Consider the following 106,875-nt stretch of genomic DNA (forward strand, 5'->3'; position numbering starts at 1 on the left):
TGAACCTCTGTTTTCTCCTCTGTGAAATGGGAATCATAGTATCTACTTGTTGGGTTGCTGTTAGGTCAATGAAATCACCTTGGAAAGGCACCTGGGAGAAAGGTGGGAGAAAGGGGGAGCTCTCTTTTCAACAAGAGTGTGGGGGAGTAGATGCTATTGGTAAAATCTGTTTGTGATGCCCACGGGGAGTGTTTCTGGAAGACAGCAAGGGTTTCGAGGTGAATCCTCACCCAGACAGGGCTCTGCCAGCAATCAGAACCAGGGCCAGGGGATGGGTGACCGAGGCAGGCTGGGCAAGTTTCCACGGTGCTAGGTCAAGTAGACAGTTTTCAGGGGCAGTGACTGGCCTGTTGCCCTCTGGGGGCACTCTCTCTCCACTAGGCCTAACGTCTATCCCACAGACAGAGGAGTGGGTAGAAGAGTGCCTGAAAGGGAGAGGAGAGGGGGCATGGGGTGAAGAACCCAGCAAAGGAGAAAGGGCAAGAGAGGAGGCTGGAGGGGAAGTAAGGGCCCAGGCAGGCACAGGGTGGGGCTGGGAGAGGGGCCTAGGGCAGGAGGGCGGGAGGGAGCCCGGGAGGGAAAGCGCCGAGGAGGGAGGAGGGAGGGACAGGGAGGGAGACCAGCCGCGCTGACACAGCCTCGATGTGTGGAACGGGCTGGGGTTTGGCCCACAGGTCAGGCGTCTGGCAGTATTATGGGATGGAGAGGCCTTAGGAGACAGGGAGAGTATTATGGGCTGGAACAGCCTTAGGAGACTGGGGAATATTATGGGCTGGTGAGGCCCGGATCCAACTGGAGGCGGGAGGAAGGGGTGCGGGGCGGGAAGGGGGGGTGGTGGTGGAAGGGAATATTATGGGCTGGAGGCCTCCTGCGACCAGAGGCAAGAGTATTATGGGCTGGCAAGGCCTTCGGTGGCCAGAGGGGGGAGCAGCGGGGGATGGCACCGGCTGCATGTGACTGAGGGGGGGGCCAAGTTGGGGGGGTGGCGAGTGGGGGTGGGGGAGCATATTATGGGATAGCTCTTTGTACCTACTGCGGGGACTGCTTCTCCAGAAGATATTATGGGATGTCGTGTGTGGGAGGGGGAGTGGGGCTGGGGGGATTATTATGGGATGGTGGTGCAGAATGGGGAGGGACTGAGGAGCTCTTCTCCAACCCCCCCACCCCTTACTCTCTTGCCATCCTCTCTCTAAGGGTCTGCCTTCTCTTTCAAACGGCCCAAGGGGAACACCTGAAATCCATCCCCCCCCACCACGCACACACTTTGAGCACCTCAACCCATCCTAGGTATTTCCCTTAACTAGCAGACACCTCCAAGGTGCTCAGGGGGAAAGGCAGCCCCTGGGGAATGGGGAGAAAGCCCTAAAGCAGGGTTGTAGCGGCCAGCGGATCACACCTCCCACCTGCACGATGTCCTCTTGGCTCCCAATCCCCTTGGGCCACTCTCCTCCCCCTTCTCCCTCCACAAAGTGGGGGCCCTTGATCCTCTTCCCCTCCCCCCTCCCCTCCATTTCCTCTCCAGCTCCCTCCACAGCCGTAACCAGTAAAACAGGCGGCCAGCTATTATGGGATGGCTGCTCCCGGCAGCTCTGCAGGGAGGGGGCGGTCACCGCGGAATGTCTCTTGTGGGTGGCTATTATGGGATGGCCGCCTCTCTTTTTTGGGGGGGGGTGGGGGCTAGCAAGGAGAAGGATTATTATGGGATGTGCCCTGCACAACTGGGTGGGGCTGTCCTGGGTAGGTGAAGCTCTGGGGAGGTGGGGGGGTGGTTGGTGGTGAGGAAGGAAAGGAAGGAAGAGGGAGGGAAAGGAGCTGGGGAGGGTGGGGTGAGCCCTGGAGTCAGACCTGAGGCCTGGCAAGAGTAACTGGCTGGAGAGGTTCTTCTGTGACAGCTGTTTGAAGGGGCCCCTGGGGCAGGATAGAGCTGGTCAGATCTGAACCCTGGACACCTGGGTCTTTTTGCAGCTTGTGAGCTGCAGGGCTGCTGAGTCCAGGGCCTGCAGAGCTGGGCTGGCAGTGGGAATGTCTGGGTTCTGTCTGTGTGGCACACCAAAGGGAGTAGTGCTCCTGGATGACCACAGAACCCAAGTACTCTCCTCCCACTTTGCCTTATTGGATTTGAGCCTTGGGACCACAGCTCAGGTAGGTGGGTTGGGCCACGGGGGCTTTGCAGCCTTGCAGTCACACGCAGGGAACAGGGAACGGAGGCTCAGTTGGCTCCTGAAGGACAAATGCCTGGCCTGTCACCCACCCCCTCCCCAAAGCCCTGCAAGACCTGCATCCTGTCTAGCCATCTGAATGCACTGTCACTGTGGCTTTTCCTCCCTATGTTGTCTTTCCAAAGCCCTTTTTCTGACAAAGCAGGAGAACACTGGTCCCTTAGACCTCTTACTGGCAGTTTCTGGGGCTCACAGAAGATAGAGATGTAGAGAGAGCATGTGCTGAAAACTCCATGGACAACCCACTCTGAGTGTTATTCTAGGTTCTTCTGTACCATGGGATGGAAACAGAACTCTAAGGTAACCGGCTAGAGAGGTTGTCCCCCTGGGTGCATTAATCAGGAGATTATCCCACCCTTAGTCTCTGTGGGCCAATCATGCTAGTGGTTTATTTGTAATTTATCTGGAAGGGTAGCATGGGGCCAGGGAGTGGGGGAGCAAAGAAGCATAAAGACCACAAAAGCAATACATAAACACACTCATCCTAGCCCTCTCTGGAACTCAAGAAGAGAGAAAGGGATTCTAACATTCTCCTTGTGGTGGGAGCAGGGAGAGGTGGGCAGAGAGCTATGGGGGACAAATGCAATCCGTGTTTATAATCACGGGCACAAAGCTGTGACTACCCAGTTAAAAAACTCTCTTCCTGGTTTATATTACGAATCACTGTAGTAATGGGGTTTATATATATGAGAAGAAAAAGCTATGGGGGCAGATGGAGATATTACAGAAGGGAATTTGAGGCCCAGAGGCAGGCTGGATTCCCTGGAGAAAAGGGGAGAGAGGAGGGCATAATAGGTATCTAGCAGCTCTACCTGCCAGGGAGAATGTTGTTGAAAGAAGGTATACGCACATTATGATATCTTAACAGAGCTGCCTCCTCTCCCCTAAGTGAGGTTTACAAAGTCCATCCTAAGTACTCAAGCGGTCATGGGGGAGAGTTTGCACGAATGAATGCGGCCCAATTTTGATGTCATGAGAATTGAATGAGGAAGACCATAGCAACCTTGCAGAATGGGGGAAATGGCCTGCACACCTCAGGAGCACAAAAGGGTGCTCCAGGGAGTTAAGTCAGATAGGAGTTGGTGAAAAGATGTATTAACACCACAGGCGCTCTGCTGAGAAGCAAAGGAACGGTAACTTCTTGAAGCGAGCTCTCACCTCTCCTGAAATTATTTCTCCTTGCCACAACTCCAGCTCTGGGTTCCCAGGGGAGGGCAGAGTCCTCTGGTGAGGCCTTTTCTCTAGGAAAGCGAGGTTAGAAGAGCAATGCAGAGACGGTGTGAGGTTCATCCTAGAAGATGTTCCAGTTTCTCTCCAACATGTCCCACTGCCATAGTTCTTGGATTTGTATGAAAAAGGCACATGAGAGCAAAGAAAGACATTATCTCTGCCTTGGGGGTTGGGGGCAGCAAGGCAATGGTGCTATGACATTGGTTTTCACTTGGGTCCTGGTTCTCTAGGGACCAGGAAGAGGGAAAAGTGACAGGTTTATGGGATCAGGCTCTCTGAGGGCCAACAGTTCTTAAGACTGGGCTCTTGGACTTTCTAAGACTGGGTCCCCAAGGTAACTGCAAGATAGGCGCAGTCTGGAAAGGGGAGGGTATACGTTGGAAGGCTACCTCGTAGCATAACTGAATGAAAGAGTCATCCTGGAATGTTGACTTGTACATGGGAGGAGGAAAGATGGTGAATATTATACATCAAAGGGTTTTTTTTGGATGGAGAATGGGCCCCAGCAAGATGAGAATGGGGGCAGTTGGAAGTACGAGACTTCAGGATATAAACAAGAAAGTGGTTAAAAAACACAGGACATTGAAGGTAAGTGGAATTTGGTGTTCAAAAATGAGGATAACAACTCTGGTATGTTAAGAGTCTCTCAAAAAGGAGGCCCATAATGATATTACAGGATTTCAGTTTATGAACACTGGATAGATGGACATTGTTTTCCAATCAAAATCCCTTAGTGTGGCAGGGAACAGATAGGAGATATCTTGACCACCCATCTATACAGTAAATCCTTTTGGAATACCTTCTAGCTTCTAGAAGGACTATCAAGAACCTCTATTGGGATCTGATCTCTCCCAAGACCAGTTGGGATCTCTTTAAGTCTCTTTAACAGGAAATTGGGAAATAACACTCAGCAGTGTTCCCTTGGCACCAGACATTCTATCTTGTCCCATAGTTCGATGAGTTGTTTATGCTTCTTAAAGGGAGGCCCTGTAGTCCTTGCATTCCCTGTGGCGCCCAGCTTGCTGCCTTACTAGGTGCTCTGTCAACGTCTGTTCAATGAAGAGGAGTAGCAGTAAGAAGAGGGATCTTGGTTCTTGATATATATAGCAGAATTCTCACTTCATATCATGGTGGGATGTCCATCCATGGGACTGGCCCAGGCATGCTGGACCACCTGACCTAGAGAGGCAGGGTGACATGGGAGAAGGACTGCTGAAATGCTGAGAAATAAAGACTCCTTTGTAAAGATAGGAGTTTATAATTATTATGGGATGCTATGGCTGAATTAAACTTTATGTAAATGGCTCATCTGATCAGCATGGTATTTGGTTGGCTCTACCCAAAACTTAAGAGCTGAAGGTAAGCATCCGGAGAATAACTGAATTCGGTGGGATTGGGTGGGGCCCTAGGTTGATTCTCAGTTCCTGAGTGTCTGGAAATGATGGGATGAGGGAAGGTAGGGTTTGTTTTAGACATCAAGAGGCTTTATGCCAGGATACTGCTTTGGCCCAGAAAGGGATAAAGGTGTGTACAAGTTGGGGCGGGCACAGGGCAGTGTGGGTAGCCTGCTTCACCCTTGTGGCTCTGGGTGTTAGAATAGACTGACAGCCTGTGGAGGTGGGGGAGGTTTGAATATGAATATTATGGGATGCCTGGCTGGAAAGGCATAAGGGTGGTGGCTGGAGGTGAAGCATTATGGGATGTGACTCTGGGTTGTGCTAGGAGTATTATAGTACGTCTGGTGGACCACGGGCTGCTTGACATTATTATGGGATATCAGGGGGTGGGGTGGAGGAGTAGAACTATGGGATGTCTTTCCAGGGTTAGAAAAAAGGAGATTAGATGTCCATCAGTAGGGTGACAGTAGGACTGCCGATCACTATGGGATATCTCTCTGACAGGAGAAGGTTGTTATGGGCTGTGGAGTTGGAATGGATGTATGAAGGCTGAGGGTGGTGTTCTGAGGATCTAGACCCTAGCCTGCTGGGGCTGAGGGCAGCTCAGGCTAGGGGGTTGTTTATTATGGGATGTGAGTATAGAAAGTGGGAAACTGATTATTACGGGATGTGTGTGGGAGGAGGCCGAAGTGTCCGTTGTTGTAATGTGGGGGGGGGGAGGGGGGAGTTTCTGACTATTATGGGATATCTAACTGGGGGTGGATGAAGAGTGCTTATTATGGGATGTCTGTGGGGGATGGGGATGAGTATTATGGGCTGTGAGGCTGAAGTGCTGGGAGGGGTGCTTATTATGGGATGGCCATGGGGAAGGAGAGGTGACGAATTATTATGGGATGTTAGCATTAGGGCCAAGAGTGAAGAAGTTGGCAAAGGATGACTATTATGGGATGTCTGAGGTGGGGAAAGGGTTAGTTGCAAAAGGTCTGCAATATTATGAGATGTCAACAGCCTTGGCATATAGGTGTATGGAGTGTGTGTGTGGGGGGGTGGTGGTGGTAGGGTGTCCGTGTGTATTATGGGATGGCCAGGAGGTGGGTGGTTGCCCGGGTGACACGCGCGCGCGCGCTCGAAGGGGGCGTGGCCAATGGTTGCCTGAGCGACGAGGGGGCGGGGGTTGCCCGGGAGACCTAAGGAGGAGGGTGGCGGTAGTGGAGGGGGGGTTGGAGTTGGTTGAGGTTATTATGGGCTGTCCGTGGGGGGGCGGGGCCTGTGCGGTGGGATTTCCCGGCCGGTGTTTCGGGCCCTTTAAGAGGCGACGCCGGAGCCGGAGCCATTTTCCCCCCTTTGGCCGCGGCGAGGAGGAGCCGGAGCGGGAGTGACACCGGGCCGGACCCAGCGCGACCTGCGGCGGCTCCGGGGTGAGGAGAGCGCGGGGTTCCCAAAGAGACGCCCCTCTCAGCCCGACCAGCCCCCAAGCTCATCCCTCCACCCACCCCTTCCTCAGACGTCCCGGACTCGCGGACCGCCCCCTGCCCAGAGGAGCCGACCCTTCCCTTCCTTTGCCTGCAGGGCGCCCTGCCCCCCCACCCCCGCCCTAAGCCGGCCCGAGTCTTGCCCCCCGCGACTCCCACCTCGGGCTTGGTCTCCCACAATGCCCGGCGCCCGCCCCCTCGCCCTTTGCTCACTTGCCCCCCGGGACACGTGGCCCGGCCCCCTGCCCGGTGGGCGCTCCCTCGCCCCCCAGGTCCCAACCTCCAGCCCCCTGGAGCGCCCAAGCCTCCACGCCCCCTCGGCCCCGCAGCTCCTCCGGAGAACCTGAGTTGTCCCAGAGGACAGCCTTTGGAGAGCTGCCCTGTCTGGGGACTGGCCCCTCCCCAGGCGCAGGGAGGCGCCCCCCCACCCCCAAGTGACCTTGTGTCCCCGAGCGCCTCGCCGCCTGCCGCCTCCCCCGGCCCCCCCGCGCTGCGGCCACTCGGACCCCCTTCCCGCCCGCGTCACACCCTGCTCGGTCCAGACTGGTTTCTACCCCTCCCCACGCCTGCACCAGCCTGCTCTCGGGGGCGTCGCTCCCGCTCATCTGGGGGGCTCCGGTTGGGGAGCCGGCTTCCGGGCTGCCCTCGAGGAGTGTGGAACTAAGTTCAGCCTGAGTGGTTCGGGTGCCCTGCTAGGGTGGCTGGGGTGGGGGGGCCGCTGGTGGTGGTGGGCGGAAAGAGCGGGTGGGTGTGGGGGAGGGGGACAGTGCGCGTCACTGACTGTTCTCTCTTTCTTTCCCCCCTCCCCCGCACAGTGACTCGGGCCAGTGTAGAGGGCCCCAGGCCGCAGGCAGGAGCAGCTGGGCCGATTCCCTGGCCGGGAGCGGAAGGGGATGGCGTCGGGCCTGGGCTCCCCGTCCCCCTGCTCGGCGGGCAGCGAGGAGGAAGATATGGATGCACTTTTGAACAACAGCTTGCCCCCACCCCACCCAGGTAACATCTTCCCCAACGGCCCAGGGCAGGAAGGAGGCATTTGGGCCCTCCCTAGCGACTCTGGTGAGACAGGGTTGAGTTTCTCTCTGTGTGCAGAGTATGAGGTGGAGGGCATCCGAAGGGAGTGGTTCCCTTCTGCGGAGCTCTTGTGGGAGGGGGTGGAAGCCATGTGCCTCCTGGGCTCTGGGACCTAGATGCAAGCTTGCTGCACTGTCTTCAGGAATGCTATGCAGTTCCCGGTTGAGGGAGCTCTCTGGGTTGGCGGACCTTACCTTGTGCGGATCCATGGAGGAATGCAGGTGGCTGGGACCCCTGGAGGGGGGGTGGGAGGGGGTGTGTGTTGAGGATTGCATTTTGGAGACCAATCGGTCATCTGTGTTAGCAGGATCCTGTGGTTGCTGCTGTGGAAAGGAGAGAGGGAGTGCTGGTTACTCTCTATCTGATTATTTTTAGCTTCTGATCAGTTACCGGTTTTCTGTGCTGTCTCAACTGTGTGAAGTTTGAATTGCGCTCCTTAGCTGGGTTGTAAAGCACTTTTAGCCAGGCAGATTGCTGGAATGTTTGAAGTGGGGAAATGATGGGGGCTAGGGGTAGGATGTCATAGCCTGAAAGATATACTAGAAAGGGGCAAAAGAACAGAGGTGACACCTTGCGGACCCCCCTTCCCTTTCCTATAGCAAGTGGACATAATACAGGCTTTTTGGATATAATACAGGCTTTTTCTCTAGAGGCTTCTGCCTCCATGCAAGGAGTCTAGGGTTTGGGCTGGTGGCATGAAGTGTTTGTGTAGGTGTGTTGGGGGTTGTTCTGTCTATGTTTGGGGGTGGCTCCTTGGACTGGCCAAACCCGTATGGTTATTATAATCACCCTGCCTGATTGGAGTAGCCCTTGTCTCTTCTCAAATGGGGATTGATGTCATGCATCTAAGTGGCTGTCTTTCCTTTTAAAGAGCCCTTAGCTAAGTCACCTACTTGTTTCCTTGACCTTTTTTCGAGCTTTTTTTTAAATGTCATTTTTTTTATTCTCTGCTTATATTTATTTTTCTTTTAATTCCAGAGCTTGCTCCTGTTTTTGTTTCCCATCAAACATCTTTCACTTCTGCCTTCTCTCTCCTTAGCTCTAGCAGCAAGTTGAAGTGGTCTGGGAAAGATGTTTCTACATTTGGCGTCTTCTAAGTTGGAAGTCTTTGTTTGAAACTAAGGGCACTTAGGAGATGGGTCTTGTTACTGAATCTTCAGCTGTTGGGATAAGAAACTTAGACTTAGTCTCATCACCGTGTAGGCCAAGGTGGCAAATTTCGGTGCTGTTGCCCAAGGTGGGGGTGGAGTGGTGGTATAGGTAATATGATCTGATCCTTTCTGTGAGGGGCCAGAGAAGTAGTAGTGCTATCCAGCCAATGCTGGTTCCACATCTTGGCTTCCCATTGGCCTTTTGGTCTGGGGCTGCCCCCCCCCCCCCCCCCCAGTTGATTGGGAGCTGTGCAGGCTCCCAGGGTGAACTCTGCCCCAAGCTGTAGCATGACCCAGTTTTTCCACTTGCCACGCCCCATTCCTGCCCCTTTCCCAAATCTTCTTTTATGTCTCAGCCACTTTGCCGCATGTTGTCTCAGCACATTATCTGCCTGAGAAGTTTGGGGGTCTTATGAGGATGGGTGTCCCCTTCACCTGCATGAGTTTGTCCTTGTATCCAATTTTTATGGAGGTGAGGAACCGAGAGATGGAACTGATTAGTGAGGGGGGTGACATGGGGATTGCTGGGGAGAAGCCTTAAGAAAATGGTTATTTCTGGTGAAATCCAGGCTGGTGTTCCATTCCCAAGGGAATGGGAGGGGCTTTCGTATGCCTGGCCTGATCCTGGGCTGAGTGGGGGGAGGCTGATGGTGCTTTGTCAAGCTTAATATCTCATGTTCCCTAGTATCTGCTTTGCTCATGAAGGGCGGAGCCAGAAGCATTTTAGGGCTAGTTCTGGGGGTCAGGGCCAAAGAGCATGTGTAAGATTATAAGGAAGCATATTGTTGTCCACCACTGTCCAGGTGCTGCTCCTTTTTTCTTGGTGAAGACATCACTCCCATATATGTTGGATAGGTGGCTATTTGTAATCCATGAGAGGTGGTTTAGGATTTATGGCTTGGACTCTTGGGGAGATAGGTGATGAGGAGGAAACTGAGTTATAGAGACTTCCTATGGGCTCCCATTCCTCAAGGTAAATCTTTGGGATATCAAAAATTTGAGAAGGTTGTATGCTCTGACCATAGCTCCACTGAGCCTTTGTTAAATCTTAGCTCTGATGATTGGAAAAATAATTATGATTGAGGGGAGTAACCCAGTTGGCCCTCTTGTATTACCCTTCATGTTTGTCTTGGGTTTCCTTGCCTAGGACCTTAGAGTGGCCTCTCGAGAACTGTTATCCCAGAATAGGTGTTAGGAGAAGTGGCATCTGGACCTGGGGCCAGGTAATAATTTGGGAAGTCTTTGTGAGGGTAGTCTTTCCTCAGCTACCTCTCCCAACCCCACCCCCTCCCCTGCTACTTCCTGTCCTATGTTGGCAGCTGGGTGCCCTGGGCTGGCTTCTGCGGTCAGGAGCCATTTTCCCTCTCCTCAGTGGGTGAGGCACTCCCTCCTTCTCTCCACTCCCTTCTCCACTCCCCCCTCCCTGGGCGGGGGTGGCTTAGGAAGAAGGAGAGAGAGGAGGGAGGAGGGAGGTGGTGTGAATGTGTGTTAGTTACAAAGGAAGCTGCGTCCTGGTCTTCTCCTCCCCCTCTGTGCCCCTTCCCACCTATCCCTGCCCAGGAGCTCTCAGTATTACCCCAGGCTTTGTGTGTGCTCCCAGCCAGGGGAGGAGGTGGAGCCAGATGGGAGGAGGATTGAGGGGGGAGTGTGGAGGAGATGGTGACAGCTGGGCTGATTTGGGCCCCTGGGGAGAAGAGGCTACTGACCCAAGAGAAGCTGGAGAGGAACTGTGGAGCTGGAGATGGGGAAAGGGAATTATGTTTGGGAGTGGGTATGATACTGGGCTGACAACTGAACCTCTGGTTTGAGGATTCTGGTGGTTTTAAGCAGTGATGACCCAAAGTGGGTAGTGAAGGGTGTGGTTTCTGGGACCCCTGGACCGTTACCGTTCTGGGAATGTGGTTAAGATGTATTCTGTCATTTTTGCCTTATGGGGAAGACTTTTAATTTTCATCTCCTGGTTTGTAGGATATTTGGTGGACAGTTAGAGGAGGGCTAGACCTATTTCTCTTTTTTTTTTTTTTTTTAAAGATTCCATTCATTTATTTGACAGAGAGAGAGATCACAAGTAGGCAGAGAGGCAGGCAGAGAGAGAGGAGGAAGCAGGCTCCCTGTGGAGCAGAGAGCCCGAGGCGGGGCTCGATCCCAGGACCCTGAGATCATGACCCGAGCCGAAGGCAGCGGCTTAATCCACTGAGCCACCCAGGCGCCCCTAGACCTATTTCTCTTATTTGGTTCATCCTAAGCAGCTTGCTTCAGCTGCACTGGTGAACATATAGAGGACTCCAGTGAGGGATGAGGGGAAGGAGGCAGGGGTCTGGACAGCTGCCCGAGGTGGGCCTGGTTTGGCCTGACAGGCCTATTTCGGGTATATACAGCTCTCTCTTTGTCTGTTTTTGTCCTGAGTATCAGCTTCCTTCTGTGGTGAGTATAGCAGTTCTCTTCAGTGGAATCTGGGACAAGAGGTGGGGGAATAAAGTCTAAAGCCTTTGGATTAGGCTCTGACCTTTTGCTATTGATCTTTTCTCTACCTGCCTCTCTCTGTGAAATATATGTAGAAAATGAAGAGGACCCAGAAGAGGATTTGTCAGAAGCAGAGACTCCAAAGCTCAAGAAGAAGAAAAAGCCTAAGAAACCTCGGGACCCTAAAATCCCTAAGAGCAAGCGCCAAAAAAAGGAGGTGAGTGGGTGACTGGATGTTTGGGGAATAAGAAGAAGGGAGAAGCTCTGATGAGAACGGTTGAGGGGCGTGGGGGGATATTTGTTTCTTCTTCTCCAGTTGTGGGCCAGGTCCTGGGGATGAGCCTCAGGGCTGTTCTGAGGTCAGCATGTGTGTAGCATGTGTGTGTCTGTCTCCCTCTCCCTCTCCCCCTTCCCTGCTCCAGCGTCTGCTCTTATGCCGGCAGCTGGGGGACAGCTCTGGGGAGGGGCCGGAGTTTGTGGAGGAGGAGGAAGAGGTGGCTCTGCGCTCAGACAGTGAGGGCAGCGACTATACCCCTGGCAAGAAGAAAAAGAAGAAGCTTGGACCTAAGAAAGAAAAGAAGAGCAAATCCAAGCGGAAGGAAGAGGAGGAGGAGGATGACGATGATGATGATTCAAAGGTGCCTGGACCTCTGTCCTCTCCTGTGTGCTTGCAGTTGTCTTCCTGTCCTCTGTCTCCCAGATACTGCACTGCCCCTTAGAGTGTTCTGTCTCCCCGGTTGTAATGATTTTCTCTCCGCTCTCCTCCCCTGGTCTTGCAGGCCTTCATCTCAGCTCAGATTCCCTTTAGCAAGTATGGACACTAGGTGTCAGGTCTTTGACCTTGCTCTCTCTGCAGGAGCCTAAATCATCCGCTCAGCTCCTGGAAGACTGGGGCATGGAAGACATTGACCATGTGTTCTCAGAGGAGGATTATCGCACCCTCACCAACTACAAGGCCTTCAGCCAGTTTGTCCGGTAAACACTGGGGGTCTTGGGCACTGGGGAAGAGAGTGCCTGAATAATCTCTATTCGCTTCTCTCTCTGTCTCTTTTATTCTCAAAGATTGTCCTCTTTGTTCTTGTCCGTTTCTCCACCAGACCCCTCATTGCTGCCAAAAACCCCAAGATTGCTGTCTCCAAGATGATGATGGTTTTGGGTGCAAAGTGGCGTGAGTTCAGCACCAACAATCCCTTCAAAGGCAGTTCCGGGGCTTCTGTGGCAGCAGCAGCGGCGGCAGCGGTGGCTGTGGTGGAGAGCATGGTGACGGCCACTGAAGTTGCACCACCACCTCCGCCTGTGGAGGTGCCCATCCGCAAGGCCAAGACCAAGGAGGGCAAAGGTGAAATGAGACCCACCCACTGTGAGGTGGGATGATGTGGGCATGGGATACTAAAGACGGAGGAAGCATGAGGACGCTCTTCTGTCAGCCTAAAGATAGAGGAGTGTGAGGTAGAAATGAATCTTGGATTTAGGTGGGAAATTTTGGGAAGCTGGACATGGGGAAATGTGCTTAGGTAGAGAATATTTTATTAATCTTCTCCATCTGCTGTCTTGTGTGTTTGGATTACCTGATCTTAAGTGTGCTCTCTGACTTTAGGTCCCAATGCTCGGAGGAAGCCCAAGGGCAGCCCTCGTGTACCTGACGCCAAGAAGCCTAAACCCAAGAAAGTAGCTCCCCTGAAAATCAAGCTGGGAGGTTTTGGTTCTAAGCGTAAGAGATCCTCGGTGAGAGCCCAGCCCATCCTGTTTTGGTGAGGGTGCCCTATCTGGTGCAGTGTTACTCTATGTCTGGGTCTGGCCTTCACGGTAGGCAAGTAAGAGTGGGGACTCTTGGCCCCAGAACACAGTGACTAGGCTTCTTACTTGACTGCTTGCTGGGATTCTAGCACCCCTAGTAAGAGTGATCCCTTTTCTAATAAATTCTTCTTCCCCTTGACTTTAACCTCTAACCTACTTTTTTTCATTCTGCCAGAGTGAGGATGATGACTTAGATGTGGAGTCTGACTTCGATGATGCCAGCATCAATAGCTATTCCGTTTCTGATGGTTCTACTAGCCGTAGTAGCCGCAGCCGCAAGAAACTCCGAACCACTAAAAAGAAAAAGAAAGGTGTGTTTCTTTTTTGGGTCTGTGTCTGATGGGGTGGGGTGGGAGTGACTGGGGACGAATCTCCCTAAGGAGATCGGGGTTGGGTTTATTTTAGAGGGGGTGGGGGGAGGTAGTTTTTTTCTAATAACTGGGCTTTCCCTCTTCCTTGCCCAGGCGAGGAGGAGGTGACTGCTGTGGATGGTTATGAGACAGACCACCAGGACTATTGCGAGGTGTGCCAGCAAGGCGGTGAGATCATCCTGTGTGATACCTGTCCCCGAGCCTACCACATGGTCTGCCTGGATCCGGATATGGAGAAGGCTCCTGAGGGCAAGTGGAGCTGTCCACATTGCGTGAGTGCCTGGCCATTGTGGCCCTTTGGAACCCTCAAGAGGAAGGGTGGGGTGACAGAGATCCTTTGGGCCTGGGTGGTGGTACTGGTGTGGACTTTGAGAAGCATTCAAAGAAATGATGGGTGTGGTTCCGGCTTGGGTGGGTGGGGGGAGGTAATAATCTGACTCTGTGGTCCTTTACTGCAGGAGAAGGAAGGCATCCAGTGGGAGGCTAAAGAGGACAATTCAGAGGGTGAGGAGATCCTGGAAGAGGTTGGAGGAGACCCTGAAGAGGAGGATGACCACCATATGGAATTCTGTCGTGTCTGTAAAGATGGTGGGGAGCTGCTCTGCTGTGACACCTGTCCTTCATCCTATCACATCCACTGCCTGAACCCCCCACTTCCAGAGATTCCTAATGGTGAATGGCTCTGTCCCCGTTGTACGGTGAGTGACTGACCCTAGCCAAGGTGGGAGGTATGGGTAGTGTAGTCTAGCAGAAGGGTATACTTCTTTTATGTGTAGGCTGCGGGGGGCTGAGGTGTAGGAGAGGTCATTGGAGAACTCTATCTTTTGGCCCTGAGACAGATTGTTTTCCTTTCTCATGTAGTCTGGGGATAGCTTTATCTGGGAAAAAGTAGGATTAGCTTTGAACAGAGGAGTTGATGCTTTGCCCTTTCTCTCTCTCTTTTTTTTTTTTAAGATTTTATTTATTTATTTGAGAGAGAGAGCATGAGAGGAGAGAGGTCAGCGGGAGAAGCAGACTCCCTGCTTAGCAGAGAGTCTGATGTAGGACTCAATCCTGGGACTCCAGGATCATGACCTGAGCTGAAGGCAGTTGCTTAACCAACAGAGCCACCCAGGCGCCCTTTGCCAGCTCTTTTAAGGGGTGTTCTTTTTTTTTTTTTTTTAAGATTTTATTTATTTATTTGACAGAGAGAGATCACAAGTAGACAGAGAGGCAGGCAGAGAGAGAGAGAGGGAAGCAGGCTCCCTGCTGAGCAGAGAGCCCGATGTGGGACTCGATCCCAGGACCCTGAGATCATGACCTGAGCCGAAGGCAGCGGCTTAACCCACTGAGCCACCCAGGCGCCCCTTAAGGGGTGTTCTTAAAGCCATGTTTCTCCCGCCTAGACCACCCATTCTGTCTTGGCACCCAGCTTTGGGGTCTTGGTATTTTAGAGTGGTTAATAGGATTACTTAATTGCTTTTCAGTTGATTATAAGAGGAATTCTGCTGCCCTAGGTCTGGGGATTTTCTCTGCTTTCCTTGTTCTGGGTTATTGTTGAGGTCTTGCTATTGCCTCTGTTAAACACAGGAGTGATAGGGGTGCCTGTGTGGCTCAGTGGGTTAAAGCCTCTGCCTTCGGCTCAGGTCGTGATCCCGGGATCCTGGGATCAAGCCTCACATCGGGCTCTCTGCTCGGCGGGGAGTCTGCTTCCTCCTCTCTCTGTCTGCTTCTCTGCCTACTTGTGTTCTCTGTCTGTCAAATGAATAAATAAAATCTTTAAAAATAAACGAAACCAACCCCCCCCCCCCAAAAAAAAAGCCATAGAAGTGATGGTGTCACTTAAATTCTGGATGAAGTCCAGAAGTGGAGATGGAATTCTATTATTCTTTACATAGAATGGTTCTTCTTACAAAGAGAATTCAAGAATTATTTATTTATTTTAGAGAGAGGGAGAAGAAGAGAGCACAAGCAGGGTGGGTGGATGCGGAGAGGGAGAGTATCTCAAGCAGACTCCACACTGAGCCCCAGTGGGGGGACTTGATCCCATGACTCCAAGTTTTTGATCTGAGCTGCACCCAAGAGTTGGACTCCTAGCTAACAAGCTACCCAGGCACCTCTTGAAATAAGATTTTAATAATCCTTTGATAAGGCTGAGGCTATGGGCTGTTACCTTTCCTCTCCTTGGTAATGATTTGATAATGCATCCTCATTTTCTCTCAGTGTCCAGCGCTTAAGGGCAAAGTTCAGAAGATTCTAATCTGGAAATGGGGGCAGCCACCATCTCCCACACCAGTGCCTCGGCCTCCAGATGCTGATCCCAATACTCCGTCTCCCAAGCCCCTGGAGGGGAGGCCAGAGCGGCAGTTCTTTGTGAAATGGCAAGGCATGTCTTACTGGCACTGCTCCTGGGTGTCTGAACTGCAGGTAAACCTGGGATAGGCTAGAGATCTGGGGACTACAGTGAAGAGGGTCATGAGAAACAGCCTTGTGGCTGGAAGAGCGGATGCCACTCCATGGTGGCTGATGTGTCTTTCTGTTTGCAGTTGGAGCTGCACTGTCAAGTGATGTTCCGAAACTATCAGCGGAAGAATGATATGGACGAACCGCCTTCCGGGGACTTTGGTGGTGATGAAGAGAAGAGCCGGAAGCGTAAGAACAAAGACCCTAAATTTGCAGAGATGGAGGAACGCTTCTATCGCTATGGCATAAAACCTGAGTGGATGATGATCCACCGAATTCTCAACCACAGGTACCAGTGGAACAGGGTCAGACTGGTGGTGGTCTTGGGCGAACTGGAGGTAGGCAGCATAGCCATTGGGAGACTGCTACTGAAGGGAGTAAGCAAATGGATGTCACTGGTGATTTAAGCTTGGAAGAGACATGTCAATGTATTATTATTAACTGACTGAATCCTGGTATTTGAGCCACAGGAGAAGACATAGATGAGATGTAATTTTAGGTCCAAAGACTAGTGTGGTAGAGAGACTCAGACTCTGAATACATGTGGCATCTGGCCTTCCTAGAAGTCATTTGGAACATCTGTTATTGGCACTTTTTGAGAGTGAGGTGTCGTCTTCTGGCTCTGAGGGTTTTTTTTCTCCTTGACCTTGTAGTGTGGACAAAAAGGGCCATGTCCACTACTTGATCAAGTGGCGGGACTTGCCCTACGATCAGGCATCCTGGGAGAGCGAGGATGTGGAGATACAGGACTATGATCTGTTCAAGCAGAGCTACTGGAACCACAGGTGGGCGGCTTTGCTGAGGTGGGGAGTTTGTTCTTACGGAGAAGGACCTTGGGCATCTGTGTGATGTCTGTCTTCTTTCAGGGAGTTAATGAGGGGTGAGGAAGGACGACCAGGCAAGAAGCTCAAGAAGGTGAAGCTGAGGAAGTTGGAGAGGCCTCCTGAAACTCCTACAGTGGATGTGAGTTGGGGCAGAAGAGGGAGGGGACGGTTTGTTTGGTGGGACGATATGTCTTGTGTACAGCTGGTACTCCTAGCGATGCCCTGCCAGCAGTAACTTCAGAGCGAGATGCTTCCCTACTTCTCTACATCTCATTTTCTCTTTGCATCATCAGAAAAATGAAAACATAGGCAGGTATTTTCTATGATTGAGAAAGTGTTACCTAGGGATGTGTCATGTAACTAAGCTTCTCTGAAACTTGTATTGGAACCTGGATCTTCCACATCTTTTTTTTTTTTTTTTTTTTAAGATTTATTTATTTGACAGGCAGTGAGAGAGGGGACACAAACGGGGGAGTGGGAGAGGGAGAAACAGGTTCCTCACTGATCAGGGAGCCTGATGCAGGGCTTGATCCCAGGACCCTGGGACCGAGACTCTAGCGGAAGGCAGATGCTCAACGACTGAGGCCACCCAGGTGGCCCATCTTCTGACTCTTAATTCATGGCTCAGTTCTTCTGGGGTTTATTTGTGTAATATAACATAAAGACTGTTAAGGTTAAAAAAATAACTCGAAGGGTGTGGGGGTAGCTCAGTTGGTTAAGTGTTTGCCTTTGGCTCAGGGTCATGATCCCAGGGACCTGGGATCCAGTCCCGCGTCGGGTTCCTTGCTCAGCAGGGGAATCTGCTTCTCCTCCTCCTTCTGCATTTTCCCCCCACTTGTGGTTTCTGGCTCTGTCTGTCTCTTTGTTAAATAAATAAAGGAAATCTTTAAAAAACAAAAAGCTGACTTTAGGGGGAGCATAGGATTGTTGACCTGGTGGATCTTGATCAGCAGAATTACTGACTTGTCAGGGAGGCTGTGACGCGGTCATTCAGCAGAGATCTGTACGCCCAAGATCTCAGTCTTTCTGATGGGTTAGTTGCCTTGCTTCCTAGAGGATCCTAAGTCAGAGTTACCAGTAGCTGTTGAAGATCTGTTTCCTCACAATTCCTTATGGCTCTTGAGGATCTGATGAAGATATGTGAGGAGCAGGCATCCGCTATCTTAAGGAAGGAAGGGAGCTCCTTGGCAGCTCTTGACTTCCTTCGTTTCATCCTTCAGCCGACAGTGAAGTATGAGCGGCAGCCAGAGTACCTGGATGCTACAGGTGGAACCCTGCACCCCTATCAGATGGAGGGCTTGAACTGGTTGCGCTTCTCCTGGGCTCAAGGCACCGATACTATCTTGGCTGATGAGATGGGCCTTGGGAAGACTGTCCAGACAGCAGTCTTCCTCTATTCTCTCTACAAAGAGGTAGGAAAGCTGGAGTGGTTCATTGTTTTGTGGGTGGGTATTTTGTGTTTGTGGGTTTTCACACTCCTGAAGAGAGAGAAAAAGGAAGGAAAAATTGATCTCAGAACTTGAACACGTTGACAGTAAGATAGACACATGTACACAGAGATACACTGAGGGGATGGAGCCCTGGGTAGAATCAGGATGCAGAGAGCCTCAGGCTTGGGGGAACAAATACCCGTTGAGATAAGCAGAGTTGTGAGTGGAATTAGCACAGGAAGACTTGCAGGAAGGGGTCGGGTTTTAGACTCTCCGTAAAGGTGGGTGTGTCATGGGAAGGAGGAGGCAAAGTGTTTTCATACGGGGACAGAGGTGAGGGTAGGAGCAGCAGCACACATGCCAGTCATCAGCTGGCCTTAGCGGCAGTGGTAGAGATGGGTGCCAGGCTGGTAGTGTGTTGGGGCCCTCAGTCCTTATCCTGCCACTTCTTTCTCCAAGGGTCATTCCAAGGGCCCCTTCCTAGTGAGTGCCCCTCTTTCTACCATCATCAACTGGGAGCGGGAGTTTGAAATGTGGGCTCCAGATATGTATGTGGTGACGTACGTGGGTGACAAAGACAGCCGTGCCATCATCCGAGAGAATGAGTTCTCCTTTGAAGACAACGCCATTCGTGGTGGCAAGAAAGCCTCTCGCATGAAGGTATCTCAGTGGGTGGGAGACCACTCTAGAGGGAGTTGTTGCTGCGGGCTTAGTCTGCTTCCTTTGGACTCCTATTCCTGGGGCGAGCCAGGAGGAGAACAGCTGGGAGGAGGGAAAACCCCGTAAGTCCGTTGGGTTAGCCTGCACTGGAGGGGGCAATCATTAGTGACCAAGTTGTCTTCTTGTGCAGAAAGAGGCATCTGTAAAGTTCCATGTGCTGCTGACGTCCTATGAGCTGATTACCATCGACATGGCCATCTTGGGCTCCATTGACTGGGCCTGCCTCATCGTGGATGAGGCACACCGGCTCAAGAACAACCAGTCCAAGGTGAGCGGGGAAGTCGTGGCCTCCGGCTTGAGCTTTCTATACCACCTGCTCTGGAAGGGGAGGGCCCGGGAGGGGCAGAAGGGTCAGATGTCTCCTTCCCATCTCAACAGGTGATTCCCCTTCGTGGCCAGCCTTTAGAAGGGAGATGGAGGGGCGCCTGTGGGGGCTCAGTAGTTAGGCGTCTGCCTTTGGCTCAGGTCATGATCCCAGGGTCCTGGGATCCAGCCCTGACTCGGGCTCCCTGCTCTGCGGAAAGCCTACCTCTTCCCCTCCCTCTCCCCCTGCTTGTGTTCCCTCTATCTCGGTCTCTCTGTCAAATAAATAAATAAAATCTTTAAAAAAAAAAAAAAAGGGGAGATGGAAATGGAGGCAGTGTGGGGGCTTAACCACTGGGCAGTGAAACAGCTCAGATTTGCTGAGATCTCCCAGAGCCCTCTTTTCATTGGATTTCACCTTCTCCATCTGCTTCTCCAGTTCTTCCGGGTGTTAAATGGTTACTCACTCCAACACAAGCTGTTGCTGACCGGGACTCCGTTACAAAACAATCTGGAAGAGTTGTTTCATCTGCTCAACTTTCTAACCCCTGAGAGGTTCCAGTAAGTGCGTTTCTCCGTAATCAGCTGATAATTCTGCTTCTAATTCTTCTTGTTGCCCATTTCCTATTACCATTTTCCTTTCTCTTTCTGAAGCAATTTGGAAGGCTTCTTGGAGGAGTTTGCTGACATTGCCAAGGAGGACCAGATTAAAAAACTGCATGACATGCTGGGCCCTCATATGTTACGGCGGCTCAAAGCTGATGTGTTCAAGAACATGCCATCCAAGACAGAATTGATTGTGCGTGTGGAGCTGAGCCCTATGCAGAAGTGAGTCAGAAGGGACAGAAGCATTGACTCCATTTTGTAAAAGTAGCTGGACACCTACTAGTCTGCAGAATGTTTTTTTTTTTTTTTAAGATTTTATTTATTTATTTGACAGCAAGAGAGGGAACACAAGCATGGGGAATGGGAGAGGGAGAAGCAGGCTTCCTGCTGAGCAGAGAGCTCAATGCGGGGCTCGATCCCAGGACTCTGAATGCAGACAACGCTTAACAACTGAGCCAGCCAGGCGCCCCTGCAGAGTGTTTGTGATTCCTCCCTGTACTCTGCTTCCAGGCATCTGGTGATGGGAGCAAGCGAGATCATACCTGATGCCATGGTGCTTAACTTAGTTAAATGCCTTACTTAACGTGACGGTGCCAGTAGTGGTGCCTGTTAGGTTGCCAGCCGTCAGGTCCCAAAGTGGGATGTGTTGGAAGGAAGATCACAGACCTGGGGACTGTATTAGGAGTCGTGTATAGGTTAGGTTAGGAGTCCTGTCAAGGCTCTCGAGTCTGACTTCTCTCTCCATCTTGTCCGTGTAGGAAATACTACAAGTACATCCTTACTCGAAATTTTGAAGCGCTCAATGCTCGGGGTGGCGGCAACCAGGTGTCTCTGCTCAACGTGGTGATGGATCTGAAGAAGTGCTGCAACCACCCGTACCTCTTCCCCGTGGCCGCGATGGTACGCTCTGCCTCCTCTGTAGCCCCTCACTGTGCCAGAAGTGCTCCCGTGGGCTTAATGCTTTTTTCTGGTCTTGCTTCTTCCCTCAGGAAGCCCCTAAAATGCCCAATGGCATGTATGATGGCAGTGCCCTAATCCGAGCATCTGGGAAATTATTGCTGCTACAGAAGATGCTCAAGAACCTTAAGGAGGGCGGGCACCGCGTTCTCATCTTTTCTCAGGTATTGTACGGGCTGGGCCGGAAGCTTGAGGAGAAAGCGGTCGACCGCCCACTGTGACACAAGGGGAACAGTTGTCCTCTGACTTGCCCTTCGTTAAACTGTGCGTCCTTAACAGATGACCAAGATGCTGGACCTGTTGGAGGATTTTTTGGAACATGAAGGTTATAAGTATGAACGAATCGATGGTGGGATCACCGGGAACATGCGGCAAGAGGCCATTGACCGCTTCAATGGTAAACGCGGGGGAGTGGTTTCAGTCCACGCGTTCTCATTCACTCATGTCTTTGCATGGATCACTTGTTCTCGTCAGTCTGCTTTTCTGTATGGTTCTTTAGGGTTTTTGTTAATTGTGATATGGAAGAGTAAAGCTTTTGAATGCCTTGATTCAAAGAATGTTTTGGACTTTTCCTAGCAAATTTTTTTTTTCCCTTTGGAGTCTTCATTCTTTTTGCCACACGAAGAGCATTTTATTTAAGCCTCTTTGTTGTTCTTGAGTCCCAGAGAGGGACCAGGACTTACCAAGCTCAGTTAGCAAAATCGTAGCAGACCTGTCTCCATAGCTGCCACTCCTCCCCCACCTCCCCTTCCTTCTTATTTTTAATTTAATTAATTTTCTTAAAGAAAGTTTACTTTTCTATTAATCTCTACTCCCACTGTGGGGCTGGAACTCAGGACCCCGAGATCAAGAGTTGCATGCTCTTCGGACTGAGCCAGCCAGGCGCCCCTTTGTTTTTTATTTTAAGATAATTTTGGATTTAAAAGTTAAAAAAAAACAATACAGAGTTCATATATATTCTTCAGTCAGCTTCTCTTCACAATAACAGCTTACATAACTACAGTACAACTGTCAAAAGCAGGAAGTGATGACTGATGTCATACTAGTAACTAAACTGTAGACCTTAATTAAATGTCACCAGTTTTCCTCCTAATGTCCTTTTCCTATTTCAGGATCCAATACCAGATCCCCCATTGCATTTGGTTGTTGTGTCTCTTCCTATCTGTGACAGTTCTTCATTCTTTCCTTTGCTCTCATGCTGTTGATACTTGTGAGGATCACTGGTTAGTTATTTTATAGAATTTCTCTTGAGTTTGGGTTTGTCTGATGTTTTCTTCTCGCAGGTTGAGCTTATTAGACATTTTGGGTAAGAATGCCATAAAAGCAATGCTGTGTTCTTTTCATTGCATCCTATCGGGGGGGACCATGATGTTGATAATGTCCCATTACTGGTGACGTTAACCTTGATCTCTCAGTTCAGGTGGTACCTGCTTAGTTTCTCCACGGTAAACTTACTTTTCTTCCCATTGGAATTGATACTGATAAATGTCTTTTTTTTTTTTTTCCAGTTAGAACTATAGTTGACACAAGAGTGTTACATTAGTATCAGCTGTGCAAGGTAGTGATTGGACATCTGTGAGTTAGGCTCCCCACGAGTGTAGCTGCCATCTGTCATCACAATGCTATTACAGTATCACTGACTGTATTCCCTGTGCTGTGCCTTTTGCCCCCATGACTTACCCATTCTGTAACTGGATGAGGGAGGTATTTGAGACCATGGTCATGCACTGTTTCTCCTTAAACTTGCACATTGACTTCAGCATCCATTCTAGGACCTCGCTTACAGTGATTACTACTGTGTGGTGTTTGCCTGATGTTTTGTATTTCTGACATTCCTTCTACGTTCATTATTAATTAGAATTCAAGAGACACTTCTAATGGCGTTTTGGTTCCTTTCTTAGCACCGGGTGCTCAACAGTTCTGCTTCTTGCTTTCCACTCGAGCTGGGGGCCTTGGAATCAATCTGGCCACTGCCGACACAGTTATTATCTATGACTCTGACTGGAACCCCCATAATGACATCCAGGTGAGCAGAGATTGCGGCCTTCACATACAGTAACTGACTGGTAACGTAAGTGTTCTCTGCGAGGGCTCCACCATCTGGAATTAGTTGTTTCAGAGGAAACAATAGATTCTTTTTGTCTTTTACCTTATTGTGAGCCAGAGAGTTTGGGTTAACTATGGTCTTATTTGGGGTAACATGATAGAGGGTGTGATCGGGGGGGCAGGGTTTTAGAGTTCATGTGAAAGCAAGCTGCCTTGTGCTGAATTTAGCTTATTACGTGGACATCGGGGCAAGAGCAGAAGCCGGAAAATATGGTTTCTTCCATTTCTGAGTTTGTTTTGTGCCCAACTTCAGGCTTTTAGCAGAGCTCACCGTATTGGGCAGAATAAGAAGGTGATGATATATCGGTTCGTGACCCGCGCGTCCGTGGAGGAGCGCATCACGCAGGTGGCAAAGAAGAAGATGATGCTGACGCATCTAGTGGTTCGGCCTGGGCTGGGCTCCAAGACTGGATCCATGTCCAAGCAGGAGCTTGATGACATCCTCAAGTTTGGCACTGAGGAGCTATTTAAGGATGAAGCCACAGACGGAGGTGAGCTAGTCAGGAACTTGTTTTGGTCTGGGGCTTGGCTTCTTGAAAGGATATATTTGATACTCAGGGTCCAGAGATGTGGACTTAGGGTCCTGTGGGATTTGTTTTTACCACTGCAGCTGCTGAAGCTGACTGAGGGTATGGACCTCTGATTCTTTATAGGAGGAGACAACAAAGAGGGAGAAGATAGTAGTGTTATCCACTATGATGACAAGGCCATTGAACGACTTCTGGACCGTAATCAGGATGAGACAGAAGACACAGAACTGCAGGGCATGAATGAATATTTGAGCTCGTTCAAAGTGGCCCAGTACGTGGTGCGGGAAGAAGAGATGGGGGTGAGTATGAGTCCAAGGCAATGCTGTGCTTGGTGATTGGTCTGCAAGTTGTTACTGAGACCAGGATGGTGCGGGAAGAAGAGATGGGGGTGAGTATGAGTCCAAGGCAATGCTGTGCTTGGTGATTGGTCTGCAAGTTGTTACTGAGACCAGGATGGTATTTGAGACAAGAAGAAAACATGTGTGCGTAAGTCAGTACATTGATGAATTACTATATCTCTTCCTTTGAAAATAAATACTATCACATATGGGCAGTCACATACTCATTTTTACCATGGCTGTCAGGAAACTCACAGCCAAATTTCACACTCAAAACTTTTATCTGTATTAGTTCTCCCTTACCAGAATCTTATTTTAGCTTATGTATTCTATTAACCCTACACATAAACTTCTGATTGCTATCTCAGATCTCTTTGGAGAAAAGGCAAGAGATGAGATACATATCTAAGCAGCTGCTTCCCTGTACTTTTTAAAACATTAGAATTGTTTCCCCTTCTCTTCCTTTTCTGGATCTCTTTTATCAAAAACAAAAAACCTGGGGCGCATGGGTGGCTCAGTCGTTAAGCATCTGCCCTTGGCTCAGGTCACGATTCCAGGGTCCTGGGATTGAGCCCCACATCGGGCTCCCTGCTTGGGGGGGAACCTGCTTCTCCCTCTCCCCTACCTCTGCTTGTGTTTCCTCTTTTGCTGTTTCTCTGTCAAATAAATAAATATAATCATTAAAGCAAACAAACAAACAAATGAAACCTAAGTCTGATAAAGGTGTGGCTTCTTTAATAATTACTCCCCCACAAAGTAGAGTATAAAATTTAAAAAAAGGGTCACTTTTTCTTCTGGTCCCCTTTAGACCACTCAACTCAGGGTTCTTTGAATTGGCATAGATTTCTGGTAGTCTTCTCCATCTTTTCTCATCCTTTCCACTCAAAACCATCTCCCTTACTACATTTTTCTCGTATATACCCGTTACCTTTGTTCTTCTCTGGAGGTGATGCTGCCAGCCTTGGATGTGTATAACTGTGGCTGAAAATTCTGACCTAGGCCTGTGGACAGGGGTATTCAGTCCCAGCTGCCCTCCTGTGAGGTGCTCCGTGTTTCTGTCAGAGTGGTGGCTGGCTGCACGGGGGTGATTGGCTGGGGCAGCACATGCTGAATGTTTGGGAAGGAGGGGTCCTCCCATTGATAAACTCTGCTCTCAGCTACTCAGGTATACAAATGGCCCTCTCTAGTGGCTCCAGCTGCTGTTTACCTTCTTTAAATCATATTTTTTGAATAAATAGTAATTCACGTTCAAGTTTCAAGAGATACAAGATAATCTCTTTTCTGTCTAGTTCGCTCCCTGGAGATCACTGATGTTTTGTTTCTTGTATATTTTTCCAACAGTAGTTTATGTGCACACAATCACATGTATGTCTGTCCATATATGCACACATGCATGTGCTCATATGCTCACAAACACCTTTTTCCCTTTCCTTTTTTTTTTTTTTTGAGAGAGTGCATGAGCACAAGAGGGATAGATGGAGAGGGAGAGAGAAAATCCAAAGCAGGCCCAGCATGGAGGCCGACATGGGGCTCAGTCTCACAACCCTAAGATCTTGACCTGAGCCAGAATCAAGAGTTGGTTGCTTGGGTGCTTAACTGACTGAGCCACCTAGGCTCCCCTCCCTTTTCCTTTTAAACACGAAGTAGTTTGTTATACCTAATGTTTTGTACTTTGTTTTTGTCCACTTATTAACTCTTAGAGATTTAGGGGTGCCTGTGTGGCTCAGTCAGTTGAGCATCTGACTCTTGATGATGTCGCCTCAGGTCATGATCTCAGGGTTGTGGGATCCAGCCCCCCTTCCCCCAAGGCTCTGCGTTCAGTGGGGAGTCTATTTGGTTTCTTCCTCCTTCTCTTTCTGCTCCCCCCCCCACACTCTTTCAATAAATAGATGAAATCTTTTAAAAATAAATAAGAGGGGCGCCTGGGTGGCTCAGTGGGTTAAGCCTCTGCCTTCGGCTCAGGTCATGATCTCAGAGTCCTGAGATCAAGTCCCGCATCGGGCTCTCTGCTCAGCAGGGAGCCTGCTTCCTTCTCTCTGCCTGCCTCTCTGCATACTTGTGATCTCTCTCTGTCAAACAAATAAATAAAATCTTAAAAAAAAAAAAAATAAATAAATAAATAAGAGGTCCCTGGGTGGCTCATTGTGGTTAGGCATCTGCCTTTGGCTCAGGTCATGATCCCAGGGTTCTGGGATCGAGTCCCGTGTCAGTGCTGCCTGCTGAGTGGGGAGTTTGCTTCTCTCTACCTCTCTCCTCTCTCCCTCTGCCGCTTCCCTCCACTCCTGCACTCTTTCTCAAATAAATAAAATCTTTAAATAAATCTTGGAGAGTCCAAATTGGTAAAGACCTCCCCTCTTAAAAAATTTTTTGATTTTATTTATTTGACAGAGAGAGACACAGCAAGAGAGGAAACACAAGTAGGGGTAGTGGGGGAGGGAGAATCAGGCTTCCCGCTGAGCAGGGAGCCGGATGTGGGGCTCAATCTCAGAACCCTGGGATCATGACCTGAGCTGAAGGCAGATGCTTAACGACTGAGCCACGCAGGTGATCTGGATTTCATTTTTTAAAAAAACTTATGTGTTTATTTGAGGGAGAGAGAGCATGAGAGAGAGAATGAGAGGAAGAGCACAAGCACAAGGAAGGGGGACCTGCAGAGGGAGAGGGAAAAGCAGACTCCCTCCTGAGCAAGGGGCCCAATGCAGGGCTCAGGCCAATCCCAGGACCCTGAGATCGGGCCCCAAGCCAAAGGCAGACATCTAACAGACTGAGCTACCCAGGTGCCCCTAAATATTTTTTTACGTAATCTCTATACCCCCTGTGTGGCTCAAACTTGACAACTTAGAGATTAAGAGTTATGTGCTGTATTGACTGAGCCAGCCAGGCTCCTCTCCCGTTTTTCTTGCTGCATAATATATCCTTGTTTGGAAGTACCGTAACTTATTTACTTTTTTAAAATTGAGCTGTAATTCATAGAAAACATTATTGTCTTAAGTATACAGTGGATTGATTCAATATTTGTATATATTGTGAAATGATCACCGTGATAAGTCTGGTCAACATCTGTCGCCATGCATACTTAACACATTTTTTTTTTTCTTGTGATGAGAACCTTTAGGAGCTACTTTGAGCAACTTTCCAATGTGCAGTACAGTGTTATTAATTGTAGTCACTATGCTTTGCGTTGTATTCCCAGGACTTGTTTATAACTGGAAGTTTGTACCTTTTGACCCTCTTCACTCATTTTGGCCACTCCCACCCCCAGAAATTTATTCATTTTGTTCCATAATGATGGACATTCAGGTTGTTTCTGCTTTCATGTTGTTAGTAGTGGTTTAGTTTTAAGAATCAGTTACTGGCCTTGAAGTGTCTGAAAAAAAACATAAGACTTCCAGAGGAACATAAACATTACTGGGATATGAGAGGATATATATGTATAATTTGTTGGTTTGTTTTTTTGTGGGTTTTTTTGCTCACAGTTGGCAAACTTCTATGAAGTTGTGAAGAACAGAAGAGCTTATGGCCCTTCTACTTTATGTCTTATGATATCTTTTGCTGCATTTCAGAAGCCTTTCTGTACTTGCCATCTTAACCTCTCTTTTCTACATTTTGCTGTTTCCCAACTATATAGGTGTCAAAGGAGTTAGAAGAATGCATACTGTCTCTTCATCCTTGTCTTGTAATAACAACATCATCCCATGTTTTTCTTTAGTTACGTTGACTGCTAATCCATACGTAATGATGAGGAGCCATGTCCTGTCAACTAAATTTATTTTTAAGTTCTTAGGTCCAAGCAGGCACACTAAGTATTTCAGAGTCCAGCCCTGAAGAGGAGCTAGCAGAATGGGAACTGTGAGGACCAGGGGTAGCTGGTGGTGCTGACTTCAGCAGCCCTGAGTCCTGGCCCTCCCTCTGTCCCAGGAGGAAGAGGAGGTAGAACGAGAAATCATAAAACAGGAAGAAAGTGTGGATCCTGACTACTGGGAGAAATTGCTGCGGCACCATTATGAGCAGCAGCAAGAAGATCTAGCCCGAAATCTGGGCAAAGGAAAAAGAATCCGTAAACAGGTCAACTACAATGATGGCTCCCAGGAGGACCGAGGTGTGTGTGGCCGGCCCCGCCCCCCACCCATGGGCCGTTCCACTAGAGCAGTGGGCCCCGCTCATCTGCCCTCTCTCCCTCCAGATTGGCAGGACGACCAGTCCGACAACCAGTCCGATTATTCAGTGGCCTCAGAGGAAGGTGATGAAGACTTTGATGAACGTTCAGAAGGTGAGAGCTGTGCTTTCTGATGGCTTTTTAAATATCGTTTTGTTTAACACCCTTTCCAATATCACTCATGCATTCTTCTCTTCTTGCAGCTCCCCGCAGGCCCAGTCGCAAGGGCCTGCGGAATGATAAAGATAAGCCATTACCTCCTCTGTTGGCCCGTGTTGGTGGGAATATTGAAGTAAGTGTCCTGTGAGTTTGGAGGGGTGGGTGAGTGCTAGATATTTGGTCTTTGATGGAATAAGGCCTGCTCCCTCTCATCTACGCTCCTTCTTCCTCTAGGTACTTGGTTTTAATGCTCGTCAGCGAAAAGCCTTTCTTAATGCAATTATGCGATATGGGATGCCTCCTCAGGATGCTTTTACCACCCAGTGGCTTGTGAGAGATCTGCGAGGCAAATCAGAGAAGGAGTTCAAGTAAGTTGAGAGATGGAATGAGTAATGTAGGACAAGAGCTTTTATTTTTTTTTATTATTTTTTCAAAAGATTTTATTTATTCGAGGCGGGGGGGAGGACAGATAACAACAGAGAGAGTGAGAGAGAGCAAGGAGCCTGACGCAGGACTCAGTCCCAGGATCCTGGGATCATGACCTGAGCTGAAGGCAGACGCTTAACTGACTGAGCTACCCAGGCGCCCCAAGCAAGAGCTTTTGATCTCTGGTCACTCCATGGTGTGAGTCCAGGCTGTGCAGGGGAGTTGGCAGCTTCCTCTGTTGCAGTTGGCAGGAGTAACTGTTAGTAATAGGATTCTTTGTGCTGGTAGTTTCCCTGGAGGAGAACCGAAGGCATGTTGTGGGGTCTGGAGAACCGGTCTTCAGTGCAATGGCAGGCTTTATATCAAGATGGAGCCAGAGTTGTTGTCTAGGATAAGTGGGAAAGATCTCATCTAGGAGTTGGCCTGATTGCTGTTTAACTCATTCCTCGCTTCTTTTCTACAGGGCTTATGTATCTCTTTTCATGAGACATTTATGTGAGCCAGGAGCAGATGGGGCTGAGACCTTTGCTGATGGTGTCCCCCGAGAAGGCCTGTCTCGCCAGCATGTCCTTACTAGGATTGGTGTCATGTCCTTGATTCGAAAGAAGGTGAGCCCTGAGCCTCTCTGCCTTGTTCAGTTTCTAGGGGAAACCAGAGGACCAACAGGAAAGGAGCCCAGAGCTGGAATGGGGTCTTCACCTTCTTGTCCCATTGCTACAGGTTCAGGAGTTTGAACATGTCAATGGGCGCTGGAGCATGCCTGAACTTGCTGAAGTAGAAGAAAACAAGAAAATGTCCCAGCCAGGGTCTCCTTCTCCAAAGACTCCTACCCCCTCCACTCCAGGAGATACACAACCCAATACCCCGGCACCTGCCCCACCTGCTGGTAAGTCTACCTATATTGTCCTTTTCTGTCCTTGCCAGTGCTTTTTCTGCTCTCCTGTTCTCAGCTCTGACAGGGGAGTCTGGCAGGACACACAGCAGTCTCCCTCTCAGTTTAGGAGAGCCGTCCTAAGAGTAGGGCTGGCTCTTAAAGGCACGAGAGGACAATTTAAGATGAGACCAACTGAGAAGTCGTGATCTTCTCTCTGATCTAGAACCTTCTTCCTAATTAATTGTCTTCTATTGGTCTGCAGAGGATGGGATAAAAATAGAGGAGAATAGCCTCAAAGAAGAAGAGAGTGCAGAAGGAGAAAAGGAGGTTAAGTCTGCAGCCCCAGAGGCCACCGTTGAGGTAAGAGCTGGGGTGACTGGATGCCATACCAAAGATGAATGGATAAGCCCATTCATCCTTTTGGTTGCTGGCCTTTCTGCCTCAACTTCTGTATTTTTTCCTTTGAAGTGTACACAGCCCCCTGCCCCTGCCTCAGAGGATGAAAAAGTCCTTGTTGAACCTCCTGAGGGAGAGGAGAAAGTAGAAAAGGCAGAGGTGAAAGAGAGAACAGAGGAACCGATGGAAACAGAACCCAAAGGTATCCACATTTTCAAATTATTGCATCCAGATCCCTGTGAAACTCTTAGACTTCTAGCTGGGCTAAGGACATGTCAGGAGGAAGTGATACACTGGAGAATCCTGCACCCCTGATTTTAAATTGAGGGTTTTAATCTCTTAAGACATCTTTCATGACATTTTTCATTGAGATTTAGGGTTAAGACTGTTCCAGTTGCCTATGATGTGGGATGGAGGAGAACATCCTTCTTTTTTTCCTTTCTTTTTTTTTTTTTTCAAGATTTTATTTTTAAGTAACCTCTGCACCCATCTTGGGGCTCGAACTTATAACCCTGAGACGAAGAGTCATGTGCTCTACCTACCGAGCCAGCCAAGCACCCCAGACCCTTCTTTATACGCTCTCAATGCCATCTGTTCCCTCTAGGTGTTGCTGACGTGGAGAAGGTAGAGGAAAAGTCAGCAGTAGATCTGACCCCCATTGTGGTAGAGGACAAAGGTGGGTTTTTGGAAAAGCTGATTGTGATTAAAAAGGACTCTAAAACTAGATGCAAAGAGTTTATCTCTGGGACACCACCTCCCCGACTTCTCCCCATCCACACCCCAAGAGCTATTTTATCCCAAGTTAAAAGACTCCCATCTATCCTTCGTATGATTGTTATGGACCAGTGGCGCCTTTTTCTGGGTTTGAGAAATACCTGTGTGGAGAGAGGGTGGAGGTGACTGGATACTGAGAGCGTAGAATGCTGTGGGTAAGGGCCATGGTGCTATGCTTCTGCCTGGAGCTGACTTTTTTTCCCCTGCGTATCTGTAGAAGAGAAGAAAGAGGAAGAAGAGAAAAAAGAGGTGATGCTTCAGAATGGAGAGACCCCCAAGGACCTGAATGATGAGAAGCAGAAGAAAAATATTAAACAGCGTTTCATGTTCAACATCGCAGATGGTGGTTTTACTGGTATGACAGCGAGGGGCCAACTGGGGTTAGAAGGTTCTGAAATTAGGGTTCTAGTCTGTAGCCAAGGTACAAAGCCTTCATCTCTCCCAGATGAAGGGGCTGCCAAGTTGGTTGCACGTTCTCCTGCCTCTGTGTTAGAAAGCCAGAGGCATGCTCCTAAGATGGCATCTGTGAGGGACGCCTGGTGGCTCAATGGGTTAATAAACCTCTGCCTTCAGCTTAAGTCATGATCTCAGGGTCCTGGGACCAAGCCCCACACTGGGCTCTTTGCTTGGCAGGGAGCCTGCTCCGCCTTCCCCCACTGCTTCTCTCTGCCTGCCTCTCTGCCTACTTGTAATCTCTCTCAAATAAATAGGTAAAATCTTAAAAAAAAAAAAAAAAAAAAAAAAAAAAAGGAAAAAAAAGATGGCATCTGTGGGGGCAGGAATAAATAGCTTTTGGAATTCTTACAGATATTGCCTTTCTTTCTCTTCCCAACCTTCCCCAAATTCCTCTTCAGAGTTACACTCCCTTTGGCAGAATGAGGAGCGGGCAGCCACTGTCACCAAGAAGACTTATGAGATCTGGCATCGGCGGCATGACTACTGGCTGCTGGCTGGCATCATAAAGTATCCTTTGCCTGAGTCTGGGCTGAGGTTCTTGGTGAAGGGCTCTGACGGTACTACTGTGTGAGGTTCCTCCCTGTCTTGTTTTGTTTTTCCTGAACAACTTTCCAATAGCCATGGCTATGCCCGGTGGCAGGACATCCAGAATGACCCACGCTATGCCATCCTCAATGAACCTTTCAAGGGTGAAATGAATCGTGGCAATTTCTTAGAGATCAAGAATAAGTTTCTAGCCCGAAGGTTCAAGGTGAGCAGGATGGGGAGGAATACGGTGTTGAAGTGACAGCCTTTGAAGTGCAGAAGGGACTATAGAGGAGGGAGTCTGTTCATACCGAGGTGCTGTTTAGTGTCTGCTCTTGCGTATTTGACTTAACTCTTGGTATTCTGTGAGAGGCTTTGCTCCCAAGTATCTTAAATATTAGAAATCAAGACATGAAGGGGTGCCTGGTTTAGTCTGGAGAGCATGACACCCTCAATCTCAGGGTTGTGAGTTTGAGCCCCGTGTTGGGGGTAGAGATTACATTAAATAAATAAATAAATAAATAAATAAATAAAAGATAAGAATTCAAGACATACAGAGTTGAAAATTAACCAGCTCTTTAAGGGTGGAAGAGGACCATGCGTAATGAACGAGACAGGTGAAGGGGCACCTGGCTGGCTCAGTAGATCATGCGACTCTGAATCTCAGGGTTGTGAGTGTGAACCCCACACTGGGCATGGAGCCTACTTAAATAAATGCAACCTAATAAACGACCCAGCCGTGCAGTGAGTGTGTGAGGGGACTGCTGTAGGTTAGTGTGTCCAGGAAAGATACAGAGGTGGGATTGAATTGGATCTCTGAAGAGGGTGGGCTAATGGTACTTTTTTCTGGGTTTGAGAGCCCCTGTGTGGATAAAGGGTATGGTGGATGCAAAGAGGAGATGGAAAGGTAGAGCTTCAGTCTCAGAATCACCAGGGTTAGTAAACCCAGGACTGAGAGGAGTCTCAGTCTGGAATTCAGCAAATACATGTTGAGGGCAGCTTGTGTGCAGACCATCAAAGTGGGATACCATGAAGACAAGACATGTGAGGTTTAAGCTGAGTGTCACTGGGGGAATAAGAAATGTACATCATGTGCCAAGCAGTGAGTGGCATAAGGATACAAAGACAAAGAAGGCATGGTGCCTGTTGTCAAGGAGCTTTTGGTTTAAGGTAGAGGAAAATGTGTGAGCAAATGCGTGCCGCTGTGTATTAGGAGAGATCCATATGTGAGTTCTCCAGGGGGAATTTGGGGAGCCTGGAGAGCGCTCCCAAATGGTTTCGTGGAGAAGATGGCATTGGAATGAAGTTTTGATTAATGTCCTAGAGATCGCTGGATAGAAGCAGAAGGTAGTTTGAACCAACAGGATTAAGCAGGGCAAAGGCCTAAGGGCAACAGAGCTTAGGGTGTTTGGAAGCAGCTAGTAGCCCAGTTGGGCTGTAGAAAACACTAGTGTTAGGTGAGGGTGGCAGGTAGATTAGAGAGTGAGGTAAGGCTAGAGGTTAGTAGGTAGGTTTTTGACACCAGATAAGTGTTTGGACTTTACCCTACAACCAAGGGAAATGGAAACCGAACACTCATGAAATTACAGAACTATGCTATGGTCAAGAGAGGTAGTAAGGGCTGGCCTGTGATGCTGGTTTTAGAAAATGAAAAGGATAAGGTAAAGGAGACAAAATACCAACTAATTGATAAGATTTACTGCTGTGTTGTAGAGTCAGAAAACCTTTTCTGTTAAAGGGCCAGATAACTCAAGCTTTGTGGGACACACATGTTGGAAATACTCTGTCATAGTGTGCCAGCAGACACAGGTTCTAAATGAAGTATGAATGTGTTACAATAAAACTTTTATTTGTTGACAAGAAAATTTGAACTTCATATATTTTTTGTAAAGTGTCACAAACCATTTTTATTTTTTCCCATCCATTTAAAAATTAAAAAAAAAAACCAAAAACAAACAAACCCAAAACATTCTTAGCTCTTGGGCTATACAAAAACAGATGGCGGGCTGAATTTGGCCCATAGGCCATAGTTTACGGACTGCTGACTTAATGGATTTGAGATATAAAACTAAACTTTTGAGCCCAGGTCACTGAAAAAAATTATCATTGGCAGATCAGGGAAATGAGGAGAGGGAGCAGTATGTAGAAAAGAGTAAGTTCAATTTTAGAATAGTCTTAACTCATATCCTCCCACTGCCGTCTCTCCCACACCATAAACAAGTAGGATCAAAGAGTGGTCAACCACATGAGTGGGATCAGAACACTCAGTGCTTGAAATACAGGTTCAGAAAGCATCACATCCTTTGCACAGAGGGGCTGGCTGAACTGGGAGAGGAGAAATTGCTTAAGGGAGTGCTTTAAAAGAACAGCAGCAAGCCAAGGGCTGATGGTCCTGGAGAAGGCTCATAGTTTGGGACAGGAGGAGGCAGTTGGTGAAGGAGACAGGGTATGTAGATCGAAAGTAGATGCTTGGTCAGTCTGGGGAGAAATTACTCTGCTCGATGGAGCACGTCTTGTGCAGAAACAACAGCCCATTATTCTCATACTGTCCTATTTCCTGACCCCTAATGGCTTTATTGTCTTTAAGAAGCAGTGGATGGATACTTGAGCAAATTAAGTCTTATAACTTCTGAATCAACATTCTGTCTCTTGGAATATATTGCAAAGAACCTTTTACATAGCTCCGTCAGGTGACATGTGTAAGTGTTCATTGCAGTATGATTTTGGGGGGTGGGGCCCAGAGGTACCCTAGATGTTTGCCTGGGACATCAACTGGGAGTGTGGCTGGGTAGAATGTGGATTCACATCATGGAGCATTTTAAGCAATAGAAGGAATGAAATAGATGTGTTAGAACAACATAAATTGAACGTTCTGAAAAGATCTGAAGTGGGGAAAGGAGTAAGAGGCTTTTTATTTTTTTTATTTTTTTATTTTTTTTAAAGATTTTATTTATTTATTTATTTGACAGACAGAGATCATAAGCAGGCAGAGCAGCAGGCAGAGAGAGAGAGAGAGAGGAGAAAGCAGGCTCCCTGCTGAGCAGAGAGCCCGATGCGGGACTCGATCCCAGGACCCCAGGATCATGACCTGAGCCGAAGGCAGCGGCTTTAACCCACTGAGCCACCCAGGCGCCCCAAGAGGCTTTTTATATGTACAGAACAACATTCTGTAGTTAGAAATGTGCACACGAAACAAACCTCTGTCTTCAAGAACACTTGCACAAAGCCACACAGTAGGTATAGTAGAAGCATTGTCTATAGGAGAAAGGAAGGACCAGAAGTGAGATAATGGAAACAAGAAAAGAAGCAACAGAAGTACTTTTAAAAAGTGAAACAACTCAAATGATACGATGTGGTAGGTAAATCCGTAAGACGGACTACCACACAACCATAAAAATCATCTTTTATAAAGGGCAGTTATAACAAAGGAAGTTTTTAATACGGAACTTAGAGTGAAAACACAACAGGTATGTAGAATGAACTCAGCTACATAAAAAAATCTAGATGCAAGGGAAAACCAACATGTTAACAGTATCTCTTGGAGGTACAATTACTTGTGATAAGTTTTTATATGATCTATTTTCTAGACTGAAATCTTAATCGTTTTTGTATAAGTGAGTCCATAAAGGGCAAAGAGTTTTAAAAACATAAACTTGGAAATGGGAATAAACAAAGTAACGTGATGTTGCAGGGCTCGGGTGTGGTGGAGCCTTCGGTAGGGTTCTTTATAGATTGGGAGAGACCCATCAGAAATAAGCAAAGCAAGTGTCAGTGCAACTCCCCTCTCCTCTTCATCCTTCTCCAGCTCTTAGAACAAGCCCTGGTGATTGAGGAACAGCTGCGTCGGGCAGCTTACCTGAACATGTCAGAGGACCCCTCTCACCCCTCCATGGCCCTAAACACGCGCTTTGCTGAGGTGGAGTGTTTGGCAGAGAGTCACCAGCACCTGTCCAAGGAGTCAATGGCAGGAAACAAGCCAGCCAATGCGGTCCTGCACAAAGGTAGCCAGTGGCTCCCCTGCCTCCTGCTGACTCAGCCTTCCTCTGCTACCTGTCCCCAACACACAGTTACTCCTGATTTCCAAACCTTCTTCAGAGGCCCTGTCTGGGCACTTAGGATGTGCTGGGGATCTTTGCCTTCTTCCTCGGAAAGCTAATGTCGAAGACAGTAGTTCTTTGCCTCTTTTAACTCAATGTATTCAAGTTCTTGGAGATGGAAAGCAAAGCAGAATAATACAGTGCTATCTGGGATACTGTAGAGGTAACTTCTGGTAACTTCAGATCCCATCAAATTCTGGACCCCTTTGAACATTTCTAATTAAATGCTGAGGGTGGGTGGAGGGTGAAATGAGAAAAAGAAGCCTGGCTCAAAGGAAGGAGAAGACAGCTCAGAAAGCAAAGATGGTGAGAAAAGGAAACAACGGAAATCTTCTCTCAAGGAGGGGAGAAAATAGAGACCATAGGGAGCAAGGTACAGTGAGGGCTAGGGGGTGTAACACTGCATAGCATCATGGACAGTTGGAACTGTAACAGGAGGAGTAGGATGTTGAGTGTGGCGGAGGCAGGTCAGGTGACTCAGTGGCCAAAAAATACTGCAGCACTCCAGCACATCACTTGCTGGGTCACTGGGAAGTAATGGGCTGGGTTCTCTCCGTAAGGATGTCAGCCTTGACCACCACAGCTCACCACCTGTTTTTTTTATCCCTCTGTGCAGTTCTGAAACAGCTAGAAGAACTGCTAAGTGACATGAAAGCCGATGTGACTCGACTCCCAGCTACTATTGCCCGGATTCCCCCAGTTGCCGTGAGGCTACAGATGTCAGAGCGTAACATCCTCAGCCGTCTGGCAAACCGAGCACCTGAACCTACTCCACAGCAGGTAGACCCTTTTCTTCTGGCTGGCTTTCAGCAGAGCCATTCTGGGACTTGTAACTTCGCTCTCTGCCCTGAGTTGAGTTTCTTACACTGGTGGGATCTTACCAGGGAGTTCTCCCAGGATTGGGCTGTTTCCTATGGTTTGGGATTCTGACTTCCTTGGCTTATTTCCCCTACAGGTGGCCCAGCAGCAGTGAAGATTGGGATCGATGATACCACCTCCACCGCTGAGCAGTGACCTTCCTCACTTTCCCTTGCCCAGCTTCTCCCCTGGGGCCTGAGAGACCCTCTCCTTCCTTCTGCGCATCTTCCGAGTTGTAAAGGAACAGCCCCCAGTGTGCTGGGGAAGGGGAGGGAGCGAGGGGCAGCGGTGCCCTTCCTGCTGGAGAGACGTGCAGCAGTAGCGCCGGCGCCATCTACAGGGAGCTGGCCTTCTGGGCCCTGGCTTCTCCCCACTGTAACGCCCGTTACACACAAACTGTTGTGGGTTCCCGCCAGGCTTGAAGAAAATGATCTGAATTTCTTCCTCCTTTTGGTTTTATTTTGTTGGTTTATTTTGTGTTTTCTTTTCTCCTTTTTTGGGGGTATTCAGAGTGGGCCGGGCCCCTGGGCGAGACACAGCTACCTCTGTTGGCATCTTTTTAATACCAGGAACCCAGCGGCTCCAGCCACTGAGCAGCTAGAATGAAATAAAGTTGGAAAAAAAAAAAAAAAAAAGGAAAAGAACCAAAAGCATAAAAAACCACAGCAAATTTCTTGATGAAAACTGAAAATAAAAGTTTCCTTGTATTTTAGTGCTCTGGTTCAGTGTGGGTGTAGGTGCAGGTGGGTGAGTGTGTATGACAGCAGCGCTGGGGAATGTGTATCTGAAAACGAAGGGGGTTACCTTCTGTTCCAGTGCCCTACAGAGGAGCCACGTTGTGTGTGCACATGTCTTGGTGCTCTGGACCAAGGGTGACCGCCACCTGGAAAGTGAGGGGCTCCAAAACAACGCCTGGGTGCATACCTGTACCACTGTTTAATGGCGTTGTGACCTGAGGAAGTTAGCTTATCTGGGCTGTAGATTTCTCATAAAATAGCCCTTCCTCAAAGACTTGGGAAGACAGAACTAGTAACGTGCTTGGAAAAGTTTTTAACAGCTACTGAGCACCACCTTAGTGCTGCTTTGAAGGAAGGCTGGAGTTGTTCGTTAGCTTGTGTGAAATTAGGACACAGGACGTCTTCCTCCAGCCTCTCGGGATGGGAAGCCAGGCTGAGACCTTACTTGATGGGCTGAGCGGAGTCTGTAGGGTCAAAGAAGCGGGTTCCCTAGTGAAAGGGTTGGGAGGAGGAGAATGGCAGGGGATTCCATGATCTTGAGACTAGATGTAGGGTGGAGCGTGTCAGGAGGAAGGCCCCGACCTTAGGTACGAGTTTATCCCGCTGAAGTCTGCAGTGAGGCAAGAAGCCAAACGCTTTCCGGGACGGGCGGGGAAGTTGAAAACGGTTCCGTCGTCATTGCTTTCTCCGCCCTCGGGGAGTGAGTGAAGCTGTCCGCCCCCCAATCTCCAGCATCCCACCCGCCAGCCCAGTGCGCGTCCCCAGCGAGCGTCCGTTCCGGGTTTGCGGCCGCTTAAAAGCTACCGGAAGAGGCGGGGCGCGAGGTGAGCGCGCCTCTGTGCGCCTGCGTGAAACGTTTCCTCGGCGTGTGGTGCCCGAACCCTAACCTCAGCTTGCACGTGGAGTGTTGCGCAGCTTATAGAGGGGGTCTCTCGTGTCTGGACCCTATTTCAGGTGAGCCGGGGCTTTGGGTGGGCGTGGAAGAAGTCGGGGACGGGTGTCTGCACGAATCCAGGCTGGGGCGCCGGGAGGCGGACGCAGTGCAAATGGCGTGGGACCCAAGGGCCGGCTGGAGCGTGGAGTGGAGCTTTGGTCATACCATGAGGGCCATCGGGGGTTGCTGAGTCGAGGTTCGAGGCGCTTCTCTTTCCTATTCTAATACTCTGCGACTGCGGTCAGGTGTCCGTTCCCCTTTCCCACACGCGCGACTCTCTCCTCTCCCATTTTTGCCTTGTCCAGTACTATGGGGCGCAAGTTGGACCCTACGAAGAAGGAGAAGCGCGGGCCGGGCCGTAAGGCCCGGAAACAGAAGGGTGCTGAGACCGAACTGGCAAGGTTCTTACCTGCAGGTAAGGGTTAGGCGTGTTCTCCCACCCCTCACCCCAGTTCTCCAGGTTTTGCACCATTGTTTCATCTGTATCACATGTCCCTCCGTTTTTAGTTTCTGTGTACACTTTATGTTCGAGTGGAATTTTCTTTGAATGAGTTATAAGATTATATGTTTGAAGAGAAACCAAAGTATATTGTATGAGTTACTAGAAAGTAAGTATGAATGGAGGCACCGGGATGGTTCCGTGGGTTAAGCATCTCACTTTTTTTTTTTTTTAGATTTTATTTATTTATTTGACAGAGATCACAAGCACGCAGAGAGGCAGACGGAGAGAGAGAGAGGGCAGGAAGCAGGCTCCCTGCTGAGCAGAGATCCCAGGATTTGGGACTCGATCCCAGGTCCCTGGGATCATGACCTGAGCCGAAGGCAGAGGCTTTAACCCACTGAGCCACCCAGGTGCCCCAAGCATCTCACTTTTGATTTCGCCTCAGGTCATGACCTCAGGGTCCTGAGATTGAGTCCCTCTCTCACTCCCACTCCATGGGGTGTCGGCTTAAGATTCTCCCTGTACTCACCCAACACCTGCTCCCTCTGTCTCAAAAAAATTAAAAAAAATTTTTGATTAAAAAGGTACTTACGTATTGGGGTGCCTGAGTGGCTCAGTGGGTTAAAGCCTCTGCCTTCAGCTCAGGTCATGATCCCAGGGTCCTGGGATCGAGCCCCACCCTCAGGCTCTCTGCTTGGCAGGGAGCCTGCTTCCCCCCACCCCCATCTCTCTGTGTCTGCCTACTTGTGATCTCTGTCTGTCAAATAAATAAGTAAAAATCTTTTAAAAAATACTTAAGTATGAATGAAACACTCACTGTCATCAGCACTTAGAAATTAGGGACAATGCAGCAGAGACCCAAGTCAAGGAGAGGTGCATTTTAACACTGAAGGAGGTTAGTGGAGGATCTACACAGAGTTTAAAGTTTTTTGTTTGTTTTTTTTTTTCTTTTTAATTTGAGAGAGCGCAAGCCAGGGGGAGGGGCAGAAGTTGAGGGAGAAGGAGAAGCAGGCTTCTTGCTGATCAGGGAGCCGATGTGGGGCTCCATCCCAGGAACTCCAGGATCATGACCTGAGTCACCCAGTTTAAAAATATTTTAATCTGGGTTTTGGAAAATGGCTGACATTTTAGTAAGTGGAATTTAGGAAGGGAACAGACCAGTCACCATCACCAGCATTGTGGAGGAGGAGGGCAGGGGAAGACACAGATCTGGTTCCCATATGCTGAATAGTCTACTGCATGGAAGGCTGGGTGGGAGAGAAGAGTGGAAGGATCCCATATTTACCAACCCATCACCGATTCAGACCTTCTCGGGGGGTTTAGCCATGTTGCTGCCAACCAGGTCCAAGGCCAGAGAGAAAAGATGAATTTTGAGTCTCTGTTGTTACCAGTATTATAGTAATGCTGTTTATTGAAATCAGAAGTCTGGAGGGAGGCCTAGTTCGGATTTGGTTGATGAACAACACATAATGAGCATCTCCTTTACACTTCTCATTCAGCTCCTTGGAAAGCTCTGCGGAGCAAGTTATAATCTACTTTTAATTAGTATATTAATTCTTTCCCCACTTTTCTAATGTTCTTACTCATTTTCCTTGTGACGTACTGTTTGCTCCTTTTTTTTTTTTTTTTTTTTAAACGCAGCTGGGGATGAAAATTCTAAGAGGCTGTCTAGTCGTGCTCGAAAAAGGTGAGTGTTGATGTCCAGACTTCCGTGGATTAAATTGGTATTGCTCATCTTTAGTCATGTAGTCACATGTGCTCATACTGATGGGAGGGGCTTTTTTGGGGAGGACTCTCTCATTTCTGTGGCAGAGCCTAGAGGTATGTTCCATTTCCTAACTCCTTACATTTTTTTTAGGGCAGCCAAGAGGAGGTTGGGCTCTGCTGAAGCCCTTGAGACACATAAGTTCCCTGGGGCCAAACCGTTGCCTGGAAAACTACCCAAAGGTCAGTGAATATAGGAGATGTGTGCTACATGAGGAATCTTCTGGGTCCTGGGTAGGGAAGGGCTTGCTGAGCATTTCTGGAGTGAAAGAAGCAGCCAGAGGACATTTTTAAGGGTAGAAAGTACAGGCTCCATCAGTGTGTGTGTGTGGCTACCATCAGTCCAGAATTCTTCAAACCCTTAGGAATCTCTGGAGGAGCTGTCCAGACACCTGGTAAGAAGGGAGCCCAGTTCTTACTTCATGCTACTCAAGGCAGGAAGCGTCCAGCACCAGCCCTCAGCAGTGAGGAGGAAGAGGAGGAAGAACCTGAAGAGGATGGTGTGCTGAACCAAGGGGACCTCTGGGGCTCCGAGGACAGTGATGCCGATATGATAGATGACTATGGCGCTGGTTCCAACTCGGAGGATGAGGATGAAGGTGAAGAGGTGAGGTTTAGCTCTTAGGATATTCAGAAAGGGATCCTTGCCGTTTAGTGTTTCCAGGTCCTTGAGATTATCCCTCAGTGACAAGGATAAGCTGAGCAGAGAAAAGGGGTTTTTGTCTTCTGTCTCTGTTTTCGTCACCTTGTTGGCTCAGTGTACATGCAAGAGTAGAAAAACTGTGGGCGAGAGCATTTTGAAATCCAGGACGCTCAGTGTTGGTGAGGACCTAGTCAGGTGGATACTTGAGTGCCCTGCTGAGGGGAATAGAAATATGCACACTTTTTTTTTATGAAGTGTCTGCTGTCTGAGAACCTTAGAGAGTTTCTTCCTTTTGGCCTAGTAATTCTGTTTCAGAAGACAATCCAGAATGTGGACAGAGATTTATTTACTAAGGTATAAGAAGCTGGGGGCACCAGGTTGGCTCAGTCAGTAGAGCACGCAACTCTTTATCTTGGGGTTGTAAGTTTGAGCCCCACGTTGCATGTAGAGATTACTTTTTTTTTTTTTAATATTTTATTTATTTATTTGACAGAGAGAGAGGTCACAAGTAGGCAGAGAGGCAGGTAGAGAGAGAGGGAGAAATAGGCTTGCCACTGAGCAGAGAGCCCGATGTGGGGCTCGATCCCAGGACCCTGAGATCATGACCTGAGCCGAAGGCAGAGGCTTAAACCACTGAGCCACCCAGGCGCCCCTAGAGATTACTTTTTAAACAAAAAGTTATTTTAGGGGCGCCTGGGTGGCTCAGTGGGTTAAAGCCTCTGCCTTGGGCTTGGGTCGTCGTCCCGGGGTCCTGGGATTGAGCCCTGCATCCAGCTCTCTGCTCAGCGGGGAGCCTGCTTCCTCCTCTCTCTCTGCCTGCCTCTCTGCCTACTTGTGATATCTGTCAAATAAATAAACTCTTTAAAAAAAAAAAGCTATTTTAAGTATTAATATATAATTAGCATATGAGTATGTTAGAAGAACTCAGGCAAGGGACACTTGGGTGGCTCAGTTGGTTATGCATCTACCTTTGGCTCGGGTCATGATCCCAGGATCCTGTCCCACATCCGGGTCCTTGATCAGTGGGGAGTCTGCTTCTCCCTCTGCCTGCCCCTTCCCTGGCTTGTGCGTGTGCATGCTTGCACGCAGTCTCTTTCTCTGACAGATAAACCAGTAAATAAGATTTTTAAAAAAAGAGAGAGAAAGAAAACCTCAGGTGATACAGGGTTGTAATGGATGAAAAGGAAGTTCCCATTTGCACCCTTTTTCCCAGTCTGCCTTTTCCACAGAATTGCTCTTATAAGATTTGCAGGCACCCTGTGGACCATAATGCCCAAAACTCTGGAAACTGCCAAAGTAACAAATACGCCCAAGTAAATTATAATTCCTTTACACACTAAGTCAATATTTGGCCATCATGTCTATGAAAATGCTGGTAATCTGTGAATGAGAAAAGGAAGGAAACAAACTTGAAAACACATCACACTTTTATTTTTTAAATATTATTTATTTATTTATGTGTTTGACAGACATAGATCACGAGTAGGCAGAGAGGCAGGCAGAGAGAGAGGAAGGGAAGCAGGCTCCCTGCCAAGCAGAGAGCTGGATGCGGGGCTTGATCCCAGGACTCTGGGATCATGACCCAAGCCCAAGGCAGAGGCTTTAACCCACTGAGCCACCCAGGCGCCCAAGAATAGAAGAGTTTTTATGAAAGCCTTGAATCTGTTACTTAGTTTCAACAATGGTCAATATTTTGCCAGTCTTACATTTGCTTCTTTAGGTTGTATACTTTATTCTAAGGGTGTTATTTTTGCCTTCAGGAAACAACAAAACACAGAGAACACTACCTGGGAGGGTGGAAGGCAGGCATTGCATTACTAACCCCTTGTCTCTTTTTTCAGCTGCTGCCCATTGAGAGGGCTGCTCGGAAGCAAAAGGCCCAGGAAGCTGTGGCTGGGTAAGTTTTGGAAAGAAACTCTTAGTGGGGAGCCAGTGTCTGTTTTCATCTGTGAATCACTGTTTCTGAACCTGTTTTTAGGGGCCAGTGGAGTGAGGAGGAGACTGAGGAGGAGGAGGAGGAGGAGGAAGAGGAGAAAGGGTCTCCTGAGTCAGGCCCCCAGAAGGATAATGAGACAGATGGGGGCTTACAGATCAATGTGGATGAGGAGGAGACCTTTGTGCTGCCCCCTGCTGGGGAGATGGAGCAGGATATCCTTCCACTGCAGGGTGAAGGGTTGGGAGCAGGTGCTTGGGAGAGCGCATTTCCAGGCCCTGGAACACAGTTCCAGGAAACAGTTCCTTAACACATCCACATGCCCAGCCTCCAGACTTGCAAAGAATTCACAAGCGCATCCAGGATATAGTAGGAGTGCTGCGTGATTTTGGGACTCAGCGGGAGGAGGGTCGGTCTCGTTCTGAGTATCTGCACCGGCTTCAGAAGGATCTAGCTACTTATTACTCCTATGGAGACTTCCTGCTTGGCAAGCTCATGGACCTCTTCCCTCTGTCTGAGGTACTGAATTGCTAATCTAATGCCCTTTCTGCTTTTCTTTTCTCACCACCTTTATTTGACACTGTGTGAGGGAGGCAGGCAGCCTCCTTACTCTTTTGTCATCCGGCTGAGCTCCTTGATCAGCCTGACTTGCTTGCTGCCATTTTGCTTTCCCAGCTGGTGGAGTTCTTAGAAGCTAATGAGGTACCTCGGCCCATCACCCTCAGGACCAATACCTTGAAAACCCGGCGCCGAGACCTTGCTCAGGTAAGGGGTGGATTTTGAGATTTGTTTATCTCAGGGAGGTGTTAATTTCTAACCCTGGAGACACCCCTATCTAACTTTGACGGCGGGGAGGATGTGGGTGGAGTGGGGTCTAGTAAGCGTTCTTGGTACACGCATGATTTAGAGGCAGACCCAGGAAGGCCTAGGGTCATGTTGGTATCTGGTTTGGGGCCCAGGATGACCTCTGTGAAGTGGGAAACTTTGTCTCTTCAGCCTGTGTTCTCTGTGATAGGGTTGAGACACTGTTTCAGGATAAAATTTCTGCTGCCTCAGAACAAAATGGGAGTTGTCTGCCTTTTAGATCATTGAGGAGCTGGTGAAACTATGATTCCTGCCCCCAGAGAAAGACATAACACACAGGCACAAACAGTATTTTCAACTCATCGTTTCCAAGGGTTCAGGCACTCCATGTTAAAGACTGCCTACTGTTTTTCTTTTTTTTTTTTTAAGATTTTATTTATTTATTTGACACAGAGAGAGATCACATGTAGGCAGAGAGAGAGGAAGGGAAGCAGGCTCCCTGCCGAGCAGAGAGCCCAGTGCGGGGCTCGATCGCAGGGCTCTCAGATCATGACCTGAGCCGAAGGCAGAGGCTTTAACCCACTGAGCCACCCAGGCGCCCCTGCCAGCTGTTCTGTGGTCAGTGGTGTGGCCTGTGTGTAGTCTTTCTCTGGGTGCGAAGTTGACCTACCTGCTTCTGATTTTTCATGTGCTGTAGCCAGCAACGTTACGTTATAGGATGGTAAGAGGGCTGAGCCTGTTGGAAAATCAGAGTTCTGTTCCAAGAAACAGAAGGATGGGAGCTGGTAGTCTGCTCCACTGGGATAGAGTTCAGACCTTGGGTTAGAGCCTAAGGCAAAGGGAGAGGACATCAGAGGATGGTATGGGTGAGGCTGTGGTCCAAGAGTCTGTGGTGATTGTGTTGTACCTATAAGCTCTGGGAGTTTGATGCCACGGGCCTCAGTAGAACCACATTTTCATATTCCCACCTGTTTTCTGGGTATAGGAGCCTGCGAGGTTTTAAAATCTTAATCTTTCTTATGTTCAGGCACTGATTAACCGTGGAGTTAACCTGGACCCCCTGGGCAAGTGGTCAAAAACTGGACTGGTGGTGTATGATTCTTCTGTGCCCATTGGTAAGTGTTCTCTGCCTGGTGGTCTTTCTGCCCCTGCCCTTGTCCCAGCATGTCACAGATGGGTCGTCCTCCACAGGTGCTACCCCCGAGTACCTGGCTGGGCACTATATGCTTCAGGGAGCCTCCAGTATGCTGCCAGTCATGGCCTTAGCGCCCCAGGAGCACGAGCGGATCCTGGACATGTGTTGTGCCCCTGGAGGGAAGACCAGCTACATAGGTATGAGGTGGGCAGGCAGGGGTAGGAGCCATCTGGCTCTCTGTTTCTGGAAGTAAATGGTGTCGCTGACTCTCTAGTGCTTAGGAAGACAGTGCAGAGCAGCTCAGAGTGGTGAGGAGTGCAGGCTGTGGAGTCGGCCTGGGTTTCAGCCCCATGTGCCACCAACTGTCCATATGGCCTCGGACAAGCCCCTGATCTTACTATCTGTAAAATGGGGTAGCAGCTGTGCTTCAAAGAAGTAAGTTAGTCTGTAGGACCAAGAAGATGCTCAGTAACAATAAAAAACCCCGGGGCGCCTGGGTGGCTCAGTGGGTTAAGCCTCTGCCTTTGGCTCGGGTCATGATCCCAGCATCCTGGGATTGAGCCCTGCATCGACCTCCTTGCTCGGCAGGGAGCCTGCTTCCTCCTCTCTCTCCGCCTGCCTCTCTGCCTACTCGTGAGCTATGTCTGTCAAATAAATAAATAAAATCTTTAAAAACAATAAAAAACCCCACTGGCAGGCCTGCTCATCAATGGGTGCAGGCACTGTACAGTAGACAGTGGGGAGGCAGCTTATTGGGAGTGAAGTGGCCTCGAAGAGGTGAGAGTTCAGCTGTGGGTTCTTGGGCTGGAAGGTGGCTGGCAGGCGTGAGGCAGAGAAGCTGGCTGGTGAGCTCTCTGCCTCTCTCCCTTCAGCCCAGCTGATGAAGAACACAGGTGTGATTCTTGCCAATGATGCCAATGCCGAGCGGCTCAAGAGTGTCGTGGGTAATCTGCACCGGTTGGGAGTCACCAACACAATCATCAGCCACTACGACGGGCGCCAGTTCCCCAAGGTGCGGCCCCCCTCTGTGCATCCTGCTTCCTGACCTTGCAGTGTTTAGACTTCCCCCTAGGAAGTAATGGTGCGGTGCAGATTGCCAAAAACACCTAATCAGTCTACCCTTTTCCCCCAGGTGGTGGGGGGCTTTGACCGAGTCCTTTTGGATGCTCCCTGTAGTGGCACTGGGGTCATCTCCAAAGACCCAGCTGTGAAGACTAACAAGGTGAGGAGTTGGGAGGTGGGGTCCAGAGTAGGGTGGGGACAGCTGAGAGGTATCCTGGGCCTTCAGGAGCTGGAAGGGGAGGTGGAGGAGCACGCTGAGCAGTTAATAGCTCACCTCTTCTCCTGAGGCTGTCTTTTTGAAATCTTGACACCCTTGCATCGGTCTCTCCTTGGGACAGGATGAGAAGGACATCTTGCGTTGTGCTCACCTTCAGAAGGAGTTGCTCTTGAGTGCCATTGATTCTGTCAATGCCACGTCCAAGACGGGAGGCTACCTGGTCTACTGCACCTGCTCCATCATGGTGAGGCCTCTGTTGTGGCGGAGCTGAGGGGATGGGGCTAGGGTGGTGGTTGCCCCTTAGAGCTCCCTTCAGCTCCAGCTCTGCTTTGTCTTCTCTTTCTGCCTCCCCCACGTACTCAGGTGGAAGAGAACGAGTGGGTGGTAGACTATGCCCTGAAAAAGAGGAATGTGCGGTTGGTGCCCACGGGTCTAGACTTTGGCCAGGAGGGTTTTACTCGCTTTCGAGAAAGGCGCTTCCACCCCACCCTGCGTTCTACCCGCCGCTTCTACCCTCACACCCACAACATGGATGGTTTCTTCATTGCTAAGTTCAAGAAATTCTCTAATTCTGTCCCCCAATCCCAAACAGGTAAGCGATTGCTCTTTCTGCCCTTCATCACCACCTTTGCCCTTTCTACCTTTCAGGAGGCATATGACTGCAGGGAAGGGAGGGACTTGTGCCTTGCTATCCCACCTTTGCATGCTTGGATGAGAGGCTTCTTTAATCCCAATTAGAATCATTCCTGAGCCTGGACCCCATTTGAGTATATGTGAAAGTACTTGTGCAGATGGGGACCTTTTGCTTGATTGTGCCAAGTGGCTGCAGTCTTTCAGCACTAAATGCATTCCCAGTGCAGTTGTGGTTTGTTTTTCCTGCTTGGCCGAGGGCTGCCTTCCTGGTAACAGGGCTCTGCTGGTCCAGCATTGTCAGGGTTGGCACAAGACTCCTCGGAACCATCAGCAGTTCTCTGAGCCCATCACACTAATTGCAAATCTTTTTCTCAGCCATCTTGAGTCTGGCCTGGATCTCAGGAAGGGTGGGGTTTTCTGGAACAGGGTTGGTGGTTCTGCATGCTGGGATAGAACCCTAGGTTTAGTTGGAAGAGGGAGAGGCGAGTTTCTCTGAATACAGACTGTGACTTACTGAGTTGATTTTTTTTTTTTTTAAGTTTATTCAAGTCATCTCTCCCAATGTGGGGCTTGAATTTGTGACCTTGAGATCAAGAGTCACATGCTCTTCGGACTGAGCCAGTCTGACACCCTGATATTCTTTTCTTGATAAATAATGTTCCTCACTAGAGTCACATCTGAATGTTAAGAGAAACCTTAAGTGACAAAATTTGTTATAACTTCTTTTTTCCACCATAACTTTAAAAGTACGTATTTAATGTCCTTTCTCATTGTGCCTTCCTAGCCTGTTTCTAGTTGCTGTGTGTGACTTCCTTTTTTCTTGCATCTCATCAAAATCCACATGAAAAACAAAAAAAATCCTGTTGTGTTTTTTTTTAAAGATTTTATTTATTTATTTGACAGAGAGAGAGATCACAAGTCGGCAGAGAGGCAGGAGGAGAGAGGGGAAAGCAGGCTCCCTGCTGAGCAGAGAGCCCGATGTAGGGCTCGATCCCAGGACCCTGAGATCATGACCTGAGCCGAAGGCAGAGGCCTTAACCCACTGAGCCACCCAGGCACCCCAAAAATCCTGTCTTTAATTTAAAAAGACACAGCCCAGCACTTCACATTTATTTAGGATTTACCTCCTCAGAGTCTCCTGTGACCTGTTCTTAAGGGGACACAGCTTCTTCCGGAAACCTTGCCCAAGGATGAATAATGATCTCTTCTTCTTTCTCTATTTTTTAAATCCCTTTGTCTTTATTATGAGGTTCAAATGTGACTTGAGGGGGCGCCTGGGTGGCTCAGTGGGTTAAAGCCTCTGCCTTCGGCTCAGGTCATGATCTCAGGGTCCTGGGATCGAGCCCCGCATCGGGCTCTCTGTTTGTCAGGGAGCCTGCTTCCTCCTCTCTCTGCCTGCCTCTCTGCCTACTTGTGATCTCTCTGTCAAATAAATAAATAAAATCTTAAAAAAAAAACCACAGGGGCGCCTGGGTGGCTCAGTGGTTTAAGCCTCTGCCTTCGGCTCAGGTCATGATCTCAGGGTCCTGGGATCGAGCCCCGCATCCGGCTCTCTGCTCGGTGGGGAGCCTGTTTCTCCCTTTCTCTCTGCCTGCATCTCTGCCTACTCGTGACCTCTCTCTCTGTCAAATAAATAAATAAAATATTAAAAAACACTCAAAACAAATGTGACTTGAGTAAAGGCCAGGTGATACCAAGTAATTGGAATCTAGGTGGTCTGCTTTGAGGTGCTATCCCGCCTACAAGGGTGCCCTTAGCTGACCGTAGTCAGGCAGTTTCCTTATCTTAGACCGCAGCTTACTTCCTCCACTAATGATCAAATCCCAGTGATGATGCCTATTTTCTTAAACCACATGTTTAATTTTAACCAGGGAATTCTGGAGCTTCCACCCCTGCAAACCTAGACTTGCCTGAGGTGAAAGGTCAGGTGACCCCCAAGCCTGAGGGCAACAGCCAGCCTGCCAAGAAGGCAAGAGTGGCTGTGAACACAAAACAGCAGTTGCAGAAACGGAAACATCCCAAGAAGGCCTCTTTCCAGAAGCAGAATGGCATCTCCAGAGGGACAGACTCAGGATTGTCCACTGTATCTTGTGACACAAAGTTCCAAGCTCCTTCCAAGGTCCAGGACAGTAGTCAGCCAGCTCCAGAAGCTGAAGTGATGAAGGGATCAAAGGTGACTAAGAAACTAAAGCAAAAGTCAGCTGTCCTGCTGTCCTCCAAGAAAGTTGCCTTCCGGAAGCAGAATGGTCCTCTTAAGGGCACCAAGAACAAAGTGCCTGTGCTACCCCTTTCCAAGACCCAGGCCACTGTCAAGCCTGAGGACTGTGATCCGCCCCTTCGAAACACCAAAGGGGCTGAGAAGGTAAAGCAGCAGTTGCCTTCCAAGAGAGCTGCCTTCCAGAAACAGAATGGCACCCCCAAGGGAGCTGAGACTTCCACCATGTCCCTCCTTGGTTCCAGCCAGCCCCCACCAGCAAAGAGGAGGAAGTCTCAGTCCAGAGGCAGCAGTCGTCCAGGGTTGTCTTAGATGAATGGTTGAAACTAGACTGGGATGGCTCACTGCTGTTGTCACTGGGTTGGAACTTTTTACCTCTGTGAGGTTGGCATCCCCACCGTGCATATGAAATCTAATACACGTTTTATAATCTCTGGTCACTGTGTGTTTTTTGAGGGGACTGGATGCTCGCTTTGCTGCTTTAAAGGTAGTGGTGGGAGGGTGGGATAGGGCCCCCTCTGAAGAGAGGAAACAGTGTGGTATCCTGAGAAATCCTCTCTTGGTCTCCTCAGGGTCCCAAGGGCGGGAGAGTCCTGGTGTTTGGACTCTGGGGACCACAGGAGGGCAGTAGAGGTGTAGGGAGGATGGGCATCCTGCCACCAGAACCCATGGAATACCGAAGGACCTGGATTTTATTTCTGTCACCCTGGCTTGGGGGCATGGACCGGGTCCGCTCAGCCTTGGACCCGGAAAGGTCCAGGTGCAGGCCTCCAACTGAACCTTTAATTGGCTTCCTCTCTGGCCCGCCCCGCCCCCTGACCTCTGCCCCTTCCATCGGGCCGTCTGATTGGTTCGCCTGCGTCCCCCCGGCGCCTTATTGGCTCTTCTCCCTCGCCCTCCATCCCTGCTTCTGTAGCGGTCTCTGTCTCCCAGCAGAAGACGCAGCCATGAATCCGTTATTCGGCCCCAACCTCTTTCTCCTACAGCAGGAGCAGCAGGGCCTGGCCGGGCCGCTGGGGGACCCTCTGGGAGGCGACCACTTCGCCGGGGGAGGGGACGTGTCCCCAGCGCCGCTCGCCCCGCCCGGGCCGGCTGCCTACTCGCCGCCCGGACCGGGCCCGGCGCCCCCCGCCGCCATGGCTCTCCGCAACGACCTGGGCTCCAACATCAACGTGCTCAAGACCCTGAACCTCCGGTTCCGCTGCTTCCTGGCCAAGGTGCACGAGCTGGAGCGCCGCAACCGGCTGCTGGAGAAGCAGCTGCAGCAGGCGCTGGAGGAGGGTAAGCAGGGCCGGCGGGGCCTGGCTCGCCGCGACCAGGCGGTGCAGACGGGCTTCGTCAGCCCCATCCGGCCCCTGGGGCTGCCCCTGAGCGCCCGGCCCGCCGCCGTCTGCACCCCTTCGGCGCGGGTGCTGGGGTCGCCCGCGCGCTCGCCAGCCGGCCCCCTCGTGCCCTCCTCGGCCTGCCACTCGTCGCCCTCCACCTCTACCTCCACCTCCCACTCCTCGTCTGCCCGCTTCATGCCCGGCACCATCTGGTCCTTCTCTCACGCCCGCCGGCTGGGGCCGGGACTGGAGCCCACGCTGGTGCAAGGGCCTGGCCTGTCGTGGGTGCATCCCGACGGGGTGGGCGTCCAGATCGACACCATCACCCCCGAGATCCGCGCGCTCTACAACGTCCTGGCTAAAGTGAAGCGCGAGCGGGACGAGTACAAGCGGAGGTAGGGGACCGGGAAGGTGGGGACGGGGCTCAGCGTCATGGCACACATGGGGCCGGGACCAGGTGTGGGTCGGGGAGAGGAGGTAGGGAGGAGTAAGATGAGAGTAAAGTTCCTGCTGTGTAAGGAGGAGCTTGGAAGTAGACAGACGGCATTGGATACAGGAAGTCCGGAATCCACAGGGAATGCAGAAGTCGCACTGGTGACCGGAAGAAGGATCCTCAGAGCTGAGTACTGTGGGGCGTACATATTTTTCTTGTGGCTTTTCTGTCTCATCTAGGCTGCAGTGTTTGGATGACTGGGTTCACTGTGAAGTTGTGTGCCGTGTGAAAGGGACTCGCGTCTACCTGTGGGTAGACATCTGGGGTACTACTTAGCCTCTCCAGGCCCCGCCCTCAGCAGTTTTGTGGTAGATGCTGCATACGATCAAAAGTAAGAGATCAGGGATATAACTTTCACTTGGGAGTCTAAGTGAAATTAGGGGGTGGGGGGCCTGCATCTTCCAGTGGGCGGTCCTGCTGCTGCTCTGGGTTTCCCAAGGTGATGCTGATGGAAACTGGGTGCCTACTCCAGTTCTACAGGAAGGGCTCTGGGACCTTGGAACATTGCTTGGAGTAAGTCAGAAAAAGAAAAGTAAAGAGATAAGGGGGAAGGGAATTCCCTAGGGAAAGGGACTGCTGGTCATCATAGGACTTGTGGAAGCTGCAGGGGGGCGGGGATCTGTGAAAGTGCAAGGAGCCAAAGGATGATGAAATGTGAGCGAAGCCAGCAGAGGAACCGAGTGCGTGGAAAAGTTGAGAATCTGGACACACCCTGTGAGTATAAGGCAGCTGGGGGGCAAGCCCAGTGCTGACCCAGGATGAGGATTTGGCTTTCTGCGGGGGACTGGCAGGGCAGCCAGGTCTCAGGAGAAGGGATGTGATGCTGGCGCTGGCTGTATATCCTTAGAGGCCTGAGAACCCGGGCCATTAGGAAGGAGCACGAGCACAGCCAGCCCTCCGCCACGGATGCGGATGCCGTGGTTGAGGAGGAAGATGACAGGTCCGGAGGAGGCTTTATTTAGGGAGCCATCACGTTTAACCTCTTCATTGGCTACTCTGACCCCTTGTGGGCAGTCTTGGGAACTACCCAGGCAGCCCTGTGTGGCGGATACTGGTGTGTCAGCTGGGGCTTGGCTGAATGTTCCGGGAGCTTACCCCTGGGTCTGGGGGCAGCCTTCAGGGAGCTGTAACCAGCCAGAGTCTAGCAGATCGCAAATCAGCAGACTTTCTGACGCTGATTCTTGTCTTCATGCTGGCTTCCTTCGTCGTATGTAGCGCACGTTATAAGTGCCTTTGGGAGTCTCAGTTCTAAAGCCATCATTCACATGCCCCCCAGAACCAGCCTGCCCCAGCCCCTGCCCCTGCAGGAGTTAATTAACAACGGTCAGTGGCCGAACACGGACAGTTCTGGAATGCCTAACCATAGAAACAGCTGCTGTTCTCGGGTATTTGTTTTTCCTTAACTGAAAGAGTGTTTGTCCTTGGTCCAGCTGTCCAGGGCAGCAGAGAGTTATTCCTTGGGGACTGGTGAGCTCATCGCTCTGCAGCATGCTGCTGTGCAGAGGGCCCTGCAGCTAGAGGTGTGTGGTACGTGACACTGGTGGTTCCTCATTCTTCCACCCCAGATCCTGTGCCCTTGTTCTGTTCCCTTGAAAACACCATAGCTCCTGTCCGTGGCCTGGAAGGCATGGGTATAGCCTGAGCACTGAACTGGGAAGGAGCTGAGGCTTCCTGGGTTCTGTTCTCAGCTTCCCTGCTGTGCGCCACCTTGGGTGGACCTCTTTGTCCTGGCCTCTGGTTTCCAGTGTAGGAATGGCCCCTGCTTCCTCACTTTGCTCGAGGGTACCGTTTATTTGGGAGGGAGGTCTTTAGTAAGGTAGAACACATGGAAATTGCTCAAATTCTGCCCCTGTCAAGGGAACCTTGGAAGTGAGACCGGATTGGAATGGAGGTCAGAAGGAACCTGTTTGTGGGAAAGTCTGGCTGGAGAACAGTAGAGTTCTAGTAAGCTTCCAGGGGCGCCGGGCTGCCTCAGTCAGGAGAGCATGTGACTCTTGATCTCAGGGTTCTGAGTTCGAGTCCCACGTTGGGTGTAGAGATTACTAAAAATAAATAAATAAACCTTAAAGAATTCTAGTAAGCTTCCAGGCAATTTATTTTCAGATTTTTTTTTAAAACTCTGTAATATTTTGTTCATCTCAAACCTCCCCTAACTTCCTTACTTAAATTTCTACTGGAATTTGCTGCTTTCTGCCTTTCCCAATGCATCTTGCCCAGGGTCGCTGTCCCCTTGCCAGGCTTGCTTCCTCCAGGGGCTTATGGACTCAGGGTATGACGGCACCACGTCCCATGCCTTCAGGTTGTCAATGAAGAAACCACAGGCCCAGGAAAGATAAATATGCCTGAACTATGAAACTATTTTACTTGATGGTTCTGGGACCCCTCACCGGCCCCGACCATCAGAGGGAGAACACCAGAGCAAAAGGAGGAAGGACGTGGGGGCAGCAGGGAGTGGGGTGGGGGACAGAGAGCTAAGAGGCCGGAAAGCTGGGCCGCATGGCAGGCTGGCCGCGTAGTGGCCGAACCAGCTGCCTCTCCCCTGCCCAGGCGGGAGGGGCAGTGGGTGACGTTGGGGTGCTATTATTAGGAACACTGCAGTGCAGAGCCCAGTAAGGAGCAGGAGGGCTTGGAGGGAAGAGGCTATGGGCAGAGCCCAGTGGGGAGAGGAGGGTGAGGTTGGGGAGAGATGGAGGCAGGGCAGGGAGGATAGAGTCCCACGGCTGCAGAATCTGCTCTGTCAGGCTTTCATTTTCTTGCCATCCTCTCTGTGGCTTCTGGCCACCTTTCTGATCCCGCAGTGTCTCTCATGGTACCGTCCCTCCTTTCTGAGCCTGGAAGAAGTGGCAGGAGGTGATAGGCTGTCTGAGTGGGATCTGAGAAGTTCTGCCAGCCCAGGCACCCTCGCAGGGTCTTGAGTCCTCCTGCAGCGTTCCGCTCCAGCACTGCCCTTCCGCCTCTGCTGCACCATGACCTGTGCGCTGGCTTGCTGTGGACTCCTGTCTAGTGGAAGCCCTGGCCCTGCATAGCAGGGGGGCAGTCAGGGGGTCCTCTTAGCTGCTTGTGCTCCTAGTTTCAGAATCCTGGAGCGTAGGGGATGCGGCTGCTAGTTCCCACCCAGCAGATGAATGAGGCTCTTTTTCCTACTCTGATTTCCCTCGCCCTCGATGTTTGGGTGCCTGGGACATCCCAGGCTCCTGCTTTCCACTGCTTTCGTGGTTCAGGGCCAGGCCCATCTCCTCTCCAGGACTCCTGTGCAGGGGCTCCGGTTTGGGGGGGCAGTTTCTGGACCTTTGCTGGGGGACAGAATTTGAGTGTCTCCTACCAGGCTCTTGACCAGCCTTGTTGCTGTGGCGTGTGTCCTGCCGCTGCTTCTCCACAGTGAAATGGCACCACAAGCGGCAGGGCAGCAGGCTGGAGGAGCCCTGGGCTGGAGCGGGCAGGAGGCAGGAGACTGGATCTGGGCCCCCAAATGTGGGGGGCTGGGCCGGCGGGTCTGGGGGTCTGGTGCGGGCACGAGAGGGGAGGAGGCCAGCCGGGCAGCTGGCTGAGCCACGGCCGGAGTGGGACAGGCGCTGCGGTTGCTCTTAAGTACGGCTCCTGGGGCGCGGCCCGGACGTTCCGGGAAGACAGCTGGTGTGCCAGGAAGCATGGAGCCACCCGACAGTTGCAGCTGGCCACCCGCGGGCCGCCGGCTGGTCCTGCCCACGGCTCCTGTATACCGAGGGCAGCAGAGCTAGAGAGAGAGAGGCCTGAGTGCAAGTGGTGGCGGGCGCAGGGGGCAGGGAGCTGCAGGGGCGGGGCGGGGCAGGACCCCGCACCTAGGCTCTCTCCCTGTCCCCCATGTCTGCCAGGTGGGAAGAGGAGTACACTGTGCGGATACAGCTGCAGGAGCGAGTGAACGAGCTCCAGGAGGTGAGGGCTGCTCCCGCCGTCCCCGCTGTGTCCCCTCACCCAGTCACTGGCCCTGGGCCCAGTCCTCTCTGGGCCCTTCCGTGTCCTTACCTGCCCCCCACATGGGTGGCATGGCTCGCTCATGGGGCTTTCTCCCCGACTGCAGGAAGCCCAGGAGGCTGACGCCTGCCAGGAGGAGCTGGCCATGAAGGTGGAGCAGCTGAAGGCTGAGCTCGTGGTCTTCAAGGGGCTCATGAGCAACGTGAGTGCGGCCCCCTCGCGCCTGGCACCGGCAGAGCAGGCCTTTCTGGTCTGGGCCTGTGGCTCTCCTGGCCACAGCCCTTACCCACCACTCCGTGCTGTGCCCCCCCAACCCTGTTCAAGAGGAAAGGAAGGAACCGAAGCTTCGGTGTCGGTGTCCTTTGGGGGGGGGGCGCAGTATGGCCTCCGCCGTCGTTCCAGGAGGCCCTAAGCTGCGGTTAAGGACCCAAATCCCCACTCTGCCACCGGCCTGCAGGGGGGGCTTTCTGCATTCCGTCACTGCTCTGCTCTATCCCCCTCCTCTGTGGGATGGGGTCATAGGGCATGTACCTTGTAGGGCAAGTCCAGAGATGAGAATGCACTTAGGGGTGTGCTGGCCCTGACTTCGTGCTGAATAAGTGGTAGCCATTCTTCTTCGTGCACTACTTCCTCCACTCTTGGAGCTCCCAGTGGGCTCTCTCTGGGAGCATAAGTTCCGGGGGGAGCCCCTGCAGGTTCCGGGCCGTGCACTGAAGGGCTCCCCCTCCGACCAGGGGGCCCGTGGCCTGAGCAGCGCGGGAATGCTGTGGGGAGGGCGTCCAGGAAGAGTGACACACAGCAGCGGTGTGTGACGTGAAGGCTGAGGCTTTCACTGGGCCTTGTCTTACGGCACCGTGTGTTCCCTGGGCAGAACCTGTCTGAGCTGGACACGAAGATCCAGGAAAAGGCCATGAAGGTAGATATGGACATCTGTCGCCGCATCGACATCACCGCCAAACTGTGCGACGTGGCTCAGCAGCGCAACTGCGAGGACATGATCAAGATGTTCCAGGTGAGGGGGCGGGGCTGCTCCCAGGCCCCCGGCCCCTGCTGCACCTGCCCGGTGCCTCAGCTCCTCACGGAAGGGGCACTGGCCCAGAGCCCCTTTGCCCCCGCCCCCCGGGTCAGCGCCGGCCCCTCCTTCTTGGGGGGCCTCACCCTGGCACCGGGGCCCCTCAGTGGGACTAGGCTGGGGGGCAAGGAACAGCCTCTGAAGAGAAGGTTCGGAAGCCGTCTCTAATGCCGTCTCTCCCCTCCCTCTCTCTCTCCTCTGTCCACCTCCTCTCCTCTCTTCCTTTCATCTTCTTTTGCTTTCTCCACAGAAGAAGCTGGTTAGTTTTGCTCTCATGCAAGCTTTTTAATGTCCCAGTCCCAGTTTCTAAGTCACCTAGGCCTTCAGTTTTGACCCGCTGGGCTTTTGGGCCCAGATTTTTTCTCCTGTCTCTGTTCTCCTTGCCCTTCCCCCTTTGCTTCATTTCTTTCTGCCCCTTCTCCGACTTTCCAGATCTGGATGTGTGATTCAGGCTTTCCTTTGTATACACCTCCTCCTTGCAGCCCAAAACTTTCCTTTCAGTTTGGTCATTTCATTAGAAAGGGCTTTTTTTTTCTTTTTTCTTTTTTTTAAGAAAATAAATCCTCTGTAGACATTTTGCACATCTGATGTGGTTGCCCCAGGCCATTTCTCTCCTGATCTTACTGCCCTATTTTCTCTGTTTCTCCTTTTTCTTCCTTCTCAGTCTGCAGCCCTGCCCCCATCCGTGTGTGTCTGCCTGTCTCTTGGTAACTCCGGCGTCTGTTCCTGTCGTTGTAACTGTGTCTTCTCTCTCTGTCCACCCTGCCCTCCCGCTGGTTCACGCTTCTCCCTCCCCCCACCCACCCCCTGCCGGCGCCCACCTGCCCACCTGCCCTTCTCCTCACGCACCCGGCCTCGTCTCTGTAGTCTCTGCACTTGTCTCCCATTAAGGTCCCATCCATGGGGGGGCGGAAGCGGGAGCGCAAGGCTGCCATCGAGGAGGACACCTCCCTGTCGGAGAGTGACGGGCCCCGCCAGCCCGATGGGGATGAGGAGGAGAGCACAGCCCTCAGCATCAACGAGGAGATGCAGCGCATGCTCAGCCAGCTGTGAGTCCCGAGTCCTGCAGGCCCACCCCTCAGCGGCACCCCTGCCCCGAGGCCGGAGGCACCCCCTCGCCCCCCACCCTGCCCAATGCCCCAACAGCGGCCTGCTGCTGCCCGAAGAAAAGCCCCTGCCCTCCTTGACGGCGGGCTCCCTGTCTCTAGGAGAGAGTATGATTTTGAGGACGACTGTGACAGCCTGACTTGGGAGGAGACTGAGGAGACCCTGCTGCTTTGGGAGGATTTCTCAGGTTATGCCATGGCAGCTGCAGAGGCACAGGGAGAGGTAACGGCCCCTCCCAGCCTCAGGGCCCCTGCCAGTCCTGCCGCCCCTGCCAGACCCCAGTTGGCCGCCTGTCCCCTCCCTCCCCTCTGCTCCCTGCACTCCTTGCTGCTTCCCCTCTGTGGCCTTCATCCTCTGCCTGCTTCTCCCCTCGTCCTTTTTCCTTTCTATGGGCTGTCTCCAGCTTCCTTTAACAGGACTCTCTCTCTTCCCCACCTTGGCCCTGTGCAATGCCCTCATCCCACCCTCCCCACTGGCCTCCCCTCCCTTGCTTTCCTTTTTGCTCCAGCAGCAGGAAGACAGTTTGGAGAAGGTGATTAAAGATACGGAGTCCCTGTTCAAAACCCGGGAGAAAGAATATCAGGAAACTATTGACCAGATAGAGGTAAGGCTGGGGTGTCTGAAGCTGTGACGGGGGATTGGGGGGTACCCCAGACACTTTCTCTTGTGGGGGTGGGGCCTTAAGACCTTGTTCTGCGGTGGGGGGGGGTGGCAGGCAGATGTGGGTCCAGTCTCAGCCCTGTCACTTGAAATTGCTCATGCGCTGCTTGCACCCTCTGAGCCTGTTTCTTCATTTGTTGGGCGGGCTCTCGATCCTACCCGCTCACAGGCTTGTCTGAAGATCGGAGGAAGCGAGGCCTGCTCGGAGCTGAGGGCAGGGCCTGTCAGCCTGGGAGGCTTCCTGCCCCGGGGCGGTAATGCTCATTAGTTTTCCTACTGTTGCGGCCATAGCAGAGGCCACTGAGTGGACTCGAACTCTGCTGTTTCTTCAGCTCAGCCCTTCAGCGGCCGGAGGAACCTCTGTGGTCCTTCCCTAGCCTGGAGTAACCTTCCCAAGTGGAGAAGGGGGGCTAGGGCTCCAAGCTGGAGCTAGGTCTGCAGGGCGGAGCGTGGCGTTGTGGCAGCTACGGGGCGGCAGTGCAGGATGTTGTTCTCGGCCACCTCCCGCTCCTGGAGAGGGCCGTTCCTGGAGCCCTGAGTGCCCCGGCGTGGGGAAGAGGAGGCCCCTGGGCTTCTAAAACTCCTGGCCTCTCTTTAAGCTCCCGTGGCCTATTTATGCCCTTGCTGTTCTCACACTGCTGCCATTTTGAGAAGGGACTGACAGATGATTTTCCTACTTGTGCGTTCTCCCAACACACCTCACTCGGTCCTGCTCCTTGAAGCTGAACCTGCTTTTGTTTCTTGCACAGGCAGATGGGCTGAGTTTTAAAGGCCGGCAGCCAGGTGTCTGCTCCCCACGGAGGAGGGGGAGGGGAGAGCTGCTTTCTGTCCACTCAGGACACCCATCCCGCAGGCTCCCTCTGTTCTTTCAGGAGGATGGCTTTAGGAGAGGTGTTGAGAGCTAACGGGGGTTGGGGGGGGGTGGTTTGAGTTGCTTTGGGTTTGCTGCTGGCCCTGGTGACTCATCCTGATAGTGTCGTTATCAGCGGTAAAGCCAGGGCCCAGGTGGAAAGTGGGAGGGAATTCCTGCTGTCCTGCCTCCCTCCAGTCCCTTGGGCCGCAGCCCTGCCCTGCCCTCCAGTCTCACAGTGAGGCTGGGGGTTTCGGTGGAGGCTCTTGGGTGCCTCCTGGCTTGTGGTGGCTCCCTTCCCTCACGTGTGAAGGGGACCCGTACACATGGTGTAGAGGCCACTGGTGGCAGTCCTAGCCTTGTCTTTGGGTAGAATATACTTGCTTCATTTCTGTCTTTCTTGGCCTCACCGGTGACAGGCTCTAGCAGCTGGCCCCTTCCCCTCCTGCTCTCCTTAGCTGGAGAAGCTGGGGTGGTGGCAGTGGCCAGTCCTCACAAGAGCGGGTGAGTGACCTCTGTTGTCTTCCTGACAGAGCAGTCGCATGACCCGCCCTCACACCCTGGCTCTGGAATCCCGGCTGTTGTGTGAGCTGTGCCCGCTAGGGCTCCTGCCGCAGCCAGGCCACCATCTCTTCTGTCGGGCCCTGTGACCCCTTTACTTCTTTCTCTGAGTTCCCATCCTCTCCCTGTCCAGTTGGGATTAGTTCTGGGTGGTTTCCTCTTTCCAGTTGGGATTATTCACGGGGAGTTTCCTACCCTTTATCTTTGCTCTGGGGCAGTCTAGCAGATCACCGTCCAGCAGTTTGATTCCACCTCTCTGCTTGGCCCCTGTCCTTTGTACCCAAAACAAAGAGAGGCTGAAGATTGTCTCTGGCCCAGATCTTTCCCGCCTTTGCCCCGCCTCTCAGCCCTACCTTTGCCAGGGAGGTCATTTTTTCCTTGATCTCTGAGCCCACATTTTCACCATGGAACCTTTCTTGAATCGGGGTACATCTAACCAGTAAGGCGCTGGGTGTGGCCACAGTCTTTCTGTGAAATGCTGCGAATGGCTCACAGGAGAGATGAGAGCCCGGAGAGCCCTCTGGGGAGGATGGAGCCTCTTCGAGTGACTCAGGCAGGTCTCCTCCTTTGTGCCACGAGGCTTGTCATGAAGTTCTCTAAGTCTAAGTCACCCAGTGTGGTGCTGGACCTGTGCAGGCAGAGATGAATAAGCCATGGCTGGCCTTCCAGAAGCACCTGAATGAGTGAGGGAGACAGACGGGGTGCAGTGGAGCACAGGGCCGCGCAGGAAGCCCAGGGAGGGAGCCAGGCTGCATGGACAGCCGCCCCGGGCTCTCTGTCCTGCCCGCACTTTGGTTCCTGTTGTCAGGGAGGATCAGTTGCAAGAAGGCAGGCCCGTAGCAGAGACCTCTGCCTTCCTCTGCAGGCAAAGATGCCCAGGAAAGCTAGACAGAATGACAGTACAGTGGGTCCCCTCTCACTGGGCAGACTGATTTTTAAATCTGAGGACTTGCCGGGCGCCCGGGGCCCCCTCACCTCCCCCTGCAGTGTTCTTGGCATGTTCGCCTCCTGGGGGTGCAGGCCAGGGCCCTGCTGACCTGCAGGGCCCTCCCCTTCACCCACCACAGCTGGAGCTGGCCACGGCCAAGAATGACATGAATCGGCACTTGCACGAGTACATGGAGATGTGTAGCATGAAGCGGGGGCTGGACGTGCAGATGGAGACCTGCCGCCGGCTCATCACGCAGTCGGGAGACCGGTGAGGACCGGCCCTGGAGGTGGGGGCCCGGGCCCCCCCGCCATGTCTTCCACCAGGGCTCCCGTGCAGGGAGGGAATGTGGTGGGTTGGCCCTGAACAGCCTGAGGATCAGTCCCATCTGGACATGGGGCTCTTGGGGGGGGGCACCCTGCGTGTCCAGCCCGGCCCCCTGGCCTTCTGTCCCTCAACAGTGGGGTGATGGGTGTGCGTCCGTTCATGGCTGGATGACCTCCCAGTACCACCAGCTTGGGGGGTTCCCTGGTCAGAAGCAGCTCAGAACTGCCAAGGAACAGAACAGGTGTGGTGGCGGATTTGTATCTAAAGTTAGGGCCATAGTTTGTGCGTTTGGCCCTGTGTACCTTCTGCCTCTACAAAGAAGTAAATTTTAAGAAGTCCCCAAAATACTATAGAAGGACATAAAGCTGGGGCCAGCAAGCCTGTGCAGTTAGGCTCGGGCAACATCTCTCATACTGTGATTTGAGATCTTTTTTTTTTAGATGTTATTTATTTGGGAGAGTGAGAAAGCATGAGTGGGGGGAGGGGCAGCGGGAGAGGGAGCATCAGACTCCCAGGACCCAGGGATCCTGACCTGAGCCAAGGTCAGATGCTTAAGTGACTGAGCCACCTAGGTGTGCCCCTGTGATCTGAGATATTTCTCTGAGCCTCCCAGAGTCCCCAAGATAAAGACAGGGACCATATCCCCCATCACAGTGGGGTACAAGAGCTTTCCTTCCCCTTCCCCGCTTCCCTCACCCTGCCTCCACCCTCATCTGCCTGGGCCACCTGTCCTTGTCAGAGATGGTGTTCACCAGCCTGCCCAAGAATAAGGCCAAGGGAGAGAGGAATGCTAGCCAGCCTCATCAGGATTCCTGCCTGCCCCAAGGTGACAGCTGGTGTTTTTTTCTAGAAAGTCTCCTGCTTTCACTGCGGTCCCGCTTAGCGACCCGCCGCCGCCAAGCGAGGCTGAGGACTCCGATCGTGATGTCTCATCTGATAGCTCCATGAGATAGGGACCTACTTCCAGCTTGGAGCCCTGGGCCCCACCCTGCTGGGAACTCACGGAGGGGCGGGGTGGGGGTTTCACAGAGGGGAATATTATCCGTCCCACTGCACCAAACCTCACCCCTGGGGATTGGGGTACTCCTCCCTTGGGCTTCCTGCCTTTGACCTTGGCCTCCAGGGTTCTAAGGTGTCTGGAGCAAGGCTTAGCTGGCCCGTCCCAGGTGACTCCCACCACAGCAGGGGCTCTCCTGCCTTCATGCGTGGGTGTCTGCTACTTTCTCATCTCTAAAATGCTGCCAGTGATCATGGCCCCTTACTTTCTCCGCTGAGTAAGGAATGTGATTGTTAGATCTTCCTTCCAGTTCTGTGGCCTCAAGCCCGTTTACGGTCTGATTCTGTACTGGTGCTAAATGGCCCAGGCACTGGTATGAAGTGGATGAGGCTGGACGTTGCATGGCTTGCGGAACCCAGGCTGTGTGTGGGAGAGGGCCTCCCTTTGCCATGCAGGTGGAAGGACAGAATGGGCAGGGCGCTCCCTCCTCCCTCCACCCTCCAAGTGCTCAGGGCCCTCTGCCTGTGGATGGCAATGGCTGTGACTGTGCCTGCCTTCAGGGGTCTCAGTGCCCCGACCCTGGGCTGGGTGGCTTCCGGAGCTGACTGGTGCAGCTTCGTGGAGGGAGACAGAAGCCCTTGCTCCTTTCCCAGTCAGCGATGAGTGGCAGAGAAAAAGGTGAAGCTACATGTGCCTGTGTTGTGTGAGCACGTGTGTGTGCACTCAGGGTCTCAGTCTCTTCGATTATCAGCTGAAGGTGTGCTGCCTCCCTGTCGGTCACACACTGAGAGCAACAGGCTGAGAAGATGTCCCAGACTTGGAAAAGCTTGGGAGAAACTAGGGACACGCGAATGAGGTGTCAGCCTGACTGCCCGAGTGGACACTGGAATGGAATCTTTAATAATAATCAAACTGGAGAGTATTTATTGAACACTTTTGTGTCCCTGTTTTAAGCACTTTCTGGCGGTAGGTACACAATCCCTTCTGGGAGCTGTGTCCTGCTCTTCCTCCCCCCACACAAGCAGGTGACCAGAAAGGCCCGGGAGGTTATATGTAACTTGCCATTGAGTCTCACGTGGCAGAACCCGGGCCTCTGCCCACGTGGCTGGTGGTAGCCTGTGCTTCTGCCCCTGAAGCCTCCCCTGCATGACAGCACCCATCCCCTTCACACACCACCCCTCCCTTAAGTCCTAGAGGTGGAGGTTAACCTCATTTTCCTGATCATTGACTACAGTGCTCACACAGCTGACCGAACAGAATCCTTCTAGAAGACCTGGAGGGGCTGGGCACTGGCCTATCATTTTACAGATGGGAGTGACTAGGGCACATTAAAGCAAGTAACTTAGTCCAGACCTCATAGCTGGGAGGCAGGGTGGAATTTGCCCCTGGCACTCTGCTGTCCTCCATGCTACTAGGGCTCTGCCGGAGTGGCCTGGTAACCGGTCAAGGCCACAAGACTTGCTAGCCCAATTCCAAAGCCCTGACTTCCTGTGCCAAGGTTACCCTTCCCTTGGCTGCAAACATAACAGCTTTCAGAGGCAGCCAGGTCACAGACTTGTCCTCTAAAGGGATCACATCCTGGTCATCTAGCACCTATGGGCCTTGGGAGGGATACTGAGCCAAAGCCAAGACCAATGGCCCTTACAAGTGAATGCAATGCCCCTACCTTTGGGAGGGATGCTCCTGTTAGGCCCAAGACCTCTGGCAGAGTTCAAGCCTGGTTGGGGTGTGCTGGGCCTTTCCTGGGTACAGTCAGCAAGATTTCTTTTGGCACTCAGCCTAGCTCCCTTTATCCCAGACACTGGAAAAAGCTAAAACGCCCAAGGATTTGGCTGGGTACAGTATACTTTATTGATGGTACATGACAAGGTAGGGCTCCCCAAGCCCCTCCCCTTCTTTGGGGGTCTGGGATGGAAATAGTGGAGGTTGGGAGATTCTCGGTGTTTTGGGTGATAAGTTGGGGCAGGGATTCCCCAGCAGCTGAGGGCCTCTCTCTTCCTCTTGCTCTGGCTGGGGCTGGTGGTCCAGGGGGCTCTTACTCCTTGGAGGCCATGTGGACCATGAGGTCCACCACCCGGTTGCTGTAGCCAAATTCATTGTCATACCTGGAAGATCAAGGAGTGAAAGGCTATTTCCCCACACTGGGCACCAGAGGGCGCCAGACTCTAGTCACTTTCCTAGGTGTCGTTCAAACCAACCCCCCCACCCCACATACCAGGAAATGAGCTTGACAAAGTGGTCATTGAGAGCAATGCCAGCCCCAGCATCAAAGGTAGAGGAGTGGGTGTCACTGTTGAAGTCGCAAGAGACAACCTGGTCCTCAGTGTACCCCAGGATGCCCTTGAGGGGGCCCTCTGATGCCTGCTTCACCACCTTCTTGATGTCATCATATTTGGCCTAACAAGGTAAAAATAAGATGGTTATCCAAGTTCCAATCTTGCTATTCCCCCCCCCCACCCCTAATCCCTAGCCTGCCACCTCTTCCAACCCCCACTTACAGCTTTCTCCAGGCGGCAGGTCAGATCCACGACAGACACGTTGGGGGTGGGGACACGGAAGGCCATGCCAGTGAGTTTCCTACAGACAAGGGGAAAAAGGCTCAGTACCATTCCTCCGCCTCCCCTCCCCTCCCCCCAAGTTCCTAGGGTAGAAAAGCAGGAAGGCACCTTACCCATTCAGCTCAGGGATGACCTTGCCTACAGCCTTGGCTGCACCAGTGGAAGCAGGGATGATATTCTGGGCAGCTCCTCGGCCGTCACGCCACAGCTTCCCAGAGGGGCCATCCACAGTCTTCTGGGTGGCAGTGATGGCATGGACGGTGGTCTGGAAATGGGGGGAAGGAGTGAGGGTCTACGCAGTACTCATGTCACCCACCCTTGGGAGGAATTAAGGGACAGAGCCACCTGACCTTGAAACCTCTGTGGCTCCCCCCAACCCAGGAGGACCATGTTCTAAGCAGAAAGATGCAGTCCAGGGTGAGAAATCAATGGGCCTGGGACACTTTCCCCATCATTCATACCATGAGTCCCTCCACGATGCCGAAGTTGTCATGGATGACCTTGGCCAGAGGAGCCAAGCAGTTGGTGGTACAGGAGGCATTGCTGAAAAGAGGGAGGTAGGTCAAGGCCAAGGAGATCCACCCTGTGATACAAAGTATTACCGGACCACTTCTCCACTCCTCTTCCCTCTGCCATGCTCACCTGACAATCTTGAGAGAGTTATCATACTTCTCATGGTTCACACCCATCACAAACATGGGGGCGTCAGCAGAAGGAGCGGAGATGATGACCCTCTTGGCCCCGCCCTTCAAGTGAGCCTGCAGTGGAGGAATCCTTGTAATCGAGGCCCTCCTTTCCTGGTCTAAGCCCACAGTCCCCATTCTTCCCACTACACCTACACCAGAGCCCAGGGTGAATACCCTCCCACCTTTACTCTCCTTGGCACTCACCCCAGCCTTCTCCATGGTGGTGAAGACCCCAGTGGACTCCACAACATACTCAGCACCAGCATCGCCCCATTTGATGTTGGCGGGATCTCGCCTATAAGGTAAGATGACATCAAATTTAGGGACGTGAGGTACCATGTACCCAAGGTGGTCACCCTGTCCTAGTACCTCCCTCAGAGCCAATTTCCTGTTTCTCCTTCACACTTACTCCTGGAAGATGGAGATGGACTTCCCATTGATGACAAGCTTCCCGTTCTCAGCTTTGACTGTGCCGTGGAATTTGCCATGGGTAGAATCATACTGGAACATGTAGACCTGGAGGGATGAGGGAAGGGGGAGGGGGCAGTGAGGGGCTGTGCTTCAGTGGGGCTCTGCTCCCTAGCGCGGCTGCAGGGACAGTACTCACCATGTAGTTGAGATCAATGAAAGGGTCATTGATGGCGACAATATCCACTTTACCAGAGTTAAAAGCAGCCCTGGTGACCAAGCGCCCAATTCGGCCAAATCTGAGAAAGACAAGGGGCAAGAAGGAATGAGTGGGGCAGAAGAGAAAAGCCTCCCGGGCATGGAAACAGTTTGAGGGCAACTCCTTCCCTTCCAGGGGTTAGAAAATGGCACTTCCCTGCCACTATTAGTCCCAAGAAATCTAATTTTATCCTGCGCAACCCTGCCAGGACAGCATGGCCAGTACGTGAAGCCTTCCCAAGAGGTGATTAAGTTCAAACACTTGCCCAACTCCTTGGTGTCTCTGTGCCCCGACCCTGGGCTGGGTGGCTTCCGGAGCTGACTGGTGCAGCTTCGTGGAGGGAGACAGAAGCCCTTGCTCCTTTCCCAGTCAGCGATGAGTGGCAGAGAAAAAGGTGAAGCTACATGTGCCTGTGTTGTGTGAGCACGTGTGTGTGCACTCAGGGTCTCAGTCTCTTCGATTATCAGCTGAAGGTGTGCTGCCTCCCTGTCGGTCACACACTGAGAGCAACAGGCTGAGAAGATGTCCCAGACTTGGAAAAGCTTGGGAGAAACTAGGGACACGCGAATGAGGTGTCAGCCTGACTGCCCGAGTGGACACTGGAATGGAATCTTTAATAATAATCAAACTGGAGAGTATTTATTGAACACTTTTGTGTCCCTGTTTTAAGCACTTTCTGGCGGTAGGTACACAATCCCTTCTGGGAGCTGTGTCCTGCTCTTCCTCCCCCCACACAAGCAGGTGACCAGAAAGGCCCGGGAGGTTATATGTAACTTGCCATTGAGTCTCACGTGGCAGAACCCGGGCCTCTGCCCACGTGGCTGGTGGTAGCCTGTGCTTCTGCCCCTGAAGCCTCCCCTGCATGACGGCACCCATCCCCTTCACACACTACCCCTCCCTTAAGTCCTAGAGGTGGAGGTTAACCTCATTTTCCTGATCATTGACTACAGTGCTCACACAGCTGACCAGTCCCACCAAGAGAAACAGCAGCTCAGGGCACTTATCACGCCCACTATCTGCCCTGACAATGCCTGCACTGGTCTGGGCCAGCTTCAGGATACACCCTCTGGGCAGCAAAGACTTGCACACTTAGCATCACCAAGCTCAAAGGGCAAGAGTAAAGGTCAGAAATTAATTGGATGAAGAAAGCCCATCCCTTCCTCCAAAAAGGAAAGAGGAGGGGGAAAAGGGTACTTCCCTACCCCCTAATCTCAGGGGTCTAGTTTGCTAACCTGCCTGTCCTTGCAAGCCCTCTTCTAAAAATTAGGAGCAGAAGCAACAGGTGTGTGTGTGTGTGTGACTGACGGCTGTGGTGGTGGGGGGCGGTGAGAAGTAAGAGAGTAGAAGCCCAGGCCCCCAACTGCAGAAAGGTCAAGCAGCTATATTTAACCCTAGATTAGAGTGGAGTGAGGATCTGATTTCTGGAAAACGGAATAGGGAGAAGGGCAGGATTCCCAAGGCTCACGGACACCTAATCCTCCCAGTGACCTTTATAGCCTTGGCCTTTAAGGTATAGGTCAGTTCTAGGCATCGAAGGAAGAAAAGAGCTTCAAAGAGAGCCAGTGAGATATAAGGGGCTGCTGCCACAGGAGCCATTTTGTGGTGGAAATTTCTATCTACCCATGACTCAGCTCCCCCGACATGGCACTAAGCTGCAGCTACCACACCTCCGGAGAAAAAAAAAAGACGACTCCCCTGAACCCACGTTTCTGATTCATCAGAGGACCATCTAGGAAGAGCATCCCCGAGGGAAATTTGGTTGGCAGCTTAAGGGATGTGATCAGGTTCCGAAAGTCAGGCTCTTTCGAGAGCGAGGCTGCGGGAAGCCTTGCCTCACCTGGCTTACCGGATAGAGGCGACTCCACCCCATTGAAGCAGGCCTAGGAGGTTTAGTCATAGGCCAGGAAGGAGAACAGTGAGGAGCTACGGGAGGTTTCCTAACGGTGGTTCCTTCACTTCCTTCCCCGTTGCAACATGGCGGCTAGGTTACCGCAAACGAGCCCTCCCGGCGGGCTGCGCACCCAGCTGAGCGAGCCCCGGGAGCCTGGGGCCGCGCCGGCGAGGTGGGGGTGGGGAGGGAAGAGGCTGGGGGGAGGGGCGCCTCCCCGGCACGTGACCCCACAGGGCGCGAAAGCAAAGAAAGAAGCTCGGGCTGGGGGATTAGGGGATGGCTCTTAAGCCGGGAGAGCGGCGGGCCGCTCGAACCCGCAGGGGCGGCATTGCAGGAGGCGCCACAGCCGGGGATGCGGCGGGAGCCTCCGCCAGGTCAGAGCGCCGACCTTGAGTTCTCCTTGCGGGTGTGGTGGGGGGGGGTAGGACCACCGCACCCACGTACTCCACCCGCTCGCCCGGGGCCGCACCCTATCCCATCCCCGAACTCACCCGTTCACTCCGACCTTCACCATCGTGTCTCGGGCACGCGGCTGCGGGGAGAAAAAGGCGAGCATTAGAGAGTGGGGGCTGCAGTCCGGCCGCTGCCCTCCCCTCCCCTCCCCCCGGCCTCCATTCCCACCCTGCGCCCGGGCACGCCCGTCCTCCCGCCCCTGCAATGCGGAGGTCCGGCCGGGCACGCCCGACCAGCGGCCGCGTAGCCCCCTCCGGGTCCGGGAGCGTCCCCGGCCCCCTTCGGAGCCGTGCCCGGGCCTCTCGAGGTCCGTCTCTGTCTGGCTTTACCGAGTTTTACCTGGCACTGCACCTGAAGATCCGGCTGTCTGTCGAACGGGGAAGAGCAGAGAGCATCAGAGGAAGCGGCTGTCCAAATTTATAGCGCCTGGGCGGGGCGTGGGGGCGCGGGACCCGCCTCTCACCGGCTCACCCAGTCGCGGCCCAAGGGCGCGGAGGCCTGAGCTACGTGCGCCCGTAAAGCCGCGAGTAGCCGGGCCCGAATTTTTGGACCCGCCTGCTTCTTCCAGTGTGCACGCACCAAGCGTGTGGGCTAGGGACGGAGTGGGGGAGGGGACAGAGACCAGCTCAGTGGAGGAGGTGATTGCTAATGGCACTCGTGGGCATGCAGGAGACTGTGGACCCCAGGATCGGGCTCCTGGTGACAACGGAAGGCCTCCGGGAGCCAGAGTCGTTAAAGTTGCTTTACAGATGAAACGGGAGGGCTTTGGGAGCTGGTGGGATGGGGAATTGGAGCCGGAGCCGGGACCCCTCGCGGTTGTGCGCGGCCACCCTCCTCCCCTTTCTTTCAGAGGCTGAGAGGCGGGAAGGCTGAGGAACTTCTCCAGGCTCTTCGGTAGTGGCGGGGGAGCCGCAGAGGAAAAGGCCCGGGAGGGGTCAGCCCGCCTCCTGCCGGGCACTGCCCAGCCCCCACTTCCCCCTCCCCGGGCCCTGGCTCCCGGCTTCCTTGGGCCGGGGGGTCTGGACTGGCACTGGGCAGTGGGGTCCTGGAGACGAACGAGGGCTCGTGAGGTGGCTGGGGAGTGGGGGCGGTTTCTGCGCTGAAGGTCACGCTGTCCTGCAAGCTCGGGCAGCCGGGAGAGCTGATAATTGGGGCGGACAAACCAGGCCCTGTGTGCACCCGCTGCTCTCCCTGAGGCGGGGCTGGGCGGCTGGGGGAGGACGCGAGGCCAGAGGCCTCCCACAGAGTCGCTCCTGGGAGACCTGAGTGCTGTGCCGCCGGAGCCAGGAGACAGTGCCCCTTTCACCGCTTCCAGCCCGGGCCAGAGAGTGGGACGTGAGGGCGGAAGTCCCTCCCCATCCTGGGACGTGCCGGCCAGCCCCAGTGCCAGGGACGCCCCGACCCTGCCCGCGCCCCGGGATGTTGGGGGAAGGGTGAGGAGTCCAGAAGAGGGAGAAATTTGGGACGTTTTGGGCACGTGGTGGGAACCGGCCCTCAGCCCCACGCGAGGCGGAGGGAGGGATCCAATCTCCTTCCACAGTCTGGGGCCCCAGCTGCGCCGGTTTTGCCAGCTTTGGATGGAAGAAAGGCTGCGTTCAGAACGCTTGAGGGTTTAGGGGGGGTTGGGGTGGAAGGGACAAGGGCCATCAGTGGGGGCTGGGGATCCACGGGCCTCTTTGCTGGCCCAGCGTAACCTGAGACCAGCCCCCTTTTCTAACTGAAGAGCCTGTGGCTAAGTTTAGCCGGCCTGGTGATAACCTTTGCTTAAAAGGCAGAAAGCACGCTCTCCGCACCCCGACTCCAACCCCCCCCCCCAGTCCCTACCCTTCCTGGATTGCCCTCCCAACGTGGGGCCCCAGAGCCAAGTCTGTGTCTGTCTGGCAGCCATGTGCACGGTTGGTTCCCAGGCTTTTCACGAACCCCAAGGGCAGGGCCAGAGAGCACCTAATGGTGTAGGAGGTGGGAAGCACCACAGGTGGTCTGGTGGGGCCTAGGGTAGGGACTCAGCTGCTAACCCTTCCGTTCTGTCCAGGCTCAGCCAGCACCATTAACCCTTTTCTTGGACTTGATGCTCCCACACTACCTAGAATGTGTCTCTGAGGTCCCATCTTCCCTTTTGCTGCACACAGGTCCTTTTTCATTAGTGTCTTATGCCAAAAAGGGAGCTCGGTGCCCATGGAGCATTACTGATGCAGCCTGCTGTTGTCATGGCAGCCAAGACACCAGTGTCGTCATGAGAGCACGCTCACTGCCTAATGGTCCAGGTGACTCAGCAGAGCAGACCTGGGGAGCTGAGGGGGTGGGCAAGCTAAAGCAGTGTCCGCGTGTGGCTGACTTCCCACAGCCCCTGGAACAGTAAAGTGATGCCCTGATAGGCAGTCTGCACAGATGGTGGAGGGGAGCTGACCTTCCATCAACCCTGTGACCAGGTCAGTCCCCTGTCCCAGAGACAGGCTCAGGGAGCACAAGTGGGGGAGGGGAGCACGCAGACCAGCTCGGGGTCTAGAGAAGGGTTTCTCCACCTCAGCACCACTGACTGACGCTTTGGGCTGAATCATTCTGTTGTGGGGTCTGTCTTCTGCACTGTACGGTATTTAGCAAAAGCCTTGGTCTCTCCTCACTAGATGCTGATAGGGAGCATCCCTCCCATCTAGGTTGTGATGACAAAAAAAACCTCTAAAAAAAAACATTGCCAAATGTCCTCTGGAGGGCAAAACCGTCCTCAAGTGGAGCCCGTCTACCTGGAGACTAAACTCTGCGTGCTTCGCCACCGTGCAGCCATCCTGTCACTTGTGCAGTGTGGGGAGGTCAAGAAGGGGAAAATGAGGCACCAGGTAGCATGGAGTTTATCAGATCTTGAGATAGGCCCCAGGACTTTCAGTCTCCTCTTTCTGAATTGATAATCCTCTCCCTGCCTCCTGCATCTGGGCTAACATGAAAGATGAAACAGACAAGCCTAGGAAAATCTAAAAGTATATAAAAATATTTATTCACTAGGAAATGAGGAGACTGGGAGACATATAATCCGGTGAAAGCAGCTCAATTCAGTTCAGTTGGGCTAGTTTAAGAAAAATGCTTTACATTATAAAGACCATTAAATGTTAAAAAGACAAGAAGACAGGCAAACAGGTATTTTACAAGAGCACCGGACTTCTAGGTCACCCAGCAAGACACCCTGCCCAGCAGGGATGGGAACAGGCAAGATGACCTCTCAGGTCCTGTGCCTTCGAGGAGGTGCTCGGCGGATGGGTGTGGTCTTCTTGGGTGTCTCATCTTCTGTCATCTCTGCTGAAAGCTCTACTCAGAGCATTGGAGGAATAAAAAAAAGCTGAGTCACAAAGATGGTGAAAAGTAGATCTCAGGGAACAAGTGGGATGGCTCCAGACCATGCAGAAGAAACAAAACCCAAATGGCACGAGGGGAAGACACCTCGGGGGGAGGCGGTGGAGACAATCTATACAGCAGGACCCCATCAGAACCAGCCTCAGCCCCCAAGTTACGCTCCATCTGGGCCAAGGCCAGGAGGGAGCATCGTACCTTCCTCGCTGGACTCATCACTCGAGAAGACGATTCTGGGTTTCTTTTTTGAAACTCGCTGTCGGGTGTCTGGATGCCGATGGGTGGTACGGCGGGGCTCGGGGGTGACAAAGTCACCATCTGATGAGGCTGCAGAAGCCAGATGCTGGTGCCGCTTAGAGACTAGAAAAGGCAGAGACATGAGTCTCCAAAAAGGAAGCTCTGAGAGGAGGGCCGGATCACTCCACCTGTGGGGCAGCCTCACATACCAGTGGATGGTTTCTTGGCTGATGGGGCCCTCTGGCTACCCCCTCGGCCAAGCTCAAGGTCTTCCACTGCATCCAACCCTCTGGTGTGGCAGACCCGAAGCTTCTGTTCAAATTCATCTATTATAGCCTGGAAGGGAAGAAGCCATGAAGAGCAGACCTGGAAACACAGTTACTTCTATGATGATAAACAAGTCATGAAAAGACATGGTGAAAACTAAAATGCAGATCACCGAGAGAACCTGAGAGGGGTTCACAGTGCGTGACTGCAAGTATAGGATGTTCTGGAAAAGGCACAACTGTGGAAAAGTAAAACAAATCAGTGGTTGCTGGGGGTTGGGGGGACAGAGGGTGAGTGGGGGAGCCCTGAGGACTTCTTAGACAGCGAAACTGCACTGTAGGATACTAGAATGATGGACACAGGGCATTACACTCTTGTCCAAACCCAGAGTGCACACTGAGAGTGACCCTTAAGATAAACTATGGACTTTGGGTGATAATGATGTGTCAACAGAGGTTCATCGATTGTAGCAGATGCGCCACTGGTGGCGGATGTTGATCTTAGAGGAGGTGGTGCGTGTGGATGGGGGCAGGGGGCATATGGAGGAATTCTATACCTCCCACTCAATTTTGCTTTTGAACCTAAAACTGCTGTAAAAAATGAAGTCCATTTCAAAAGAGAGAGAGAGAGAGAGAGAGAGAGAGAGAGAGAAACAGGAGTCAGATACAGAAAGAGCTGGGCTCAGGTGGTGCTGGGGACTTGGCTGAGGGCAGCCTGGGGCAGGTGAGGCGGGCCGGGCAGTATGCAGAGGGCCGGCTCGGCAGCCAGGCTCACCTTGCCCTCGGGCTTGGCCCCACGCCGCAGCTTTCCCACAACCGACAAGAAAGCACTGAAGATGGACTCATCCAACAGTTTATCCCCAAAGCAGTCAAAGTTGTCCAGCATCTTGCGGAGGCCTCGCTCTGTAAGGGGCAGCTGTGACACACAGTAGGCCAGGTCCCGGTACTGCCGCTCGGTCCTGCAGATGGCGGGGGGGAGTCGCGGGATAGAGAGGTAAAGGCCCGTCCTTCCTCAGTAGGCTCCCACAGCCTAGGGGCCACCCCAGGAGATAGCAACCTACCGGGCCGTGCGGAAGCGCTGACACAGCTTCTCCACCAGGCTCTCAGTCTGCTTGTCCTTGGTGATGTAGGAGAGCAGCTGCCTGAGGGACGGGAGATGTGGACGTGTGACCTCCCAGGGACAGCCATCCCTCCCCGTGCACCAGCCCTCTATTGCCCTCCTGGCCCGGGAGAGAATCCCTTCGGCCATGGCTCATGCCTGCCTCACAGTTCCTCCTGCCCTCTTCCTGCCTCAGAGAAAGGTCCACCTACCCCTGGAGAAATGTTCACCGAGAATGGGAATTCGTAACAAAAGTGGGTGTCGTGCGGTGAGGATGCCTATGTGCCTACCACATTAGAAACTTGATCAAGAACTAAGGGGCCAGCATCCCAGGCCTCATTCACTAGAGGAGCAGACGCAAAGAGGTTCAGTTATTGCTGAAGGCCACGCAGCTAAAATGTAGCAGAACCAAAATGCAAACATGGGTCTGTCGGATTCCTAAGGATAAGCTATAGGAAAAATGTGCTTCTGGGCCCAGGCAACCGTACTTCATGATGGTGTGGAAAGGCTCTTCCTCCACCCCTCCCTCGGGGTCTGACAGGCGGCTGATGATATCTGGAAGGAGGTTATAGATCGCATTGCCCTGGGAGAGAGAGTCACGTTATAGGGACAGTGATGTGCCTCCTCCCTCAGCAGTGAGCTCTCTGCTGCCTGTCTGCCTCTCACCTTGTGAGAAAGCTCATTGAAGAAGTTCTTGGCCAGGGCAGCGATCTGAGGTACCGGGTCGATGAGCAGCACGGCCATCTCGCTCACCTGCCCCTTCACCTTCACCATGTCCTTTAGAATCAGGTGGGTCATCACCAGCCCTGCTGTTCTCCGCACCTGCTGAGCTGGGTCCCGGAGCCTAGGAAGGAAATCCTGACTCAGTGGGACCAACACTGGCAGGAAGGGCCCTCAGCAGGAATTGCCCCTACTTCTTCTTTTTTTTTTTTTTGTTAAGGTAAATTCTACCCTTATATGGGGCTCACACTCATGACCCCAAGATCAAGAGTCTTATGCTCTACTGACTGAGCCAACCAAGCGTCGCTGTATTATTACCCCTTCTTCTTTTATTTTTTTTAAAGATCTTATTTATTTGACAGACAGAGATTGTAAGTAGGCAGGGAGGGAGGCAGAGAGAGAAGGGGAAGCAGACTCCCGCTGAGCAGGAAGCTCGATGTGGGGCTCGATCCCAGGACCCTGAGATCATGACCTGAGCTGAAGAGAGAGGCCCAGTCCACTGAGCCACCCAGGCGCCCCTCTATTACCCTTTCTTAATGTGACATTCTAGAAGCAGTTAGAAAACTGGGATTGGGGAAAGAGGCCAAGCTTGTAGCCAAGGCTTTGAACAGAGGCACCAATCCCTTTTGGGCCATATTTAGCTAAGGCCTGTACAGGTCAGGTATCAAACAGATATTCAGGGTAATGCTGAAGACCAGACAAATACAGTTTTAATGATTCTAATACTGGTCACACTGCAGCCTCCTGGAGCTGGCGAGGCTTGCTAAAGTCTCATGAGGGGAGAGCCTGGGTGGCTTAGTCAGTTAAGCGTCTGCCTTGGCTAGAGCATGATCCGGGGGTCCTGGCTAGGATCAAGCCCTGCATCAGACTCCCTGCTCAGTGGGAAGCCTGTTTCTCCTTCTCCCTCTGCCTGTGACACCCCCTGCTTTGTACTCTCCCTCTGTCAAATAAATAAATAAAATCTTAAAAAAAAAAAAAGAGAGAGAGAGAAAGAAAGAGTCATGAGGGCTCTCTTACCGAGCATACAGATGAGGTGTCCAGGGGTCCACCAGATTGGGGAAGCGGATGGCCAGATCCCCAGTAGCAATCATGAGGTTAGAGCGGACAATGGGGAGTGAGGACTTTTCCAGCATGGTGAACAGCAGACGAAGCTGGGAGTCACAGAAAGTGGCACTAGGGGATCAGGAGAGGACCATCAGGGAGCCTGTCGATCCCATCCTCTCCGAGCAGGCGCTTCCGCCACCCCCAGGGCCTACCTGATCATGCAGAACTTGCCCAGGGCAAGTGAAGCCACAGCGGAGAGCTCTGGGCTGCTATAGACGCCAGGGTTGTTGCAGACTTTGAGCAGAAGTGGAATGAAGGCAGCCAGGACCTGTGTGCCTGTCAGAAGGACATCTCTCGGTTTGGGACAGGCTATCTCGGCTGGGGAGCAGGCCCCTCAGCCAGTCTTACCATCTAGCAGCTCCTTCTCGCAGATGCCACGGATGAGATCTGCCTCTGTGTCGTCAGCAGTAGCGCCCGCCAGTCCCATCTCCTCCTCCAGGGCGGTCTCAGAGCCGGCATGCTTGGGGGAGAAACCAGGCATCACGGCCCATGCGGGGCAGCATCTATCTTCATCCCAGCCTATCTTTCTTTCTTTTTTTTTTATTTTAAGATTTTATTTATTTGACAGAGATTACAACTAGGCAGAGAGGCAGGCAGAGAGGAGCAGAGAGCCCAATGCGGGGCTCGATCCCAGGACCCTAAGATCATGACCTGAGCTGAAGGCAGAGCCTTAACCCACTGAGCCACCCGGGCGCCCCCCCACCCCTAGCCTATCTTTCATTTTGCAAGAATGCATCTGGGGAAAGGCAAGCTCTGCACAACCACTCACTCCTACACCTATCAAATGCGTCTGTGCGGAGGGAGGACTCCTGAATTCAATAGGAAAGAACTAGGTCTTTGTAGTTTTGTTTTCATGTTGCCAAATCTGAATTGGCAAATTCAAAACTGAACAAATGGCATTTATATTCAAGTTGCCAAAGCATATTCCTCCATCTCTGAACCCATCCCTCAGAGAATCATGTCATTTCCTGTATACAGTCAACAGACGGGTCATGTGGACAGTGGTTCAAGGTCACAGAGGTCAGACCTTATTCCACGGCTGCAAGGCTCCGTGTCTCATTGGTTTGCAAGACATCACTGCCTCTAGTGGAGAACACAAAGCTCCCATCAGGTGGCAGGCCCAGTGACCAAGGCTGATGGGAAAGGGGGGCGGGGGTGTGCTCGTCCTCACAAGGAGAGCCTCTGTGGGGGCAGCCTGTGCTGCCGGCTGAGGTCCCTAACTCAGTGCCCTGTTTCCTTAAAGTCTTCCTTCCTGGGTGATCGTGAATGGACTGCTCTGTCTTTGTTCTCACTAATGTCTCCCAGAGTAACAGCAGCAAGGAGCAGAGCGTCTTTCTCATTTTATTTAGGGGTAGAAAAGCAGGGATCCCCAGGAGGCAATGTGACTATGCGAATGACGCAAGGCCATGAAACAAATACACAAACCCAAATGCCCAGGCTGTTCATTCACCTTCTCCTTGGGATCCTTTGTCTTCTGCTCCTGTTCCTCTCGGAGAAGCCGGCGCCGACAGAGCTCTCCGCTCACTGCCTGCTCCAAATGCACCAGCTGCTGCAGGGCCACGTCGCCCGCCAAGGAGAGCAGGTTCATCAGCAGGAAAGTAGGGAGCATGGGGGTGTTCTCTGAAGGAGGGGAGAGCGAAAGCAGTGAGAAAAAGACAAAATCACGTCTCACAGGGCCCTTAAACCCTGTTCTGAAAGCTCTTGCCCTTGCTCACAGGCCGGATCTGGGTGACAAAAGTGACCGAGTGTAGTATGAGAGAGGTGAGGGGCTGCGGCAGGAAGCTGTGTTGGCAGAGGCCTCCGGCCCAACAAGGAAAGCAGCAGAATCTGGCTGCTGCCCACTGGGGACCCTCTGCCCACTCACTGGGGCCCTCCTGGGCACTGCTCTTCTCTTGCAGCTTCTCCAGGGCCTGTTTCACACAGCCCTGCAATATCTGGGCACAGATCACCTCGGGGCCCTCTGCCAGCTGGTAAATGAGGGTCACCGCTTCCTCCTTGAATGGGATCCAGAGTGGGTCTGGGTGGACAAAGCCTGAAGTGGAGAAGGGAGAAGTTACCCAGTGTAGACAAGGGACTCGATTCCACCCCAGGCCCTTGTAACAGCTCACCCTTTGTGATCACCTCCCGCAGTCGCTCAAACAGCCTGTGTTCCTGAGGTAGCCGGAAGGGGGGGTGACGCTTGCTCAGAGAAGGCTGTGGAGAAGAGCAAAGACAAAACATGGGTATGTGTTGAAAGTGGATAAGAGGATCCCCATTCTCCTGGGTTTGGAGACCCCACGTACCTTTCTCCTGTCAGAGAGGTTGGCAATGGCATGGCACACCTGCTGGGCCAGTCTGTAGTCCTGTGGAACCTTCTCGTCCAGCCCTATGCTCACCAGTGTGTCTAAGTTGCTTCCCACGATTTCTGGTTTCCCTCTAGAGGAATGAAGCCACTGAGTTAAAGCTAGTCAGAAACAGCACTCTGTAGGGGACAATGCCAGGTAGGGTAGGTAACAGATTTGGCGCAAGGCTTTCTGAGAGCCCTGGAATACTACAAAAGAGGCTCTGACACGGCTAGCCCTCGGAGGCCCTCTTGCTGTAATGAATCCCATCAATTCTGCGGGGCAGGCTGGGGGGAGGGGTTTGGGGGCTGGTACTTGCACTCTTTTATTTTTACTTTTCATTGAGGTAGCCAGCTCACACCTATAGCTGCTGGGCCTGACTGCCGGTACTGAAGGGAAGGGTACCTTCTCCGAGCCCTCCCTCCCTTGCCCTCATCCCTACTGCCTGTGGGGACCCAAAGCCTCACCGCGCCATCATCCCAAGAAGCATGACAGAGCAGCAGCGCTCCAGAGGAGAGCAGGGGGCCTTCTCGGTTGCCCGCTCCCACAGCACCTGGGTCACTGCTGGCTTTAGCTCATCCTTCTGCACAAACTCACAGAGCTGAAGAGAAAAGAAAAAGGGCTCAGGCCAGAAAATAATGATTTGCCCGGTCCTTGGCCCACTTCTCTGATGAGAACACAGAGAATCTGAGGTGGGTAAAAGCAACACTTAGGCCACGGTAAAGGAGGAGGAAGGCTCGAACATGAACTCAGGGTTTGGGGAGGCACTTCCAGCTCTGTCACTTTTTCACCCTCATGCCCTCAAAACTACGTTTGTTAAGACGATGTATTGAAAGTGACTTTGTTTGGATCTGTGTGGATCCGTGGTTCTGACCACATTCGAGAGATTTCTCATCGGTCTTATTACTGTTACCACAACTCAATAAGCCCAAAACAGAAGCTTCATCCTTCCTTGCCTTCTCATTTTGCCCAGAGCACTTAGTCACATATATTTAGAACTTCATGGTCAACTAATTTTTTTCCATGTAATCTTAACTATTCTTCCTTTTTCTTTTTTAATTTTAACTTTTAAAATTTTTTTATTTTTTAAAGATTCCATTTATTTATTTGACAGACAGGGATCACAAGTAGGCAGAGAGGCAGGCAGAGAGAGAGAGAGGAGGAAGCAGGCTCCCCGCCGAGCAGAGAGTCCGACGCGGGGCTCGATTCCAGGACCCTGGGATCATGACCTGAGCCGAAGGCAGAGGCTTTAACCCATTGAGCCACCCTAATTTCTATTTTTTTTTTTTTAATTTATTTATGTGGTGGGGGGGAGAGCATGTACATGTGCACACACAAGCAGGGGGTGTGGCAGAGGGAGAGGGAGAAGCAGGCTCAGTCCTGAGCAGGGAGCCTGATGGGAACTCAATTCTGGGGTCCTAGGATCATGATCCAAGCTGAATGAAGGCAGAGGCCCAACGAACTGAGCCACCCAGGTGCCCCCCCATTCTTCCTTTAAACTTTATCTTCTATGAAGTGCAGTTCTGGGGGTCCTGGCTGGGTCAGTTGGTTGGGCATCTGCCTTCAGCTCAGGTCATGATCCCGGGGTCCTGGGATCCGGCCCCACGTTGGGCTCCCTGCTCAGCAGGGAGTCTATTTCTCTCTCTCCCTCTCCCCCTCCACGCTCATGTGTGCTCTCTCTCTCCTCTCTCTCTCAAATAAATAAAATCTTTTTTTTTTTAAATTTGTATTTATTTATTTCACAGAGAGATCACAAGCAGGCAGAGCTGCAGAGAGAGAGGGGAAGCAGGCTTCCTGCTGAGCAGAGAGCCCGATGCGAGGCTCGATCCCAGGACCCTGAGATCATGACCTGAGCTGAAGGCAGAGGCCTAACCCACTGAGCCACCCAGGTGCCTCTCAAATAAATAAAATCTTAAAAAAAAAGGTGCAGTTCCATAGCTTTGCCTCCCACCAAGTCCAGTGTTCCAAAGCTGCACACTGACAGCAGCCTCCTCTCCACCAATCTGTTCCCAAACGCCTACTCCATCGCGCCATGATTGTCCTGTAGAAGTAGCTCTCCTTTGCCCACCAGAGGGGCTCTGGGCCAGGAGCTAGCCTCGGAGCCTTCTGGCCAGGGGCTGCCAGCAGGGTACCCACCCCCACCCCTGCACCTCCCCCAAGGAGGGAAAGATGGCCAGCATCATGCTCCACCGCAGATCTGGCAGCAAACAAAAAAGTCCAGGACCTGTGAAAGGCCTTCAGGGACCTTTACAGTTCGGTTCCAACCTACACTCCCACTTTATTATCTTTTCTAGGTAACAATTTCCAGCCAGAACACGATATTCATTCTGGAACTTTCTGTACTGTTGGCTTTCCATCTCTGTGCTACTCTCTTTTCTCTAATTCTCATATATTGTACTTCTCAAGATCCCGCTTAAGTCCTACCACCTACTCCAAACTGTTCTCTTTGCCTCTTCGGAATTGTCAGAGTAACACACAAGTTAAGAGTATGTTTTCCTGGGGCACCTGTGTGGCTCGGTTGGCTAAGCAACTGCCTTTGGCTCAGGTTATGATCCTGGAGTCCTAGGATCGAGTCCCACATCACACTCCTTGCTCAGTGAGGAGCCTTCTTCTCCCTCTGACCCTTCCCCATCTCGTGCCATCTCTCTCATTCTCTTTCAAATACATAAATAAAATCTTAAAAAAAAAAAGAGTGTGTTTTCCAGACCTCTTATTGCCTGAGTCTCTCCCACGAACCAGCTGTAATTAGCCGAGTCCTTTAACCTCTCAGTGCCTCAGACTTCTCTCACCGTAAAATGTGCACGAACAGCATCACCCCACAGGGTTGTGTGAGGATCACACAAGTTCGTACGAGCAAACTGCTGAGAGTAGTGCCTGGCATATACGACGTGTTACCATATTATCATTGCTGCTATAAACACTACTTGTGCCACTTTTTCGGGCACTAACTACCTATGTGCTACATCGTTCTATAAATGTTTTGCATCCTTTGGCTACCTGAAACACTGTTGATTCCTTTTAAGTTGGGAACTTGAATGCAATCTTATACTTTGTGGGGCTGAGTAAATTGCTGAACACACAGTAACCACTGATACTTACTAAATGAATAAAGAAAGCAGAAGTAAGGGGCCGCCTGGCTGGCTGTGGAATGTGCAATACTTGGTCTTGGGGTTGTGAGTTTGAGCCCCATGCTAGGTGTAGAGATCACTTAAATAGATAAACCAGCTTAAAAAGAAAGAAAGGAAGAAAATAAAGAAGTAAGGAGACTTACAATTTCCTCAAGACACTGGATGGTCCCAACTGAGGCATTCACTAGCAGCAACGAGAGATTCTGAATCAAAGCCTGGGCCTTGGCTCTGAGGGAAGAACAGAGAGCAGAGGTCATTAAAAACTGCTAAGTCTGAACCTGGCAAATAGGTTATTAGGGCTATCCAAACACAGTGTTATGTAACCACATAGGATGGGCTTGACTAGAAGTCCACTCCCACCCTGAGCCCCATTCCAGATCTATAGGCCTATGGATTCAGAACTCTTCTAGAACTATACCCCTGCTCCCTGCCATTTCTTTAGGGGAGTGCAGACATCCTATGATAGGCTGGTCTCAGAAACGTCCACGAAGGTGAAGGTACCACACTGACCTGGCAGAGTCCCCCTTGGGGCTGAGGAAGAGCTGGCGGTAGGCATTAAGCACAGCTTCCCGGACACCAGGCTCCTTAGACCAGACGAGAGGCAGCATGCGGCGCACCCCGAGCAGGGCCTGAGGTACCCCAAATTGGAACACCATCACAAAGAATTCAATCACCTCCTGTACCACTGAGAGGAGACACATGTCACCCATCCACTTGGCAAAATTCCCTTAGTACTTAGCGCTAGAAGCTTTCTTAGTGTGGCAACGCTCAAGTGGCAGCTTTCCTCATTCTCCCTGAAAACGTCGACTCCCAGACGGCTCTCCCGGGAAATACTGTATGTGCTAATATGCATATGCTCCAAGGGGCTGCACGCAGCCAAAAGAAATAAAGAAATCCCTTTATTTTTGAAGGAGCAGACAGTCGTCAATAAAATATGGATGAGACTGGTTTTTCCAGCCCCAAGACCCAGTTCTTCCAGAGAGGGAGGCTGGCCTACCTGTTGTCGTGTTCTCATACATCATCTTGCTGATGATGCTGATGGCCTCAGTAATCTTCAGAGAGAAGCTATAGGCGTCCTGCAGATACTGCACCAGCATCTCCTGCTTCACCAGCTCATCGTGTTCCCTGGCTTTCCCAGGCTCTGATGCGCTGGGCTTGTCTTCACAGACTGTCCGTTCTGGGCCCGTGTTCCCTGCGGGGCCCTGGGAATTCTCCTGTGTGGAAGCTGCTGGGCCTAAGAGAGAATTATGGGATGGTTGTTGCTCAACGGCATATGGGACAATCCAACAGCTATTGGATGTGTTTCCTCAGTGGGAAGGTATACATTTAGAACCTATTCTAAATTATCTTGGTATTTCTCGATAAAGTCCTCTGTGGTTTGGAAACGCTCTTTTGCACTGTATGACTATTAATCTGAGGCCCTCGGGCTACTTCCATTCCAGAGCAGAGCCACAGCCAGTTGTTCCTCGATTCCTTCAGCACTGGGTTCTGCTGGTCCAGTCAGCGTCTGGCATAAAGTCAATGGCCCACAAATTCTAGCTGAAATGTTATATTTGCTAACTGAAAAAGGAGAAGGAATTACCTTTGAAGATAGTCTTCAGGAGATTCAGGAACCTGGCCTCCTCTGACTCCTCTGGATCCATGTGACTGAAAGGTTCAGACTCCTGGAAGTGGCCCAGGGCTTCTCGAGTGAGAAGAATGGCTTGCCTAGAAGAACATCCACCTGTTACCAACTCGGAACCCACAAGAGTGTCACTGCAACCTTCTGTCACGGAGCCTACCTCATGGTTCCATCGAGAAGCTAGACCTCTTGCCCCAAAGAAAAGGAACACTTCTCATGCTTACAAAGAAGTACCTACTCAGAGTAGAGCTCAAAACACTTTCCCCATTTCTGAAGTGACAAGACTTCACAGTCTTCAAAAAACCTCAAATGATGCTTTTCAAATTTTAAAGGTCACAAACCTACTCCTAACATCTGGTTAAAAACTTTGCTAAGTCAAAGTTTGGAAAAAACAAGTGTTCATCAACTGATTAATTTATGGTACATCCATACGATGGGATTCCGTGTGGCCATGAGAAATAATGAGGTAGCTATTTATGCATAAATATTAAAAACACTACTCTACATGGATCCATAAAAAAAAGCCAGGTAGTAGATCAGTGGGTAGAAAATTCGATCATCTGTGTAAGAAGGGGAGGAAAAGAACATATGTTTGATAACATGTCTGTGTTATCTCTAGAAGAATGTGCAATAAACTCAGAAGGTTGCTTTTCTTGAAAAGGAGAACTAAGTGGCTGGGAAATAGGTTTGGAAGGGACTTTACAATACATGCCCTTTTTGTAATTTAAAATTCTGTACCATGTGAGTGTACTAAATTATTTTTTTAAAGATTTTATTTTTAAGGGCCGCCTGGGTGGCTCAGTCGTTAAGCATCTGCCTTCTCAGGTCATGATCCCAGGGTCCCGGGATTGAGGCCCGCATTAGGCTCCCTGCTCAGTGGGAAGGCTGCTTCTCCCTCTCCCCCTGCTGTGTTCCCTCTCTCCCTATGTCTCTGTCAAATAAATAAATAAAATCTTAAAAATATATATTTTTTTAATATTTTATTTATTTGACAGAGAGAAATCACAACTAGGCAGAGAGGCAGGCAGAGAGAGAGGAGGAAGCAGGCTCTCTGTAGAGCAGAGAGCCCGACGCGGGGCTGGATCCCAGGACCCCGGGATCACGACCCGAGCCAAAGGCAGAGGCTTTAACCCACTGAGCCACCCAGGCGCCCCAAAATCTTAAAAAGATTTTAAGTAAGCTCTTTGCCTAATGTGGAGCTTCAACTCATGACTGTGATCAAGAGTTGAGTCAGCCAGGTGCCCCTCATCAATCTCTTATTTTACAAATAAGGAAACTGAGGCCCAGGAAGTTTAAAAAACTAACTTGAAATTATAGAGCTAGAATAACAGGCTTTCTTCTTCAAATGGAGAGCTTTTGCATATTTAATTATAATATCATTTACATTTAGTTGTTGTAAAGTTTCTTTAAACATTCCTAAAAGTACAAAAGCATGCTTAACAAAAGAAGTCAATCAGAGAAAGACAATTATCACATGATTTCTATGATAAGAGAAATTTGAGAGGCAGGGCAGGGGGGCAGTGATAGGGAGGGGAAAAAATGAAACAAGATGGGATCCGGAGGGAGACAAACCATAAGAGACTCTTAATCTCATGAAACAAACTGAGGGTTACTAGGGAGAGGGTGGCCAGGTGATGGACATTGGGGAGGTGTGTGCTATGGTGAGCACTGTGAAATGTGTAAACCTGATGATTCAAAGACCTGTATTCCTGGGGCTAATACTACAATTTAAGTTAATAAAAATAATATTCCTTAAAAAAAAAAGCATACTTAATTGCGGACTATGCCGTTAGCATCAACCTGGTGTTCAGGACATTACTACAAAGAAAACACCTACCATCACCTTGTTGCAGCATACCCTAAGTACAGTTCATTTTAAAGAAACCTTGTTCCTCAAAAGTTATTTCTAAACATAAAAAGGACGTTAAAGAATCTTTCACATACTTGTAACTAGCCTTGGCAAGCAACTGATGGATGCGTGTTTTCACATCTTCACTGGTTTCTGTTTTAGCAATAGCCTCAAGAATCTCTTCTTCCTGGGGAAGCTTTAGCAGTTGCTGCAGAGTAGCCTTCAACTCTGGCATCATGGCTTCCCACTCCTCCTCTGGGTCCAGCACTGCAGCTGAAGGAGAAAGTCTCACTTAGACTCTTTCCCTGGACCTTCTGATGGCAGGGAGCAGCATGTCTAGGGTGGGGAATCCTATGCAGGAACTACTTACAAGCAGCTGCAGCTTGTCTCTGGGCCCTCATCTCTTGTAATTTCTGGGTTTCCTTCTGCAGTGGTCCAGCAAGGTCAGTGTCACTAAGCTACCAAGGTCAAATGAGTTTCAGGGCCACTAGTCACAGAATTTGATTCCTGTTTCCACTTAATTCCTTCTCCTTGGGGTAGGTCAAGCTGACTTACCTTGCAAGAAAAGGGATTATTGGCAAGAAAACTGGCCAGCAGCTGAATGGCATTTTTACATACTAACACCGACTTGTCTGCCAGCCGTCCCACTGCTAGGACCACCACTGCTTGGAAACGTGTCAAGGGGAGAGCCTGTGTGGGGCAGGGAAAGAAGGGTGAGCTCACATCCCACATCATGCATTCTGCTCAAGTTGACCTTGAAGTACCCTCTAACTGAGCTCCCCACCCATTCTAAAGAAACTTTTTTTATGGGATATAAAACAGTTTCTCTTTGTAGTGGTTAAGATACAGTGTAATCCTTAAATGGAGCCAGGCATTCTTGTCCTTGGTAGAGGAAGACCTTTATCACTGCCAGTAACAATCTGAATCCTAGACTCTACTGTGGGACAATGGATTCCTTTTTTCTTTGGCCTGTACATAGAGTACTGTACATTTTTACCAAGCAGAAGGTTAGTCACCTTCTGCTGGACGATTCGGGTGAAGAGCTGTAAGACACGGCTCCGCACAAAGGAGTTGACGTCATGGCCATGGGCTTGCAAGGTGTCCAAGAACTGGTCTCTGGTGTCTCGGGCTGCTTCTTCCAGCTGATCACCATTCAGAACCTGCAGGACCATCTCTGCCATGGCTGCCAGCACAGCATTGCGCATCATGTAATTCTAAGGGAGGGAAACAGAATTGGTCTGAGGCACTGCACTCCAGTCCTAACTCTCCTTTCCCCAAACTCTTGAGCCTGTCCAGGCACAAAGAAGTGGCAAGGCCTTAAGTTAAGGGTAAGTTTGCTTCACTATGAATTTTTCTGGTCAGCTGCTTATATATTCACTGGAAGGGGCCGTGTCTGCTCAGAGGAGAAAGCAGGGACAAAATAAACAAGAGCCCCCAATAATTTCTCCCCATAAGCCTCATCACATCTACCCACATTTGAAAAACATTCATTCCTACCCTTCATTGGAGGCCTCAAAGCCTTTGGTCCTTCCCAATAAAACACTCCCTCCCCCCCTCCCCTTCTCACATGTTACCGACAAAGAATGAGACATGAGGAAGTACAAATCAGCCCTAGGGTGCCAAGCAAGTCCACTGCAGGAGCTGCTGAACAGGGACTGGGGTTTTGCCAGGCCAGGGGCCAGAGAATGGGGTCTCGCACAAGAAGTTAAAGTAGATTAGATGACTGAGTAGACTGTTTTTGTCCTTGATGTTCACCTAGAAGTGCCCTGCATCAGTCTGAGAGGCAACCAGCAGAAAGAATGGAGAGGTGGCACTGTATGGAGTGCATGCAAGCTAGATTGGTAGGAAGAATGGAAGGGGCTTCGTCCTGAGGAAGGGACCCCAAATCATAGCCGAGTGACTCTCACTAGATCTGAGGTGTGGAACTGCCATCCCCTCCATCAGACCTGGATAAACCCAACTGATACTGAAATGGGGATTAATCAGTGGCTCTTTAGTCAATGAACTATACCTGCTTCTCTGTAGGAAGAAACTGCCGAGTTATGCTTAGATAACCCGACTTCAAGGGAAAGCCATCTTCTTGTTTTAAGAAATAGCCTTTCAGCAATGGACTTAAAATCCCTAGAAGAATTGAGATCCCTGGGGGACCACGTACCTCTCCATCCAGATGATCCAGCAAAACGCACATGCTGGACATCAGGATGGCTGGGATGCGTTCTGCTAGTTCTGTCAGGAAGGCTGCAAAGCCCTTTGCCCCTGCAGGGTCCCGACTCAGCTCCTGGGGACACTTCTGCCCGATCTCTCTATGCAGGGAAGCAAACACAGCCATAGCAAGATAATTCAGTTCCTAGTAAGGGGAGGTAAGACTGCTATCTCATGTCTAAGAAAGCTACAGTGACAGAGAACTTCCGATCTTTCGGTATCTTCCCCCTGAGAAAGAGGAGAATCAGAAACTTAGAAAAGAGTCACCTTACAATCTCCCCCACTATGCTCTTCATTCCATAATCAGTTGCCCACAGGCTCACAGCTGCCACCAGTACAGGGGCCAGGTGTTCAAAGTGCTGCAGCATCTGGATGATCTTCACCGTAGCACCTGTGGATGTACTAAACGTGAGAAATTATAGGCAAAATGGAAAACGTGGGGCAAAGCAGAGGGCTAACTTACTGAGCATATGGTTATAACGTGTCAAGGCGACACCGAGCAGGCGCGTGATGGCTTCCCGGGTGGGGCGGTTCTTCTGGTGACTAATGGTGGGGTTCTCCAGGAGGCGGTAGCAGCAACCAGTAACCAAACTGGGAAAGGAAGGGAGGGAGATGATGAAGTCAAGTGTGTGGATTCCATTCCACTGGAGGCCCTGCTTCATTCATTCTCCCTTTTCTGCCCCCAAAGTTAGGCGCTTCTAGCTTTCTTCATTCTTTTTTTTTTTTTTTAATATTTTATTTATTTGACAGAGAGAAATCACAACTAGGCAGAGAGGCAGGCAGAGAGAGAGGAGGAAGCAGGCTCCCCATGGCGCAGAGAGCCCGATGCGGGGCATGATCCCAGGATCCTGAGATCATGACCTGAGCTGAAGGCAGAGGCTTTAACCCACTGAACCACCCAGGTGCCCTCTTCATTCTATTTTTAAAAAATATTTTATTTATTGAGAAAGAGCGAGAGAGCAAGCATGAGCGGAGGGAAGAGTCAGAAGTAAAGGGAGAAGCCAACTCCTGAGCAGGGAGCCTGACGTGGAGCTGGTTCCCACGACCCTGAGATCATGAACCCAGCTGAAGGCAGATACTTAACCGACTGAGCCACCCAGGCGCCCCTTTCTTCATTCTGTGGATCACCTTCTACACCATGTTGCTTTGCTGACTCTAGATAGGTGCTCTGACTTTCAACCAGTTATGATGCCTACATAGAACCCAAATATATGATAAAAGGGAGGAGAAACTAACCAAAGACTTGTCATGGTTAATCCAGTCCTCATCTGGATCAACCTTTTAGCTGCACTAGTTGCAGCTGACCATGCCATTCTCCTGGAAACACACTTCTCATCTGGCCAGATGCCAGACTCCCTTCCCCAGGGTACAATAAGGATTTCTGCTCTCCTTTAGCTATGCTTACTGATTTAGTAAACTCATTCAGTCTTGGGGCCGTAAATACCATTGATGTAGATACACTGTATTCCCAAATGGGTATCCTAGCTCAGTCTTCTCTCCCATGCTCCAGATTTGTAAATTCAACATCAGAGTCGGACAACATTGATTGGATGTCTAAGAAGCACCTCAAACTTTATATGCAAACCAGAACATCTAATTGTCACCCCTGAAAACACGCTGCACAGCCTTCCCCATATTTCAATGACTGCCAACTCTGTTCTTCCAAAAGCTTAGGCCCAAACCCTGGGGGCGTCATCCTTGACTCTCCTTCAGACCTCACACACATCCATGAGCTCATCCTGTAAGCTCTACCTTCGGGAAACAGGTACAGAATCCATGCACTTCTCCCCATCTCCACTGCCATTCTTGGCTCTAAACTCCAACCATCTCTTGCCCAAGTCACCGCAACAGTCCCCTAACTGGTCTCCTGCTTTCTTTCCTTCCCTTCATAGTAATGACAGTAACCAGAGCACGATGATTCTGTTAAAGCCCAAGTCAGATCGCCTTGCCACCCTGATTGGAATCCTTGAGCAGAGCCCCACGTCACGCTGAGAAGATGCCAAAGTCACAAAGGGCCAAGGAGCTGTACTGTCGCTCCTGCACTGCCTGTGGAACTTCACAGCCTGTCCCTCTCACCGGCCCCGCTGCCCGGTCTCCGGCCTTGCTGCTGTCACCTGTACATGCCAGATACACGCCCTCCTTGGGGTCTTGGTACCTGCTGTTCCATTGCTCCTTTCCTTGCCCTTGTTATTCCTCCAGATCCTCTCATGGCTCACATGGGCTCCTCTGGGTCTTTGCTCAAATGTCACCACCTCAAAGAGGTCTTGCCTGAATAGTGATTTAAGATGACAACTCTGTTCCATCAAACTCCCCATCCCCTCCTTTCTTGTTTCCACAGTAATAACCTATAAAACACACCATATATTTTACTTATCCTAAAAATCATCTTCTGCTCTATAAATAAACTCCAAGAGGGCAGAAACTTTTGTTTCCAGTGCCTGTCATAATACAGCCATGCACCCAGAGCATGGTCAGTAAATACTGTCATCAATGAATAAATGGGCATTAAAGCTGAGAAATTCATGGCGGTTCCTAACATTTGTCATCCACTTTCTAACAACTCAGTGTGATGAGTATACATCTACGTGTTATACAGAATCGAGGCATGAAATGACGTATTCAGAAAGAAGACATATCTAGCAGCAAGGTCTTCCCTCCTCACAGCTCACTATTACCTGGAGCCATCTCAACCACCCACCTGACAAACTCCTCTTCAATTATTGAATGGTTCCACAGGTGACGAATGTCCAGCTGGAGCAGCTGTGTCAGAAGCTGGAGAACTGGCTGCCTCTCTTCTTCCCAGTCAAAGCCATGGGCGGTCTTGGCCCGGGCTTTCTTCCCCTAAAAAAGAATCACAGGTACATTTAGGGCAAAATAAGAAAACAAAGTGAGTCAAGATCTGCTAGTCTGAGTGCCCAAACTACCCAGTGCTGAGACGAGGTAGAAACGAACACAGAAGACATAAATTGTTCCCCTATCTCCCTCCATCCTAGCTCTCCAGGCCAGAAACTCCAAATTACCTTCCCAAGGTCCAAGTCCATAAGGCTTGTCTGGCTGCTCATGGTCTCAAAGGATTCCAAGAGGCGTATCAGAGCATAACAGTTCATTTTGAGAGCATTTAAGTGGGCACTCCTGTCTGACACACTCAAAGCTTCATTATCCAGGACAGTGGGAAGTTCCTGGGAATGACGGGACACTACTGCGAGGGACAGAAGAGTCAGCTTCATTAACTTTCCTCATACACCCTGACATCAAAACACCCAGCAACTGCAGCCATCAGATTACCAAAGATCTGTGTTTCATCTCTCAGTGGTCACAACACAAGCCAAGTCCTTTGGGACCCCTGACCTCGACGCCCTGAACGTGCCCTGTCCCCACTCTCTCACTCCAGCCATCCCAGTTTCTCTCTGGTGACTAGAAGAACCGCCTGTGTTAAAGAGGGGTAGTTCAAGAGTAGGAAAGATTTCTTGTTGGTCTGCCCTTACAGCGAACACACACAACTCTGTATTGCCCACCAAGATTACAGACCTTAATAGGTCAAAGGTCCCCGGGCTTAGCCAAACCAACTGAATCACCACAGCCTTGATATCATCACATGGCTGATCAAATGTAGGAAACAGTAAGCGAACAAACAGCGACAAACACCTTCCATCCCCTACCCCCTGACCCATAAACACCTTTTATCAGGAATTCCAGAGTGTCTTCCTTGAGGCCAGGATCTATACTTCGAAAGTGACTATGAGGGAAAGAAAGTGTGGGGGGTGAGACAGGAAACTGTAGAGCCCATTCTAGATCAGATCAAACCTGAAGAATTTAATACTTAAAAATATCTGTGATATTGGTCAACTGAATAAATGCAGTGTTAAGTTGGGGTCAATGCTCATTAGTAGAGATTTCAGCACCCAGAGCCTTTACCAGTGAACCTGTAATTTGGAATTTCAGGACTAACATGCAAATTTAGGGTCAACAGCCAACAGTTCTTAAACTACCAGCCAGCCATGTGCGTTATACTTACTGTAGAATACTGTAGACGGTATCAAAGTGCTCCAGCATAGCCAGGGGCCCCTGAGCACGGAAGGCAGCCTGAAATGCTATAAAGATGAAAGAAACCAATTAATACAGACAGGAGAGGTCTTTCTGGTAAATTCTACCCATAGTAGAAAATTGAGTTAATTACTTTTATTGGCTGAATCACGAAAATAGTTCATTTCGATGTAACCTATTATAATAGTAAATCTTACATTTGTCCAGTTTTATAATGAAAGTCTTACTTGAGTTTCATCACATCTCTCAGTTCGATAAAGCAGATGGTATTATGCCTATTTTAGGGGAAAAGGAATTAAGTCTCCGAGCAGTTGTGTGACTCGTTCAGTGTAGTTAGTAGTGAACACAAACTCAGGATCTCTTTTTTTTATTTTGAAATTATAAAAGTGGCAAAAAAACATACAAAGTTCTTAAAATTTTCACTCTAATAGTGTTAACATCTTATATAACCACAGCTCAAGAATCTATCCTAGGGGCGCCTGGGTGGCTCAGTGGGTTAAGGACGCTGCCTTCGGCTCAGGTCATGATCCCAGGTTCCTGGGATCGAGCCCCGCATCGGGCTCTCTGCTTGGTGGGGAGCCTGTTTCTCCTCCTCTCTCTCTCTGCCTGCCTCTGCCTACTTGTGATCTCTGTCTGTCAAATAAATAAATAAAATCTTTAAAAAAAAAAAAAAAAAAGAATCTATCCTAAACTAAGAAATTAACCTTAACTCAATGTTATTAATGAATCTATACACCTTATGAGAATTCTGTTAGTTGTTCTATTTATGTCCTTTTCCGGGTCCAGGATCCCACCCAGAATCCCACAGTGCAATTATTTGTCATGTTTCCTTAGTCTCCTCCCACGTTTTTCACAGTCTTGACACTTTCGAAGTATGCTAGTCAGTTATTCTATAAAATGTCCCTCTGTCTGGGATTGTTTACTACTTTCTCATGATTAGACTGAGGTTATGCATTTTTGGCAAGATGAATGCAGAAGGGAGGTTGGGTCCTTTCAATGCATCCTACAAAGAAATACATGATATCCAAGCCTTATTACTATGTTAACTTTGACCCCCTGGTAGTGTTTGCCAGGTCTCTCCTCTGTAAAGTTACTATTTTCCCCCCTTGCAGTAATTAAGTATCTTGTGGGGAGATACTTTGAAACTGTGCAAATATCTTGTCTCTCATCACATTTTGCCCACTATTTGAGGCATCTGTCCATGATTCTTGCCAGCCACAATTATTACTGAGGTATTTACTATATGGTGATTTATCTTTTTTCTTTCTCTTTAAAAGATTTTATTTTTAAGTAAGCTCTACACCCAATATGGGGTTTGAACTCACAACCCCAAGATCAAGAGTCATATGCTCTCCCAACTGAGCCAGCCGGGTGCCCCTGTATGCCGATTTTTCTTTCTCCATCATTCCTTCTACACTTACTAATTGGAATGCCACTCAAAGGATGAGCTGTCCCTTCCCCCTCAATTATTTATTCAAATCAGAGTGGACTCATGGATATTTCTTTTATTCTGTTTTAATCCATTCCTCCTACTATCTATTTTGTTGCTCAGATTATCCCATATTTGACCATTGGGAGTTCCTTCAACTTGACTTGTGTCTTTTTTTTTAAAGAATTTATTTATTTATTTGACAGACAGAGATCACAAGTAGGCAGAGAGGCAGGCAGAGAGAGAGGAGGAAGCAGGCTCCCTGCTGAGCAGAGTCCGATGTGGGGCTCAATCCCAGGACCCTGGGATCATGACCTGAGCCGAAGGCAGAGGCTTTAACCCACTGAGCCACGCAGGCGCCTGACTTGTGTCCTTTCAACATGCTCCCTTCACTTTCACTCTCCCAGTTTCTTGTACCACAAGATGTTTCAGGCTCATCTGGTACTTTCCCTGGCCCAGTCTTGGAATCAACCATTCTCAGTAGAGTCCTGGTTTCTTTTATAGAAGTCCAACATCTAGGAACCAAGTCTGAGGCACTAGTTAGGCCTACTGCTATTGGAGTATCATAGTTTTTAGGCCCTCTCAGCAGAGAATAGGAGGCATGTGTGTATATACATATCCCCCATATCTATTTTTATTTGCGTATATATTAAGAACATGAGTTCATTTACATATTTCCTTAATCCTGGTATAAATATAAAAGAATTTCAGAATTGCTAACCTAAACACTTATAAAAAAAATTTACTAACTTAGATTACAACAATTGTGTTAAGTTCTTTTTTCTAAGTATATAGTCAAAATACTACTGGTCTCCAGTTATGTAGGTTAGTTCTTTTCTTCCCTACTTTGTACTGTGATTATGTCAGACACTTGTAATATACTTGTTTGTAATTATCCCTCAGAATAATATACTGCTTAAAATATAACTAACTAATGAGGAGTTGTACTGATCATGCAAGCATGCTTAAAGGTGACCCTGAGAAAAACCTGTACTAGCAGCAGGCCTCTGGTGGAGAGGATGATACATATCAGTGGAAGCCAAGCAGCTGGGAATCCCTGCCTCGCTCAGGGCAGAAAGCCACCCTACTTCCCTTTTTAGTTGTCTCCCCTGGACCTCTGAGAAAGCCTCCGGTTAAGGTAATCCCTTTAAGTGCACTGGCTCAACTAAAAATCCAGGCTGCTGGACCAGACACACCTTACTCCTCTTCTTGTTTACCTCTAAGACTTGTAACCAATATAGGATTCACATTCCTTCTTGTTTACCTACTAGGCCTACGGCTATTGTATAACCTTCTTTTCTTCTCCTTTGTCGTTACCTTGTATCTAGTAAATGCCCAACTGAGGAGTTGCTTGGGCAACAGTCCTTCCAGTTGTCTTCCCCTGCTCCCTCTCTCTTACAGCTGACTTGTTTGTGCCTCATTCTTCTCCCCTGCCCCTTAGGAAAGCAGCACTTGTTACCAGTTTTTATTACATTTTGAAAACCCAGGGTCTTTTGATTGTCAGGTCCAGTGCTCTTTTCATCCTGATCGTATTGTTTCTAGATAAATACTTCAGTATCAAGGGAAGTAGAGTCGAATTATGTCTTACAACACGTAGGAGTGGCAAGGCAGTATGGGAATTAGGTTTTGAACCAAGTTGTACACCAAGCTCTTTCTGAGGAAGGGGAAGAAAAGAAGGTTGGTTTGCCTTGAAAGTAGAACCAGAATCTTGCATTCCAAGTATCGCTGCTGGCACTGACCTGATTCACTGTAGTGTTAGGACATCCAACTATGTATAAATACACTGTGATTTTTTTTAAAAGATTTTATTTATTTGACAGGGAGCGCACAAGCAGGAAGAGGGAGAGGGAGAAGCAAACTCCACACTGAGCAGGGAGCCCAATGTGGGGCTTGATTCCAGGACCCTGGAATCATGACCTGAGCTGAAGGCGATGCTTAACCATCTGAGCCTCCCACGAGCCCCTTTTCTGTAATTTTTAAATAAGCTGTCTTATTCTTCTAGTTCTTACAGTCTCCCTAGCCCTATAATCATAACACATTCTCCTCTTCCTTTATACTTCTTACCCTACACCTCTCTGACTTTAGTAGATGACTGTCTTCCACTTCATCAAAAAGAACAAAACCCAAAGCACAGGTTCTCTCTTATCCTGCTCCCCTGTCAACAAGCCCCTCTACCAACATCTTCACATTCATTGCTTGAGTCTCAAGCAAAAAGTTTCTCTCATCTAAAACTAATGTGTCTCACTGCCCCAAAGCTTTATCTCCTCTTTTTCACCTTTGCTTTTACCCTGTTGAGGACGTGCTCTTATCCTGACAACAGGCTCAGGCCTCCCTTTAAAATAAATAAAACGAATATGCTCAATACCTTTCATTTGACCTTGCTATCATATCGCTTTTAAATTGTGTCTCCTCTTTCAATTTCCTGAAATCTGTTTCTGAGATTTACCAATCTAACAACTATTCTTCTCAAAGATTACCAACTACCCATTTTTCATTACAACCAGCGATTTTCTTGGTCCATATATCTCTTTAATTCTTTGAAGCATTACCTACTGATCTAGTCTAGAGTAAGACTAGTCAAGGTTTACATTTGGCTTGAACATTCACCAGGCCAAGCTACTTAGCTTACTAAATCTGTTTCCTCTTCTCTAAATTGCGTGTAATAAAAGAACACACTTATAGGGCTTTTCAGGATGGTAAAGGTTAAGTTGAGATAATCCCCATGAAGAAATCAGAACAATATTTAGCACACATATGTATCTGTTATATGCACAGTATTTCTGCTTGAGGCCATATCACATATTCAATTCTCTGTTCTGCTTTTTAAAATTTAATATTACAATAAGCATATCATAAAACCTTTGTAAATAATTTTTAATGGTCACATAATATTCCACCGAATGCATGTATCTTAATTAACTTACCATTCTTCTATTGTTAGACATTATGGTTTCTTTCTTTCTTTTTTTTTTTTATTCGTTTATTTACAGCATAACAGTGTTCATTGTTTTGGCATCACACCCAGTGCTCCATGCAGTACGTGCCCTCCCTATTACCCACCACCTGGTTCCTGAACCCCCCCCCCCCCGCCCCTTCAAAACCCTCTGGTTGTTTTTCAGAGTCCATAGTCTCTCATGGTTCATCTCCCCTTCCAGTTCTTTCTTTTTTTTAAAGTAGGTTTCATGCCCAACATGAATGGAGTCGCATGCTCTACTGACTCAGCCAGCTGCCCCTATTGTTAGACATTATGATCTAATTTTTTCCTTTAAAATTCACAACACCAGGCAACTGGGTGAGCTATCAGTTGGTTAAGCATCTGCCTTTGGCTCAGGTCATGATCCCAAAGTCCTGGGATCCAGTCCTGTGTCAGGCTCCCTGCTCAGTGGGGAGTGTCCTTCTCCCTCTGCCCCTCCCCTCACTCATGCTCCCCACTCCTATCCTGGGGCCCTCAAAATTCACAACACGTTTATTCCCTTGGCAAATCTGGATTAAATCCAACTGACTGCTTACTCCATTCATGTAACCACACAAATAAAAATGGCTTGACAAAAATACACAATCATGCCGCCTATTCTCACTTTAAACTTATGACCATCAATCTCAAGTGGACCCTTAGTACATCTTGCTAATAAGCCTATTACAAATTCCCAGGCCTACTCACTTTCCTCTAGGCAATTATTTCCTATCTTTCCTCTGCTCAGATCAAGAACTTCTTTCCCAGCTCCCTTCCAGTTAAAGGGTTCACTTCCTATCTCAGGGAGAAAATAGAATCACACAGAAGAGAATTTCCAGTTGCCCTGAGGTCTGTATCTTCCTGTACTATCTGCATCTGTGCCCAAGTACCCTGCCTTTTCTTCTGCTGCTGCGGCTAAACTGTCCCATGCTCTAATAAAACCATCTCCTCCCACTGTGCACTGGATCGCACACTCTCTTACCTACTACAGATACTGCCCCAATGCTCATCCTCTCCCCCTCCTGCATCATCAACCTTTCTTTCTCTGAGTGCTTTCATTCACACACACACATATAATGCCACCCATCTTACCAAAAAATCCTCCCTCAATTCTATCTCCTCATCTACTACTACTCCATTTCTCTGTTCCGCATTAAAGCAAAACAACCAGAGTTATCTAAACTGTCCTCCCATTTTCACATAAACCTCTTTCATTTAGGCTTTTCCCCATCACTCCTCTGAAACCGCCTTCCCCAACACTGCAATAGCCACATTGCAAAATCCAGTCATTAATTGGCAGTTAAGCTCTCCCTTTTTTTTTTTTTTTTTTAAAGATTTTATTTGTTTGACAGACAGAGATCACATCAGGCAGAGAGGCATGCAGAGAGAGATAGGGGGAAGCAGGCTCCCTGCTAAGCAGAGAGCCCAATGCGGGGCTTGATCCCAGGACCCTGGGATCATGACCTGAGCCGAAGGCAGAGGCTTTAACCCACTGAGCCACCCAGGAGTCCCAAGCTCTCCCTTTCTTTTTGAAATATTCTCATCATTTAGCCTCCAGGTAGCACCTCTGTTCACTTTCTCCCTCAATGACTGGCTGTTAGTGTCTCCTATTGCTTGCTTCTCACCTTCCCAGCTTCTACATATTGGACTGTCTCAGATCTTATGTTTTAAAGCTGTTTTTCATCTCTGTCTACACTCAAATTTCTTGCTTTAAATGTCCTCTACATGCTGAATATCAGACCCCAAATATATACCTGCAGATGGCATCTCTCCCCCGAACTCCAGAACTCTACAACCAACAGACTAAACCTGCTCCTCTCAGGCGCCTGGGTGCCTCAGTCAATTAAGCATCTGCCTTCAGCTCAGGTCATGATCCCAGGGTCCTAGAATCCAGTCCCACGTCAGGCTTCCTGTTCTGCAGGGAGTCTGCTTCTCCCTCTGCTCCTCCTCCCACTTGTTCTGTCTCTGAAATAAATAAGAATCTTTAAAAAAAAGTAAATAAACCTGTTCCTCTTATATTCTTCTCCATTTCAGTAAATGGCATCTCCATTCTTCCAAAAGCCCTGTCATGCTAGATTCTTCTATTTCTAACCCTATAAATTCAAGTGAATCCATTAATAGTCTTATTTGCTCGACTTTCAACATCTGTTCAGTACCTAATTTTTTATAATTACTTCCACTGCTATCACCCAGGCAAGCAACCTGGTACTACTGTATTAGTCTTGCAATCAGTCTCCCTGCTTCTTCCCTTGCCACTCACACTCTCTATTCAAAACAACAGTGATATATGTATATATATATATATACATATATATATTATTATTTTTTAAAGATTTTATTTATTTGACAGAGATCACAAGTAAGCAGAGAGGCAGACAGAGAGAGAAAGGGGAGGAAGCAGGCTCCCTGCTGAGCAGAGAGCCTGATGCGGGGTTCGATTCCAGGACCCTAAGATCATGACCTGAGTCAAAGGCAGAGGCTTTAACCCACTGAGCCACCCAGGCACCCCAACAGTGATATTTTTAAAATGTCAGACCATGTCACTCCTCTGCTCAAAACCCAATGGCTTTCAAACTCATTCACACTGAAGCTAAATCCTTAATACGACCTGTAAGACTCTAGATTAGTACTTCTCCAATTTAAATGTGCATCTGAATTATCTAGGGATCTTAAAACATTGATTTTCTGATTCAGCAGTTCTGAGTTAGAGCTTGGGTTTCTGATAAGTTCCTAAATCATGATTCTAATGTTGCTAGGCTGAAGATCACACTTGGAAGAGCATGACTATAGAGGAATCTGGATCACTTCTCACCTGACCTCTTTTGCCCTAGCTTACTCCACTCCAACCAGATTGGCATTTTCCCACCTCAGATCCGGCACTGGCTTTTGTCTCTGCTTAGAATGCCTATGAGAACTGGCATAGTTCACTTCTTCACTTTTTTTTCTTTTTTTAAAGATTTTATTTATTTATTTGACAGAGATCACAAATAGGCAGAGAGGCAGGCGGGGGGGGAGCAGGCTCCCCTCTGAGCAGAGAGCCCGATGTGGGGCCCAATCCCAGGACCCTGAGATCATGACCTGAGCTAAAGACAGAGGCTTTAATCCACTGAGCCACCCAGGCACCCCTACTTCTTCACTTTTAAGGCCTCTGCTCGAATGTCACCTATCAGAAATCCTTCTCTGATCATCCAACATAAAATGCAGTTCCTACCCTGCCACACCCTATCTTTTTTTTTTTTTAAGATTTTATTTATTTATTTGGCAGAGAGTGGGAGAGCATACAAAAAGGGGAAGCAGCAGAGGGAGAGGGAGACGCAGGCTCCCCATCCAGCAAGGAGCTTGATACAGGACTTAATCCAAGGACCCTGGGATCATGACCTGAGCCAAAAGCAGATGCTTAACGACTGAGCTACCCATGCTCCCTGTGTCACATCATGTCTTGTTTATCTTGCTTATAATTCTCCCTGGCACTTTCAACCATCCAACAAATCCCATATTTATTTATTCCTTACTGAGAACATTGAGAGAAAGAATTTTGTCAACCTGTATGTTTTGTTCATTGTTGTATCTCCAGTAGCCAGAACAGTGCCTACCTGGCACACAGTGCATCATCAGTAAATACCTGTTCAACAAATTAAACAATTTGTTCTTGTAGAACTTACAGTTAGGGTTCTAGACACCAAAGGCAATGCAACTGTTACAAAACAACAACAACAACAACAACAGCAAAACTCTAATAGTGATTATCTATTTAAAAAATGATGCATTGGGACACCTACGTGGCTCAGGTCAGATCCCAGGGTCCTGATAACTCACTGATAACATATAAATTGCCTTGTTCAGCTCTAGGTTTCAATGGATAACTGCATTGTACATACACTGTTCAGTATTGCAGCTGTACGTGTTTGTTTGTTTTCCCCCATTACTATACTCTTGGAAACAAGAGATCTAGACTTTAAAAAAATTTTAACTGAAACAGGTCAGGTCAAGTCCCACTTATTCTGAGAAAGCTACCTTCTCCTATAACCTTTAAATCCACCCGAACTTAATCTTGGCGTATGATAAGAGATAAAGATTAAAAATAAGTTTTTGTCCAAAGAGTAGCCACAAACACCCAGACTGTTTATTGAATAATTGAGGAAAGGAGGTCAATGTGTACATTCTTGACGTAATACATCCCAACCAATGCTAGGAAAACACAGTGACTAGGAAAGACACGTTCTTTGTCCACATGGAGCTTAGTGGAGCAGACAGACAATATAATTACATGTGGGATGGTTGTTTTGAAGTAGCCGCATGGGGTCTTACCTCTAAGCTGCGATGGAAGATTTCTGATGGACAATATCTCTTGCACAACATACTGATTCACCCCTCCACTTTTCAACAACTCCTCGGGGGATAAAGGCAGACGGAACTCATACAGCTGGAGAGACATCTTTCTCCCACTGGCTCACAGGGCTGGAAACCAAACAGCAAATAGGTTAGGGTTTATATCTAAGGCCTGTCTTTTTATCTGGTTCTGTTATTCCTCCCCCTTCAATATATGATGCTTATATCAAACTTATATCAAGCTGGTAACATTACCTCAGAAGATGTGAGATCAACCCTGGACTAGAATCTAATTCTAGTTGTGACTCTGCCACTTGGTCATGTCACGTAACCTGGTGAACCGCATCTGCAAAATGGAGTTACTTATCTCTGATTGTTTTACAAAGTTGCTCTGAGGATCAAATGAGTCAAGGGCTATGAAAATGTGTACAGAGCTGTAAAGTGGTGTATCAATGCATCAAGTTAGCATTGTTATTTCCGTTGTTATGGACAAAGTTTAACACAGGACCGTCTCACCTGAAGCCACGACAGTGGGCCAGCATGGGTTAGTGGGTGTCCTCGCCCCAGAATGGGAGTATCGACATTTAATACATATTTGTTTACAATGTGTCACCTACTTGGTGGGCTATTTGAATACATCATATCTGATCTAGTTCTCCAAATACTAATATCAAGGAATGCACAGTAATATAACCCAATTTACAGATGAGGAAATTGAAGCTTAGAAAGTTAGGCGATTTGCCCATATTCCGTAGCGGATCTGTAAAACATACTGTTTCTACTACAGCTTACCCCAAGGATACACGCACGGAACCTCCCGCCTCTCCTACCCGGCCCAATACCGCGTCATACTGCCCCGAGCCCAACATGCCCAGTCTCTCATTCCCCGCGCCCATTAACACCACACCTCAGAACTCAGCCGCCGCTCCTCCGACTCTGGTCGCGAGGCGAAATGAAGGGAAAAGACGGAGTGCACAATACGCACCAATCAGAACCGCAGCTCTCGAGCGGGGCAGAGAAACCGGCCAATCCCCGGCAGCAGGAGGCAAAAACCCGCCTCAGAGTTAGGCGCCGCGCGGGCAAAGCCACAAACGTGGAGTTCAAATCTCAACGGCCGTTAGGAGGCCAATCGCGACACTCACTGCGGAAACCGGCCAATCACTCCGCGGGAGGCGGGAAGCCGGGCCGCGCTGCCGAGGGAGGGGCGGGGTCTGGATCCAACGCCTGTTCCCCTAGTCTGGCCGCTGCCGGGTTCTCCTCCGCTTCTAACCGGGAATTTGTAGCTAGGGCTCACTCAGTCATCCCCCCAGGACAGGAGGCAAGTCCAAGCCGGGGGTTTAGAAGGCTTGGGCAATAGTCCACGTTCCGCCATCGCCTCTGCTATGTGACGTCCAGCAGGTCACTTCACTCTCTGAGCCTTACATTTCCTCTCCAGTAGAAAAGGGGTAGTAAAAACAGCTACAGCGCAGAACTGCCGTGAGGCACAGAAAAAGGAAGCTCGGGGTTCCAGGGTCTGCACCCTCATCTCCCTCACAGTTGAGGGACAACCCAGGATAGAGAGAATTTTCTTGAAATTCAGTTCGGAGGCCTCCCAAGCAACCACGAGACGAGCGGCTCCGTCGTTCGGACGCTCCCAGACTTCTGCGGGCGAACCGGAAGCACCGGGGAGGGGCGGGGCGGGAGGTTGTCAAGGACTCCATACTTCGAAACCAAGAAGGCGGGGCTTATGGCTGGGGAAGGAGGGGCCGAGGCGGGGTGAGGCCCAAGATGGCTCCTTCCATCTAGTGCCGTCTGACGCTAGTGCGGACGGTCCCTGTCATCTCTTTGAAGGCCACGTGCGACGCTGCGCTGTTGTGGGGGAGAGACGAGAGCAATGGCAGGGAGCCTCTCTTTGGGGGCAGGAAGGGTCCTATGGGGCCGGGTGCCCTTGGCCTGCAGAAGCTTCTCTCTGGGTGAGTGACATACAGAAAAACGCCCGAGAACTGCTTGTTTTGTAAGCAGCTCATATTCATTCCATTTCTTCCCCATTCCTAGGTATTCCTAGAATGTTCCATGTGAGGCTCACCCTTCCTCCTCCCAAAGTGGTTGATCGTTGGAACGAGAAAAGGGCCATGTTCGGGGTGTATGACAACATCGGGATTCTGGGTAAGACGTGACTCCGCGGCATAGAATCTCAGAATGGCAGTTGTGCCTTAAAGACTTTTTTTGGACCAGTGTAGGAGCGGTACCATGCTCAATAATAAGAGTAGACACGTGCAGGTCTATTTACGTTGTGTACGGTGCTGTTACTTCTTGGAATAACTTTTTCACTTAACAGCCAAGGAAACTGAGGCACAGAGACATTGTGTGATTTTCCCAAAGTTAGTAAATGACAAAATTTGAACCCCCAGCAACCCGAACAGACTGGCTCCAGAGACTGTGCCTTTTTTTTTTTTTTAAGATTTCACTTATTTGACAGAGAGATCACAAGCAGACAGAGAGGCAGGCAGAGAGAGAGAGTGGCGAGGTGGTGGGGTGGAGGGGTGGGGAGGTGGGGAGCTGAGCAGAGAGTGCAATGCCAGGACCCTGAGAGCATGACCTGAGCAGAAGGCAGAGGCTTATTAACCCACTGAGCTACCCAGGTGCCCTGAGGCTGTGCTCTTGATCATGTGGTGTAATGTGTCTTGTCTATAGGTGTAGGTCAGGGAAATGGCAACTATGTGCTGAAGGCTTAGTGGGTGGAGGCTGGCTTCCTTCTTGTCTTGGAACTAATACCCTCTCTCACATTACACAGGAGACTTTGAAAGGCACCCTAAAGAACTGATCAAGGGCCCCAGATGGCTTCGGGGCTGGAAGGGGAATGAACTACAACGTTGTATCCGAAAGAAGAGAATGGTTGGAAACAGGATGTTCCTTGATGACCTGCACAACCTTAACAAGCGCATCAGTTACCTCTACAAACACTTTAATCGCCATGGAAAGTATCGTTAGAGGAGAAAGCTGGGAACTGTGGAAGAGGCACATCTGTCACCCGGGGAGGGGAAACAGTACTTTTCCTTATAAGGAAAGGAATTTGTATGCTCTCTGTAATAAAATGGGTCTTCTTTGGAATCTGTAATCCACATACTTTATTTTACTCTAGTTGAACTTTTACTCATTCGTGTAGACTATGATGTCTCACTCATCCGTAAGTCTTAGGTTTGGACTTAACCACCTGCCCTTTGCAGACTAGCTATACCTATAGCTTTTAAAAAATAAAAATTATTATTATTATTTTAAAAGATTTTATTTATTTATTTGACAGAGAGAGATCACAAGTAGGCAGAGAGGCAAGCAGAGAGAGAGAGCGGAGGGAGCAGAGAACCCGATGTGGGACTTGATCCCAGGACCCTGAGATCATGACCTGAACCGAAGGCAGAGGCTTAACCCACTGAGCCACCCAGGCACCCCCAAAAATAAAAATTATTGTTGGTACTTTTTGACATTTAGCCCTTCATGTACTGAAAGTGGTAATTTTTGATTGCCTCATAATTCTGTTATGTTAAATGTGTTTTTAAAAACACTTTCAGGCTGGGGGCGCCTGGGTGGCTCAGTGGTTTGAGCCGCTGCCTTCGGCTCAGGTCATGATCTCGGGGTCCTGGGATCGAGTCCCGCATCGGGCTCTCTGCTCGGCAGGGAGCCTGCTTCCCTCTCACTCTCTCTGCCTGCCTCTCTGCCTACTTGTGATCTCTCTCTGTCAAATAAATAAATAAAAATCTTTAAAAAAAAAAAAAAAAAAAACACTTTCAGGGGCGCCTGGGTGGCTCAGTGGGTTAAAGCCTCTGATTTCAGCTCAGGTCATGATCTCAGGGTCCTGGGATTGAGCCCTGCATCAGGCTCTCTGCTTAGCGGGGAGCCTGCTTTCTCCCTCCCTCTCTCTGCCTGCCTCTCTGCCTACTTGTGATTTCTCTCTCTGTCAAATAAATAAAATATTAAAAATAAATAAATAAAAAATAAAAATACTTTCACACTGGTGGAAATGTAACAGATGGGATTATGCTTCTGCATTATTCTCATCAAAAATATTGGGTACCTCTTCTATAGGAAGAATAAAATGTAATAGATAATAAGCTTTTCTAGTTAGGGAATAAAGATATATTCTCACATGTACACTTCATTCTGAGGCATTAAGTACCATATAAATGGTTTACATCCTAAGCCTGACATTGTCAGAGTCATCTTGGTAGTTTCACAATTTCAAAAGCCTGGTCCTTACCTCCAAAGATTTGTGATCTGTAAAGCTGAGCTGAGTCTTGCACATCTATGTGTTGTTTTTTTAAGACACGTTTTAAAAATGCATCCTACGTACAATGCAAAATTTAAAATTACTGAAGTGTAATCAAGTGAAAAGTTTCTCCCAGACTGGTTTTTTGTGCTCCTTCACAGAGGTGACCACTCTTTTTTCCCCAGAGGCAACCATTCTTAAAAGATTCTTTTTAGTCCTTTGGACATACAGCATGCATGTTCAAGCTTATATTAACTATATAAGTCCTTTTGAGAAGAGTAGCATTCCATACTACTGTTCTGTCACCTTTCTTATTTACTTAGTATAACTTGGATATTGTTTTATATTCTCACATCTATACCATAATATTTTACTAGTTCCATTTTGATAGATAGTTCGATTGTTTCCAGGTATTTACTTATTCAAAGTGTTACTCCTCTAGTTTTCAATAATTCTGATTGAAATCCCTCAGGTAATTTTCATTAGCCATGTTTGGAAACTTCTGACATGGGGATAAATGAGCTAGATAAGAGATTGTATTTGGCCTAATCAGGAGAGATTTCCTAGAAGAGGACGGGTTTCAGTAAGGGGAGAAAGAAGCGGAAGAAGTCATAGAAAGTTTCAAGCAGGGAAAAGAAGAGTGCTCAATGGTGCATATGACCCAGCAATTCCACCAATTCTGTTGGTATATACCCAACAGAAATGAAAACATGTTCATATAAAAACTGGTACACAAATGTTCATAGCATTGTTATTCATAACAGCCAAAAAACAAAGAACCCAAATTTCTATCAACTGATGAATAAAGAAAACGGGGGGTGGATACTTGGGTGGCTCAGTTGGTTGGGAGTCTGACTTCAGCTCAAGTCATGATCTGAAGATCCTGGGGTGGCCCTATGTTGGTCTCCACACTCATCGAGGAGTCTGCTTCTCTCTCTCCCTATGCCTCTCACTCTGCTTGTCTCTCTCTCTCTCTCAGATAAATAAAAAATTTTAAAAAATGTATATCCACACAATGGAGTATCATTCAGCCATAAAAAAGAATGAGATATTGATACATATAACAACACGGATGAGCCTTGAAAACACTATGGTAAATCAAAGAAGGCAGTCATAAAAGGCTTATATTTATATGAAATGTCCAGAATAGGCAAATCCACAGAGACAGAAAGTAGATTAGTTGTTGCCAGGGGACAGGGTAAGGGATGATGAATGAGAGATGACTGCTGACAGGTACAAGGTCTTTTTTGGGATGATAAAAATGTTCTGGAGTTAGCAGTGATGGTTGCGTAACCTTGTGAATACACTTATAATCACTGTATACCAATGAGTGAATTATATGGGATACGAATTATATCTCAATTTTTAAGATGGGGTAAGAGATTTGATTTATTTCTAAATTAAGCTTTATTTTAAAATAAAGGTAATGCATGCATATAGTTAATCAAAAAGAAGGGAAAATGGGGCGTCTGAATGGCTCAGTTGGTTATGTGTCTGACACTTGATATCAACTCTTGTCTGAATCTCAGGGTAGTGAGTTCAAGCCCTGCATGGAGCCTACTTAAAAAGGGGAGGGGGGAGAAGTTGACAAAAACATCAGTCCCCTACTTCACCCATCTACTCTCCAAACTACCTTTCTCGAATGAAAGGCTTTCACTTTTTAAAAAAATTTAAATTCAATTAGTTAACATATAGTATATTATTAGTTTCAGAGGTAGAATTCAGTGATTCATCAGTGTTAAATAATACCCAGTGCTCATTATATCATGTACCCTCGCTAATGTTCATCATCCAGTTAACCCAAGGGCTTTCACTTCTTTGAACTATTCTGGTATTTATTATCATAACTTGAAATAATATGCCCTACTGCTCTTTATGATTTATCAGCTTTAGACTTTATTAGCTTTCTGTTATGAAAGATGAAGCTTTAGCCCTCCATGATTATCTTAGTTGATACAGAAAAGGGAGTTTAGAAATTTAACTCCTATTTATGCTTTTTTTTTAAAAAAAAAAAAAAGCTGTTAAACTAGAAACAGAAGGAAATTTCCTTAACTTGGTAAAGATTATATACAGAGATCAGCAACAAATATTTAATGGACATGTATTCACTTTAAGATCAGCAACAAGGGGCACCTGGGTGGCTCAGCGGTTAAGCGTCTGACTCTTGATGTCAGCTCAGGTCATGATCTCGGGGTCATGACATGGAGGTTCACCTCAGCCTCCATGCTGGACACGGAGCCTGCTTAAGATGCTCTCCCTCGGGGCACCTGGGTGGCTCAGTGGGTTAAATCCTCTGCCTTTAGCTCAGGTCATGATTTCAGGGTCCTGGGATCGAGCCCCACATCGGGTTCTCTGCTCAGCAGGGAGCTTGCTTCCTCCTCTCTCTGCCTGCCTCTTTGCCTACTTGTGATCTCTGTCTGTCAAATAAATAAATAAAATCTTAAAAAAAAAAAAAAGATTCTCTCCCTCTACCTCTGTCCTCTCATCCCGCAACCCCCTCAAAAAAAAAAAAAAAAAATCAGCAACAAGACAAAGATACCTGCTATTACTGCTGCACTTTAAGTTAGTACTGAAGGTTCTAGTTGGTGTCATGGAAGGAAGAGAGGGAGGGAGTGAGGAGGAAGGAAGTGAGGGAGGAAGGAATCGAGGGAGGATGGAAAAGAGAGAATGGATATGAGGATTGATAGAAAGATCAAATTGTGGTCATTTACAAATTATATGATTTTCATTGTCTAAAACAGGAATCTTTAAAACTTAAATCTAAGTGAGAAAAAGAAACAGAATGAGATTTAAAACATCATGTATGTAATTAAAAGCACATGAACAGAAAATAACATATTTTGCAAAAACACAGAATTATATAAAACAATTTATTTGATTTTTAAAAAGATTTTTATTTATTTATTTGACAGAGACAGAGAGATAACAAGCTCACAGAGCTGCAGGCAGAGAGAGGGGGAAGCAGGCTCCCTGCTGAGCAAAGAGTCTGAGGCAGGGCTCAATCCCAGCACCCAGATAAGGAGACATAGACTTGAACCCAAGACAGAGGCCCAACCCATTGGGCCACATAGGCCCCCTATCAAACAATTTATAATGTCTATGGCTATGGAGGGGAGATAGAGGAAAAATAAATTAAAAAAAATGAAACACATCTTTTGATGGATAAGTAAAGATCATGTGGTCTCTCAGAAAAATAATGTTCTATTTTTGTCTTTAGGATGATTTATATTCTAAGAAACATTTATTTCATCCTGTTGGTTTTTTTAAACTTATCAGTGTTTATTATAACAGGTCAAACTTTACACACCCTCAAGTACCTTTTGATATTCTCACCATCTATTACATAATCATATGTAATGTACATGTACAATATATGTATGTTTGTTGCTGATTTGGGGTATATAACATAAGGTACTTCAAGATAGCTGTACATATTAGTTTTATGGGGCAGCCATAACAAAATACTACAACTTTGGTAGCTTAAACAACAGTAATTTACTGTTTCACACTTCTAGAGGCTTAGCAGTCTGAGATCAAGATGTCAGCAGGATTGGTTCTTCTCAGGGCTATGAGGGAAAAATCTATTTCATGATTCTCTCCTAGCTTCTGCTGGTTTGCAGGCAATCTTTGGTGTTCCTTGTCTTGTAAATGTATCATCTTGATCTCTGCCTTCATGTTAAAATGGCATTCTCCCTGTGTGTGTGTCTCCAGATTTTCCCATTTTATAAAGATACTAGTTATACCAGAGTGGGGTCCATCTACTCCAATATGACCTCATCTCTAATAATTACATTTGCAAGAACCCTATTTCCAAATAAGATCACATTCTGAGGTACTGAGGGTTAGGACTTCAACAACAACAAAAAAACTGTTTAAAAGATTTTATTTTTAAGTAATCTCTACACTGAATGTGGGGCTCAGGCTCAAACTCAACCCCAAGAATGAGAGTCACATGCTCCAAAAACAGAGCCAGCCAGGTGCCCTGGGACTTTAACTTAAAATTTTTTGAAGGACACGATTCAACTCCTAACAAGAGTCTTCAGTCTCTGGGGCGCCTGGGTGGCTCAGTGGGTTGAGCCGCTGCCTTTGGCTCAGGTCATGATCTCAGGGTCCTGGGATGGAGCCCCGCATTGGGCTCTCCCGCATTGGGCTCTCTGCTCGGCAGGGAGCCTGCTTCCTCCTCTCTCTCTGCCTGCCTCTCTGCCTACTTGTGATCTCTGTCTGTCAAATGAATGAATAAAATCTTTAAAAAAAAAAAAAAGAGTCTTCAGTCTCCCCAATGCATATACACCAGTGGGATATGTATATGTACATATATGTATATGCAGGTATATATGTATATGTGCATACATGTATATGCATATGTATATACATATCCCACTGGTGTATATATATCTACTTATATATATACCACATTTTTTTGCTTTTGTTGTTAGTTCTTGAAATTCATGATTCCTTATAGCTTCAGCAGATTTTCCAGATTGGATTTTGGAAGAGGAAGCCAGTGGCCTCTATAAGTTATCTTGTCAGGAATCTAGATTTACACTTCTCAATCCCCTCCTTCTTTATGGTCCCCACCCCCTACTCCTCTTCATCAAAGCTATCTCAGCATTTTGGCTTAAATCAGTAGGTGGTGTCTACATTACCAGGACCACATCAATATTGCTTGCTACTTAGTGTACTGTGGAATGAATAACTTGTGTTTCTTATTTAAAAACTCTGTATCTTTATTGAGATATAATTTGCCCAATTCAATGGCTTTTAGTATATTCGTTGGGTTGTACATCCATCATCACAC

The 106,875-nt window shown here is 49.7% G+C and overlaps 6 protein-coding genes and 2 non-coding genes across 30 annotated transcripts; 5 read left to right on the forward strand and 3 right to left on the reverse strand.

The window, feature by feature from the left end:
* The first annotated feature begins 5,724 nt into the window (after nt 1-5,724).
* CHD4 (chromodomain helicase DNA binding protein 4) lies at nt 5,725-36,860 on the forward strand. 7 transcript variants are annotated; one of them, XM_046011262.1, is made up of 40 exons: nt 5,725-6,264; nt 7,134-7,311; nt 11,099-11,220; nt 11,426-11,641; nt 11,860-11,978; nt 12,101-12,342; nt 12,601-12,728; nt 12,976-13,111; nt 13,265-13,443; nt 13,630-13,869; nt 15,374-15,577; nt 15,697-15,902; nt 16,267-16,398; nt 16,480-16,576; nt 17,658-17,849; nt 18,327-18,527; nt 18,718-18,855; nt 19,330-19,451; nt 19,545-19,718; nt 20,255-20,396; nt 20,486-20,617; nt 20,733-20,850; nt 22,355-22,479; nt 22,813-23,050; nt 23,213-23,388; nt 27,349-27,526; nt 27,611-27,697; nt 27,787-27,875; nt 27,977-28,110; nt 28,632-28,776; nt 28,889-29,054; nt 29,305-29,402; nt 29,511-29,640; nt 30,043-30,114; nt 30,430-30,567; nt 31,067-31,175; nt 31,287-31,419; nt 34,999-35,197; nt 35,907-36,070; nt 36,246-36,860. In XM_046011262.1, the coding sequence occupies exons 2-40, from the start codon at nt 7,212-7,214 to the stop codon at nt 36,261-36,263; spliced, it is 5,739 nt and encodes a 1,912-aa protein (XP_045867218.1). In that variant the 5' UTR covers nt 5,725-6,264; nt 7,134-7,211; the 3' UTR covers nt 36,264-36,860. The 7 variants fall into 7 exon arrangements, with proteins under 7 accessions (XP_045867218.1, XP_045867216.1, XP_045867222.1 ...); XM_046011260.1 differs by having other exon boundaries at nt 5,726-6,264; nt 27,346-27,526; XM_046011266.1 differs by having other exon boundaries at nt 5,726-6,264; nt 13,304-13,443; nt 27,346-27,526.
* On the forward strand, nt 29,080-29,219 carry LOC123947830. The gene has a single exon (XR_006819859.1). It is a non-coding gene; the product is annotated as a small Cajal body-specific RNA 11 (non-coding RNA).
* Nucleotides 36,861-37,063: 203 nt separating the features above from the next.
* NOP2 (NOP2 nucleolar protein) lies at nt 37,064-49,103 on the forward strand. Of its 4 annotated transcripts, none has more exons than XM_046011032.1 (16): nt 37,064-37,839; nt 38,125-38,234; nt 39,903-39,948; nt 40,120-40,208; nt 40,403-40,632; nt 42,510-42,565; nt 42,647-42,816; nt 42,921-43,120; nt 43,277-43,366; nt 44,433-44,520; nt 44,597-44,737; nt 45,413-45,552; nt 45,673-45,762; nt 45,941-46,063; nt 46,183-46,411; nt 48,324-49,103. In XM_046011032.1, the coding sequence occupies exons 2-16, from the start codon at nt 38,129-38,131 to the stop codon at nt 48,977-48,979; spliced, it is 2,454 nt and encodes an 817-aa protein (XP_045866988.1). In that variant the 5' UTR covers nt 37,064-37,839; nt 38,125-38,128; the 3' UTR covers nt 48,980-49,103. The 4 variants fall into 4 exon arrangements, with proteins under 4 accessions (XP_045866988.1, XP_045866989.1, XP_045866986.1 ...); XM_046011033.1 differs by having other exon boundaries at nt 40,460-40,632; XM_046011030.1 differs by having other exon boundaries at nt 37,067-37,839; nt 40,391-40,632.
* Nucleotides 49,104-49,580: 477 nt separating this feature from the next.
* Nucleotides 49,581-61,869, forward strand: IFFO1 (intermediate filament family orphan 1). Of its 10 annotated transcripts, none has more exons than XM_046011034.1 (10): nt 49,581-50,387; nt 54,337-54,397; nt 54,543-54,638; nt 55,308-55,448; nt 55,759-55,767; nt 56,376-56,557; nt 56,717-56,837; nt 57,124-57,219; nt 59,754-59,884; nt 60,792-61,869. In XM_046011034.1, exons 1-10 carry the CDS (start codon nt 49,615-49,617, stop codon nt 60,892-60,894), a joined length of 1,713 nt encoding a protein of 570 aa, XP_045866990.1. In that variant the 5' UTR covers nt 49,581-49,614; the 3' UTR covers nt 60,895-61,869. The 10 variants fall into 10 exon arrangements, 8 of the variants coding, with proteins under 8 accessions (XP_045866990.1, XP_045866991.1, XP_045866992.1 ...); XM_046011035.1 differs by having other exon boundaries at nt 57,127-57,219; XM_046011036.1 differs by having other exon boundaries at nt 56,400-56,557.
* Nucleotides 61,870-62,765: 896 nt separating this feature from the next.
* On the reverse strand, nt 62,766-67,670 carry GAPDH (glyceraldehyde-3-phosphate dehydrogenase). Its single transcript, XM_046011043.1, has 11 exons — nt 67,533-67,670; nt 67,232-67,272; nt 64,790-64,889; nt 64,592-64,698; nt 64,387-64,477; nt 64,139-64,254; nt 63,958-64,039; nt 63,610-63,761; nt 63,437-63,515; nt 63,154-63,335; nt 62,766-63,043 (listed from the first exon to the last, which is right to left on the reverse strand). The coding sequence occupies exons 2-11, from the start codon at nt 67,252-67,254 to the stop codon at nt 62,974-62,976; spliced, it is 1,002 nt and encodes a 333-aa protein (XP_045866999.1). The 5' UTR covers nt 67,255-67,272; nt 67,533-67,670; the 3' UTR covers nt 62,766-62,973.
* Nucleotides 67,671-70,160: 2,490 nt separating this feature from the next.
* On the reverse strand, nt 70,161-99,465 carry NCAPD2 (non-SMC condensin I complex subunit D2). 5 transcript variants are annotated; one of them, XM_046013472.1, is made up of 32 exons: nt 98,977-99,465; nt 97,814-97,963; nt 89,095-89,170; nt 88,757-88,815; nt 88,100-88,278; nt 87,778-87,920; nt 85,543-85,670; nt 85,347-85,470; nt 85,033-85,180; nt 83,894-84,091; nt 83,433-83,567; nt 83,248-83,335; nt 82,973-83,150; nt 80,990-81,114; nt 80,405-80,641; nt 79,918-80,092; nt 79,551-79,635; nt 76,747-76,880; nt 76,241-76,373; nt 76,067-76,151; nt 75,823-75,990; nt 75,409-75,578; nt 74,307-74,418; nt 74,111-74,234; nt 73,872-74,027; nt 72,801-72,978; nt 72,623-72,717; nt 72,097-72,177; nt 71,811-71,994; nt 70,979-71,105; nt 70,731-70,892; nt 70,161-70,490 (listed from the first exon to the last, which is right to left on the reverse strand). In XM_046013472.1, the coding sequence occupies exons 2-32, from the start codon at nt 97,938-97,940 to the stop codon at nt 70,405-70,407; spliced, it is 4,200 nt and encodes a 1,399-aa protein (XP_045869428.1). In that variant the 5' UTR covers nt 97,941-97,963; nt 98,977-99,465; the 3' UTR covers nt 70,161-70,404. The 5 variants fall into 5 exon arrangements, with proteins under 5 accessions (XP_045869428.1, XP_045869429.1, XP_045869427.1 ...); XM_046013473.1 differs by having other exon boundaries at nt 98,820-99,465; XM_046013471.1 differs by having other exon boundaries at nt 98,742-99,465.
* Nucleotides 88,351-88,679, reverse strand: LOC123947842. Its single transcript, XR_006819870.1, has one exon. It is a non-coding gene; the product is annotated as a small nucleolar RNA U85 (small nucleolar RNA).
* A 103-nt stretch (nt 99,466-99,568) lies between the features above and the next one.
* Nucleotides 99,569-100,924, forward strand: MRPL51 (mitochondrial ribosomal protein L51). Its single transcript, XM_046012812.1, has 3 exons — nt 99,569-99,786; nt 99,869-99,979; nt 100,608-100,924. The coding sequence occupies exons 1-3, from the start codon at nt 99,708-99,710 to the stop codon at nt 100,802-100,804; spliced, it is 387 nt and encodes a 128-aa protein (XP_045868768.1). The 5' UTR covers nt 99,569-99,707; the 3' UTR covers nt 100,805-100,924.
* The last annotated feature ends 5,951 nt before the right edge of the window (nt 100,925-106,875 follow it).

Source organism: Meles meles, chromosome 7, assembly GCF_922984935.1.
Source record: "Meles meles chromosome 7, mMelMel3.1 paternal haplotype, whole genome shotgun sequence".
Lineage (NCBI taxonomy): Eukaryota > Metazoa > Chordata > Mammalia > Carnivora > Mustelidae > Meles > Meles meles.

Coding starts and splice junctions, on each gene's coding strand:
- NOP2 (XM_046011030.1), top strand. CDS start 38,129: ATGGGGCGCAAGTTGGACCCTACGAAGAAGGAGAAGCGCGGGCCGGGC. Junction 43,367..44,432: donor GGCGCCGAGACCTTGCTCAG/GTAAGGGGTGGA, acceptor TCTTATGTTCAG/GCACTGATTAACCGTGGAGT. Junction 46,064..46,182: donor ACTGCACCTGCTCCATCATG/GTGAGGCCTCTG, acceptor CCACGTACTCAG/GTGGAAGAGAACGAGTGGGT.
- IFFO1 (XM_046011034.1), top strand. CDS start 49,615: ATGAATCCGTTATTCGGCCCCAACCTCTTTCTCCTACAGCAGGAGCAG. Junction 54,639..55,307: donor TCAAGGGGCTCATGAGCAAC/GTGAGTGCGGCC, acceptor TTCCCTGGGCAG/AACCTGTCTGAGCTGGACAC. Junction 56,838..57,123: donor CTGCAGAGGCACAGGGAGAG/GTAACGGCCCCT, acceptor TTTTTGCTCCAG/CAGCAGGAAGACAGTTTGGA.
- NCAPD2 (XM_046013472.1), bottom strand. CDS start 97,940: ATGTCTCTCCAGCTGTATGAGTTCCGTCTGCCTTTATCCCCCGAGGAG. Junction 83,336..83,432: donor ATAATCCCTTTTCTTGCAAG/GTAAGTCAGCTT, acceptor TGACCTTGGTAG/CTTAGTGACACTGACCTTGC. Junction 72,718..72,800: donor TCAATGAGCTTTCTCACAAG/GTGAGAGGCAGA, acceptor TCTCTCTCCCAG/GGCAATGCGATCTATAACCT.
- CHD4 (XM_046011259.1), top strand. CDS start 7,212: ATGGCGTCGGGCCTGGGCTCCCCGTCCCCCTGCTCGGCGGGCAGCGAG. Junction 17,850..18,326: donor TCTATTCTCTCTACAAAGAG/GTAGGAAAGCTG, acceptor TCTTTCTCCAAG/GGTCATTCCAAGGGCCCCTT. Junction 19,452..19,544: donor CTAACCCCTGAGAGGTTCCA/GTAAGTGCGTTT, acceptor CTCTTTCTGAAG/CAATTTGGAAGGCTTCTTGG.
- GAPDH (XM_046011043.1), bottom strand. CDS start 67,254: ATGGTGAAGGTCGGAGTGAACGG. Junction 63,762..63,957: donor GCATCGTGGAGGGACTCATG/GTATGAATGATG, acceptor CCCCATTTCCAG/ACCACCGTCCATGCCATCAC. Junction 63,516..63,609: donor GTCATCCCTGAGCTGAATGG/GTAAGGTGCCTT, acceptor CCTTGTCTGTAG/GAAACTCACTGGCATGGCCT.
- MRPL51 (XM_046012812.1), top strand. CDS start 99,708: ATGGCAGGGAGCCTCTCTTTGGGGGCAGGAAGGGTCCTATGGGGCCGG. Junction 99,787..99,868: donor CTGCAGAAGCTTCTCTCTGG/GTGAGTGACATA, acceptor CCCCATTCCTAG/GTATTCCTAGAATGTTCCAT. Junction 99,980..100,607: donor TGACAACATCGGGATTCTGG/GTAAGACGTGAC, acceptor CACATTACACAG/GAGACTTTGAAAGGCACCCT.